Genomic DNA, 144,179 nt, shown 5'->3' with positions numbered 1-144,179 from the left:
TACATTCAGGCTCGAGAAATGCTATCAGAAAGCGGAAGCCTTTCCCCTCAACAACGTTAACGTGCAGGAATCCCCGACTATCATTTTACCCGTAAAGCCACAGAGCTTTTCTGCGCGGCGGCTCACACCGGCAAGTTCTCACAGTGAATGACACCGTTACCCACCGCCATCACAGTGTCTCACTCACACCATGTTTCACCGAGTGAAACGCTGCTTCAATCGCGCAAGGCTTTTGTGTTTCGGTGTAACATCCTGGACGAGCATTTTAACTTTATGCTGAATAAACAATTGCACTGGAATCGCTGAAAGCGACAGTCAGTGTTCGGGCAGGGGCGGGGCGGAGCGCAGCTGGAGACAGAAGGGTGCGCTGCATTTACTACACATGACCCGGCGTGCCGCACAATAACCGTTTTATTACGATTATCTTGTTTTCATGATCGAGGGAAGCCAAAATTGTAACCGAAATCGAAATTCAATTAATCGCCCAGCCCTAGTGTACATAAACACTGGAGATGTAATAGGCCTACTGCTGCGTACCACGACTGCTTGCATAACTACACACTGTCAACAACAAACAAATACTCTTCAGTTTCCAACACACCGTACAGATTCCCCGTCTGTTTTCACACAGGGGCTGTCACGGACAGACTCACAGATCTAAACGTTACCATAAAGCTAACGGTTAAGCTAGCGGACGCGGACACTAACGCTAACTACTTAACCCAGTGGCATTATCTCGTTTCAGTCAGCGTTGGTTATTATAGGAGGGATAAATCAAAGCACATTACACACATTGAACTCATAAACGGACAGATTTGTTTTTAAATAGGAATACTTACATTTCCAGAGGAGAGATGGTGTCTCTCAGTCTTCCAGGCACACAGTCTCCTCCACACTCCAGTATAACGGCAGATCACACTAGATTGCCAACCTTTGCTGGACATAGCCTAACAAAAAATTAAGTAAATCCATTCAGCCCCGGTCTGCTTCGAGGCTGGGGTGTGATGGTAGCTTGGGGCGACTGTGGCTCAGGTGGTTAAGCGGGTTGGCCAACGATCCAAGGGTTGGCGGTTCAATCCCCGCCCGGCCACCTGTGTCATGGTTGTTGTGTCCTTGGGCAAGACACTTAACCCACCTTGCCTTGTGTGAATGTGTATGATTGCTGTATGTTTGAGGTGGTGGTCGGAGGGGCCGTTGGCGCTGAATGGCAGCCACGCTTCCGTCAGTCTGCCCCAGGGCAGCTGTGGCTACTCTCGTAGTTTACCACCACCGGTATGACTGTGTGTGAACGAATTGAACCAGGAACCCTGTAAAGCGTCTTGGAGTGCCTAGGCAATAAAGCGCTATATAAAACCTATTAATTATTATTATTAATTATAATTATTATTGAGGATGAGCTAACACTGCAGCTTGCTTCTGCTCTGTTGTTGCATTAACAGGTGCAGTTCCAGGTGTGTGTGGTTACCAACGGGGCGTCTTGATTTGCCAATCAACTGCCGAGTTTCTGGCGAGCTTTCCCGTGGGAGTATTTGTGTTAATGAAAACCGACCAATTTCGTCATCAGTCTGTGTTTTTGGAACAGACCTTCAAATCCCCCCTTTTTCGAAATAAGCATCCCAGAAGAAACTGACATATTTGTCTTTTTGAAGCTTGTGTGTGCTGGTAGGGACCCCAATAACCTAAAAGTGTGCCAAAACACCAGCAATGTTTGGTTTTTCATAATATGTCCCCTTTAACATTTGGCATTTCTTCAACACATTATAGGAGGGCTTGTAGAGAAACAAAAACATGCTCTAAATCAGAAGTTTTATGACATAAAAAAAAATCAATTTGAATTTGTAATACTTACTTGTACCGGAAAACTAAAGGTTTGATATATGACCTAAAATACAGCTTTTCTGCATTTGACAGTGCTCGTATAACAAAGTTTTTCCCCGCAAAACCCATAAGTCACTTCATGTAACTTTCATCCGAACTCTTGTCATGTCAAAGGTTAGCATTTGTAAAACATTCGAGGAGGAGGAAAACTGGCCAACAGAAAAGAAAGATTTGAACATCAGAATTGGCTCGCATGGCGGACTGATCATTATGGGTCAAAGGCTTTATAGCATTCACTTATACGCCCACACTTCAGATGCACTCATGTGCACAGAGCTAGCAGTTAAAACTCTGAAGTAACTGTCAAAATACAGGAAATGTAAGGAGACGTGCAGCCATATTTTCTAGGTCTGTAGGCGCTTGAAAATGGATGAAACCAAGAAGATGCTCATTTGTAACAATTTCCATCACAGAGAGGGAAAAGAAAAATATGTATTACCGGCATTTACCTAACTGATTTTGAAATTATTCATTACAAACATAATTAGTTCTAAATTAGATGCCAGGAAACTCAAACTTCCTAGCTATACTGTATATGCGTGACAGATGGATTGCAGTGTGAAGATAAATGACATTCTCGGGTCAGTTTGTGTGAGGACATAATGGATTGTGTGTATCATACAATGTGAAAAGGCTGTAAATGTGTACCAGAGGTCGGTCACCATAAGGGCCACAGTGAGCAAATGCCCTTCAAGCGCCTGAAAATATGATTCCCGCTCTGGGGAAGATTTGTCAAGGCAGCATTAATTGGGACTGTGGTGGGAAGGGTGACATGCACAACATGCTGAAACAAGCATCTTCTCAGCCCACAGGAGCAATACCTATACATCATCTTGATCTCTTTCCGATAGATAGCCGCAACACACCTGATTTACTGCTGCTTAAAAGTCATGTAATTGTAAGACTTGATAAATAAAATCCCTCCTCTGATCATTTGGTCGGTGAGTATGTTATTGGTAAAAATCCCTCATACACAGTGTGAACATTCATTTTTCATTTCCCCTTTTCATTCTATTTGGGATGTCAAATTGATTATTGCGGATGTTATCAGCAGTCTTGGCTATGTGATTAGTTAAGAAAGACAAACCACAATGCTTTGCTGCAACACTGCATTGTTTCTGTCTACCGCCGAGATCCCATAAACAAAACAAGTCGGTGCACACAGTTGTTATAGTGATGCGGTTTAGTTTATCAAATGACACCACTGTGGTATACTATCGAAGTTATAGCCCCAGTGGATCCTAGAAATAAGCCAGTGATCCTTGCCAAATGCCGCCTCATTAACTGTTCTGTGCTTCTTGTGCAGCCAAGAGCATAGTGGGCTGAACACACACAAACAAACACACGCACGCACAGGTACAACCTGCATATGATAGGTTAGTTTATAATGACTGCCCTTGCACCATGCAAATGAGGGCTACAAATGAGGGAAAATAAAGTATTATTTAGAGTGGGAGGTATATTTGCTTAGCACAGTGAATGTCAAATGAAGATTGCGGTTTGCTTCGAACGAAGACAATATTCCTGGTGTGAAATGTATGTGAACATTATTGTTTGCAGTTAAGGCTGTTTGTGGCAGGAATGTATTTAATTTTATGTTAGCAGGGTTTGTTTGTTTTCAAAATATCTTTCACAGTTGGAGAGTTACTTCCTTAATATTGCATTGTCGCCCCCATATATTGGATATGATTTTAACTGTTAGTACACATATTCCTTATCTTAAACACAATGGTTTAATATGCCAAAGTGGGCCAATTAAAAATGAATATGTGGACAATTAAATTATATGGCACTTATTGCTTCTCTGATTAGTTCACATTTAATTTCACAAGGCAACACAGCCGTGAATACATTCTTCTTCTAAGGGTTTAATTGGCAGCATAAATTTTCCATTGGCATTGTCTCTGAGCCATAAAACCTGTATCTTCAATGTCAACTGTTTTCTTTATGTCCTCTTTGCTGTCTTTGCCGCTTTTTCCTGTCAGCCAAATATGAAGTGAATGTCCATGCTGGGTTCCACCACCAGTGCATCTTCAAATCATAATAAAATATAAAAATAAAAGCTGAGAAGGACGAACTTTAAAAAGTTTTTAATAAAATCCTAGTCAGTATATATTATACTATAAGGCACCCAGATACATTCTTAATATACTGTATGTCACACTCGTAAAATAAAATAAAATCAGTTTTTCCCTGAAAGTTAATGTTTTTAATTTCTAAAAGTGATCTTTGTAAAAGTCAAGGCAGCCCACCTCTGTTATGAAATGCTGCAGGAAATCCTGCAATCTACACTTAATGGCAATAACGTTCACATTGATGCCTCTACCCTTAACGCATTTACCTCTGAGTTATGCGCAAAGGTCAGATAGGCATCACTGACATCTGGAAGGCATCAGCGTGCATATATCTCACTCTATGAAACCTTGTTATCTAAGTCACAGATATTTAACGTTGAAGTCACAGTAAACAGCCTTTACAGCAGATGGATGAATAAATACGTTTTAAAAGTTCCTCAAACACAATCAGAACAAAATGGTTTCCAGTAACATCACTTTTGAAACAAATTGCAAACAACTTGAAATTAGAAACACTCAATCATCTGAGTGATTATAAAATGTTTGAACTAGCTCTCTTTAAAATGGTTGGGTGTATAACGTTATTATAGGGAAGGTTGCAAACCAATGAGCAGGTCTGCTTTAGGTTCATATTGGATTTTGTATGTTGTTTATTTTAGCCAAATCTTTTAACTGTGCTTTTCCTCTCTGCCTTTGTTGACAGATCAATTTCCCCACTGCATTTTCCCTTTTTCCTTCATTGGATTCATAACTCCACTAAATTTTTTTTTTTGTTTAATTGTATAATTTATCTTAATATGTTCTAATGTGATCTCTTCCAATGTCTGATCCTAATGCATGTGATGAGAGAACATATTGGATACTTGTGCATTACATTGCCTCTGTGAACCCCAGTTAACACAACCAACGTGTATCATTTCAGCACTCTGGAGAGCGACTGACACACCAACAGCACACTCGCTGCAGCTGAAGATGACAAAAAAACTCACCTGGCAGGGCAGCCTGAACTCCTCGTTATGAATCAAATGCCTCAGCCTTTGCAGAGAGGATAAGGTTAGCATTGCTTGTGCCTTGAATTCTGATGTTTACTTTACCTACATGGTCAGCATTGAAAACTACACTGAAAGTTTTTTTTTATTATTATTATCCTCCACTTCCTTTCATTAATCATTCATTTGAAGTATTTACTTCCTTTAATTGCACTCCTAAAATATAAATGAAATGGTTTGCAAGGGCGTCATGGTTCAGCAGTCCTGTGGATTGCAGCCTCGAGTCCAACAGCACATCCTGTCGGTTATCACAGCAGACATTAATCCCCCTGAATTTCTGGTTCTCAAATGTTGCCTTGGACAAATGAAAGAATAGCTGATAAGGATGTCCTGGGAGAATCCTGCTTCACTCGCTGCCATTTTAACGTCACCAAATCAAATGTCGGCCTGAATTGCCTGAGAAAAAGTGATTGTGTGCGTTTTCTTCCTTCGGGGCTACCCCTGAACCGTCCCTGTCTGTCAAGTACAGCCTTAAGATGTAGAATGGAAGGGCACCGCAGGTGAAGGAAATAGTTATGTTATGTGTATAATAAAATGTAAAACTTCTGTTAATATTGTCTAGTGCTAAAAAGCTAAGTAGACTAATATACTGTGAGGATTTGCTGCTTTTTTCAATTATTAGATCAATGTAAAGAAAATATACTTTAATTTTGGACTGTTGACATATTTTTTTTCAGGGGTCTCAAGCAACAACGATTGCTAATCACCTGACAACATTTTTAATCAATTAAATCCCCATCACTGTTTGAATGTCACAATCTTTTACCACAGCTAATAACGAGAAAAGCCACATGTGTTGTGGCGAAAAGGGTAAACCCGTGTGCCTGTTAATGACAGCGGAGTACTCCCTTAAGTGTGTTGTTCAATTCCCTGCCGATGCAGAGTACCGCTCTAAGAAATGCACTACATTTTCCTCGCAGAAAATAGGTTGGAGCTGCAAAGTCATCCAGTTCCAAACGCCAAGCTAATGTGACGGTGGGACATCAGTGAGTTGCACATAGTATAGTCATGTTTACCAGTTTGGTCTGTTTTATTAGGACAAGAAATGCAAGCAGCAGAAGAGCCTTTTCTTTCTTCTTTGGATTGAGTTTCTGCTTCACCGCTGACTCCAGTTTGTTCAAAACAACTGAAACAAGGCTACTTTTACATTGCATAAAAATACCTATAATGAAGGTAAATTCTATAATTATTTGTCTTTTTTTGTTTTTGCCTTGACTAACTAATATCTTACAAAGCCTGTGGCTCGCCGATAGCCTAGTGATCACAGTGCAGCTGGAAATCAATGCGTCTGTGCGTGAGGTTGTGACAGAGAGTAGTGGTTGTTAGTATTAATTCCAGTGTTGCAGGAAAATTTTGTGAAGAAATCATTAAAATAAATATTGTAACTTTAGGCTGGTTTTGTAGACTTGGTTGATTGCACTGTTAGTGCGATGAAAGCACAGATGTTCAGGTTAATTATAGTTGGCAAACACTTTATTAACTTCAGCACTAGAGACAGCAGTTGCTCAGTCTGTAGGGACTCGGCTTTGGAGTCAGTGGCCGGTTCAAGTCCAGCATGGACGTGGAGGTGGGTGCCATGTTAATATTACATTTCTCACAACTGCATGTCTATCTGTGCAACAAAAGTAGATATTTGCATAACAGCATTATCGTGTGCATTTAAAAGAGTCTTTTTTGGCTGTTGAAATTTCAATAATTGCACAAATATGACCGCATCTCCATATGATGACACTTCCAATTAACGGACATGAGTACACCGACTCACCGACTCGTTGTTGTTTCACTATCAAGAGAGAATGGTGAGAGACTGGCCATCTGCCAAGTGATCTTAAGCTCCACACAAAATCAATATCACAGACCTAAAATGCAATTTGACACAAGAACATAACACCATGAAATGAGCTTGGCCTGTGTGATCACGAGCACCATCATTGCAAGCAATGAAACACTGCTCGAAAAGGGAGGAGACAGGAACACAGCGCTCCCAATATGCACCGTAGAGTTTGATAATAACTTGCTGGAAACGTGTTAATGTCATTTTTTGAAAAGGAGGATTTCACAGTGGACCTTCATGTGTTCAATCTGACAGCATGTGGATTCATTTATTTTCAGATAATAGCAGTAAAGCCTTTTTCAACCCATGATGTCTCATGAGGTAAGTCTTTTAATCTCTGTGGTAGATATCACGGCCATTGAGGGAAAAGGCTTCATTATTGAGTTAGCTTATTCATCCTCACCAGTAGTGGGTTGAATGTCTGTGTGAGCAGATGTGGGAGGGAGAGTAGTGTCAACTCCCCTTTAGCCCCTGGCAAAAGCGCTCCAGGGGCCTCATTTATAAAGCTTTGCGTGGGATTCACGTGGAAGCTAGCGTACGGAAGTAATGTAGGATGTACGTGCGAACAATAATATTCTGATTTATAAAACAGTGCGCACTCACATCCTACGCCTGTTTCCCTTTATAAATCACAATCAACTCTAAATGTGGCGCAGCCTTTGCGGGCTTCACGTAACGCCCATATTTACCCATACATAGTCATTGACACGCCCGAATTAATATAATTTACTGAGTGCATGAAGGCGGTAGTAGCAATCGCCGACTGAAAGGGAAATGGAAAAATAGACTCCACACGGTGTGGATCACTGCGGTCACGCCGAAGTACCCGTTGGAGAAGTGGCGACCAGGGAAAATTTTGTTTGGTGGCACAGTGTGAGGGTAAAGGCGTCAGAGTGCAGTCTGTGGCGATCTCTGTGAACGCTGTGGTCGAAATAAAAAGAAGCGATCCGACATAAAAGTGGACGCAAAAAAGTGCATATCCTCACACAGCAGTGTTTGTGCCACGAGCGGGGGACACTGAGACCCCCCATGAGATACAGATTCGGAGAATTCATCCCGGTGCAGTGACGGGCGGCGGAGGGTTAATAATAAACTTCACAGTCCCTTTCAAAACACAGTTACGACGTGCTTAAACACAAAGAAAAACACATAGATAAAACGGACTAAAAACCGCGTAAAATTAGCACAGTAGGCTATGTGATGTACAGTAGGCTTATGATTAGTGTATAAAACTGTGCACTCCTGTCTGAGGCATCGAGAACAGCGTCAGTGTAAAAGTAATAGGTTGTATTCCACCTCAATATTATCAGAATGAATCCAATAACCTGCAGAGCTTATTCAAACGTTTTTTTTTTATTTGCACTCATATCTCCGTTTGTAGGCTATTTAAGATCCTAATTCGTTTTGTTTTTTGTTGGTATCACTCCATGGAAAAATCTGTGGAGGCATTTTTTTATTAGTTGTAAGAATGGCTTCATCCGTTTTGCAAAGGAACTCCCTATATGATAGACCTACATGGCTTATAATAGGCCTATATCTGGATTCATTTTACACAAACACATTCGTTCTCGCACTTCATACATGTGCCGACGGAGTCGCCGTTTCTCCTTTCTCCACTTTCTGTGTGTACGCATGGGTCAGAGTTTGCGTGGAGGACCGCACATCTTCCCGTCAAGTTTGCTTTTTATAAATCCCAATGTTTGCGTAGAAATTGGCGTGCGCCCTCTTCTGGGCGTACGCCACGTTTATAAATGAGGCCCCAGCACCTCTGCTCCTTACATCATCAACACAAACTCTTTTCCCTCTTAATTTTTTATTTTTATTCCCAGCTGTCAGCCACAAGAGCCATCAAGACTTTTCGCCCTACTAGAGGCAACACCCTACTGACAAGCCCCACAGGCTATCACAGTAAATCTGACCAGCATGTGCCACCAGTTTACCCCCAATAACTCAAAGCGGAGGGACCAGTGCCTCCGTAACAGCTCACTCAGGGACAACATGCAACCAGCGCACACACACAAGCTCAGCCTATATCAGAGGGATTTGACAGGGTATTTTACACACACACACACACACACACACACACACACACACACACACACACACACACACACACACACACACACACACACACACACACACACACACACACACACACACACACACACACAGACACACACACACACACACACACACAATGTATTGGCAAAAATGATAATGCTGTGTAATTGTGTGGATAAAAGACACCAGCTTAAATGTTAAATCAAGCTGAGCTAATGTTTTTTTCAGCTATTATGTTGCGCTACAATGAGCATGCCGATTTTTCTGCTGTACCACCCACCTGTTTCTAATTGAATATCACAGCTGTATTGAAAACATACAATTATACAGATTTTGGAAGAAGAGGTAACTCTAAGGCATCTGTAACAGGAATTGTGGTTAATGTTGTAACTAGAATCATGAATACATGGCTCTCTTATAATAAGTCAAATTAAGTTATCTTTCTGCTCCACAGTGAGGCCAGGCTTCAGGGTCAGAGTTTAATTGTATTCCTCAAGGAGACTTGAGCAAGGCAGATGCTCACCAACTCCATCAGGGTCTTAAACAGCCTTCTAAAATTGAAGGACAGTCTACTCACTGTATTAGCCTGCTGCCCATGAGGCACATGTGTCACACACTGGCTGTTCTGGCTATAATTACTACACACAATCACACATACTTCATTTCAATACAAGTTACCTTAATTCACAATGAGCTGTCAACGCTGATTACCATAGTGGCCTGTATCACTAAAAAGTTGGTTGCCTAGACCATGCCGTTCTCGGGCAGGGTCTACCCTTTATGGCAGGATACTGATGTCGATTTCTGAAGAAAAAAAAACTGTCAGGTTTGGAGAAGCTCCTTGACTCACAACAATCCTGATCCAGCGCCAGGGGGGAATCGAGGTAGGGATGAAGTGGGGAGAGAGGGAACAGGCTGACTGGAAGTGAGAGTGGACTTCAGTGTGAGGTCATGAAAACTGTTTAACAGTCCAGGCACTTGGTTCCCTGCAGTATGTCATAGCTCTGTACCCACCACTGCAATTGTATTTCCCAGTGGCCTTCATTTGTCAGAAGGGATTGTGTGTGTGCCAGCACTTCCCCTCATAACTAAGGACAGTGTGGCCGTGAGAGAGCGAAGCCCGAACAGCTGAGTTAAACTATTCTAATGCAAACACCCTCTACTTAAGACCTAATTATCACTGTCTAACAACTGCGCTGCCCCCTCCCTCTCCCACTCACCATGTTGCTTTGGATGGTTGGTGTGTCATGCCCAGCGTTAATAGAAAACAGCATTCTCCATCTGTTTGGTAAACAATCTGGCTTAGCAGTCAACTCAGTTCACCCATTGCGGATATTTCCCATATATGAGGAGATTCAAATGCTTTGTGATGCATACAAGACCTTATCAAATCAAGATGTTGCGCTAATTTCATCTAGAAGTAAACGCTGCGTATAGGTGTGTGTTATGATGGAACGGGGCAGAGTAAACGGCCTAGTTAAATAAATAGAATAACCCCTCTCGTTGAAATACAATGCATAACTACAGGAACACATATTTGAAAAGCTGCATAGAAAAATCAAATAAGAGTACCCCTGCAAATTGTTGCACACACGAAAAATCACAAATACCGCTGATCAAACGTTCATTAAAAAACTGATTTGGTCTAATTTATGTGGCCACATTTTCTCAGCATCATTGTACCTTTTGTTCCTTTTTTAAACAGAGGATTAGGAAATTAAAAAGTTATTTAAAGCCTGAAAAGGTTTCCAGCTGAGATGCGAGTCAGCTATGATTGGACTATTTATGCAACTTCAACAAGCAATTTGTCTCTGTGATTGTGTGAATAATTATTATTAAACATTTTTTTTAAGCCAAGAATTATAAATGTGTTTGTCATTATTGGGAGAAAAACCCATCATATTAACTCTATACATGCCACACAAGTGGTTGAATGAATCATAAACTCCTGGCCATCATCGTATTCATTTTAGACTTGATTACCTTGTTATTCTTTAGTCAGAAGCTGACAGTAAAATTTGGCAAAAACCAATGATTTGCTTAAAACAGATACTGCAGACCAAAACTGACACCTAAATTTAGACAAAAACCTCTGGTCAAAATCTGTGTTCACCAATCAATATTTACTCCAATGATCCCATGACAAGTCACTGTAATACTCATAAATAATTCTCTAAGCTGCTCACACAAACCGATGAAAAGGCTAATGGAGATAGACAGCCCATCTCTTGCAAATCAGTTTATAGCTTTATAAAAAGAAAAAAGGCACCATGAAGCCCTGATAGCTGGGTTTTTCAAAGGAGGGATAGAGATGACTGTGCTGTAGACATGACACTCTTCTCTTTACACAGCTTATTAGCCACGCAATCAAGTAACAATGTCACAGGTAATCAGTGCAGACAGGATTGTATGGTGAACCATTACAGATGTTGTTTGCTAGGATAATACCTTCATTTTAAAAACTAATCGCCATTATCGTATTGCTTCCACGTACAAATAAAACAACGCAAACGTCCAGTTTGTGTAAAGTTGGGGAAAAGTAACGTGTGTGATCAAATCTATTTCTCTTTACAGAGGCCATGTTTGAAAATCAAATGTTGCAATATGAAATGGACAATGTTGGACTGCTGTTTCAATAAAAGAACATCGTCTGATATTTTATTTGATAAAAAATGCACAAAAGACTTACTTTGAGTATAACTGGTACACAGCCTCAGTGTGTAGCCTATTTCAATCTCAAAGGACTGGGGGAAAAAAATCAATTTACTATGATAGCTTCACCGTTATCAGCCTGACAATCTCAGAAGAAATTCTCCCCAGACTTGATTCATGGTGAGATAATTTTGGAATTTTAATGGGTGGTAGAACATTGGTATCCATCTATTTTTCATTTTTCATCCAGTTATAACCAGTCGAAAGGAAAAACGCTCTCAAATGTCTCACGCTGCCTTCTATTCCTCCCAGAGTAAAAGATTTGTGGTTCCTGCAGATAAAGGTGTCACCTTCTTTAAACAACACACTCCATTTTGTTTCCATGGGGGCCCTGTATCTTCGGATTGAAACAATTTAGAGCCACTTCTGTTAGCATCACATGTATTTATCCGTTCACCTTTCTGAAGGTAAGGATGACTCTTGAGGGTATCTTTTGCTCTTCCAGCTCAAATTTTTTTTTATCCATTAACTGTTATCTGGTGGTAAATGCTTAATCGAAAATTAAACCCTTGGCCTTGTCAGTGTCAATACCAACTCCGATATCAAATTGGAAACATCTGTATTTGTATTTTTGTTTATTTTCAAGAGCAAATAGCTTTAAGGTCATTTCCCTGTAAGTGTGGAATAAGATGATAGAATAAATGAAGCAATGCGCTATGATCTCCTTGTGTTGCCCTTGAGTATCTTTTTTTTTTTGTTTTTCCGGGAACACCTGTCTCTAACACATTTAGGGAGATTAGGAGTGGGCTGGTTATCTTTCCACAGCACGTTTGTGCTTTTAACAGGACTGGAATTTAAATTCAGGACCAGACACTGTAAAACTGCTTCCACAACCAGCAGAACACAGACGTCGTTCATCTGTTGCCGAAATGTTGTTCAGCCTCATTTAGGACCAGCGCGCCGTGCACTGACAAAATCCTAGTGCTGCTGATGTGATGAGGTTAATGTGCTGAACATTTGGAAAACAACTAGTCAGAAGTCTATGTTCAACCGGAACAGGAACAAATACAAATGATTCAACCCTGATGAATATGAAAGGTATTTTTTTTAGGTAAGACACTGATTTCATTAGCATGTTGAAAATGCCCACTGCATTCTGGGAATTATTGCATGTGTGCCTCACATAATAAACCCTCAAGAACAGTTGCACTCGTTTCATCTTCAGGAGATTCCTTGAATGCTCAATATTAGAGATGTTTCCCCTGCAAAAATTGCATTGCTCCCTCACAATCATAAAGTTTGCACTGAATAAATACTTGAATCATTGTCTTATTGATGTGTAGAATCTAAACGCGTAGGGCGTAGGCAGAAAATCCCAAACCAAATTTCAGCAAGAGGGATTGTGATCTCATCACCGGGGAAAGGCGATGGCTGGAGATTGATTGCGCTGCATCCTCTACAAAAGGAAATAAATAAAAAAAAAAAAAACGTTTTTTTCTTGGCAGCCCGCAATGTGGATTTCTCATAGGAAAATCACTGTTTGCTCTGAAAATAATACATCTGTGTATATTTGCTCCAGGCTAGTATGTGTTAGCCAACCATCTTTAAAGTTTATGCTGGTGTTGTACAGAGATGTTTTGACAGTGATGGAGCCAAACTTGCTGACCTACAACACTGGCATTATCTTCCTGTGAAATATGTACACAAACACACGCAATTCCCTTGGTCACCATGAGTGTGAGCGAGTTTGAAAAGACAAAATAAAAGGACATAGTATCAGAGGGACATAAACCATCAGCTATCTAATTTCTGCAGCCTATCTGTCGCTCTTATCTGTCTCTTCCCACTACAACAACGTTAATGATATCTTGCCGGACCCTGCCAATAGTTATAGCACATCAGCCGAACTAGACCCGTGCTTTGTAGATCTCATTTGATTTTCACAGCTGATAGTGGATGCGGCAGTTTATGCCAGCGCTCATTCAAGTAGATGGAGATCAAAGAAGCTCGTCCTACCCCTCTCCTCCCTCCCCATCTCTGCTTTCATCAGATCTGCTACAGGACTTACAGAGGCTTCCCAATCAACCCACTGAAACACCAGGGTCAAAATCCATTCCTGCAGAGCAAAATGTTCACTGAAAACCTTAAGTTTAACAGCTGTGCTTGAGAAATTTGCATATATTTACATGTTTATCAAGCATGACAAAAAGAGTTCCTCTTCTTTATCCTCTCCAGAACTAGAAAAGAGAGGCTGTGCGTTCAGGTGTTGCTGACCTCTACGAGTCATTGCATCACTTTACACCTATTATTTACTATCTATGCTTTACACAGACAAACCTTAACCCACAGTTTAGGTATGGTCTGGTTCACCAGAGGGAAAATGCAAACATTTTCAAATCATACACGTTTGTCTTCCCGTTTTATTTATAAGTAACATCCATCTAGAATTAATAGTGCACAGCTTGGTTTTAAAAGTATCAACCAATTTGTTTGCATTATGCCTGACAGGCTATTTATTTTTGCCGCTTCTGTTTATAAATAAGTCTGCAATAAGAACATTAGAATATTACCACAAGCAGATTTTGCTAATTAGTTAAGAGCATGTCCAAACAATTGAAGTGAGTCATGTTTAGCAGTCTGTACAACTCTAATGTAATCTTAACAACCGTACAAACCTAATAATTACTATGGTCGTGTTGCAGAGGACGCAGTGCACTTAAATGCATGCAACTAAATAATTTAATTTCATTCATTTTCATTTTCATTTTCATTTATTTAACCTCGAAAGATCAATTGAGGGGTGACCCTCTTTTACAATGACATCGAGTTTGTACAGATACACAATATACAATGAGAATACATAACAAGTTTACACACACACACACAGACAACAACAATTTAAAACATTCAGATCAATTGAATGAAAGAGACAATAGCCTAATTAAAACAGTTACAAGTGTAGAGGGGCTGATTCAATAATAATTTTGAATTGGTTAACAGTTATGAGTGTATTTATTTTAATTGTATGTTGTAGGCTGTTCTAGGAGTCAGGGGCACTGTGGCTAAAAGCAGTTTTACCAAGCTCAGACCGGGCATAGGGGACATATAACATGAGCATGTCAGTTGAGCGGGTTTGATAAAGCCCATCTGAAATAAGCAGCATTTCTGTCAAATAGAGTGGTAGCTTTCCATAATAAAAATGTTGGTTGCATAAAAGGTAAAACTAATGTACATTTTAATATGATTATTTTATTTTATTCAGCCAAGGAACAAAACAAATTAGGGATGGGGCCGATCCGATCCAGTATCGGTACCGATATGGCCGAAATCTGCGTATCGGATATCGGACCGTCAGCTCCGATATACTATGAAAGAGCGAACGAGCCTGTGCGAGCATGCGCCGACGTTCGGTGGAGGGAGAGAGGACACCACTTTCTAGTTAGACAGTACAGTACATATCAGTTTGTTAGCCAGTGAACTAACCAAAGCTAACCCAAGTCAAGGAAGTGGAGAGGCTTCTGCACTGTGACAAATAATACTATGTAAAATACAGCCAGAGAGAGAAAGACTGTGCAGACAAACACACCACCACATATTCTAGTGGGGCAGAAGTGATCATTGAGAAGGATTGATTGATTGATTTAATTTTATTCCAGACACAGAGAGAAAACAGTCCATAATACAATACAAAAACAGTAAAAAGACAGATTATTTTTGTGTCTCTATAATTGATATTTTCATTAAAATATTGCATAGTCTGCCTTTAAGATAAACCTATATGCATTTGTGTATATATCTTGCTCTTTTAAATTAGAATTGCTTAAAGCTACCCTTACCTTTGTTGCATTTTTACACTTTTTTTGGATTAGGTTAAAATGGTATTAATAAGGTAATGACACTCTAAAATGCAAGACAGACCCACCAGGAGTAAAACAAACAATGATTTCAATCTTATAATATTTTGTGAAAACTTCAACCAATGATATTATTCGGACCGAACGATTTGATTGGCCGACAGACCTGTCTGTTTTCCGTCTGCTTCTGTATTGCACATTGTCAACTAGAGGGTTTCTTTTGATTCCACGGCAGACAGTAGCGAGTAGCGACCACTGTAGAAAAGGCCCCAACGTTCATAAGTTACAGTGTTGTTATTTCTTACAGTGTGTTAAAATGTGTTTTGTTCAGTGTGGATAGCTGTCAGTTAGGGCCGTAACGTCAGTCGGCCAGAGAGCCTGTTTAGTAAGTTTCCTTTCTCTTCTCCCTCGGTCAGATGTGTGAGCGTTGCCGCAGTAAGCGATCATTCCACATGGAAACGTGTTTATCTGAGTTTAAATGTCAATCACCCGTGTGTGAGTATGTACATGCAGTCCCGATCGCTGTTATAATATAGTTTGCATGTTATTAACGGCTGCGATTCGCGGGTCGCAACAGCCGTTCTAACGATCTCCTCACGAGCGGAGTTTAAGCCTTTGTTCTTTTCCTGCGATCTATATGCGGCTGTGCTTGTGAAAGAAGGAAAATAAAGAGCGGATAAAACCCTTCTCCTCTCCTAGTCTCATGCTTATAATCTGACGCCTTTGGCCATAAGTGGTGTTCTGGCCGACACCTCTGAAGTGAAACCAGTGATACAAGCAGATCAGCGCGGTACCGGTAAAACCACCAGTTTCCTCCGCTACAATATAACTCACGTGCGTGCGCGGAGGCAGTAGTTTGTAAGTCTGCTTGTGTAAATAAAATTTCTTCAAAAAAAAAAAAAAAAAAACGAAGATGGGAATGAGGGGGTGGGGCATTGGAGGGAGGCGGGATGGTATGATAGTGCTGTAATTCTCAATTGCAGGATCAGTAAGAGTCCCTTTAAGCCTTCCTAACCTTACACAGAACATCACCGCCAACAAAAACATTTATAATAATTAGGATATCGTATCGGACAGTATCGGTATCGGCCGATATCCAAAACCCAGATATCGGAATCGGATCGGAACTAAAAATAGTGGTTCGGTGCATCCCTAAAACAAATGGTCATCTATGGCATCATTTATATAGAGCTATCATTAAGTCCACACTCAGATTAACAAAACAAGCCAAAAGGCACAGAAAAAGAATGTTCAATATTAGCCTAACTAACTACTGAAATTAAGGTCTATGATGACTGCTGCTGTAATTTATTTAAAACTGTAAAAATATGCAGATGAATATTCATCCATGCCATTGTGATGAAACACTTATCATCTCTTAAGTCTTTAGCAGCCAAACACTTCTTTAGAGCTCAAGTAGTTTTGCCAACTACAACCCTGAGAGAGAAAAAAAAACAATTAAACCATTGGGCCAAATGTTTATCAGATATCAGCAGGAGCGATTGTAGAAAGCAGAGATTGCGCCACACATTGCGCAGCCAAAGAGTCTCATTGGACAGTGGAAAAGCTACTCGAAAACAACCGTGCACTGAGGTTATTCACAGGGCATTGATAACGACAATGATTTAGCCTCCCATTAGTACACGTTCAATGGCGAATTCCGTGACATTCCGTGTTAACGGTTGGTTACGTTGTAACCTAGGTTCTCTGAGTGGAGAGACTATCTCTCCACCCTACATATTCCATATGTACGGGGACTGACCCCCACGGGGGCAGTTGACGTGGATACTCTTTAAGACACACCACTTGTGGTGGCCACGCATGATTGGCCAGCCTGGCTATATAAGCCACGCGCATGCGTGGCCTCTTCGGTTAACCTTGATTGGAACGCGTTTCTGAGCGGCATCTTGGCTGGAGAGATAGTCTCTCCACTCAGAGAACCTAGGTTACAACGTAACCAACCGTTCTCTATCGTGTCAAGACTATCTCTCCACCCTACATATTCCATATGTACGGGGACTTCTGTAAGACACACCGCGAGGAAACCAAGCAGACGTAGCTGCTCCTGCGGGAGCCTAAATAAAAAAAGGCAGTTGAGTTCGAATGAAACGTCACCACCACCAGAGTGTTCACCCATGTGCCCAGTATAAAGGAACTATTTACAATTATACATTATGTACACACTTATCGCCAGGCGCCAGACGCTACCAAGGCTAAGCTGGCCCTGCAAGATGCCAAGGCCAGCCCTGAATGGGTAGATGGCCTAGCCCAAACGCGCACCGTCCTGCTGCATTGAGCCCAGCACTCGCTCCGAGAATGGGGTGCTGGCTGCCACATTCATGCAGTAGAACCGGATAAAAATGGACGGGATCGACCAAGAGGCCGCTGTACAAATCTCCGATAGAGGGGCACCTCGCCATAGGGCCCATGACGTAGCCATGCCCATGTGGAGTGCGCCCGCACCCCTACTAGGGTTGGCTTGCCTGCCCTCTCATATGCCTGCTGGATAGCATCCTTCCCAGTGGGAAAGCCTGGCCTTGGAGACTGGCTGTCCAAGACGGTTAGGCTTGTAACAGACAAAGAGCTGGTCCGTTGCCCTACGGCCACGTGTCCGATGCAGATACACTGTTAGGGCCCTGTCTGGGCACAGTAGTGACCGCCTACTCCACCCTGCTTCACCTCCCTGAGGAGGGTGGAAGGGGTGCAGCTCAATAGATCGACCGGTGTGGGACTCAGACCAGACTTTAGGGTGGAATGCAGGGTTCGGGCACAACACCCCCCCAGTACCACCTGGCAAGAGCGGCTGAAGCCCTCATGCGCTGAAAGAGCATGCCGCTCTCCCATTCTCAGACACAATTGCGAGCTCAAAAACGCTGTCTTGAGAGAAAACCATTGTAGCCTAGCTGTATCAAGGGGCTCGAATGGCTCATTCTGCAAGGCCAACAGCACCACCTCCAAATCCCATGGGGGGACAGCTGGCCTTCTGCGATGTGGAGTAACCCAACGAGCACCTCTAAGAAACTGAGCAATAAGGTAGCAACAGCCTTCTGCCAGCTCCCGAGGTCCAACACGGGCTGCCTTATGGCTGCCCCTATTCCCCTCAATGTCGAGGGAGATTTGCCCACCTCCAACATTTCCTGGAGGAACTGGAAAATGTTATGGGCCGTGCAGGCGAGGGGATCCACCTGTCTCGAATTGCACCATGATTGAAACACTCCCCAACGATAAGCGTATGCCGCCCTCGTTGATGGAGCCCGGGCTCCTTGTAGAGCGCTAACCACCGACTGGGGCACTCCCACGGGTGTCCCTGAAGGAGGGGTGCAATCGCTGAGAACCAGATCATCTGGGGCCAGCCTTCTTGGGGGCCACCAGGATGAGGCTCACCTCTTCCACCTGAACTCTCTGTAGAAGTGGATGAAGGAGGGTGAAGGGAGGGAAGGCATACAGGAGGCCCTGTGGCCACTGGTGTGCCATGGCATCCGTGCCTCTCTTCTTCTTTTTCCCCAATCGCTGAGAACCAGATCATCTGGGGCCAGCCTCTTTGGGGGCCACCAGGATGAGGCTCACCTCTTCCACCTGAACTCTCTGTAGAAGTGGATGAAGGAGGGTGAAGGGAGGGAAGGCATACAGGAGACCCAGTGGCCACTGGTGTGCCATGGCATCCGTGCCCAATGGAGGATCGTCCCTTTTCACTCTTGCGAGAAAAAAGAGGGGACCGTGCTCTTCCTTTACTTACCTGACCTGGCACGTACATCGCCCCGAGGGACTTGACCCGCGGATACGCCCACTCCCATATTATCTGAGCCAATCTGCAAAGGGGCGGGGAACCCAGGCCCCCCTGCCTGTTTATGTATGCTGCTGCCGCTGTACTGTCTGTCTTACCAGTACATGGCGGTTTCCCAGCTCTGGCAGGAAGTGCAAAAGAGCTAAATGGATAGCCTGCAATTCCGACTGATTGCTGTGCCGTGTCAACCAGGGTCCGTGCCATTGGCCACTGTGCCAAATAGGCTGGTTCCTCCCACCTGTGGAGAGCTATGCGCAGTATGCGTGACACCTGGCATGCAGATCTCTCTGTGGACAAAGTCCCAGGCCCAGGAGGCAACGCTGCACCGGGTGCATGTTCAGAAGGGCCAGGGGCACGATGTGCACCGTGGCTGCCATTAACCCCAAGAGTCGGAGGCAGAATCTCCAGGTCACTCTGGCCCCCAAACGAAGCTGGGACAAGCAAGCCCTGAGGGCGGCTTGTCTCGCCGACGTCAAAAAGAGTTCCTGATTTGGCATCCAAACACATGCCCAGGAATTCTGTCGATTGTGAAGGCTGCAGCCTGCTCTTCCTCTTGTTGAGGCGCAGGCCCAGGTGCTCCAGGTGCTGCAGAAGCCGGGTCACATTGGCTGGGCTGTTCCTCTGAGCGAGCACAGCCCAGCCAATCGTCCAGGTAATTCAGGATGCGAAGACCTTCCTGCCGCAAAGGACCCAAGACTGCCTCCATGCACCCTGAACGTGCGAGGGGCCAGTGATATCCCGGATGGGAGGACGCAGAACTCGAAGATTTGGCCGTTGAAGGCAAACCCGAGAAAACGTCTCCCTCTCATATCGGGATCTGGAAATAAGCATCATCCAGGTCGACTGTGGCGAACCCGTCGCCTTGGAGGATAGCCTGTCGAACCCTCGGCACAGTCCGCATCCTGCATTGTAGGGGCCTTAAACATTTGTTGAGCCCCTTAAGTCAAAAATCGGTCTGAGTCTCCCATCTCTCTTCGGGATGAGGAAGTACCGTGAGTAGAACCCAGGCTGCCGAATGTTTTGCTCCACCTCTCTGATGGCCTTCTTGGCGAGGAGAGTGCGGATCTCAGCGGCTAAAATCTCCCTGCGCTGTGGGTCTTCCACCACTGTAAATGTGGCTGACCTCATCAGCGGGGGTGGGTGCCGAAACTGCAACCGATAACCCTGAGTCATGGTGGCAGACCGGCCTGGTCCTCCCCTATTAGGCGTGACTGACTCAGCCAGAGGTGTCACCTCACCATCCCGAGAGAGGCCATAGCCCTGCCTGTTGCCACTGCTTGCTCCTTCATTAGCTTAGCTAGGAGCGAGGACACCTGCTGTATCTCAGCAGCTAGAGCGGAGCCTTCCTGCTCCAAACGTTTGGACAACTGGCGCTGACAAAAGGCTAACATAGCCCCTGTATTGACCAGCTGTCCCTGGGTTGCCATAGCTCCATGCACTCTGGTGAGTATGGCATCCTTCGTTTTAGTGTTTCTGCTTGGGCAGCCTGGCTTCCCCAGAACCGACCTGGTGGGGGACACTAAGGCCCCCAAGGTTTGATCCATGGGAGGTGGTGGTCCACAGCCTATCCTCTCCCGACCTTGCACACACGCTAGCCGTCTGCATAGACCCGACCAGCGATGGGCTTCAGCTGGTTTCCCAAATTGCTTCAGCACCAGTTCCTCTAGATCGGGAAGCAGCGGTACGAAAAAAGAGCGCGTCTGCCCCGTCTCTTCATCCTCAAAACGGGAGGCCGTCTGGCCCTGCTCCGCTGGCAATTCGACATCCAATGCCTGAGCAGCCCCGGTGATAGCTTGCTGATAGAAAGGAGTCGAGCGCTCCTGCTCCTCCTCTACCTCTTGCTGTGCCTCCACAACCATCTGGCCGAGGGGGAGGTCTTCCCCCTCCGAGTCCATCCCCAGGATGTCAATTTCCTCTTCATCCGACGCAGGGTACCCCTGCCCCAACCCCCCCCTGCTCTGCCAGTGCAGAGGTGGGGGGCTGGGTTGTGGATGGGACCATCATTGCTGCTGTAGAGGAGGGGCTTGAACCCTCCAGCAGCCACACCTGGGGTATGAATTAATGAGTGAGGCTCCTCCCCCATGTGATCATTCCAAACCACTACCCTTGGCTGCTTCGCCCACTGCGGCTGCCCATTGAGTGTGGCCGGATTTTTGAGAGAAAAATGCTAACGCCGTAGCCTCCCTCACCCTAGCTGGCAGGAAAAACAATTCATGCCGGAGGCGGGGTCTTGGCTGGCCATGCACGCATGGCCCCGCCCTAGACAATGCACTCACACATTGATCGTGACCGTCCTCCATTGGCATTTTTACCCCGCAGCCCGAGCAGGCGTGGCCTCTTGGGCTAGACATTTCCTCTGGACCCAACATTTTGAATGCTTTGTGAACTTTGGGAGATGTAGCTTATGCACGTGGCACTAATCACCCCGCTGACACCGAACCCCCGCTGTCTGCGGGGACGTGCCCTCTGAAACAATTTACTTTTTGTTTCCTGGAATTTACCCGCGGCTTAAAGTACGCCCGTTCGCTTCCTCCGACAAGGTCGGGCTTCACGAGGGACTATGTCTGTGGCGTTAAACGGCACCCGTTAATACACACAGCCACACTCTGGCCACTCTTTCCTCTCGCTGGTTCAGCGATCAGCTGTGAAGCACTCCGCCGCTTCCTCCGACTGGGTCGGATTTCACGGGAGACAATGGCTACAGATCGGCAAGCCGATCAAGCCACGCTTCCAACAGCCTGCTCTTCTTAATTTACCTGCGGCTCAAAGTACGCCCGTTCGCTTCCTCCGATAGGTCGGGTTTCACGAGGGACTACAGCTGTGGCGTTAAACGGCGTCCGTTAATACACACAGCCACACTATGGCCACTCTTTTCTCACGGTGGTTCAGCGATCAGCTGTGAAGCACTCCGCCGCTTCCTCCGACTGGGTCGGATTTCACGGTAGACAATGGCTACAGATCGGCAAGCCGATCAAGCCACGCTTTCAACAGCCTGTGCAGTAAAGACAATACAGCGATCCAGAGAGGGGCCCGTAGACCTGCTCTCCTACTCACTAGGTAAGCGGACAACGCTGATGTCACCACACTTGCTAAACCCACACAACTCAATCTTTTCCTTCTTTGCTTTGCTTTGCTTTGCTTTGCTTCTTTTCTCACACACGTCTACTGCTTGTCCGTGGAAATCAAGGAATCGAAGAGGCCACGCATGCGCGTGGCTTATATAGCCAGGCTGGCCAATGATGCGTGGCCACCACAAGTGGTGTGTCTTAAAGAGTATCCACGTCAACTGCCCCCGTGGGGGTCAGTCCCCGTACATATGGAATATGTAGGGTGGAGAGATAGTCTTGACACGATAGAGAACAGCAGATTCCGTTTTTATTCCGTGATTCCGTCCACGTTTTCGTTATCGCAGAAATCACAGGGTCCTACTAGTCTGCGCAGACGCGACTTGGCGGCAAACTAAAGCCGTGAAAAAGAGCATCAATATAGCGTGCATTGAACGAATATTTTTTTTTAGGTTAGCATTTATATATGTGGGGAGAAAAAGTGCCTTGTGTGAAGTTTGGTACAGGTCAGGATCAAACAGTTTTTATAGATTATAGATGTCACCCTTTAAACAATAGCAACACCCACAATAATATTCTATAACCTACCTCATTTTTAACATGCAGTATAATTGAGGTAATTATTCAATTAAGTGTATTACATGGATGCATCTTTTAGACTGAAATGCAAAATGAGAAGCAGAAACTTATAATGTGAGTGTACATTTATCTAAGTTGTCTTGTCAGCTGGCTTTCCACATAGGATTTACACTGTGGGGATAGTAACTGGATATTCATAATTAAATTAGCTAATGTCTACACTGCTAATAATTCAACAGCAATTAGTTATGAGTGAAATATATTCATGTGTTTGAAAAAGTGTTGCCTTGAAATCCACAGTAATGAGCTTCCTTTAATATTCATGCACAATAATGTATAATGGTTATTTTAGCACAACATTTAGATGCAAAGGTACAAAGACACTAAGTAAATGTGGTGCAGCAAATTAAACTAATAAACCTGATACTTTTAGTTAATGCAAGTGACATAGGCCATTATTTACCACGACTTAAAGCCAATTATTGTGAATACCAAGTTCAACACTGCTTTGTTGTTCTTTGGCCATGATGTTGAAACCTCATTCAATGATGTCACTTTTTTTTTAAACTTTGTTTAAAGGACAAAACACAAAACTAGTGCACCAAGTGCTACCTTTAGGTCAAACAACGTGGTAGCTCTTTACCTCCAGTTTTGAAGTGGTCCATCCAGCAAAGAAAAGGAGTGCAGCATTTTAGTTGACATGATTTGATTTTTGACATTGGCGATTTATGTCTATATGGATATTAAACATAGTTTAAAAAAAGGCTCCCACAGGTAAGCTTTACTTTAAGGTTGTTGCTCATTAAACGACCAGGTTTAACTTAGAAAGTACATTTGGTTGCTGATGATGATAGTATGTGAAAGATACAATATGTTTGGTTATTTCCTTTAACACTTTTGCATAAGAAACCTTATTACTACATATTAAAAATATCTCAATACTATTTGCTGAACTTTATGGTAGAAGAACACAAGAACAGGAATCCAAATATATACATTTAACTGCTGAGCAAAATCTTGGTACATCAAATAAAACAAGTAGATGAAGGAGATCTAGAACCCCTAAAAGCAAGCAAAGTAGAGATTATAAATATCGCATTAGAGGGTTTCAGATCATCTCAGATGTCTCTTTCTGAACAGACTGGTCCCTGGACATGCTGTGGGCATTAGCAGTAGGTTGTGATGTGAAAGTGTAGGGAAATAAATTAAGTGTATATGGACCACAGAAACCTTACTGCAATATTGTTTTACTTTTTAGCTCAACTGAAACATGTTAAATGGGTTATTCTATTATAGGATGATGGTGTGGTGTCCTCATGAAAAGCTGTGTCTCCACAGTTGGGGATTTATCTTTATCACACCAAAGGTTAACATCACCTTGTTAATTTCCTGGGGCCAGATAGTTAAATTTGCTACAACAATGACATGAGTCTTACAAAATGTATTGTGTGTAATGAAAATATTAAATGAGAGTGACATGAGATCCACGGCTGGAGGCTCTGATGCCTCTGACTCACAGTTGAAGACCTGGGGCCTCATCTATAACGGTGTGCGTAGAAACCATCCTAAAACATTGCGTATGAGTATGGTGAGTGGTAAACTACCATAGTAGCCACAGCTGCCCTGGGGCAGATTGACGGAAGCGTGGCTGCCATTCAGCGCCTACGGCCCCTCCGACCACCACCTCAAACATACAGCAGTCATACACATTCACATTGGCCAACCCGCTTAACCACCTGAGCCATGGTTGCCCCGTACTACAGTGGTCTATATTCGCAACTATAGGTAGGCTCATACATATAATTGATTAAATATATTGGGTGGCAAGCATTTCACAGTAATATGTGTGTGTTTTTCTGATGACTGAGCTTCATTTCATGGTGTTGCCATTGAGGGTCGCTGATTCCCCGAGTCAGGAAAACCTTGCGTGAGCTCTACGCATGGTCGAAAGTTGCCGTGGGAATACGCACACTTCTCCGCAAATAATTTCTTTATAAATACCAACGTTTTGCCACCGCACATTTTACCGCCATTTCGGCCCCTTGGCTCTGAATCCCCTTAAGCTGTTTTGGTTTCTCAATTTACCCTGGTTAATTCAATTATACTAAAAACTTCTGCAAACTTTTTATTTAATATATAGCCAGTAAATAAGTAATAAGTTATCATGATGTGAAACAGTCTATCCATAACCACAATGAGAACAAATTTGTTTTTGGGCAACAAGTACAATGATGTGAAGAACAAATGCACAATTTCACTACAATAATGTCATCATGTAACACCAAACAAGTATTGGTGTTACATGATGACATTATTGTTCAGGTAATATTTAAGGTCTCACACAGAATTATCTCATTGCTAACTTCCAAGTGCCTGCAAGACATTTAGTGAGGTGGAAATTATTCTCACAGTCACCAAGTGACACATTCAATAATTAAATGCAAGCCAGGACCAAAAAATTAAAAAATCCTAAATTAGCAGTCTAGTTCTGTACTGTTGTCAGGTGCTTTATTTGAGCACAGTTATGAATTAAAATACTATGAATATTCACATCTAGAGAACACAAATCGCTTCAAATACTGATTCAGAGGGATTGGCCGCAGCCATGATAAGTTATTTCCCACTGACAGCAAACTGATCAAAGTAAAAGGAACATGATTTTTCAGTTAAAAGCAACACAAAATGGTTCTGGTGGCTCTGCACTTAGATGGGGTATAGATAGATTATACGGAGGATTAATCATCGCTTATAGAAATCCTGATGGTAAGATAACAATGTTAACTATATGAGGTTCAACATACTGTGTTGGGAACTCTAATTCTGACTAGGGGTCGGCCGATACCGATACAGATTATCGGTAGTCAAGGGGGCCCATGACCGATATTTGGAGCCGATATTAATTTGCAGAAAAAGGGAAAATATTGGAGTCAATTTTGAATAATACAAACTCCAACACTTAACTTAATTTAAATGCCTTTAAGAATATGTTTAATAAACACAACAGTTTATCAGATTTGCAACATAACACAATTTAAACAAATAAATGGCTCCCTAAAATGTTCCTGAACTCGTTGTGATTTACTAACCGGTTACACGTGTACCCGTGCACACCCCTAACTGGGATATTTATTACAATTTCGGGAGAGTCTGCTGCCTTAACTTACCTCGAAACCAAACCAGACAATGAGAAACAGTTACTGTTTCTCTTCTCTGCCGTGTGTGTGTGTGTGAGCACTGTGCATGCTGATTGGCTGTTTAATCTCTGATTTTATTCTCAATTACTCTGCCAAACTCTACCTGTACAACCACCCACAGAAGTAAACCACAGTACTTTTCCCTCCCAATAAACACCCACACAAACACACACACACACACACACACACTCGCATCCACTATTTCAATATGCCATGAGCTACTACTAGTCTATTTCTGTATTTTTTTTTCCTATTTCTTTATTGTATATATATAATAATATATTTTTTTTTTTATTTTTTTTTATTACTTGTTCTTTTTGTTGTTGTTTTTGTCTTGTCTCTGACAGCTTGTCTTGTCCCAAATGTGTTCATGTAGTCTTGTCCCACACACACAATGGTGTTTTTGTCATGTCTCGCACTGTTTTTGTCATACATCACCGCATCACAAAATGTTTTTAAAAAAATGGCCGATGCCGATATGCGTCAAAATGCTGAATATCGGCGCCGATAATCGGCCCGGCCCGATAATCGGTCGATCTCTAATTCTGACAGAGGACTGAAAGAAAGGGCTTCTAGATATGTTCCTCCACGCAATGACCTCACAGAATCAATATGCTAACTGAGATAAGCATTGACCTTGCCCTGTAGGAGATGGCTGGACCAAATCCATGCCAGGAAAGAGCACAACACAGTGGAAAACCAGTTATGCCCATTTTTTCAATATTCTTCTACACTGTTGATGTCTATATGTGTGCTATAAGTTGGGGATTGGCAGCGTGTAATTTTTTGAGTTTTTTCAGGTTTTGTCTTTCGTGTGAGAGGCCCCTCAGATTGCTGTGATTTCATCTCTTCTCTGAACAAAACAGTACAATGGAAATGCTGAGACAAGGATGAATTACCTAATCTCATTTCACTTTAAAAAGGTTAGCCTCTTTTCCATCTCTTGGGCCCCTGGCCAGCGCTGGACCACCAGGTGTCCCATCTCACCTTTCAAAGACAATGTGCCCTATTTTACAACACATTTAGAAATGTCACATACATTAACAATCCAAAATCCAACCTAACCCATCTCCTACAGGAGGGAAAAGAGATTATAGCACAAATTAAATTATATTGTAGGTTTTACATACTAAACACCAACTTAATCCAGAATGGTTTAATTCATCTATAATAACCATTTTAGCCGTCTTTACACAAGATAAGCTATATTAAATCCAGCTTGGATGACTTTGTAATTGGCACAACCAAAAGATTTACTAAGTGTTTTGGCAGAAAGCCAGTTTAAACCTATTTTTTTGCTGAACAATTCAAATTGGCATTATGCCACATGTGAACACCACCCATGATTAACAGTGTCCTTCCGTTGGGCGCATGTGTGAACATAATAATTTACACCTGAAAATAACTTTCTGGTGACACCTTTCAGACCAAAAATGTGTGCCATGTCTAATTCTGCATGTTTGTAAGAAAGGAAGTATCAAATATAATTTTTTAATATGCCTTACTTAAAGCGGCTGGAATATAATGTCATGCTAAAGGATAGAGGAATAATGTATGGTGTATTTGTGTGAGGGTGTCAGATGTGTGTAAATTCCAGTCCTAGCCATGACAGGCATAGACAGAAGTGACATATCCATTGCATCTGTCTGTCTGAGGTAGAGAAGTGACCTTTGAAATTTGTTCCGTTCCTGCACACAGATTAGAACGGGCAGCACAAATTCCTCCTTTTATCAATCAAGTGTCCTCAATGTTTGTGAGAGCTCACTCACCTGAATAACTGAGGATTAATATTACAATAAAATGTTAAAAAAGGGAATGTTTAAGCAAAGACTACCCATTTTTATGAGTTTAAAATAATACATTTTGGAGAGGAATGTGTGGGAGAGATACAGACCTAATGTGCATGCCAGAAAGAGTAAAGCCAATCGAAGTGAAACAGTCAAATCACTGCATGAGACTCCAGTAAGGATATGCTAACTCAAATAAATTTAAGGGAGCATCTGCACTGCCCTAAAAAGAGTTCCTTCCTTCTATAGCTGCAACTGTCTTTTCACATTTCATTTATTATTATAATTTTTTTTACGATTCGTAGTGGGGTTGAATATAGTGCATATTGAAAGGGAATCCCAAGGCTGACATTTTGAGTGTTAACTTGGCTTAGGGTTTCACCGCCAATTAAGAAAAAATCAGCCAAAGCGGGAATTTGATGCATTTAATCAGCTGACTTGAAGGGCTAGTTGTTTTGAGTAGAAGCAGCGAGGCCAAGAGGTAATTTGACTAGACACACACAGGGCATGCTAATGACTCACTGCGCTTCATTACCCGAGTCTGTGACTACACTGTTGAAAGGAGTATTACTGAACAGATCGTTCTATCATCCTACCTTTTTATATTACTGAAGCTCCCCGCTGCATCAAGTTTGGTGCATAATATTGTATGCATAACAGAATCCAACTGAGAATGCTATCGCAATGCCGTTACCAATGCCTTCCCACTTAATTTACCAAGCCCTGACTCGACAGTGATACTCTGCAATGAGAGTCCCCGCTGCTGAAGAGATGGGATAACAGGATGATTCATGGTCTTTCAAAAAGAGGTCACGGCTTCCTGTGCTTTTTACGACAGGAATTTGGGATTCCCTTGGTGCACGCAGTGAGGGGCAGCAAACCAAGCATCCCAGTTGCATACCAAATTGGCTGGTGTTCGAATAAGGAGCAAACAACTCACAACTTACTATCCCAAACTCCAAATGCAAAGTCTTTTTGATAAACAGAAGTGGAATAAGTCTTATTTCAGAATGTGCAGCAATCTAAACCTGTAGTATTGTAGATAGAACACTATAAATAAGACAATGGCAACTACATTTGAATGTGCAAAAGGAGAACATTCTGGACCACTTCTGGGGAATCGCATAAAGCAAGACATAGGTTTTGGAGGAAGATTGCCGAAATAGAATGTGGAAATTCACTTCTAATAAAACAAGGGGGATGTGAAGGTTAAATGTGAGCTCTTGCCTCCATCCTCCCTATTTCTAATTACTGGGGAAGAAGGTGAGAGCCGCGCTCCTGATTGCAGCTGCTTGGTGACTGCAGCAAACCAAATCTTCTCTGCTGTCTATAATAATAAAAGTGACCAGACCTTCTGGCACACAGTCAGTATTTCTGTAGGGAGAATTGGGCTCGGCCAAGTTTAACCTGCCTTTCCTAATGAATTAAACACTTTCCTGATTTTTAGTTCAAAACCAAAGATAGCCATCAGGGTGTATTGTCGTGTTGACAAAGTGCGAATGTGCAGGGGTTGCACCCATGCAAATCATGACACTTGTAATAAACAGACAAGAACATTAATTAAAGCTCTGCTTTAATGAGACTGTCATTGCCTCCTGGTTAACAGCCTACGCAATGATGAACTGCCTAGTCGTTACAAACCATTATCCCATGAAACTGTTAACCGATGGTTCCTGTTTGTCACAACAGAACTAGGTGTTAGTTTGTTGTTTAATTTTGATTAATTCAAATTCACTGCAATGATTTTTATTTATTTTTATGCTTTATTAGACAGAATTGGAGAGAGAGTTCAAATGGGGCAAAGAGGGAAGGACATGCAGAGAACCGACCATGGGTCAGATTCGGACCGGGTCTGCTGCGACGACGACTGAGCCTCTAACCACTAAATTGTAAATTTCACCACACAATGCATGTGAATAGCATCACAGCAAAGTGACTCAACAGAAGCTCAATTTATTCTGCTCCTGAATGTAGTATAATTGTTATTAAAAAGGTGTGGATTTCAAAGGTAGAATTCATATCAAAAGCTTGTCGATACAGAAATGAAACAGTTGTGTTAAATTGTAATATTATCAGATACATAGAGTGATGAATTCATGTGTCACAAATTAAGCGTCTCAGTGGATGCAATCAGTTTGTGACTGATTGCATCTACTGATTGACAGTTTTGGAAGAGTATGGCCACAGGCAATACAATTTTGTGGAAAAAGACATAATACAATGCATAGAATAAACTTGACAGTCCAAGGCAGTGGTAAAGTTGGAACTTCCGGGATCAATATCTCATGAGCAAAACATTAAAGGTCACATATTATGCTAAATGCACTTTTTAAATGTGTTCCAACATATCCATGGGTCCACGGTGTGCCTAGAGACAGCCAAAATATCAAAAAAATAACAATCTCTCCTTTTCTCACTCTCCCCCGTTCTGAAACCCCCACCCCTCCCCCCTAATATACTCCAGTCAGAATTCTCGCCGACTATTACGTAATAGTCAGCAAAGCAACATCCCCATATTTTCTTTATATGTCCATGCTTCCCCCCCACATTAGCAGTAATCTATGATAACCTCACCCCCTATTTCTTATTGGTCCACGGCCCCGAGATCCCCTGGAAAATTTTCCGAGCGACAGCCATGTTGCTTTCCCCCAGGGGTTGACACTAAGGTTTCAAATGCACTTGCCCATAGGGCAAGTACAGGTAATGTTTTACTTGCCCGAATGTTGTGTTCACTTGCCCAAAAAAAAACAAAAAAACTGTCAAACAAAGATATATACAGTATAGGCTAATTAAATTATACATTTTAGCGAACCGTATCTCTTAAATGCAAACACTGCTTACTAGTCTCATCCTGACCACATAAAACGAACAACAATTCATATTCACCTTATTTTGGAACGTAACCATGGAAGACGCCATTGTTGTTGATCCTGTCATCGAACTTCCGGTTAGCTTGATCTTAGTATAGCATACCTGCGGAGCCCCGTTGTTTGTTCCGTCCACTTTATATATAAATAAACCAACTGAATAGCATCCCTACCCGGAGAAGTGACTTGGCTATGAAGCTACGTTGAAGAAACCACTCCGGGTGCTATCCAGGTATGTCAAACTATCAACAGCCTCCTCTGTTTACTGGTTTGATTAAAAAGTTTGTGAACAATTTGTAGCCTACTAACAACAAAAACTATGGCGGAACGAAAATTATGTATCATGTAACGTGTGTTACCTAATTAATTCTGCATTCAATTCTATGTAAACATACATATTTTACTTATTTAACAGTTAAACCAGATAATAATATAGGCTACCTACTAATGTAGATTGGGCCGAATAGGCCTATGATGACCACAATCAGGCTGAGTAGCCTACAGATCAGATATTTGCAATCATTGTGGATTATGGAAATAGTAAATGCACATGTTATCTAAGAGTTGTTTACAGTGGGGAAATTATTATTTTGTTTGTAGGCTGCATTAATGAAATACAATTTTCTATTTTACTAGGTGACAATGCAACACCCAGCACCGAGCTGTGGATGTGGATGTGCCAAACTCACTGAGATGCTGTGACCCAGTGGGAGGAGGACTGGACCCTTTGTGACCATAGTTACAGTTCATGTCTCCCCCAAGAAATGTACAGTTAAATGTCAATTGGTTTACTTATTACAAGACATATGCAAAATGTACAGTAACATTTTAAATTTGTACTTATTACAAAAGACATGCAAAATGTACAGTAAAGTGCCACAAAGTTTATTAAAAACACATACTTATTTCAACAGCATTCAACAAATAAATATTTTGTTTTAATTCCTCAAATGTATTACATTAATTAAGCAATTTTGGAAGCAGCTTTTGTGAAAACAAACAATTGTTAACATACTACCGGAAACTTTTTCTTCTTTGAAATACATTTTAACTACATTAACAGAATGTTTAACATTAGGGCGAGATGGGAGAAATGAACAGCTGGTTTAGATCTAGTTTTTACAAAGCTGCTTGTATTTCATATAGTGACAACCTGCCTGCCTGAATTTCATTTGCAATACGAGGCAGCATATATTTAAAATAGAAAGCCTTTAGACTTGGCACAATTTCTGTACAGAAATTTGCATCATTAGCTACACCCAGCAATATTGCTGCTGGGATGGGGTTACACCAACTGGAAATTGAAAATATGTCTTGTTGGTAAACTCTCCTCCCGTCATGTTAAGACGCCACTGCTCTGCTTCTTTCAGTTTAATTGTTTTTCTAAGTATTGATAACACTCTCCTTATACTTTGTGAAAACCAGCTGAGGCCAGACACTCTGTTCCTCACGTAAGGCAACCGATTACAGTACCCGCTGAACTGTAATTGGTGTCCTTACGTGAGGGACAGAGCGTCTGGCCAATTGCAATTTTAAAAAAAATCTAAAATCCACACAGCAACTTCTTTACACATTTTAATGTACAACATTTTGCACAATCACCTGAAAGAAGAGTGACTGTCGTAACAACAAACACGGACCAGTGGGTTTTCCCAGGAAATGTGTTCCTGCCCTTATTGGCAGTGAGTAAAGGGAGAACTGCCTCATGGGAGGATCTCGCTGTCTCTCAATCCACAGCTGAGTTCAAAGCTTTTCTTAGACTGAGAGTAAGTTTTACTTTGTTAGCCTCAGAAATGTAGTGGTCTCAAAAGTAAAATTTATATCTTAGAAAAATAGTGAAGTGAAAGTCATAAGTTTCCAAAAAAGCAGATACTCAAGTATAGTACAGACATTCAAAAAGTTGGAACTCAATAATTTAACTTATTTACTGTCCACCACATCATGTAATAGTCATGCGGCCCATGTGATTGTGATTTTAATGCCCCCCATGTTCACATCTGAGATCTTATTACTGAAGTGGTCTTCCTGAGACATCAGAGGATTTCTCCAAGGCTGGACACTTGGAACAGTACTCAGTGTTCATCACTCCATCAGGGCTTCCCGACAGCCATGGCTCCTCTGCTGACCACTGTGCAAAAAGAAGAAAGAAAAAATATATTTTTGTCAAGCAGCAATCGAGTGGTTGAATCAATATACATGTAGGCCTACAGCAGTTCTAAATATTTCTGATTAATGATGGCAGACATCTGAATATTATAATAAACAACTTACTTTGAATCAAAGTGTTATTATTAGACTTGTACTTTCTGTGACATAGAAATAGACTGAATATCACAGATTATCCTGAATAAGTCTCAGAACTGATATTAAAATGTGTTGATTATGTAAGATTTAGCCAATCTTATTTCATTCCAAATAATTTTGTGGAAAAGAGTTGCATTAAACTGTGTAAATGTAAAACACGACTCCATGCACAGAGATGGCAGTACATCTCATTTAATAGTTGCTTGCACAGTGTTCCACTTAAACGGAGCGAGCAACTACTAAACATGGTGTATTGCCAATGCCATAATGTCTTTGTGTATGGAGTCATTTCAAATGGGATATATTTTGTTTTTATGTAGAGAAGATGTACACACTTACCTCAAATCCATTTATGTACTTTCTTCCTCTGCCAGATTCTGCCGATTCTCATTCTCGTTGTGCTGTGATACACGAAAAAGCATGTTAGCAAGTTAAATTTGATTAGGTTTAAATAGAAATGGTATTGATTGTATAAGTAATCGCAAAGTTTTAGTGTTGTCAGAGGCTATTTTAACTAAAGTAGCTGCAAACATTTATTATGCTACTTCACATGAGTCGATATTTTTCATGTTATTTCTATTTTCTGGTTAGACAAAACATAGAAAACTGATCATTTGAACTTAATTTAATCACATAATTGTATATTGGGAAAGATTATCAGATGATATAATTTGAGATTACACTTTAGAATAGAGAAATATGCCCTTGTATGATTGCCAATCATTGTAGGTTTAAAACAAAAAAACATCATATTGTCTTACCTTCCTCAATTGAAGCTGCTTTACTTGGAGTAGCCTAGTACAGCCCGCTTTACCCCTCTGAAGGTACTGACTCAGTGCTCTTGACATTTTTCACCATGGCTCCATCTTCTCCAAGGGACAGCTAAATATGACCATAGTAATCTAGCCACTTTCTCATGTCATCCTCGTTGCGGGCGTCTGACTGCCGCATCGTAATAAGAGGATGCGACCACGGTGTGTGTAGATGTTAGCGATGTAAGCTAGTTTATCGAAAACAAACTACTAAATTACAAATGGCTTAGTACTTAACTTACTAAACGTACTACTTTTACGTTTAGAACCTTTCTGTAAACAAATATTTCTTCCCTACGATTCAATTGTGCTTCATTGTTTGCCGCTGTTTACATTCTTTCGCGGCTCTGCAGCGCTGAACCGGAAGTCGCATGATAAACTCGCTAGAATCGGAAGTGGAAAACGGGGCGTTCCAAAATAAGGTGAATAAGCCTATATATCATGACATCACACAACACCAAGCGCTTGGTCCTGCTGCAGCATCATGAAAGGGCCTCTTTTTGCCAGGCACCTGGCCCAGGGGCTCAGAAAACTCAGTCTAGCTCAGAGTCAAGCTGAATGTTAGCTTCCTCAGAAAAATTTTACTTATTTAAAACGGTCACATTGTGCTAAAAAGTGATCGTGTGCCATAAAATGATTAAAGTCCACCATGTTAAAGCTATTGCCCAGTTACACTGTAAGTAGGGAGGGGGATCATTCATTTCTATTCATATTGATACCATTATAAAGACTCCACAATCCAAATCTTTATCGATACTTTTCTATTATTTTGTTTAAAGAGAACTGGTATTATTGCTTTAGTTGCTTATAAGATGAGCAGAGCTCAGGATAGGACATTAAGCAGGTCATAATTCCATATTTAGGCCTACTATTTAGTTTATATTGCTGGGAAAACAGGTTTTTTACCCAAACTGTAGGCTATTATTCAAGCTTCCTGCGAAAAACTCAAATTTCTTATTTTCTTGATGTTACATTTGAACACATAATGATGTCATTTTATTGACCTTTGCCTAATAATCATTTTACTGAGCCGACCTGAACACATCACATTTGAACCATTAGCGATTTTTTTTAGCTAACTAGGTCTTATCCTGCAGATTTTAATATGGATTTAAAAACTATCCGATTTTTTAACTGCGGGACTTGCTACACAGAGTCTCTCGTTTGTTGATCACCGCTGCTTTGAATGAATGATGGGACGGTGCCGAGCCCGTCTGCAGCGGCAGCGGCTCAGCAGACAAGAGTTTTTGTTTTTTTCGGGAGACGGAGCGGGTTGAAGGAGTTTCTTCAAGACAGTCGAAGGTAGAACACTTTTACAGTCCATGATGCGGTCCAGTGATGGAATAATACGCTGAAGTAGGCCTAATTAGATGAAGATGACCCGACTCGATATTTAAAATTACATAATGTGACCTAGCCTACTGGACTCCATAGCGGTATCGATAAGCTCAAACGTTATTGATTTCTGGGTTTTGAATATAGCGGAACAAGGTCCGTAGGATAGAGCCGGCTTTCAGAACGTAGACAGCGAAACTGCGCGCACACAGGCTGTGTGTGTGTGTGTAGTGTGTGTGTGTGTGTGTGTGTGTGTGTGTGTGAGAGAGAGATAGAGAGATCGAGTGCGAAAGAGCGACCGTGATGCTGCTGGCTGCCGCGCGCAGCTGCTCAATTGCGAATATAGCCATCTATTTTGTGTGAGTTAGCGGGAAAAAAAAATGTTTTGCAGACTGTAAAACACATGAATACATAGCCTAGACTACAGACAAACCCTCTAAAATCCACTTGCCCGTTCGGGCAACCAAAAAGCAATCTCAACTTGCCCAAACATTATTTTCAGTTGTGTGAGAGAGAGAGAGATAGAGAGATCGAGTGCGAAAGAGCGACCGTGATGCTACTGGCTGCCGCGCGCAGCTGCTCAATTGCGAATATAGCCATCTATTTTGTGTGAGTTAGCGGGAAAAAAAATGTTTTGCAGACTGTAAAACACATGAATACATAGCCTAGACTACAGACAAACCCTCTAAAATCCACTTGCCCGTTCGGGCAACCAAAAAGCAATCTCAACTTGCCCAAACATTTTCAGTTGTGTGAGAGAGAGAGATAGAGAGATCGAGTGCGAAAGAGCGACCGTGATGCTGCTGGCTGCCGCGCGCAGCTGCTCAATTGCGAATATAGCCATCTATTTTGTGTGAGTTAGCGGGAAAAAAAATGTTTTGCAGACTGTAAAACACATGAATACATAGCCTAGACTACAGACAAACCCTCTAAAATCCACTTGCCCGTTCGGGCAACCAAAAAGCAATCTCAACTTGCCCAAACATTATTTTCAGTTGCCCCGGGCAAGCGGGCAACCGTTAGTGTCAACCACTGCCCCCTAAGCGACAAGCGGCTTAGCTCCGGGTAAACACTGTGTTCGCAGTCACGCAGTGTCTCTCTAGTATCGCGAGAGCACGGCAGAGACGGTGGGAGAGCCCCATGGACATATAAAGAAAGCCCGGCAGAGAGGTGGGAGGGGCCAGCCAGATCGCACAAATATAGGTCATCCTGAGACCAGAGGACAATCAGGGTATAGAGGCTTGCTACAATAAATGATCTGAACGGGTTTTTCAGCAAACATCTAAAAAAATAGGTATTAGGGACTACTTAGACCATATAAAATTGACAGCAAAGTGCATAATATGTGAGCTTTAAAACAAAACAAAAAAAATGCCATCGAGTGCTACTTTACATCACACTTATTTCTTCCAATTATTATGACCCACATTCTGTCAATCATAAAGCATTTGGGTAAGTAGTCAATTTAAAATCAGGTCCTTTCACCAGTAGTAATACACTTTAATACAGAAAAATGTGTAATACATTTTTAATAATTGAACATTGTGATAAAGTGGCAAATATTTAATCAAAAGGTTAAAGTTAAATTCTCCATGAGATGAGTACACACTTCAAATCAAGCCTGAGGTGTCATTTAACATTAATGTTCCCCTCCCACTTGATTATTTCCAAACAGAAAAAGAAAACTAGGAGGCTTAAGGCTCATTTATGCTCTACGTTATACGCATACGGATACGGACGGAGCCTTCTGTCCGTACTCTGCGTACATTACGTCCGTATTTCTGCACGTATCCTGCAAGCTTGCGGATGCGTACCAAACGGACAGAACGGAGCAGTATCACCGAAGATCACGGGGGGCGCATTGCCAACAGTTCACTTTCACTTACTGTACATTTGTTTACAAACGTAAACGAAAGACATAATACTTTAGAAAATGTCTTAACTTTTGAGGACAGGTTTTTGTGAGTTGGTACGAAATTACATACACATTTAGCTATCTATGAAGTTACATGGCCGGGGCACAGGGACATACAACAACAACAGAGCAGCATGAGCGGGGATCGCACGGGGAAGAATGTCAGCTAGACGGCAGGCTGACGGCAGCAATAGAGAAGTGCCGGAGGTCCGTGCGAGACTAGTTTGTTTGACATGTAGTAGTAGTAGTAGTAGAAAACTTTATTGTCCCCGTGGGGCAGTTGGGTTTGCGGCACAGTCGCACTTCATGACATGACATCAGACAAATGACACAAACAGATAGTCCATTCATCAGACACTGACAGACATAACATGAAGAACATACATTACACACTACAATGCACTATACAACTTTGGACACAGACCCCCGCTGTTTATAATAAAGCCTCTAGTTTAACCTCTTCCATCGCTACGGTAGTAGGCCTATATCGCTAAAGCTGTTTCTTCCATGGATCTATTATAAAATATTTATTCCAGTTAATTCACTGTTTGACTCTTCTTCTTCCTATTTGAGTAAGTTTTTACTCTGAGCGGCGCTGCTGCCCACTAATGGTTGATTTGCTTAATGTCGATTCCAACATAAAGGACGCATAGAAGTATGAGGGCAGTGACGGATATAACGTTGTAAACGAACGTCTCTATTTACGCACGGAATTGGAGCATAACTGAGCCTTATAATGTAGTTATGGGCAGAGATATGTGTCAGTAGAACTTGAATTGATCGACTTGAATATGAATTGATCAACTTGCATTTGAATTATTGATACTTGAATTCGAATGTATACACTTGAATATGAATTAATCCATTTGAATTTGAATTCGTTATACTTGAATCTGAATCAGTTAATATTCTAAATGACACATTCAAATAAAAGTTCTAAAATTCAAGTTTTCAAATTCAAGTAGAAAAATTTCAGATTCAAGTAGAGAAAATTCAGATTCAAGTAGAGATGTGCACATCCGGTTTCTTTGAGGAAGAGCAATCGAGTGCAGATCTCTGATAGTACAGCGTCCAGTGGGACAAACACAGCAGCGCTGATATAGAGCGACAACATTGCGACCTCGAGTGTGATATTGCTTTTATACAGCAGTTATACAACTTATATTCACAAGCAGAGCCGGCCCAAGCCTTCAGGGGGCCCTAAGCGAAATATGATTAGGGGGCCCCTCTCCAATGTCAGCGCTGCTGAAATTATAGATCTTTGTGAAATATTATTCACACACCCAGTGTTTTCCGCTAGTCCCTCCACTGTGCAGCTGTGCGAAAATATTAGACAGCCGAGATTCAGACCCTCCTAGGGGGGTCCGGGGGTATGCCCCCCCGGGAGATTTTTTTAACCTTTTTAAAGTGAAATGCATGAATCTGGTGCACTTTGAGAGGAAAATTAAGAGGCTAAATCTGAGAAATTTAGTGTGAACAAATAATTTGGAGACACTGGGTCAGATGAATTAGAAGCTATTGAAGAAGGACACATGGATTTTATAAAATATAAAATAAAATATTATGGAGGGTCCTCTGGGTTGGGCTTGGAGTTATTTTTCTTTTTCTCTGTAATATAGTGAATGCATTTAAATGCAGTGAGAGGAACGAAGCAGAAGAACTCTTGTCCAACTATCTTTTTTTCCACAGACGAGGCTGAAATAGGCTATAGACCATACACAGTGCATGGGAAACTGAGGGCAGCCCCATTTCCAATTGTTTTTAAATAAACTCAATACACACTGTGCATGAATGTGACCGTGACATGATCAGATAATTTCGGATTACCTCACAGATTTTTAGGCTATTAATTATCTAGACCAAAACATTTTATTCCTTTTTTTGTATGATAACTCACATTTGCATAATATGATGTTAATATCAAACACACAAACTAAAAAAAAAAAATTTTTTTTTTTTTTTTTTTTTTTTTTTGAGGGGGCCCCCCTGGCGGTCGGGGGCCCTAAGCGCCCGCTTAGTTCGCTTATGCCTCGGGCCGGCTCTGTTCACAAGTTAACTTTAAAATTAGATCTTTAATCATTTAAGATGGATGTATTTGCTTCCGCCAACACAAATAGTCCGACAACAGCAGTCGGAGCGGAGCGCGTTGCTAAGCAACGCGTCAACAACTTGACGGGAGTGAACTAGTCCTGACCTGCAGTGTTTAATTTGGTTACATTAACCACGGCGGCCCTATGTCCCGTAAAAATCACCAAAGTAAAGGAACGGCGGGTCTTAATCTAGTTGGCTATAGGGTCCGCTGCTCAATCCAACCCCCTGCGCTTCATTTTCCAGAGTTTATGAGTGTATTTCTGCCCGGGGGCAGTTACACTATTGCTGTCTTCAGTAACGTGAGTGTGTGAGTGACTACCGCACGCTGTCTATGTGTGTGTGTGTGGCTCCTCTGCCCTCTCAAAGGGGGAGACTCGCTCACAGCCAACCTGAGTCACACACGCACAGTTGAAGCGCACAAGTGAAGCTCCGGCTGGTCAGTGAGCCAGCCAGCGGAGTGATTTTGTGAGTCTGGTACAGAAATATTTTCGAGCAAGTTGCTAGGCAACGGCATTGTTTGGGGTCCGCGATCTGATAACTGTTCGTGCAGTCATTCATAAACACTACAATAAATAAGAGATGAAGATAAATACCTAACAACATTAGAGTTACTAAGTGAAATGAGTGATGCCAGTCTGATAGTGGAGATAGATCAGAACTGAGTGTGTACCACACACCAAGGCTCGTCCAGCTCAACTGATAGACAGCTGAGTGCTGTCTGATGAGCCGGACAGAGAGCGTCGGAGGAATCCTCCTCCGCCTCAAAACATTTAAACGTGTGAAAAAATTTATGAATAATCAATTAGAGCTTACCTAAAAATAAGTTTGCCATGTTACTGTTTATTGTATTTAGGATTTTAGCTCATTTGGACGTTGCTTTCATTGATATAGCCTGGCGATATTATGACTAGCCTACTTTCAGTTTCATTACTGAAACGTGATTAGTGTTCTAAAAGATACTTTGAAGAGGTCCAAACACAGATGATGATTAAACAAATAAATTTTTGACTTTATATTTCCGTAACGTTAAATAACGGTCACCCGCTGGACGCTGTACTATCAGAGATCTGCACTCGATTGCTCTTCCTCAAAGAAACCGGATGTGCACATCTCTACTTGGGTCTGAATTTTCTCTACTTGAATCTGAATTTTTTTTACTTGAATTTGAAAAATTGAATTTTAGAACTTTTATTTGAATGTGTCATTTCGAATATTAACTGTTTCAGATTCAAGTATAATGAATTCAAATTCAAATGGATTAATTCATATTCATGTGTATAAATTCGAATTCAAGTATCAATAATTCAAATGCAAGTTGAACAATTCATATTCAAGTCGATCAATTCGAATTCAAGTTCTACTGACACATATCTCTGCCCATATGTAGGCACCTTTCCAGACTTAGTAAGTCCATTGTGTAGCTGAAACACACCAGACAATCATTAAAACATTTACTTCTAATCCAATATACCAGATAACAGCGATGTAGACGTACTACAACATGCAAATTCCATACAAAAGAGGTCAGAGATAAGCAAAGAAACCTGCCCTCAGGCAGCTAAATATTGAGTCACTCTGCCACTATCCCATTAAATGTTACTCTTTATCTGAACACCCTGCCTCTAGCCTCCACCCCAGCAACAGCAGCTTAGCATCCAGTGTTGGGAAACAAAACTCACTTGGACAGACTTCATAGTCACTCAATATTTTCTATATTACCACTGAATTTAGCGACTGCAAGTGTACTTTTAAGATAACTCTAATCTTTAGTTTTTGGAATTACTTTCGTAGAGGCGTTAAACATTAGCCCCTTTTACACAGAGATTGCGGCATATTGACGGAACAACATCACTCCAATATCCCGGCTTTGCTTGCTTCTGTGTTATTTACACAGAACCAAGCAACGCCGGCCTGCTGGCGCATCAGTAGTCCCTTTTACACAGCGCTCCGGAATGAAAGAGGTGCTTGTAAACAGCGTCAGGTGTGACGTAAACATTTAGCGCCGCGCCGGTCAGCTGCTTTACAACAACAACAATGGCCGGTGAATTGAGAGCAGAAGTGCTGGAGCTTGCAGTAAGAGGGCCGTATTTTACTGTCCCCACGATGTGCCAGTTGATCTCGCTACGCGCTGAGTCCAACATCACTGGGACAGTTAACCAAACTGACTAAATCAATCCGACCGCTTCACCTCTGTGTGTGTGTGTGTGTGTGTGTGTGTGTGTGTGTGTGTGTGTGTGTGTGTGTGTGTGTGTGTGTGTGTGTGTGTGTGTGTGTGTGTGTGTGTGTGTGTGTGTGTGTGTGTGTGTGTGTGTGTGTGTGTGTGTGTGTGTGTGTGTGTGTGTGTGTGTGTGTGTGTGTGTGTGTGTGACAGGTTGGTTGTGAGCGAGTCTCTTTGTGAGGGCAGCGATCTGCCAATCAGACATACACATACACACAGTGTGTGAAGTCACGTTACTGTAGACAGAAATAAAGTGTGGATATACGCTCAGACTTAGGATAATAATAGCGGCGGCGGAATGTGTTAGCAAAACAGTAGCTCTGTGGCTAACAGCTGAGCCGGAGCCTTCAGTCAGCTGAAGCAGACAGTCTAGCGGGGCGAGCAGACTATTCCCCCGTTACTAGGTCGACCTTCAAGCTGAACAAGAGCCCTCCGCTGCGCGTCGGGCTCCTGCTTCAGCTTGTCGGTCTTTATTTCTAGCAAGTGACCCGTTCGCTATACTTTATCCCTTACTTAGCCTAGCCTAGCTTTCCATTGTACAACTTCTCCTGGGCAGAAATAGACTAATACACTCTGCAAAATGAAGCGCGGGGGTTTGGATTGAGCAACGGACCTTATGATCAGCTAGATTATACACCGTTCCTTTTATTTGGTGATTTTTACGGGACATCAGGCCGCCGTGGTTAATGTTAAACACACGTCCTTCAACTGCTAACATGGTCGCATGTTTAGAACGTAGACTATGGAACGTCAAACGCCCCCCTGTTCCGCAACAACAAGCTGGAGCATTTAAACAGAGGCGGAACTGATCGTGTCGGGAATCTTACTACCCCCCGAGGTAGTAAAATTCCCGGAACGATCACTCGCACCTTTCTTCCCTCGTTCCGCAACTGTCGCATTTACACAGCTGGGGGGAGGGCCGAAAGGCCGGCATATTCCCGGCTTTCACTGGCTGTGTAAAAGGGGCTATTGTAGTCACATGTAGTTTAGAACAAGAACCCTTTTAACTATGACCTTAATAATAAACATGTGATTTAATTAACACATTTCTGACAATGTCAACAACAACTGAACATTATGGGCTTTGTGAAGATAGAAAGAGCTGCTGGATATTGTATTGCATTAGTTAGTAGATGTATTACTCCTAATAAGGATTCAACAATGATGCTCATAAACCCTTTGCTCTCTGTCCAACTAAAGCACATCATGGAGGAAAGTATGCTACTCTTTTTGCAACTCACTCACGCTTATCTCTCAAATGAAGATCAAAGAATAAACTCAGGCTCCAGTTCCCAACCTAAATCTACATGACTTGTTAAATTCAGCCAACAACTGGCTTTAAACTTTGATATAGCAAAGTGAACAAAAACCGTTCTCTCTTAATCTCTCTCTCACACGAACAAACGCAAGCGCACACAAAAACCCAATCAAGTGAAAAACATAGGAATAATGTAGCAGCTGTTGTTTTATAATGGCGCTGTCGAACAAGTTGAGTATGACCCGGTAATGGGAGTGAAATCAATGATCATTTTAATAAGATTTTTTTTTCTGAGTATTTTGCTAAATGTATGAAATAAAATATCTTTAATCCAATGTTCGATTGATGTTCAATGCCATGAAACGTGTTCTACTCTAATGCATTAAATAGGAAAAACGCTTCATTCTCTGTTTCTTTCAGACATGTGTGTATGTCACATTGATTTAAATGTTTATATTTATTTATATCGTTTACAGTATATATTTCATAACACAGATGTTTTTTTTTGTCCTCCTTGTTGAAACAAACAACAAAAAGGTTCAGCCGCCAATTTTTGGTCAGTTTTTTTTAAACACTAGTGAGTGACACAATGTGCTGACTATTTCCTGGCTCAGGGAGCAGGATGACCGGCACAGTGTGTGATGCGCAGCGTGTGATTCAGTCTTTCAGTGTGGCGTCTCAATTTGGTGAGGCAGGACATGCTAATTCATTTCCAGTTCTCTTACAGGTTAAAAGATTTCTCAAACTGGCTTGCACTTTAAATAATCTCTCTCAATATTTGACAAGACATTTTTCTCTCAGGATGCCACAGAACAGGAAACATATTTTTCATTCTTTCCACCTGTCACCCCATTTCATTTCCATCAGAACTGTGTTTAAATTATCTCCCTTTGATTGACTCAAGTTTATAATTATTTATTATATTTTTGGACTTTGACTTCTTTGCTGTCCTACTTCTGGATGCAGCTGTGCTGCTTCTATTAGAAAAGCAATTCAACATGCAAAAAATATTGCAATCCATATGACTGCATATAACATGCTCATGACATAAACCTAGGCCTGTATTTCGCTTTTACATCTCAAAGGGACACGCTATTGATACAACGTGTGACATTGGCAGGCCAGCTGATAGTCTCACTAATGTGGAAGCCGATGCAATGAGATGATATTTTCTAGAGATGCAATAATATTGGCACGTTATCGGCCGATATTGGATCTTAAAATATGACAAACTGATGAAAATACTGCTGCTTCCTTGATTAAATCAGATTAAATGCCTAACGGCATGAGGATGACGTTTGCAGCAAGATGTGAGACGTCAAACGTCAACCTGCGGCAGTACGGAGAAGAGGCTCAAAATGTTTTTACATAATGTAGTTTAAAGTATTTTTCTTATTTTGCACAAGGAATCTATTTTACATAATTTTAAGCTTTGAAGTTTATGTCTGCATTTGCCAGTAAGCCAACACAATAAGAGTATGCATAATAATATGTTAATTGACTTAAGAGACTTGATGATCCCAGCAAATTTGAAAAAAGAGAATATATTTATAAAAACAAATTAGTTCTACAATATTGGCATCAACATAAAATCCTAAGCACATACACACACAATGTGGTGTCTCCCGGTGCTGCCAAGTGAAATTTTCTAGAGAAAACATTCACACTGGTTTTAAGCTGTTTTTATCTTAGTTCCTATTAAAAAACTCTTCAGCTGCAGGAAGTGAATATGAAAAGATGTGTTGTGATAGCGATTCTACATTGCACCTTGTAAAATGCCCAATAGCCTACATAATTGCTCAATTCTCTGCTTTGTTCACCTAATAGGTTAAGCACAATAGTACATTCTTTGTGCCAAGAACATGTGTCGCCACTGGTCCTACCTGACCACAGCAGCAACTAATTGGCAGCTGGATTGGATTCACAGTGTGCCAGAGACATGTCATCGTGCCAAGCCATGATATGATCAAATCTACTTTTCTATGCTTTGCCACACCTATTCCACAAAGCCGCTGCACAATTTATCCATCTCCAGCCCACTTGGCATTGCTTAATGTGCAGTTCCCAAAATGTGTTTATGCCAAGGGATGCTGCAATGCAGATGTGGCCCCCCACAGACAAACCATTTGCCATTTTTCAATTGCAAAGTATAGCACAATCTTATATGAAACACCAACATTTATAGTGCAATCTCCTTATTCTATTGTATGCGTTTTTCCAATGGATTTATTTTGGGAGTATTTCATTCTTGCCTGAAATTCAGCTTTGTGAACCAAAACCTACCCTTGTCCAGTTTAGCCTTGCGTTCTAATTTGCTCCGGTAACAACCCAAACATTTCAATCTTGTCCATATGCTCAGTATTCATTAAAGGTACTTTATTCACTAAAGAGTCACAATTATGATTTTACCTAATCGTCAAAAACTGATGTGCATTTCCTCCCTAAAGTTCCCTTTCATTTAACAAGACATTATGCAGCACTGGCCCAAGTCTACACTGAAACCTTTCGCTTTGAATTACAGGCCCAGGATAGCAATAAAAACAATGCACAAGAGGCGGTTAAACATCTGTAAAACATGTGCTTTATCTACAAGCAAACATACTTTAAACACCCTGCGATGAAACTTGACACTAGCTGTCAATTTTTAGGGGGGCCATACTATGAAGAAAAAGATATGAAGGAAAGAAGCCGACATTTTACGACCGTCAATGCCGTCAATTATGTGCATCAGACTTAACGATTTATTTTACCTACTTTGGTATAATGCGGGTTAGAATAAATATTTCATGGAAAACACTGAAACTAAATGCCAACATTTCTGTTCGGATGTTCGCCTGGATGCTGACCTGAGCATTCAATACATACGTGTTAAATGTTTGTTTTTGGATGTTGTTGTTTTTCTTTGGAGGGGCTTTTTACAGCTAACCTAGGAACCCTTCCAAAATTCAGCAACTCTAAGCATCTTTTTTAGTGTATTGCCATATTCACTGGTGTCAGTGAATCACCAGAAGTGTGCAATTTGGTTAAAACATGCCTGACAGACTGACTAGACACAGACAAATTGATTAAATCGACTAAATCCTGTGGACTCAACACCAGCTTCCAACTAAATGTTACACAGAATGCAAATACTCATAACAAATAAATTACAGCATGGCCCTACCTGGAAACATACACAGTAAATTTAAATTATATGCTGCACCCCTACAATCCTGGGTATACTCTAGGGTCCCATATTATTTGATCTATTTGTAATTCATAGATTAACAAGAACTGATGCTTAACCTGTCTCCCAAAGAGCTTCCTGCTGTGAAACATTCCGTCACAGTCCGCCATGTCAGTCGTTTTTTATATTTGTTTAGCAGTGGCGGGCCGTGCCTTTTACACCTAGGCCTTCAGAGCCATCATCCCGAAAATCAATCCGCTTGCTTGCTTGCTTAATTAATTAATTAATTAATTAATTAATTAATTAATAAATAAATAACTTAATGATGACGTCACGGCTATTGTCATTGGATTAACCATACGATTGCAGCAGTTACAGTAACTATTAACGAGTGTAATACAATGACATTACACTAATGACACTAAACATGTTGACTAAACCATCAAGAGCATAGGCCAACTAATATTACACACTACACAGCTTGACAAGATGCTGCATCACGAAAAGACCCCACGTAGTCTAAATCATGACATGACCAAATAATCAAGAACAAATTCAAAACAGCCACAAGTCACTAGCAACTACCGGTTAAGGCAAATGTCAAACACACACACACACAGATCCCAGCTTAATCACAGACCCTGCGCCAGGATGAAAACTACCTGTCAGATCTTCTGTCTATCAATTTAGTTACAATTTTTAGAGCGATGGACAGCGCAGCAGCTAAGAAAAACAAACATTATTTGCATGTTTTAATACGTTTTAAGCAGGAAAATTATGCTGGGAAGCAGCGCACTACTAGCGGGTCATACCATGGAGAATGAATAGCAGAACGGCACTGGCAGCGCACGTACTCGTAGCGCGTCCTTCCTAGTAGCCTAAACACCGGTTTGAAAACCCAGCATAGCACCACACACGGCAGCGATCGGTTGCAAGTAGGCTAGCAGACATATCCAGCAATACAATTAGCAATGAGCCAACTATAGGCCTACCTTTCATAAATTGCTGTCTGATTGGAAGTGTCGCACAGATCGTCTATCCAGCTGGGTCATAGCGGCTAGCTGCGGTGTTGTTTGACCCTCCTTCACAATGTCCAGCTGTTCTCAAAAGGTCCTTTTCTCAATAAAAAAACTTCCCCAGTAAATTGTCTATTAAATCCACTCCTTCTCCTCTGTAATCCACTGTGTGTTTCGACAAAGTCTCATCTAAAAGATCAAATCAAAAATAGAAGAGATCTAACATACTGCCTTCTATCCATGTAAATCACAACATCTTCCCCATTAGCGTCAACAGAGAGGGGATTCTCTCGGAATTCTGAAGGCCTCAGCCAGATATTTTTTTACCCGGAGACAGCGCAGGGAAATAATCTGATTGGATAAGAGCTCTAATATGTAGTAGCACACTGGAGGCAGCGCTGCCGAAGGAAAAACAATAAAATGTAGACTTACGTGAACAAACTCTTTAAAGTAGATACAATTAATGAAAACATTTTATATATTAAAATGTATAAATTATATATTTAATAAAAAATATGATAATATCATATTTTTAATAATTGAATAAAATAAATATGTCAAAATAAAAATAACCCGTTGTAAATGGTGTTGATAGGGCACGTCTTTTAAAGATGTTTTTTGGCATTTTTATGCTTTATTGATAGTGTAGAGACAGAGGTGAAATGGGGCAGAGAGGGGAGTGACATGCAGAGAACGACAGCGGGCTGGAATCGAAACCGGGTCCGCTGCTGGCCGAGGCCCATGGGGGGGACGCCCTAATAGGGCACGTCTTTTGATAGCATTAAACGTAAGGGCATGATTTATTTATGTCAAGGCAGTTGCATTGTAGTGTTGACAGTTGTGGTGGCAGGAGTCAAGGAGCTTTAAACTTCCTGTGTTTTGAATCCGCTTTGGCGGGCGCCAAAATTTTCTCTATGCAGGAAAAACCCTGTTAATAATATATAATTTCGTTTTTCTGAAAGTCTTTAGGCCAGCAGAGAAGGCTTTGCTGGCCCTGACGGCCCGCCACTGTTGTTTAGCTGCATTTGAACTCTGTATAATGTGTTAACATTAAAAATACCTTTTCATAATATTATGCGGCAGTGTCCTTGTGACCACAATTTTGCCACATACACTGCTATGTTATTATTTTTCTCTGGCCTATATGTTGTTTTCAATTTACTATAGTCTACCAGTTTAGCATACTAATCTAGTCTTTAGTTGATATTTGTTCAATAGCTAGTTGGTAGTTTGGTTATATAACCAGTGTACATATATGTCTTTACACATATGGAGGTCGGATGACATTTGAACATAATTTCCATGGATTCTGTCTATTGAAGTTAAATGGGTAACTATATACTACTGTATTTGTGCACATTGCAAAATCACAAAATCATTATTTTTACAGCATTTAACATCTCCTTTAAAGTAGGGATGGTACCGATCCGATCCAGTATCGGTATCGGGTCCGATATGGCCAAAATCTGCGTATCGGATATCGGACTGTCAGCTCCGATTTAAAAAAATAATAATAAAAAAAATTAATCTATGAAATAGCGAACGAGCCTGTGCGTGCATGCGCCGACGTTTGGTGGAGGGAGGGAGGACACCACTTTCTAGTTAGACATACAGTATATCAGTTTGTTAGCCAGTGAGCTAACCAAAGCTAACCCAAGTCAAGGAAGTGGAGAGGCTTCTGCACTGTGACAAATTATACTATGTAAAATACAGCCAGAGAGAGGAAGACTGTGCAGACAAACACACCACCACATATTCTAGTGGGGCAGAAGTGATCATTGAGAAGGATTATTTTTGTGTGACTCTATAATTGATATTTTCATTAAAATATTGCATAGTCTGCCTTTAAGATAAACCTATATGTATTTGTGTATATATCTTGCTCTTTTAAATTAGAATTGCTTAAGCATTCTTAACCTTACACATAACATCACCACCAACAATTTTGTTTATAATAATTAGGATATCGTATCGGACAGTATCGGCCGGTATCCAAATCAGATCGGAACTAAAAACAGTGGATCGGTGCATCCCTACTTTAAAGTGTTCCTGGAAATCTGCAGTGTGACAGCATGCAAAACAGCAGGAATCCACAACCAAACAAAGAAGCTAAATGGCATTCAGCCCTCATCAATTTAATTAGTACACCTGAGTTTTTCCTACTGTTACACGCCAACATGTCTTCAGCTAAAAAGACCCCTATCGAGTCTGGACTTAAAACACCATAATCATCTAAGCTTTTCAGGTGGATGCATTAAAGAAAACATTGCAAAAATGCAAGAATACATTGTGCAATGCTAGGTTAACAAAGTTTTCAGAAGTTTAGAAGTGGGCTTTTCTCTGTTCTTTTTTTGTAAATATAATAAAGTAACCGTGACATCTGATCTGGGTGACAATCCTGCCAGCAGAGTACCCACTGCTACAAACCGGCCATACCAGGCTCGTTAGCCGGCCTGTAAACATGAAAGGCGAAACCAAGAATCAACGTTTAAACCAAAAAGTAATTTATTAAATCAATCCCACAACTCAACTCAACTCAACCGGGAGGCTGCAAAAGAAAAAAGGTAAACGGGAGGAAGCCTGGGGCAGCCACAGTTGGACTACGTTATTGCCCAGGTCTTCCTCCAACTAAACTATACCCCGGCCCCTCTAAAACTACGATCAAAATAAAATAACACCACCTAACAGCCCCCCATTAACTAAACCATAAAACTAAAGAAACAACAGGAAACACAGCCAGCAGGTCAGCAGCCGAGCCGTCCGCCGTCAGTGAGAGACAAGCCAGCCACCCAGGCCACGCCTTTATGCGATCAGCTGCTCCCCCAATAATCAAGGCACCTGAGAGAGAGCGAGAGAGAGAACTGAGGGGGCAAGAGGAGAAAGAGCAAAAGGGTGGGAGCGCGTAACACCCACCCTTGGCTTTTAATTGATTTACTTTCTCACATTTTAATTGAGTGTCCAAATTATCTGTGTGTGGACTTCATGCACTACTACAGTTTCAGAAATTCCAACAATGTAATAATTAAACAATCAGTCAATCCATTGTGTGTAAACTGCTTTTTGATAAAACTCTTACAATGTAAGACTTCACTTTTGACATGGGAAGATCTCTCATGCAACACTGTCAGTGATGACGCAAAATTATGACGAAGTGTCCCAAATATCAAACTACTGCTAACAATAAACAGGTGAATGTGTGGTATAGGGAATAGTGAATGAAGTGATTTATGGCACAGACACAAATCAGTGATTTGAGCCAGATTCCTGCTGGTTTTCATTGTAGACATAATTAGAGACTATTACACAGCTGCTATGCTCAGTGAATGCAATTAATTAGAAATACTCTGGTGTACATATTTATGCTACCAAATGTTGAGAACAAATCTGTTTGGGGTTGCTGAAGTATTGTTGTACTTTGTAAACATAGGTGAGCCGTTTTAGTGTAGACGAAGAGGTAAGGGAGGGTAAAATGAAAATCCCATATCAGTGTTATAACCATCTGCTGTGCGTCTCCAACATTTACTGAGCCATACTGAGCCTGTGCCGCGCATCTGTCATCTATTTCACTTTTCTGAAATTGAAGTTGTAGAGTCGGCAAATTTGTCTTTTAAATTAATTTATTCAGCATGCTGGGTTGTTATGTTGTATTATTTTTCCCCAGGTGTGATTCTGTAAGTTCCAGAAATATATCAACTAACAAAGGTGTTGGAGAAAAAAAAGGGGGGGGGAGGATTGGTTGTGCCACTGAGTGATATGTGATGCACAAATGCATCAATCACTGACAGAAAAACAACTTGGCATGCTAGTCATGGCTGCTATCATGCTGCATTATGTTTAAAGGTCACATACTATGCTCATGTACAAAATTGTAATTTGGGTTTCTACTAGAAACTATTTTCAAGGTGTAGTGTCCAAAAAACCTTTTTATTTCTCAGTGACTTTTCTGAATCTCCTCTTTTCAGCCTTTGTCTGACGAATTCATAAGGGAAGAAAAATCCGACGTTTTTTTCAACACATCTTTTCATCAAGGTGTAGGTGGGGAAAGGATAGAGTGTTGTTTTTTATAATACTTTGGGAGCCTCTAGTCACACCGGGGGCATATAAATGTTGAGAAACCATGTAAAGTTCATTTTGCATAATTGGTGACCTTTAAAGCTACGTCGCAACTTTTCTTCTCTCTGAAGCAGGGAGTTGCCCATAACATGTGTCACTCATGATGACGCACATCACAGAACGGCCCCTTCTTTGAGGTAATAACCCTGCCTTAAAGAGGACCTATGATGCTTTTTGACTTTTATGACATATAAACGTTGTTATGATGATTCATAGTCATGCTTAACCATACTAAATTATCAAATAATGACTTACATGCATTTCGACGTATTCCCTGCTGACCGTCTGGGGTGTCTGTGCAGAGCACTAAACACTATTCTAGCCAGTCGAGAAGTCACGTCTTCAAAGCGGTCTACCCTTTCATAATTTGTGACGTCGCATAAAAATTTGTGACGTGACCACGCGGATGTTTCCATGTATGGTAATGCTGTCACTTCCCTGTTCGCGTCTGCCTCGCGCCCTTATAGGTCCATGCTCGCGCTTCCCGCCACTGAAAGTGTTCCGGAAGGAAGGTAACCAATCACAACGGAGTGGGGTTTGCAGGAGGGGGGGAGGGTAGCGGAGATGGCCGATGCACAGGCGGAGGGAGCGGAGATTGCCGAAGCACACACACTCAAGTGTTGACAGGACGTGCTGGATCGCCAAAATAAGAGAAAGAGCTTCCCGAAAATCTACATAGTTTTTTGTGATGTGATTCGTGTCAGGTTGCTCTATAGCAGTGTAAAACAAGAAATTAAGACCAGAAAAGTAGTATAATAGGTCCTCTTTAAGTTACCACAGGCAGTGAAGAAGCAGACAGTTAATACAGGCAAATCTACATTTGAAAGCACTGCTTTACCTGCATGTGTTTGGAGTAAGTCATGTCTTCTGCATGCATTAACAGTGGTGGGCACTAGGGATGGGCATTTTAAGAAATTTCATTGATCGATCATCGGGAAAATTAACGAGCAATTATCGAGCAATATCTTTTTTTACATATTAAAAAATGCCAACAGAACATCCAAAATACAGCGTTTTACCATAGACTGTATACAAGAGGTTTTTACTCAATTACATCTTTATTCCAAGATCTTCCAGGCAAACAACAATCTATTAAGACAAGGCAACTTTTTAAAATAAAATAATAATAAAATGCGGCGCTGGTTAAAGCCCGAGGCTATGGGCCAACAAGGAGCCAATGCTACGATACCTTTAAAGTTTGAACACATATGCGCCTCCTAAGATGCTGCCAAAGACTGCATAAGGGCACGGCACGTTTCTCTGAGTGGTAAAGGACCTAACGTTACTTCATCTAATAAACAAAATGTGCAAATTAGTTCCCTGATGAAGGCGAAGTAGGAAAGCATGGACGCTAAAGTTAGCCGCTAATACTAGCGGCGCTAACGTCACACGTTAAACAGGGTCGGATGTAGGCTTCAATGTACAAGTGGTACATAATTCGGTTTGTTTAAGTGCTGTACTTATACAAGGTTTCACAATGCTTAATGAACTTAGTTATTTTCTGTTCTAAAGCTGTCCGGTCCGATGCCAAACTTTGCCTCGACTTCTTCCTGTTTGTTTTGACATCTACGGCAGCTCGCAGGCTGCTGCCTGAGCCTGTTCTGTTGTCTCCTACTACTAGTTAAGTATGTCCCCCTGCTGGTAGGATGTTTAATTGCTGCCCATACAGTCTATGGTGCTGCCACATAGTGAAACTCATTGCTGTGCTGCCGGACTCACACTGCGCAACACAACGGCTATATGATCATAACAATTTCACGTGCTCGACAATATTCTTAACGAGCAATGATCGATTAATCGATCAATTGTGCCCATCCCTAGTGGGCACAGTGATTTTAAAAGTAAGAGATGTGTGTTTCTATACCTTAGGCAGACAGTGGGATTTTCTGGATATGTAGATAGCAGTGCAGCTAATTTTACACATCGTTTCTTCACATTTACCAGTCAAGTAAAAAAAAACACAAAAGCTGTAAGCTACTGGCAGGCCTGCAGTGCAAGACAAGTTTAAATCAGATATACAATCTCCGTGCAGATAAACTCAACACAATCCAACTCGTGACCAGTGACCACACACAACAATCAATAACCACACATATAATAATGCTTGATATCAAACCAAGCAGCTCTGCAAATGTCTCTCTCTCTCCCTCTCTCACTCTCCCTCTCCTTCTAACACACACACACACACACACACACACACACACACACACACACACACACACACATAACAAGACACACTTCCTAAACCACAAGGGAATTAAAAAGAAGCACACTTACAAGCCAATGTTCAGTGCAAGAGATACTTTTAGAAAGAATCACTTACTTTGTCCCAGATGTTGCCATAAGGGGGGTCAGGAGTGTGGGCTTCTGTTCATCACATCACACCATCTTTAGTGGCTCTGGCTCATTATAGAAATGTTCATGATGTGTGCTGTGCAGCTGTAGGCATGAGTGTAGGCTATCGTCTTCTTCAATCCTCCAAAGTGCATAGCTATTTAAAAAGAAAGGGGGGCATTCATCCAACAATGCGGTCCATTAAGCATTTATCTGACAATGCGGTCCATTATAGCCTACGTCAGGGATGAACCGACTGCGGGAACCACTGTTCCTCAAACGCCAAGGAAAGTCCAATTTTTCTTCATCCTGTCAAATCTTGCTGGTCCAAACTTCTGCGCCATCAAAGTTAGCGCTTGAACATTAACCGCCCGGGCTAAAGCTCGTTCTGCTTTTGGGTCTTTCTTTTGAACGCGTGCGTGCGTAGGCTAACGCTTTTACACATCTAGGCTAATTAGGCTATTGAAAATGAGCAGTTAGCTAGTTCAAAGACACAAAGAGCTAAGCAGCCCAATGCACAACATTCAAACCCCTGAACAGACAACACCTAGCGCTTTTACGACGTTTAAATACATCTCAAAGTGTCCCGAGCCGAGTTGGTACAAAAATATCCACTAGAATAAGCCTAATAAAAAATGAAAGAGCCTTTTAACCTGTTTGGAAAAGAAAGATGGCAGCCGGAAGTAACGTATTTTAAAGCAGGTAATTGACTGGTTATTCGGTAATTGCTTCAAATATTATTAATATAAAATAATGTCTCCATATGTAGGCCTATAGCCTACATTTGAGCAAAATGATATTTCAGTTTAAGGTGTAGGCTAGTCAGTTCTTTTTTAAGTGCTGTTAATTAGCCTTATTATTTGTAAAGTTGTCCATATGATTCAAGATTAAAGGTGCAGTGTGTAATATGAAATCATCACAACAGTTGGTCTCTATGGCTCCCGTTCAGAGAAGCAACAGAAATTATTCAAGAACATTCCAGCTGGTAGTTCTGATGGACACAGAGTGGCCAACTGTTCCATTCTGTGCTTCTGTAGAGCTGAGGACATTCCAACTATGACGCTTCGAAAATGGCGGTGACTTGACATTTTCTGCTACCCGTCAGATTTTGCTCCCTAGTGGTTCTGCGCATGCGCATTCCGAAAATAACAATCCTGCGTGAGCAGCCGTCAGATTCTGCTACCTTTTTTTGCTACCGAGTATTTTCTTCAAAACATGTTTTTAACTGCGTAATTATGCTACACATATGTTTAAATTGTGCCTTTTGACCTGTGAGCATGTAGACACTGGCTTTGCTGCTGAATATAGAAATAAAATGATAGGCTTTTCTATGTGTTAACATACCAGACTCGGAGTGGAGAAAGTTTTCGCCGGTGGTGGTGGTGGGAGGGGGGTGTACATAGGTAGTGGTGTAAAATAACGTGATTCTGTAGCGGGAGCATTATTTGATAGAGACAATTGATCTCACATTATACCCTACTAAATCTATAATAACGTTATAAAGTAGCATAAAAATATACAGCTTTCAGTGTAGGCTACATGGGGTGAGTAGTGGTGTTGTAAGTAACGTGATTCTGTAGTGGGAGCATTATTTGATAGTTAATGGGTCTACAGATCAAATACGCTACCAATTACGTGAGGTAGCATTTTCTGATAGGGTAGCATAATTTGATATAGGCTATTAAACACTAACAGCATCAAAATATGCTCCCCATATTCCTACAGTGTAGGCTACACTGTGTGTAGGCCTACATAGGGTGAGTAGTGGTGTAAAATAACGTGATTCTGTAGTGGATGCATCGTTTGATGAGGTAATTGTCTATACGCTACCATGACGTAGGGTAGCATTTTCTGATAGGTAGCAAAATCTGACGAGGGAGCAGAAAATGTCAGAACAGCGGCACCCATGCCTTGATCCATTGTATGGAGAAATACGGAGATATAAGAGACCCTTTCTAAGGGAAAAAATTGTAATTCTAAAAAAAAAATCTGCTTTTATGCACTAAATTAAACGTACTTATGGATATTATAATTATTTTCTAACAAGTCTGCTATGAAAAAAATCCCCAAAGTCTACACACTGCAGGTTTAAATATTGTTTGTCATATGCACAACAATTCAACATAAAATAAAAGAGAAGAAAAATGTGAAGGGAACCACCTGAAACCTAAATGAACAGGTGTATAGGCCTAGCCTATATAGGCTAACAGGTGGCAAAACTGTTCAAAGTGACATGATACAGTGAATATTTTTCACTATAGTGTTGTGATATGCAAACACACCCCCACTTACCCCCTATATATAGGCCTATGTATATATATATATATATATATATATATATATATATATATATATATATATATATATACACACACACACACACACACACACACACACACACACACACACACGTTATATATACGCCATTTCGATCTTATGTTATCACAACTGAATTCAAACTTTCAAACCAGCATTAGGGTATGATGGATTAATGCAGTTTTGGATTTATGGTTTCTGTTATTTGCTCCATATAATTTAAAGGTCACATATTATGCTAAATGCACTTTTTAAATGTGTTCTAACATATCCATGGGTCCACGGTGTGCCTAGAGACTGCCAAAATATTTTAAAAAATAACAATCTCTCCTTTTCTCACTCTCCCCCTTTCTGAAACCCCCCCACCCCCCTCCCCCCCAATATACTCCAGTCAGTCTCCTCATTTCTGACCTCCTCGTTTCTGACCTCAAAAACTGGAAAGCCAGAAGCTTCCACTGTGCAGCCCACACCCCTATTTCTTATTGGTCCACGGCCCTGACAGACAGAGGGCGAGGCGTATCTGGCTTCGCTTCCGGACAGGGGGCGGGGGGAGCTCAAAGATTGTATATTTACGAGGGGAGCTGCAGCTCTTTTTTAAAAAATAGGCCATTGTGAGATTAGCTGAACATCAGCATAGTACAATAAATTATCTGAAAGTTTTTTTCAGCAAACAATTAAAGAAAAACGTATTAGGGACCACTAAGACCATATGATATGGTGTATAATAGTACCGAAAAGTGCAATATGGGAGCTTTAAGTGCCTGTGCTCCACTGATGTGTTTCTCCACAAATTAAATGTGTGGAAAAGTAATGTCTGAAAATATCATTGGGTCCAAAAGATGTCCATTTGTGAGGAATGACTCCTACAATGACAAGCTGGCAATGTCTACACATTCATTTCTCATTTGTACTTTCATTGCAACTCAGTGGTCAAACGCAACTGTTGTGCAACAGCATAATTAGTCATGGAGAGCAGGAGTTATTTAATTTGATTTATCATTCATGCAATTATACATTTCCCCCTACCTTTTATCGATTATGCATGGGCCTCAAAACAAACAATGGTTATCTATAATTATATCTGTGTTATCTCTAGCTCCATTATAGTGCATTTGTACAAACACATTATGATACATATTACAACTAAATTTTGACGTCAAATTACAGGATATGTTCATTTGCCAAGCTTGACACACAAGCAAACATTGTCATCTGTCCATGGTATACCCCTGCATCATTTCCAGGCTATTGGTTAATGACTGCACAGGCTAGAGAGCATTGCATATGGGCTGTTTTGTGTCATTTACACTGCGATTCCAATCAGTCTGTGTTGTATCCATTGGCTTACTCGTAACATACCGGATACCCCCATTATTTCATCAACAACCTGTCAGAGCAGAGGAGTGTGAGAAACAGAGCTAACAAGACATTGCGCTGGAATAACACAAGCAGCTCCAAATTACAAGGCTGGTGTTTTCTGTGGCAAAGGCCTCACATGCTTTTTCTACATGCCTGAGAAAACAGGGTCGCATCTAGATTTTAAATAGTCTGAAATCAAAGGCTTGCTTCCAGGGATATAAACATCAAATGTAAGTGTGTAGCTGCTCGGGAACTTCTTACTTTGTTTTGCCATGAGGTGCTCGGTTTAAAAAGGTATGACTCAAAAAGGGCCAAATAATAATATTCATGTCCAAGGATTCTGACCAAAAATACCCCCCTCCCCTCCCCCCATCTCATTTGCAGCATTTCCTCCGTCACATAACTGTAATCCTCCTTAGAATAATCATTTCAGGTTGTATGTAGCTTAGAAGAATTTGAAATCTGTTTGATAAGCCCTCCCTTGAATTAATGGCCTAGATACATACATCTGTACAGCACCTCTTGGTAGTTGAGTCACAATCTATATGGGTCGACATTTCGCAGCGTAAAGCATACGCCTAAGAAAAGACCCATCCTTTACATTTTCACTCTCAAATAAAATAAGTTTGTGTCAAGAGGAGCCCTTTTTAGGCCATGTGTTAGATTATTACAGGCAGATTATTTGGCAAAGTATTCATCCCCAGGTGTTATAAACATTCAGGCCTTATTCTCAACCTCCATGACGGATGGCACACAATTGAGGAGATTAGACTCTGAGGAAAATCTCTTCCCTCAATGGAAGGAAGGGGTGAAAAAAGAGGTTCAAACGGGCACAAACACTCTAAGTATGTGTAGCCAATCAGCTTTCTGCTTTGCTTGAGCATTGCTGTCCCACTGGGCCTGTTGATCCAGGCAAAGAAAAGTCCTCTTCTCTCCCCCGAGGACCTAGTAATACCTGCATGATGAATGCCACAGTGCTCCCAACATCTCACCGCACCACACACAGAGAACAAACAGGCCTGAGATCAGCCGGTGCGAAACACACTGAAGCTCTTTACAGCCACCTGCTGTGCTTGATGTAATACAGCAATTCTGAACTGATGGAAGCACTGTATTACATGAAATAAATTGGTATGTGCTGCTTTGTATAATAAATAAGTAGGTAACGTGTCCTTAAATATTTAGCAATACAATCTTATATTGAAATGGGAAACTATTAAATGTAGTACAAAGTTCAGGGAAAATATAGAGACAATAATCAGGGACAGTATCGTTTGTGCTGTATTCACAAGCATTTGATAGCTGAACCCATATATGTTAGGTTTCATACTATGCTGCAATTTCACATTGTTGCATGTTCAACTGGGCTTTAACACTCCAGAGGTGACACTAGCAATTCATAATAGGGAAGTATGCCAGTTGAATCAATGATTTGCACCAAATTACAAGGTCCTTCCCAGGAACATTCCTATCAATTACAGACACATCAGCTAATTTTTAAGGAAATTATAGGTAACTAGGAACCCCAAATTAAAATGGAAAATGCAGATAAAACGTGTCCAGACAGATTAAAGCATATTATCACGGGACATAGGACTGCAGAGCATTGTATATGCAGAGAAATACAACAAAACAGCATTGAGCTGTCAAGGGGCTGAAATTGCTTGTGTGGAGGGTTCACATTGTAGCCCACACTTCTATATGCACGACAGGTCGACCGTCTTCTAACGCAGTAAATCTTAGTTTATAGTTTAGTTTTCATAGTAACTTCAATTACAGTTTTTTCCGATTGCTAAAGCACAGTGGGCACAACTAAAACCACATGTGCAAAACTCTTAACACAGTGTGCACTACAGAAGTCCATGTGTTCCAAACTGTGTTTAATTTTTCATTCATTTCACACAAAATGCATACAGTAACCACATTGACCAAAACTCAAGAGCTCTTCTACCATTCATAGACAACAACCTGCAAAACACTGTGTATTTCTGGCAAAATGTTCAATTGCTAAGACACTGTTGTCAAAACTCTTAGGAACTCATTCAAAACTAAATATTGGATTCTACATTTACCTTATTGAAGTTGTGGAAGAATATTACCAATAATATGACTACTATGTAAAATACATTTCTTATTGAATTTCAGCTAAAAGCACGAAACTTGAAAATATTAAAATATTTTTTTTACGTAATTGTTCCGCCAAGAAATTGAAGGGCAAGGAACTCTCCTGTTTTTGTAGTTGTCAGGGATAATGTGGCTTTCCACTGAATCTCAGACTGGTTTGCTGCATACCTCCATACAGAGAAAAAGAAAATACACGTACAATACGATGTTTATCACTGTAAAATTTGAGGCTCAATGCTGAAGATAGGGAGGAACCTAACAGTTCTCACCCACCCTGTATGAGAGATTATACTCTATTTCATTTTTTTTGTATGTATTACAGCCCCTGGAAAAAGGAAACTCTGGAAACCAAACCTAACAATCCTTTTTCAAAACAGTTTTTAGCATCAAGATGATACACACATGCACCATTTGAATTGCTCTTTCAAAGCAGCAACAGCACGTGGATGTGCTTTATGCAAAACACAGATGTTTTTAGAACTTTGTAAGGTTTTGGAATTTAAAAATATCAAACAGACTTTTTGAAATATTGATATACTAGCCTACTGTAAAGTTCATCTAGACACATACAAATAAAAATAGAAAAGCTTCAAAAAGCACATTGCCTTATCCACATTACATGCAATGCCATCCTCTGACTAGCAAGTGGAAAAATATTGCCTGTTGTCCAGTCCAAATGTCCTAGTTATGGAGCTACTGTGTAGCAAGTCAGGTTTGACTCACTCAGGCTATGAGATACTGAATCAAATTGCTCTGTTTTCATTTACTCTTTTTTTTACCTAAACAATATGGTATGGCCAAATAAAAATATGTTACTCTTACAGTATTTTCTAATGAAAGTGTTTTATTTTAAATCACTCAGATCATTTATACTTCAAATATTTTAAATATCATAAGTTCATCTTTTATGTTTTGCTGCTTGTTGTTAGTGTTTTGTAGGTCTGTGTGTTGTGTGTGGCAATGTGTGTTTTTCATTGTAACATGTTGCCAGTGTTGCACCAGTGAGCTTGTTTTGAGACATGTATGAAGAGTTTTGTTGCTGTGAGTGACTTTTGGAGGCAAAATGAACTGAATTGCACAGGTGCATTTTAGTGATGCACACTGTGTTAAGAGTTTTGCACATGTGGTTTCAGTTGTGCCCACTGTGCTTTAGCAATCGAAAAAAACTGTAGTACAAAGAAGTCAAAGGTCCTGACTTTGCGTTTTGGAATGCAGACTTGAAGGCTGCCTTGAAGCTGCTGTTTAAATTGTGGCAGCTTCATTAGGCCTAGTGGACGGACGCTTGTCATGGATGATTATGCATCCTGCGTATCAAATCGACCATCTCAAGGAGGAAACAGCATCAGTGGTTTAGAGGATGATCTGGGATTCATTCTTCATGCTTTCCCATTACCACTCAGCCGGTTGTCTTTTGTGATTATTACAATGTGCATACTACAATTAACTGTGGTATTTTTGTGTGCGTTTCCATTAATACAAAATGCTGTTCACACACAGCAGTAAATGACTCCACCGCAAAAGTACATTTCGCAATTAATCTTTGAATAAGTCAGAGATAATAGGGTCTGTCTGACATGACATACTTTTTATTCCTTGTGCTCTTAAGGGGGTTTTGTGCCGTATTCATTCATTTGTATTTGTACAATTACACATCCTTTTGAAGACTCGCTGTATACAATGTTGTGAAATAGAGTCATGTTATACAAGAAACATTATTATTCCAAGATTATTAAATGCAAAAATGTGACCATATATTGGTGCGACAGTTTTCACATGTATTTTTAGTGTAGCATTAACCTTGAATTATGCGATAAAGTGCACTATGCTATGAACTCCCATATAAGCTACTGAACTTTAAGCATATGTCCCTTGACATAGGTTCATAGACTGTATTGTTGCGCTTTACCTCTCCTAAATGTCTATAGGTATTTAGTTTATTTTTGTCTTTGCAGAGTTTTTCCCCTCTGTAACTGATGCCAAGTGTCAAGCACAAAACCAATTCCTTTCCCCATCAATCTTTCTGCTAATTAGGATTCATCTGTGCTAGTCCACTATTGTAAATGTGTCATTCAGCAGCTAGAATAGATGACTAGGGTGTATACACCCCCTTCTTAAAAAGGCACAGCAGGAAGTATAGCAACATGATGATTTTTTTTTAAAGAATCTGAATTGCGCCACAATTAGATGCTACAGTAAATGTAATAATTAATGACAAGGCAGACCGAACCTCTGGACTAAGGTGGACTAAATGTAAAACTGTCAGATATTAAGCAAAATAAGGTCCATAAATGTCGGGTGTCATAATTTGTATTCTGATAATACACCGGCTTCACCTGCTTCTGACAAGTTCATGAAGTTCTCCGCAGTTTGATGAAGCTAGAGAACAATTGGCATATTGAATTGAGAAAGGATTGAAATGTCCTCATCAGCCCTTTGCAACCTTGGCAAACCTGGGAGACCCTAGCAGAAGAAAAAAAATTAAAGATTCAGTGACATAAGCAAATTTATGGCAGGGACGAGGGATTTACATTGTAAATTGTTTAGTGTTTTATTTGACAATTTCTCATTTATTGTAAAGTTGGTTTTCACTTATCTTAAGATCCATAGAAAATATTAATATTGTTAATACGTCATTCTGTTCTGCATCTACACTTATTCATAGCGCGACAGATGGAGCAAACTGCTTTAAAGGGAGGGAGGTTTGTACTGTAGTCGGGTCACTTGGGGGTCAGGTGCGACTGTGTGGCAATGGCAGATGGTTTCCATGGCTCTCAGGTCAGGTGGCAACGCAAAGTTAGCAAACTCAGCCAAATGGGGTCTTGTGTCCAGCTGAAGATGTCTGAACCATCCAGACCGCCCGTCAAGCTAGCCAGTGTGGACCCAGCGCAGTTATACATACTATTTAGGCCTCAAGTAGGATCTCACATTAATATATTGTATTTATTCAAAATAGGAATTACACTGTTGTTTGTATGTTAGTAGTTATTAGTTCAGTATGTGCAGTTATAGTTTAATAAATGTTTCATTTATGAAGATCTTGGTTGTGAGGTTTGTGTGTAGTGTAGGAAGTATCACAGCCACCGTTTGAGTCCAGTATCTTAGTTGCCAACTCCAGATTTGAAAATTGAGTATTAATCGCCTATCCTTTCCCCTTTTTGAAGGGTGGTAGATTTAATGCATGTTAAATACTGATTATGTTTAATAGCCCGCAGTTGAGCAGCCCTTCATCTATTGTAGTAACTCTGTATAAAGGTATAACCGATACATCCAATTTGATCCTTTACTTCAAAGCTAATAAGGACTCTTGGCACAGTTTCTGTGTGTTCATATTATAGGAGAAACAAGGGATGGTTTAGATGATGAAAGCTAAAAAAAAAAAAGCAGTTGAAGGATGTAGTCTGAGCACGACACATCAGTAAAAACTAATGTGTGAGAAAGTAATTAGTGTGTGTGAAATATGTGTATAAAATATCTATTCCAGAGCAAACCTTCTCCTTTTTAATAATAACCATATGCACCCACCTCTCGCCCCTAATAATCAGCCCGAGGCTCAATGTGGGAAACAAGGATTGATATTGCAGACGTGCTGCACTTCCACACTTCAGTAACGAGATGGAATCCTTGTCAGTATGTGATCCCCTTTCTCAGCACGTGACTGATGAACTATTCTTATTATAATCATCTTGATTCACACTGGTTCAGATCATTAATCTGATTAAGTCACACTTGAAAACACCATTTATTTTGTGAGGTTAGTTCTCTAAACATTAAAGACCTCAATACGTTTGTTTAATTTGAGCATAAAGATGTGTACAAGATGCGTGAGATTACATGTTGTCTCATCAGTTTAGTACAATTGTTAAGACATGTACAGCAGGAATAAAATAAATAAGTACAGTGTTTTGTGGGTTAATACACAAGAATGCCAGAAAGACTCATTGTTCAGTTCTGTTTGCCTTAGAAATGTGTTTAGTTCTTTCTTTTTGTTAAGTCGTCCTTTATTCCCACCAGGTATCCATCCGTCGTACACGTACTCTCTGTTTATAGTGGTATTCTTTCAGGTGCTTTTTCAAAGCGTTTGGAATGGGAAGCATGTTAATGCCGTCGTAGGTGGTGCAGCTGCTTATGGCCGCTCGGGAGATGTGTTGCAGGGTGAACGGCTGTGTGCGGTGGATGGGGTTGGACAGCAGAGGCTCGAAGAACATGCAGGAGTTGGGGTCCTTGTAGTGCTCCAGCAACCCCGTCACCGTGGGCGCGTGGAAGACACTGGGGTCGTGCACATCGAAGCTAAAGTTGTGGTTCCACTGTTCGATGCGTGCGTGTAGCGAGCGGCCGTAGCGGCGGAAGCTCACGGAGAAGAGGTAGTCTTCCTGGGCTGAGTCACGCAGGAGAAACGTGCCTTCGGGCTTTCCCTCGAGCAGCGTCTCTGCCTCATAGCGGTCCATCACCCCCCAGTAACATGGCAGGTTGGTGATCTGGAGCAGGTCTGGAACCAGACAGTGAATGTAATCGATCTGAGTGTGAATGCGGTAGCCATCTTGGGATTTGGGAGGCTCGGTCTGAGGAAGAACGGCTTTAGTAGAGGGCACACTGGTGGTCACTGTGACCTCTGGTTCAACCACCACAGGGTCAGGAATAGTGTCGCAGGCGTGGACAGAGGCTGAGGCCGATGCTGAGGCAGACGCCGAGGCCACCACCTCGTCCAGAGTGTCCAAGCAGCTCTGTAATAGGAGCTGGTGCTGCTGCTGTCTCTGGAGAAGGAGCTGCTGTTGCTGTTGGGCAGAGGCTCTTTCAGCAGCTGCGGCTAATTCATTCATACCGTGAGCCAGCTTGGGGCCGTGCTTGTAGAGAGGGTTAATTTGGGCCGTCACCTCGAACGTGTGGATCTCTGCGTTGGGCGGCGGCTCCACACCTTGTTCGATACTGATTCGCCTGCGCTCTCGCAACCTGTCGTCCACGTCCTCCACCACAGTAGCAGCTACTACGGCTGAAGGCGGAGGGGCATTGCACACTACAGCAGATGCAGAATCAAGCATGGGAGGCTGGGTAAGAGGGGCTGTGTGTTGCTTAATGAGATACCACTTCTGAGCCAGCTCCGAGCCTACGGGGAAAGGACAGTCATCCAGCATCAACTCACTGAGATGGATCTTGCGCTTTGAGGAGGCACAGGCAGTTGACGATGATGAAAGAGCCTGTGGAGGGGGTGCTTGTGCTGCCGCCACTGCTGCCACATTTTGTGTCTTTATTGGGAAACACTGCCCCATTGCGTCTTGGATTTTTTGCCGGAGAGTGCGACTGCTGCTCGACCCCCTGCCCTCACCATCGCTGGGTGACTCTGTAGCAGAACTAAGTGTTCCCAGTCCCGGCCTGGCTGTCGCTCGTTCTTGTCCTAGTAATGAGGCAGCCACTTCCAAACCCTGCCATCTCCAGCTCTCCTTCAGCGGAGAGGCCAAAGATTGGTCCCTGGCCTCAAGGTCACTCAACAGCTCGCCGTACTCAAAGCCGTCACTGACAGGCCTCTCAGCAGCTGGCTCATGAGCGGCAAGGCCTTTTTTCTTCCCCTTTCCACCTTTTCTTCCGCCGCCCGTGTCCCGTCTCTCCTCCGACCGGCTCTGTCTAACCTTGGGACGAGCCCCCCTCTCTCGTTCTTTGCCTCTGTTTCCTGACTCCTTTGGTAATGACATGATGGATTATGTGGTGAAACCCCAACCGTTGTGCCACTTCAGGGAGTTGCCAAGATTTGACTTGTAATTGGCTTCAGCTTCCCATCCCTTCTTTGAGACATTGTTATCGTTGTGCGTGCATTGTGGCCAAGGAGAGTGAAAACCACCTGCAAAACAAAAAGGAGAGTTCCACTTAAAGTCTGCAATTTACTTTTTAAGAAAACACATGCGTTTCTAGTTTATACATCTATCTAAAACGGATGCAATCTACAGCGATGGACTTATGGAGACGTGTTGACTGTAAAGCAGCAACTGACAATTATTTACATTTTCTCAATAAGAACATTAATCTGTATAGGTCCCTGATATCCACTGACATCCAAAATCTAAAAGGGATCTAGTTTAAAAATCATAGAATAGGGAGAAGAATTCAACATAATGGTAACTTTACAGGCTGTTTGCTGAGCTAAATTGTATGGCATTAAACAAAGAGGCATTTCAATGTCAATTTTTGTTTTTTTATGAGGTGAGAGGATTTCGAACATATGAGCATACTTTGAATTCAAGGAATATACTAAATCAAGTACAGTTTATTCATGAAGGCCAATACCACAGCAAATGCGCCTCCTACATGAAGCAAAAGACAAAGCCAATGTTGTAGGCCCAAGTTCCAGTTTGATTATTCACAGTCACAAGTTACAACACTGTAAAGTTGTCCCAGACTGTAGCCTAGTGTAACATACCCTCGGGGATGTAATGGTAAAAAGACGCACGTAGTCCGGGCATTTTGGCTGAATAGCCTGGGCGCGGTTACTCCCTGTATTACGGGAGCCAGTAGGTTCATGACGCTAATAAAGGGGGAGCGTCATGTCAATATGGCAGCTTCCTGGGTTTGTAAACAGTGCCGGGACTCGGCAGCGTGCGGGGAATCCGATCCGTTGCACACAGAACTCGGGCTGGGCCGGTGCGTTCGGGCTCGGGAGGCACTTGTTGACGCCAGTTCCCTGCAAACTTACTGCAAGGAAGAGATGCTATGTCACTGTTTTCCCTGTCCATATGATACAAATTAAAGGAGTATATGATGTACACTTGACTTGCCTTTATTACTACTAGATTCTTAAAGTCCCGGGTGTTACATTATATACTCCTTGGAGGAGGAAGGAGATCCAGATGGAAGAAAAGGGGTCCTGCTCTTGCAAGCAGTTCCTGAGGAGTGGGAGGAGGAACTGTCGGAACCAGAGCTGCAGGGGCCACCAGAGTCTGAGCAGTCGGAGAGGGAGGAGCCAGTTCAGTCCCCGCTACTAGAAGAGGTTTCCATAGAGGAGGAACCAGAGCAGAGAGAGTGTAGGGAAGAGCTTTCGGAACCAGTGCTGCAGGAGTCTTCAGAGTCGGAGCAGTCTGAGGGGGAGGGGCCAGATCAGGCCCCAAAGCAGCTGCGGCGTACCACCAGGACAACGGCTGGGATCAATTCCAACCCCTTCAACTTACCAAGGTCCGCGGTGAGGAGGGGAGGGGTAGGGGGAGGGGCTGAGGCTCAGGTGGTGGCTCATACTAATCATCTTTGTCTGATAGCTCTTAGGGACATTATCTCTACCTTAGTCGGTAAGCTAGTGACCAATAGGCTGTGGATGGACCCTGTAGGTAACCCTTCAGATTTTTATTTGTGTTTGTTTTGTGTTTTTATCATCGGGACGATGATTTGTGTAAAGGGGGGTGAGTGTTTTTTTTTTTTTTTTTTTCATTTGACTTTTATTTATCCTCGAGAGACCAATTGAGGGGTGACCCTCATTTTCAATGACGTCGAGTCAAAAGTCAGTGTAACATACCCTCGGGGATGTAATGGTAAAAAGACGCACGTAGTCCGGGCATTTTGGCTGAATAGCCTGGGCGCGGTTACTCCCTGTATTACGGGAGCCAGTAGGTTCATGACGCTAATAAAGGGGGAGCGTCATGTCAATATGGCAGCTTCCTGGGTTTGTAAACAGTGCCGGGACTCGGCAGCGTGCGGGGAATCCGATCCGTTGCACACAGAACTCGGGCTGGGCCGGTGCGTTCGGGCTCGGAAGGCACTTGTTGACGCCAGTTCCCTGCAAACTTACTGCAAGGAAGAGATGCTATGTCACTGTTTTCCCTGTCCATATGATACAAATTAAAGGAGTATATGATGTACACTTGACTTGCCTTTATTACTACTAGATTCTTAAAGTCCCGGGTGTTACATTATCTTATCCTGTCATAGAATGCCATTATTATTCCTTATAACAAAGTATAGCCTGCATATTTTTAAAAGACACAAATGACAGAAACAGGTAAAAAAAAAGTCAGGCTTGACTAACTCCTGCTTTGAGAGTAATAGGCCTGAAGCAAGGTCCAGCGGCCCTCAGGATGTTTTCTGCTACCTTATTGCATTTAAATAATCATACAAGTATTATATTTGACAGGAAGTATCCTGAAACAAAAGGGGAAGTAGAAAAATAAGATAATGGGGGTTGCTGTTACTGTATTTTAAAATATATAATCACCCACAACACCCCCAAAAGACAAACAAAAATACTGTCGCCCTGAAACATTTTCATAAAACTTCATAAAAACGATATGGTGAATGTCACTACCTCACTTGTATAAATTATAATATAGATATTCAGGCCATTCAAAATACACAACTAAAAAGACAATAGTAAATTATGATTATGTGTCACTAAAATGTTGCAGTGACCTTATTGGATCATGTCAGTGATGTTAATGTGAGAGGAAAAAACTAATTATAAAATTGTAATCCCTGTTGCCTAGAATTTTTAATGACTTCTAAAGGTGTGCTGTAACATTGGGTGTGTCAGAAGTGAACGTTTTCAAGATATAATATTCTCATTACTGAATAAACAAACTTTCTTTAGAGGGAAATTGGATCCCTGGAACGCTGTTAGAAAGCTTCCTGACAAGTTACTGTTTCACTGTTGTTGTTTACAGCAACGGGTCCCACCACAGTTTAATGAACAAACATATTCTAGTCTTACGTTTGGTTCCAAGTTCCTCAAAAAATTTTTAGTTTGCATTTATGATTGAATTATTCAATACTAAGAATTACATGTTGCTTAGAGAAAATGTGTTTTGTAACTAACTGCAGGCTCTGCATATGTAAACAAATCCCCTTCGTCTGAAACTACATAGGCTAGTGCACCTTTTAATACCAATTAAAATCTTATTTTTAGTTTAAGTTAATGATGACTTTCAGACTTGTTAAGGGTCTGTAGTCCTTTTCAGATCCATGGTTTTCTAACCTAATGTTACAAACTCGTTACCAGGAAAGCAGTGAGTTGCCGGACCATCAACTAGGGAAAAGTTAAAGAGAAGTACTAGCCTAACAGGACAGCTCCGATCGGCTGAAGTTTTCTCCTGTTTAAATTGTGCATATCGGCCTCTTTCTATCTGGACCAAGATCGTGAAACTGTCAGGCACGGGGCTCTGTCCTTTCTCTAATCACGTCAACTACCATCGGGAGAAAGTAAATGGTGGATAAAAATAAATAAAATAAAATTCGTAACTTTTTTCGCCATAACAACTTAAGCTTCGTCGAGCTAGCGTTCCGACTAAATGTCAAATTATTCAATCAAATCGAAAATAAAAACATCCGTATATACACTGAAACATATAGAGCGGTTATATTGACGTTAGCTACCAAGGTAAACTGGTTAGCCAGCAGCTGTTTATGTTGTTACGCCGAGTTCTGCCTGCAGACAATTTCATGCACCTTCATAAGCACACTGTAACTTTATTGCCGGAGATATTAATCAGATGGTTTTACCAGCTAATATTTTGGGATGTTTTAGCTCCACATTGTGAATTCAAACATTTTAGTAAATACATCTGAAATCCAGAGCTTAAATCATCGAATAGACACATCATCGAATATATATTGAGATATTAATGAAACCTTGAAAAATCATTTAAAACCTATAGGCTTCGGATAATTTATTAACACTTAAGATATCATTTTTTTTTTTGCTTTATAAATGGTATCAAAGTACTACTTTCCCCTTTTAGCTGAGGTGCATGCCATTTCTCAGAGGGGAGACAGAACTCGTCGTAACACCGCTAGGCTAAGTTAGCACAGCAGCTAGCCCCCTGCTAACTTCGCTACTCTTTACTGTAACGCCAGGGGAAAGGGTATATGGCAGCTCGTATGTCGCTTTTCCAACCGTAACACATAACTTGAACATACCTAAGCAGTTGTTGACAACTTTCCCGTCGAAAAAGCTCCTGTTTCTTCTTAGATAAACTAATGACGGAAACAAAAAGACGGCTAGATCGTATTAGCTTTGACAAACGACCGGCTGAAACCTAGCAACCCGGAAGTAAAAAGTAATTGTAGTGAATTGTTTTTCTGGCATAGAGGACGTCCCGATAATGAGGGCAATACAATGAAAAACGTTGATGAAGGGCGTATCCAATGTGTAATCAAGTTAACCTGACACAAACACAAACCACAAGTGAAGTTGCAAAATAACTGAACCTCTTTATTTGGACTGTCAATGATCCGATGGATGCTGCACACTTTAGACCATTCATACATATGAGTGACAGTATAAAAGTAGAGTAGGCCTAAGCATGGGATGCAAAAAGGGTTCATAAAATATTAGAAAATTTCTGTGGGGGAAGTCATCAGAATTAAATACAAATGGTACAAGACAAATATATGCAATTTAGCCTACAGCTGGCTGCATTAATACAATGATTAAGCCTGGCAGGGACATTAACATGATCTCAGGACCACTTGGTAAAAGTCTCCATATGAAACAGGCTCTGTACCTCCTAGTGGATGCTTGGTATGTGAAAATACACCAGGTTGAACGTATGAAGCGCTTTTACCCCCCATCACTCACATCATGCATCACTGGAATGTAAACATGGAGTAAACATTTTCCTTGGCCTGTTATTAGTGTTCAGTTTACTCCTAATCACATTTTCGTGGCTCAGATAAGCATCGTCAACCCCCTGCATCTTCAAATCTGCTGCATTGTACCTGTGTCTATTCACATCAATACGTAGGCTGTCTAGAGCTACAGAGGCTATGAAAAGGCCAATCTGAGCCATTTGTAACACAAACAAATTGATATACAGTATAGTGAGTAGTTAAAAAGAAGATATCAGAGTCTTAAAGTTGTCAGCATTGTTAACTCACAGAGGTGAGTTGGCATGAGCGGGATGCCTGTAATTAAAGTCAGATCTATCCAAGAGCCTGCTCTGAAGAAATCCATGACTAGAATACTACTCAATACCGTTAAAATCAACATATTGAGGCTGATGCTGGAGCTGTGCATTTCAGGCACAACATGAACGGTTTGTCAGGACATGACAGCTAACGGTTCAATCAGGAGGCCAGCAAAGCTATTCTCTCTCTTGTCACTACACGACCAGAAAAGCAGGCGTTACATGTCTCATACAGTTATCACTTGAAAAAAAAAAATCTACTGAGACTCATAGGGAGTCCATGGATTCCTGGGGTAGAAGGCTTTTGTTTTTTTCAGGCTCTACCCAAGCCAGCTCATGTGAGAGAAGGCGTCAGTTCTTTAATGTGTTACATAGTGAGACAACGGAGTATTCATGACATCACATTACATGAATTGGGCATTATCCCAGAGAGATGTAAACAGTGACATTTAGGCGATATAAACAGACATTAGTTGTGAGATTTCTGCTCTCTAGCTGTTGGCGACTGAGGGGCACCATCAACCACCTTGTCCTCCATCTACAACAGTGCTGTATTAGTGTGGCAAAAAAACATGCGATTATAGAAAATAAGCATAAGTTATCAATATCAAGGGAGAGTAAAAAATACAATTGGAAAAGATATCTGTAAATAACCATCTTTACTAGACAGACCTACTATGGCTCTGCTAAAATAAAATGTGAATGGTTATCCCTGCCTTATGATGCAACCAAAAGTGATCCAAAAGGATTAGACATACATGCACCTCCGCCCTGCCACATTCAAAGACAGAGGCTGTATAGGACAGTTTTGATTCAACACTGATACCACATGATAATGTTAGGGGGGTGTCGGAGACTGAAACACATTGAGACACAAACAAAAGTATGGACATCATCAAAGCACCTTTGAAAAAGTTATGATTCATCAAATCGTCATGTTGGCCGTTTGAGGAAGAGGGCACTGTGAGGGCGAGGCGCTTCACTAAAGACAATTTATTACAAGATCAAGCTTCATTCCATAGCCAGTCATGACGGGGCCAGAGGGCTAAGATGGTTTTCATTTAGTTCTCACCCAGAATTGGAGTGTAAATTGAAAACACTCTACCCTCTCCACTTTTATCAATTCAATATCAAATCAGCTCCCGCACAGTACAAACCTCACCAGCCCTTGTTCACCCCTCTGGGGATTCCTCGGCACAAAATGAGATTCATCATCATTTACGTAGTAGGTCATAAAATAAGAGACAAATTGCAGCTGGCGTAAATTCTTCGAAGTGCTGTTCGACAATTCTTTTTGCATTTTTCACAACAAATATCCTTCTCAAATTAACAATAGCACAACCCTTCTCTTTGGCTTTGTAAGAGGTTCAGAGGAGGACAGTCACTTCTACCTTTATTCTGTGTTCAGGGGAAACCAACCAAGACCAAGGGTAATTCCTACAGTTGAATATCAAGCTTTTTCTTCAATCCTTTTGGTCCTCCCTTTTCTGTCTTTTGTCACAAAAATCAAGCTCCCTAGAGAGGATAAAAAGAACAGAGGAAAGCTTTCAACGTGTCAACCAACACAAGCCCTCACTAGCACTGGTTATAGAAGAATTAGGGGTTGCTAGAAAGTTTATCGGTATTCGGTATCTGTATTATTACCACTGGTTCTACAAATGAAACCTCAGTGAGTTGGGCCGAATTACAGTTCAGTGGCTGATATCAGAGATAATTGAGAAAAAGTGCCTTACTTTTGGCTGGGGAAAAAAAATCTGGATATACGCATTATGTGGTGCAGGGTCTGTGGCTGTCAGTGTGTTCTGGAAGGAAGCCTTGCTCCAAGGCAGGAGGAGAAGAAGAGTAACTCATAGGGCAGAACCCCTTTTAAGACAGCACCAATCCACCGGTTTTTCTCTCAGACCACGGAAAACCCAGAGCCACTGCACCTCATGTCACAGTCCTGCAGGTGACATGGAGCAATTTGCTTCTTTTTTCCCCCCTCTGTCCTGCAATATAATAATCATCTGTATTCCATTTTTAATAAACTTAGTCGTATATAATAAAGTACAAAAATATTAGAGAACATATACACAGTTTTTTTGTCATTTTGTAGTGACTGCTTTGCCTGTTTTTTTTAAGCATACGGTATATCTTTGTGCTGGGTGATGAGGAACTTAGCAAGCCTCAACTGAAGTGTATTTTTTCTCTTCTTTTCATATTGTTGATGTCCGGTCTGTTCCATCTGAGGAGGATAATGGCAAAGAATATGTTTTAAGACACAATCACAATCATAAAATAAAGTGCACCAGATGTAATTCTTAGAGGGGTAGTAGTACACAGATGGGGTGTTCTTCACGTTTTTCTACTATCCCAATGGCAAAGAAAAGTTATCCATGCCTTTTTATGTGTTCCTGAATTTTCACAGAAATTGCATGATTGTCATGCTTTTTTTAGCCATAAACTTAGCATATCGTATTTTGTAATATGTGTCGGAAAACAAAAGTTAACATGATGTTTGATGTAATTTAATTGTATAACAAGGAAATAGTAAATAGTTAAACTATATAAAACATTGAAACTACAGAATCTCGTTTAGTTTCAACAGCAATTTGGTGATAAATACCAGTGTGTATGTGCATGTTTAAGACAGGCAAACTAGGCTAAACCCACTGTTAAACATACTTTCAGATTAAACGCAGACACAAAAAGACTGCAATAACCGTCTGTATGGGAGAAAGGAAGGAAAACAGCTCCCTGAATTCTATCAAACCGACTAATAGATTCATGCAACGGGGATACCCTTTCTACACCAGGCACAGAATACAAAAAAATACAAAAGGTACCTGGCATTCAAATGTTATCTTTCAAATACAGCATATGATGCACAGAGTTATGTCTGTATCTTTCTCTTTTCCACTGGGAACCTGACTAATGAAAATGTGTAATTTAGATATTATTAAATATTAACTCACAAATGCAGCTAATGAAAAATGAATTATAAAAAGGAAGCAGACATTTTCATCTCTGCTTGGATAGAGGAAGTGTGTGAATATGTATTTATTTCCCTGATGGGACTCTAATCCTAAAATCCTTCTTCTCATTGCCTCGTTATAATATATAATAAGGTGTTATCGTCTCGTTGTGTGAGCTTTGCCAGTCAGTGACCTATTTAGCACGGGGGCTGCCGAGGACACTTACCCCCTAAGGCATGCTCTGTCATACTGAGGCACAGTGACTCCAGCGTGGGGTTGATCTCCAGGTCAGCACCTGGAACTTGGCATTCTGTGGGAAGGAGTAAAAACAGGGAAATAAAGGTTTATTTCACCTAGATTGCTATGATTTTTTTTTCAGAATTACAAAGGCAACTGTGCATTTACGTCTAAATAGTTTATGTGTACCCAAGAATGCGTTGAGAAGTTCTGTTATTAGACGAAGAAAACAAAACAAGTTTGATATGTTGGAAATGCAGCTAGTAAGTATCTGACTAAAGCAAACATTGCTGACACTCTGCAAACAACTACAGGCAACAGTAGTTTTACTGTTAGGTTACAGTATACTCGTATTATTTTAACAAATTAACTGGAAATGAATGTTATTATCCACATTGTATGTTGTGATGCAGCTTAAGAAATATTATAATGACCAGAATAAATCTATGAACACCAAAAAACAATATTGTATTGGACACACATGGGCAAATCTAATTCTTAAAATTTTAATAAAACATTTCTAGTTAAATGCCAAAGCCCAACCTGTCTCAAGTGGAGTCAAAGAATTATGTTTTTGTGGCAATTATTTAAGTAAAAAACAAAAGAATACGGGGCAAATGGTTTTGAACAAATGCTGCAAGGCTGTGACATCCGGCTAGGGACCTGTGTCACATGCCAAACCATCTTATCTTTCCCTTTGTGGCTTTCTGCTTCTAAACTGCCCTATCCATTCAAGTCAAAAATGCCTAAAGTAAATCCTAAAGAAAAAAACACATAGATGACACCCAGATGACAGGGTGCACATGGCACGGTGTGTGGGTGCTGGGCTTGTCAGTTCTAGTAACTGAAGCGTGGGTTTAGAGAGAAAGGCAAAATAAACGAAACATCATTCTATCAGAGGCAGTCCTCTGGTTAGAATAAAGTTTTTTCCCCAGCTGTCACTGCATTTAAAAAAAAAAGACTTTTAACAGCATAGCACTAAGTGGACAAGCTCAACAGTTCCGTAATTGGTTTTAGTTAAAAACAATAAATGTGTAACATTTATACAAATATAAAATGAAATCTGAGTCTTTAATAGACAACATCTATATGTAGAAATACTGCACTCAAGTTTTTGTTTTCTATCAAATTGAAAATGAAACAACCGTTCACAGTAAGTAGAGAAGCTTGCTGTAGACATGGCAACTGTAACATTGCTGGGCTCATATAATTGAGTTATGAACTTTTGACTTTCACACAGAACGCTCTGTTATGGAAAACATCCTCTGACGACTCTGTTGGAAAATGACAGGGCCATTACAGATGAACTTGCGATGCCCGTGTTTGGCGTATGGCTCACGAGTCGAGCCACCAAAAGGTTATGTATATTGTACGAGGTGACGGATTGTTTACTGCAACATGCCGCTAAGCTGTTTCCTTATTTTGTCCTTGGCACAGAGGGAGAGGAGCTCTGTTCTGGCATCTGACCAAATGGCCTTTTTTTTTGCAGCTTGAAAAACCCACTAACAGAGTCAGTGCTGCTCTATATTCCATTTACTATTTTAAGAAAAACAATTGTAATTTAATATTAAAGGGTGTTCTAGATTAAAAAATAAAACATTTAGGTAGCACTAGTGTGGCAAAATGTAAACAGGAGATTAAGGGAGGCAAGGTAGACAGTTGTAGTTACACTTTGGACAGTTCAACAAGGACAGGGATAGACTGTAGGTAGGTGTATACATCTTAATGAGGAATAGAGGTGGCTTGACCTCATACAATACCTTGCTGCTGGAACATGAGCATGGTTTGTGGGGAAGTGTGGACAGGGAGGGAGTGGGTCCGCTGCACAGAGCTGCGACTCTGACTTGGCATGCTGTTACTGCCCCCAGGGTTGGCAAACCACAGGTTCTATGGAGGGAAAACACAGATTCTCATCACACTTATGTCACTCATCCTGGGAGGTTTGCTTGTCTTTCAGCTAATTCATTAAACAGAAAAAAAAATCTTCCAGCTGACAATTTATCAACTCGCATCAATAGGGGATGTCTTGTCTGTGATGATTAAACTGCTATAGTGTCACTTTTTTCAGTTGTTTCTCCCTCTCAGAACAAAAGTTGACTATGGTCAAGTTTGGTGAATAAATACATGAAAGAAGAAACTCAAAAAGCTGAAAATTCCTGAGGCTAAATATATTAAGACGGGTTCGGTTATCCTAAATAACACTATAAATCAAACACCATGAATGTGATTTATTTTGTCAACAGTAAAAGGTGGATATAGCGATTCTGTACAAGGCTTGTTGTCAAAATCACCTTTTCTCAAAAATTCCTGAATTTCTTCATGAACCCTATCTGTATATACTGTGTGTGCGCGCTGAAAAGAAATCCGATGTTAATACACAGCCTAGGCTCTGTAAACTGGTATGTTAATAAAGGGTATGTAAACAAAGGGGGCCCAGGTAGCAAGAAAATAGCCTGTTTATAGAGCATAGCCTGTGTATCAACACTTGATTTTCATTCAGCGTACACACAGCGGATGATGAGGGGATAATCACTGATTTCGACCAAAAGGGATTTTAACAACACGCGTTCTCTGAAATCGCTGACTCCACCTTAAAGCAAGCAACGGGTAATACACAATGGTTTTAAAATACTCTTTGGAATGGAAGGAGTACTCACTTGTCTACCCTGGCCTGGCAGCGCAGGACTAGTGAGTGTGTGGCGTGGAGATGCCCCCCCAATCCCACCCGGACTCAGAAGACCCATGCGCCCGGCTGGGAGGGCACGAGGAGTCATCTGGAACGGCCTGGTGGCCCTTCGCCCTACACCTCCACTCACAGAGCCTGCTGTGGGGAGGGAGTTGGACCCATAGGTCCAGCTGGAGTCCACATACAAACAAAAAAAACATGCGTCAGATGGTGGACTCAATGGTAGGATCAGGAGGAGAAAATAAGAGAAAAGAGAAAAGTTAGAAACAAAGGATAAGTGCAGGAACAATTTCACATTCAGCTGGTGTGACATCTCCTCCTCTAAAGAAGAGGGAGATCAAAAGGTAAGAGGGAATGAGTCTCACCCTTTCTGTCTATACACAGGCATGTCCAGCATAGCTTTCCGAGGGAACAGGCGGAGCAGTTTGAGGACCTGCTGCTTCCAGGAGACCACTCTCTTCTTCTGAGTTTCTGTGAAAGCCTGACACAGAGAGAGACAGTAGAGTAAAACAAAGATTACATTTTTCAAAGAGCATTACAGGGTTTAAGCATATGCACTAGCAATTTGTGATTTTTGAAGGAATTTGCTAGTGTTACTCTTCATTTCTTGAGAAAACAAAATTACTGATTACAATATTCTATATTACTTACAATTAATATAAATGTGTCTATATGTCATTTTCATAATATCTACGAGGTTTCATTGTTGTGTGGTCAAATTACCATTAGGGGTGTTTACAACAATACAAAAACACATGCAAACAAATGACTTAAATAAATTCAGCATATTAAAAAATGTAATCTTCAAGTTCTCACCTCGTGTGTCAGACACTTCTCAATGAGCTGAAGATAACAGCTGATATTCTCCTCATCCGGCCTTGACACTAGCAGCTGGGTGCAAACTGAAAGAAAAAATATGTAGGGGAGAACGGGGTAATTTGTCACATGGGTTGGATGTCACATTCGTTATATCTCGCCACCAGAGCGCGCTAGCTCTGAAATGTTGATATAAAAAAGGTCCAGAATTGGGATCAGAGGTCACATACATAGACTTCCTTGGAGGAAGACAGCTGCATTTCAGATGAGAGGATGTTTTGTGTTTTTCATGTCAAATTCAAAATATTTTGCTTCTCAGTATTTTTCTTCTAGGCTTTTACACAATGGGTTTATAACAAAACACTTGTTACCCTCAGAAAGTGTGAAGGGTAAACTATAGTTTAGATTGTGGTTAGCAAGCTAATTAGTTGTCAGATGGTTGTTGGCCTTGATGCTAGCAAGAAATTCAAGTTGGGGTTGGTCGACAAATTTTTTGGGGGGTTGGTTGTCACATGTTATCTCAAGGCTGCAGCCAGAAAAGGAACCCAATAACGAAATAAATTGTCAACCTGTATCCTCACTGACACCCCAGAGAAGGAAAGAATAGAGAAGGAAAAGGCAGCTAGCAAGCAAAAGAAAAAAGGGCAACAAAATCAAAACAACCCAGTGCATCCCAAACTAGACCAGCTGCCAAGGCTACAGAACGTTATGTAGGCCTATTTGTCAACTTGACAATGCAATTAAACATTCAAATTTGGTTCTGCCTCCTTGCCTTCTTTTTAAGATTTTTCCCATTAAGATAACATTGTGACAAACAACCCCATAGTGTGTGACAACCGACCCCTTGATGGGGTTGGTTGTCACAATGTGTCAGAGTGTCTTTGATGGTAAATTACTTCTTCATTACAATAAGTTGGAAAAAAAGAGAGACACACATTTCTAGCCAACACCTTAAGCTTCAATTTAATGTAGGAATGGCTATTGACAGATGTTTTGGTGATGAGCAATTCTCACTAGAGTAAAAAGTGTGCCTACTTACCCCGTTCTCCCCTATATATGTTTAATGTAGAAAAAATATCAGTTGTGTGGACAATGTATGTGTTTTTAGTTGAATACTGACATGGATATGCCTTAAAAGTGCAGTTAGCAATTCTAGAGAGCGCTTTTTGTCAAAATAATTTTCGAGTGTTAATACACAGCCAAGGCTCTACGGACGGGTAGCGGAACATGAGGAGATATTCACAGATTTTGATCAAAATTATTTTGACAGCAAGCGTTCTCCAGAATCGCTGACTGCACCTTTAATAGCTACATTTCAGTATTTAATATGTCTCGTTCTTACCTTTACCCATGACACGGGTGAACTGTCCAGCAATGTCGCCGTCAGAGATGGGTGTGGCCGAAGAGTCTCCATCACAGGTAGGTGGGTTGTGGGACTGGAAGCCCTCTGAGGCCAGCTCTTTGTCTGCTCCCGTTTTCGTAGCTTCCGAAGGGGAGGCGGCTGTGTCGGAGGCGGATGCCATGTCCGGGGCAGTCGGTGTAGCACTGGGTAGGCTGTAGTACTTGATGGGTGTGGTGATGATCTGTTGCAGCTCTTGGAGGGCATTGCGCAGGTTTCCCCCTTCCAAAATATCCTGCCACCAGATGACAACATCAGTGTCACATGCTGCTAAACCTTCAACAATGGCCTTCGGAGGTTTTAGAACGAAGGCTTCATTTTAAATAAATTGGCATACATTTAATCTGTTTTGAAAGAATAAGCTGAACTTAATGCCAAACAGTAGTCACTCAGCATTCTGCACGTTTTTAGTCACATGTTATCACACATAAGAAGACGACTTCTCAATGATGGTGCTAGTCGCGAGGCATTCTGGTACTTGCAGTTTTTAACTATTAGTAGCTGTACACATACAACATAAAGTGCATCTCAATCAATATCAAACATTGGCTAATACACAGGAAATGTATTTCATTTGAACTTTAAATAAAACAGCTTTGGTGAATTACAACATGAATATCAATATGGTAAGTAGTACAAAGGATTCATGTCAGTTCCTGTAACAAATGAAATGACAAAAGTTAAAGCTGCTCAGGGCTAAACTCATGATTCACATGATCATCAAGGAGCACATACTCAAGTGCATTTTAAGTACGAAAAATAATGCATGAAGAAAAAAACACTGCTGCCAATAATTTTTTAGCACAACAAGAACATTACCTTTTCCAAAGACTTAAGCACACTCTGCCTCTCTCGTAGTTTCTGGATACTCAAGGCGATCTTATGCCGCGCTCCTTTAGTAACGTTCTAAAGAAGGAGAGAGAAAAGGTAACCAGATGGCGTGAAAAGCAGGCGAGTCAATTCTTGTGGGAACACTGAGCAATCCCTACAGTTACTAAATAACAAACCTAATCACCATTTGTTTCATTAAAGCCAAGGGGCAGAGGCAAAATCGCAACATTTGTACGTGTGACTGCCTCCAAAGAACTGTAGGGCGAATTGCTTAATTTCATGCCTCATTGAGAGTTGATGTATCCTCAGGTTTGAGGACAGTTATGTTCACAATTGATAAGGAGGGTGGAATAATCAAAACTCAGCCCTGGTGTGTAAAAAAGATGGGCTTAAAAACCTGCGACTCCAGGTGGTGCTCTGTGAGGATCATCATCTCATCATAGGTCATCTGGGAGAAAAGGGATGCATATTTATGTAGGCGGAGACTCTTTAACCATGCGGGAACATCTGAAACAGATACACACACGGAAATAAATATAGACTTTTGCATTTTGGCTTCCATCACCACAGCTGTTGGCTGTGCACAGCTTTTAACCAGAGCCAAATACCATTAGTGCAATTGGCTCAGTTAGGAAGTGAACTCTGACCTTTCATGCCACTGCCATCCTCCTGGAAGGTGTTGCGACTGGAGCCCTGGTCTTCTGTCTGCTCACTGCCTGAGGAGGCTACGCTGCTCTGGGGTGAAAGGGGCGCGTGGTCTGTTAAAATGAAGTTCTGCCGGCCCAATGCATCATCCTGACTAATCCACTCAGAGCCACAAGCCTGGGGACTGGAAGGAATTACGGACATGGACTTCTTCAGAGGGCTGGGCTGCATCTGCCCACCCAGACCTAGAATGGGAAACAATTAATGTATGAGAAACAATGCAAATCCGTAGACTTTCCTATTAAATAAATTAAAGGTCACATATGTTAATTTTAAGGTTCAAAATTGTAATTTTTTGGTTTCTTCTAGAACCGTTTTCACAATAAAGAGTCAAAAAAAAACATTTATATTTCTCACAGTGCCATTGATGAAACCTCTCTTTTCAGCCTCTGGCTGGAACGCTACATTACAGTCTCTTTAAGCCCCACCCTCCAAAAAGCCCAGTCTGCTCTGATTGGCCTTTAATATAACTGCCAGTAAGATTTAGGGATATATGTGGGTGGGTGTGCTTATCACAGGTGGACTGGAGGTAGAGCTAATTTAGGTTGGGCATGAAGGGGTGTGGCTTCTCCCCTTGTAACATCATAAAGGGAGAGAATGCTGACTGGGGTTTCTGGACACAGGTTTTCAGAAGGGTGGAGAAAGAGAGAAAGTTGTTTTTTTCTTATATTTTGGGAGAATCTAGTCACACTGGGGACAGTTATTAATGTTGAAAACCCATGTTAAGGTACATTTTGCATAATAGATGACCTTTAAACAAAATGTTAACACTCTAAGACCTCAAATAAAATGCATTGCAAACCATTTCCACAATATGTTTAACCTGATACGAAAACATAGAAAGAATGAAAATCATTACCTGTGTTATTGCTGTTGATGGGAGACGACATCCCTCCTGGGAAAGGCATGTGACCGTTCTGGCCTGCTGGAGATGTGCTGGACGAAGGGGAATTGTCGTGCCAAGCGAGGCCGGGGTCCAGAGCCTCCGCAGAGCTGGGCCATTCATCTGAGCCCTGGCGCGGGTGGTACGGGCTAGACGGGGCTCGTGGTGCATAGCCACTGGATAGGTGCTCCTCCAGGTGGTTCAGCCACATGGCCAGAGAGGTGCGGTCATCCAGTGTGGTAGCAGGGTGGATGAGGGCGTAGGACAGCAGCTGTCTGCTTTCCTCCACAAACAAGCTACTCTCAATAGTGTGACTCAACACCTTCTGCAGCAGCTTCATGTACTCACATTTGGCCTCACTGTTGCGTGGCTGCAGCAGAGGCAGATGGGACAGCAGCAAGGACACAACCTTCTCCTTTGGCTCCTGATGCCACTGGCTGACAATTGCTGATGACAAAGGAACAGAGAGAATTTGTCTAAAGATGAATAATTTATTACTGGTTAAATATGCGCCTTCTACAATATAAGGGAAAGACAAAACTAATAGAATTTGGTAATCTTGAAATAATGGATAATAAAACATTCAGCTACCTGCATTATTTGCCTCAGCTTCTAGGATGTGGATCTCTGTGCAGTCTGCCAGCCAGTGTTCAAGGCAGATGTGTAAGAAGCGAGCCTGGGTGCGGGACACCCTCTTCAGGAGGGACAACAGTGCCACCGTCTGTTCACACTCATTCCAGCCCTTAAACCAATCTGTGAGGATACCGACCTGGTCTCGGAACATCATGGCGTGTCTCCTTGGTAAGGAGAACGGGAATGTGTGGATGGGGAAGGGGGTACGGGAAAGACTGCTCTCTCAGACACAGGCGAGTTCAGTCGCACCCCGCACAGCGGGGTCGTATCTGCAACAGTTCTGGGATCCCCTCAGACTGGACCGAGGGGCCCTCACATGGTTCAGGTGCGCAAGGAACTGCAGACAGGGATGCAGTGTTGATTATTGGGAAGATGTCTTGGAATGAGGCTGAGTGTGTGTGTCAATTGTAGTCGGTAATGACACAGAAGGGAAAAGCTTTTTTTTCACTTGGGCATGTTCAGGATCACATCATCTGTGCCCTGTTAAATCAACAAACAGAAACATTTCAGATGACATACATTCACCATGACACCACCTGACATGACTTTTATATTTAAACGTTTAAAAGTGAACAGTCAAGAGCTTTGACAGATTAAGTCCATCCATGCCACAGCTTTGGTACTAGAATATGCGCTTCTTGTGATCGAAGACGGGCGTGTTTATATATAGGCACATACATTTATGTGCCCCAAAGCCAAAAACAAGTCACGATTTTGAGTGATGAATGATGGGCCATCAGCCGCAGTGACTGACAGGAGGTAGGTAGGATAAAAAACAAATAAATAAAAATGGAACGAACAAAGCCAAAACAGGACACACACAACTGCTTCAACCTTTTATGATATGCAAATATTGGCAGAGAAAAGGAACATGGCGTTAAAATGTCAAACATCAGTTGTAGCTGTGACTGTAGCACGGTGTAATTTGAGGTAAGATTTACTCTTAAATGTTATCGTTTTATTGGGACAATTGTTGTTCTTGCTCATGCTGCGGGGATCATAAAATGATTTAGATGCAAGCCATTCAACAAAAGGTGTGCCAAACACACTATCCAAAAGATAAGGTCAGTGACGTTTGGAGCAATGAATGCTTAACGATGTTACATGGCAATACTGCTAACTACCATCACTGCAGCTGGTACCACCTGTAACCATATGAGCTCCAGTTTTGACTGAAGAACAAACCTGAGTGTGTGGCTATAAGCAACAGGCTTGCCATTGTGATTTTTTCTGCGAGGGTACACTATTTCTAAACTGACAAGCATTAGATAACAGTTAAATGTTACTCTCGAAGCAGATTAACACCAGACACAATAGAGACCTTTCAAAGCTGAACTATCGCAGCAAGATGTTTCGATGCCACGCCAAAAATCACGTGACCACCGCAAACGAGGCCTCATCATAGAGGTGTCGCTCAATCTGTCAATCTGCATGTCTAGCCCTAGACCACTCCATTTAAAGGTGGTCGTTGCTGACCACACGGGGTTCATTGGTTATACAACACATAACAATGAAAGCAGCGAAACCACTTGTATTGCAAGTTAAATCACGATCTCAGATGTAATCCATCAAAGCAAATGCAACACCAATGGTTAGCCCAGCAGATGTCGCCATTTGTGAAATTATCAAAAGCTTCGACACAGTGACCATTTTCAACACAATTGGTTCACAGTGCTTGAAAAAAAGCTTCGGTTTGCCCCCATCGTTAGCTTGGTCGCCCTAGTTGTGGTGGGGAGATTCGTGATTTTATATTGTTTGTTTGTTGTTGTAGATGTTGTCGCTGCCCCTTCTCTGTTTTGTTGTGTTAAACATGCAAACAGGGAGGATAAAAACGCAGCCTTAATCGACAGCAGGTTGTAGCCAGTTAACTAGCCAAAGTTGTGAGTTGCGATTAAGTATAAACAGACTCAAAAGGGTTGTTGTTTACCTTTGTCAGTTGTCACTGGTTAGCGAGCTAAGCTAAAGTGCTAATAGATAGCTAGCTCAGTGCTAACGCTAGCTTCTTAGCTAGCAAGTTTTGCTAATAGATGCAATAACGTTAGCTTAGCTGAAAGAAGCGTAGATTTCGATCCAGTACGAGGTATTCCTTAAGGATATTCCGTTCCAGCGGCAAGCTCCCGTGGTTCCAAACACACCATGTTAAAGAATGTATGTACAAAATGTTTATTGCAATGCAGAAAATAAAGAGAGTACGCCTGGAGAAATCTACTTCGATTTTGAGTTGACGTAAGACGTGAGTGCAACGTCATACGTCTGGACGGCACGTAGTGTTTGGTTCCGCCCACCGTATGGTAAACAAAAAAGGCTCCGACTCTGAAAGGCGAACTCATAGCTTTTATTCTTATTTCATAGTAAAAGTTGGCACCATGGGATGCTCATGGTCAACTTGTGTTCTATCTATGGCGAGTAATTTATTGGCTTAGCCTGTTGATACCACTCATTTTAGAATAAAATAGGCTGCACCTGATCTTTTTTTTTTGTTCTGATAATAATAATCTCAAATTCATGACAGGTCAGTAAGTAGTAGGCCTAGTGAATCATCCCAACTGCATGTTCCCAATCATCTAGGGACGTCATCAAAGTGCCTTTTATTTTAACAGCCCAGAACCTACAGATATTTAATTAGCAATGATTTAAAGCAGAAAATTCACATTTATGAGACATACTCTAAAATGAGTGGCCAGGTGCACTAACAGTTGCCTGCATGCTTGATGGTTAATTAGCACTTATCTTAGTACTTTTTCTGATGATCTAGTAATCAGTTAATTGACTAGGAATTGGTAAATGAAGGAACAAGGGAGTAATGTAGCCTATCTATCTATCCATCTGGGTGGGGGGAGAGATTGCAACAAGTTTCCACCAGTAAAGGTATAAGGTCCCATTGTATGCAATGTAATGTATTCACTGGGAGAACAAACCAGTCATTCCTGTTTTTCTCTGCATGACAGTCCTGTCTTGTGTGTGTGTGATAAAGTGGAGACATTATTCAGTTTGAAGCATGCAGGAGAGTGGGCCAAAACGCAACACAGAGCAAGAGTAAGACTTATGGTTTATATCAGCCATGATCAAACATTTTAATAGTAATCTGACAAGGAAATGTAAAACTTTTCTTGTAAGTTTGGTATTATTATATTTATCCATCCCTCTTTGGTAATAGGAAGTGAAATAAACCCTAATCACACAAATGGTATTACACTAGTGAAGGTTATAGAAAAGACATTTCAGAATATACCTTCTTCAGCTTCACATAGTATGGGGATATACTGAAGGAAACCAAAACTCTTAAGAGCTACGTTGTGAAATTGTTTCCCTTAATCCAGTCCATATGCATTAAAAGACTGTTTCACACAGTACTGGGCTAAGCTCTCACACTGGAGTCATCTCTTGCTGTTGAAAACAGGAAGCAGCACTGGTGCGTGCTCTGGCAGTGCTTGCCGCCTCCCTCTGGCTTGGATCTTGACAGTATGCAAGAAGCTGTCAGTTTAACTGTATCAGCAAGGCGGTGTCACTTCGAAGACAAGAGGGCAGAAAGGATCCTTTGACAATGGTAGGAGAAACTGATGCAATTGCTTGAAAGATTTGTTGTTTTTGTTGAAATGTACAGGATGCGATTACCTGTCATCATTCACGCATATTTGTGTGCATATTGCTTTTTCTTAAACAGTACGACACAAGTCGACCATCCCCCCTACGCTCTTTCAGACAGGAAACTAGTCTTGCATGTTGCAGCAAAAACATTTCCTGCCCTCAATATGTCAGAATAGTGTCATGAATTGTTAATGCATCCACGCAAGGTGGATAGAGACCTCAACATCTGAACATATTGGGCAGATGTCTCCCATTCACTTTCTTTATTTTCTATATCTGGCCTGTAAACCAAAGTTAACTTTCTCAAAGGCACAAGAGCACCAGGAGATATTTCAACACTTCTAACGCTGACACGATTGAAGTGTATAATTTTTTTAATGTTCAATTTTGCAGTCGAGCTCTCTGGTTGTGTGTGAAGTGGATGAAAGTCTGAAAGATAAACTGACAAAGTTCAGGTTTCGGAAAGAGACCAACAATGCTGCCATACTAAGTAAGTGTCACATACTAATGATGTCTCCACTTTAAAACATTTGTAATTTGATCAACAGGAATTGCAAATTTCGTACTAATTTCAGCACATCAACAAACATAGATCAGAACCAAAAGCCTAAATAATATTTTTTTTATATATTTTTTAGTGAAAATAGACATGGAGAAACAGCTTGTTATCCTTGAGGAGGAATTTGAGGCAAGTGAAAAATTTATTTTGTCTTTTTTTTTGCTTCATTCTTTGTCAAGTCTCTTCAGCTCTACTTTGTCTTTTAGGACATTTCACTGGACGATTTGAGAGAGGAACTTCCAGAGCGCCAACCCAGATATCCTACACAAAAATGTCAAATTTACACAAAGCATATTTATCATTTATCATCTATTGCTATAGTAAAAGGCTGCATTGAGAAAATCCTTTAATATGTACAAAGCAGAAGTTGAACTTCCTTGACAGTAGTGCACATTCATTGCATACAGCTACAAATATGTCCATGATGATGGCAGGGTGTCTTATCCTCTGTGTTTCATATTCTCCAGTCCAATGGGTAAGTAGGGAGAGTGTAAACTGTTTTAAAAATGCACAGGTATCTCTTGTGTGAAATCCATTCCATATTTCTTATTTTTTATGACTGGATTGTAGCTATGAAGGTGGCGTTTTTTGATTATGCTGAGGTACATTTGACTGGTCACATTAAAGAATCCCTTGAGACAGAAATTCCATATTAATTTGAACAGGATGTAAACCAGAGCAACAGATGATGTACGCTGGCAGCAAGAATCGACTGGTACAAGCCGCCGAGCTCACAAAGGTCAGTATAGTTTATCAACTCCAGTGGTATGCCTAAAAAAACATATTTGAAACATTTAAATTTAATTTAATTGTTGTAAATGTATGGATAAGCTCTTTGCAAATCTCAGGTTTCTTAGTCTTTGAAATCTGGACTGGGTTACTTTTCAACCCCTCTTTCAAACCTGTTGCCATCAATCGCCAAATCAAAGTGGACCAGTTGTTGATGTGTTATATCTGAGCCTTTTCTGATTGGGACATTTTCTACTTTATTCTGGAGGTATTTGAAACAAGACACACCGATGACTTGACAGAAGAATGGCTGAAGAACCAGCTGGCATTTTTTCGCTGAATATGCATTTACCATACCTTCAGCACCAGAAGTATTTTTTCCTTATGTGACCTTTAATTTGTTTTAATTGTTGTGCACTTAATTGCCATTAAATGATTTACTGTTTGAAATCAAGGTTTTTATGTGTCCTATTTGTATTGATATCAATCATTCTAGACATGAACAATTCCCTTTTTCCCCCACTAATGTCATTACTTAACTTAACTAAACAAATAACTTTCTCATATTAAAAAAATGGAGCAGGGGCAGTCCTGTACTTCTTGGGCTGATGTAAAATAATCACTTCCATTTATGGAATGGAGGTTCCCCAAATCCTAAAGACTCAAAAAAACCTTTGACGACTGAATTTCTTACAAAATGTCACCTGCATTTTATTATAAGTTTGAAAGCCGTAACACAATGACATGTCAAAAAGCTTAGAGAACAAAGACAAATTTTACATGATCCTGTACTGAGTATCTGACAGAGGGTGTAAAATAGCTTCTTGTGCACAAGTTAAATCTACAAATAAAAACTGGATTGAAGGGAGATTGTCCCCAGTCCAAAACCAATGGGCATCTTCACATACAAATTTAATTTGAAACTTGCAATTGTCACGAGCCTACCGCTCTGTACCGAGCTAAAATAAGGGTCAGTGACGACATGGTAACACTGCCACATTTGGATCTGAACGTACGGAGGAGATAGGCGGCCATCGGCGGCACGCTGTCCGGAAGCATGGGTTTTATTCACTGTCGCTGGCGTCGCTGGAATCGGAAACTCTGTCACTTCCACTCCCGCTCTGAACCCTCTCCGAGTGCTCACTGCTGCGGTCGCTGCGTGCCGGAGAAGCGCTGCGACTCCTGCTTCCTCCTCTGCTTCCTGCTCTGTTTGCTCCCTGGTCGTCACTCCCGCTGGCCTCGTCGGCGCTGCTGCGGGCCGAGGTCTTGCCCTCGTTCTCCTCGTTGTCATCGTGGTCAACGCTGTCATCGTCGCTGCCGAAGATCTCCTCCTCGTCGCGCAGCTCTCTGGTCCGGTCCCCGCCGCTCTCACTGCCGCTGGCGCTCTCCTTCCTCTTCCGCTTGGCTTTGTCTTCCTCCTCTTCGTTGTCTTCTTTTGGTTCCCGTTCTTCTTCCTCTTCGGCGTCAGAATCGCTGCCAGAGTTCTCTGCGTCACTGCCGCTGCCCTTGTCTTTCTCATCACCTGGAGATTCAAAATATTGCAAGCATGACGAGAAACTGTTTTTTTTTTTAAACTGACAGACACACAATCACTGCAGTCCAGCATGTAGCCTAATAAGTACAAATTAAATAGGTGGAGTAAGTGATTCTGGAGAATGCCTGTCAAAATCAGTGAATATTTCCGTATGATCTGCTATCTGTATGTACTGCGCTGAAAAAAAATCTGGTGTGAATGCACAGCCAAGGCTCTGTAACCAGGCATGTTGCTATCTACGGTACCAATTTACAGAGCATGGGCTGAGTTTACTAACACTAGATTATTTTGCAGTACAGACAAGTAGCAACTTGTAAGGAAATATACATCGATTTTGACAAAGTGATTTTGACAACAAGCGTTCTTCAGAATCGCTGACGACATGAGAGATGCAGAAGTATAAAATAAAATAAAACTGACCAGAGTCCTGCAGGTCTTTATCCATGTCTTCCTCTTCGTCTTCGGGCTCGTGGTTCTCCAGTTGAGCTTTGCGTGCGTCCTGAGAAGCACAAGGAAAAGGGAAGCCGTTTTTAGTACACTTCTACTGTGCAGTAATCCAAGCGGATCCAGAGATAACGCTATAACAGTTACAGTCATTCGTTTAGATCAGATGAGTCATGTTATGTAGTGATGTATGGTTGAAATACCAACTGAATTAATGTATAGTAAGGTTGGTTGGCCTTCGCTTACAGAGAGGCATTAAAAGTCACTGGATTTCTTTTTAATTATAAAGCATTGATTCGTAAGCAAACTCCTTATATTTCAATGTTGCTTGATTGGAATTTGGATTCCCGTCAGACTCGCTCAAATGAGTTACTGATTGATTAAATAAATATGAGGTATTGTTATAAAACAGTAACCTCAAGTTACATTTTGAAAACATGTAGACGCTCAAGAGTTTATTAACAATACTGTTCAATAAGTTGAAAATAAAATGAAATAAACCATGTTTAGTCTAAAATCAAGAATAAGAGGAAAGCAACAAGTATCCCTCACCTGGGCTTCGAGTTCCTTCTCGTTCATATCTCTGTGCTTACAAACCAGCACGGCATTTGTGGTGGATTGGGCTCCAGCCTTGGCTCTCCTCTTGCTCAGACGCACTCTGCAAGACAGAAGAACGGCTGTCAGAAGACAAGGCCTAACAGTTCCCCAGCAGCGTACTGCCCTTTCCTCAAGTTTGAGGTGCAACCAACAAATCAAGCCTCCTCTCTGATCAATGACTTACCTAGTCTCGAGCTCATTGTAGTAAACGCCATCGTTGTCTCTGAAGATAAAGAAGTAGTTCTCCTCGTAACCCTTGCTGGCTTTGTTCTTGACGTTCCAGTTGTACTCCCTGGCTATCTTGTAATCATACCTGAAACACAGTAAACAAGACAAATAAGCATTATAACATCAGTCAAAAAAAAAAAACAATCAAAAGAAGCAAGGTGATTCTTTAACGCAGCCAAAAAAAGGACCCTGATTTTCTTTGTGTAATATTTCTACTTACAGATCCTCAGGCATGTAATCCATTCCCTCGTCAACATCCCTCTTGCGTTTGCGAAGCGTTTCTTCATGGGGCAGGAAGTAGGCCACAAACTGATTTCCTTCCTCATCCATCATACCTCTGCATTGAAAAGGCCCAAAAATAAATCAGCATTTATGCACAAAATGTTAGTTGAAACAGACACATCCACAAAAGATAGATATTTGGTGGAGACCTGATCATGGCCTGAGACATCATATCCACTCCAGCTGGTGCTGGCATGTCTTTAGGTGCAGGATCAGAGTCAAAGATGACCTGAGCACATGGGTTGATCCACATCTGAGGAAAATAGACAACAACATATTATTATCTGAATCCATTAAGTGCCATTCTTGCATTTCCATACTGGAGCAACAGCAACAACAACAACAACAACACAAATGTTTTAACTGTTACATGTATTTTGAAATCACCCAAAGAGACTGTAAAAGTCAATACACAGACACAAACAATATCTCACCTTGAAGTCAGGGAACACAGGCAACACCTCCACAGGAGTAACTCTGGGTTTACTGTAGTGCTGTGTAACCTGGAGACAAAGGACAACATGTTTACATAGATCATTTTCAATTACACAGAATCCCTGCATCCGACAGCTGATCATCACAATCACAGCAGCTCCACAACAATAGCTGAAGAGGAAGAGTTGTGTGCTTTTCTTTTAAATATTTGCTGAAAAACGTTTTCCAACTATTCTAAAAAACGGAGGAGCAAACCTGTAGCGTTTTACCTATGTTCAAACTACTGTCCATTTCGCTTTTTCAGTTCAGTGAAATGTCTAGAAGGTTAAACGAGAAGGATGAGTGCAGCTGAGTTAAAAGCCCACGTACCGATTTCTGTGCATCCTCAAATGTCTTCTCAATAGCAGAGATCTGGCTGTCTCTGTCCTTGTAGATTTCTTCTTCTGTGAACTGCTGTTTGACAGATACACCAATCCTAAACAAAAAAAATGTATAGGTTATACACACACACACACACACACACACACACACACACACACACACACACACATTTTTCAACTATTAAGTAATTTCAAAGTGAACACATTAGGGAAACTTACTTGACTTCCACTTTCTCATTGGAAACGCCGTATCTGTTAAACTCTGTAGAAATATATTCGGTCTTTCTCATCCACGGGACCACTTTGGCATGCTGCTGTGACCTAACGGGGAAGAAGAAAATGTTTCAACAACAAAATAAATAAAATCTCCACGTGGATCTGTAATAACATAAAGCCGAATATGTAGCTGCCTGTCTTACCTCTTCGAACTTGATGGTGCCGTAATGTCCTCTTCCAAAAGTTTCTCATCAGCAGGATCCAACAGAACTGACAATAACAATAATGATTAGAAGACCGGTTCAATTAGACATTACATAAAGCAGTGTATGACATGTAATTCCTCAAGCCTTACTGCTGGGGTCTATGCGATAGGTGTCTGGGTTGATGAGATCGATGGTGACCCCGAGGTCTGGTTCAGTAAGTAGCTCATGCTTGTGCTGTTTCTCAAGGGAAGTGGCTTTATACTGTACAAACCTGCAATGAGGGAAAATAAAATGTCATGCTCTTGTGCCCGCGTTCATCCGTGTGTACTCCGCATATGGAGAGGGTGGATGTCTACCTGTGCTGGTCAAACGGGTATGTGATGAATTTGGGGTCAAATGGGATGTCAGGCAGGCTGTTGCAGTACTTCACCCGACACACCACCCCTGACCTGTCATGGGCACAAAAGTGTAGGACATACATAGTCTGGGTTACCTACCTAGAATGTTTTTCATACCATATTTATACTAGCCTACCTAAGGGTTACATTAGTTCAATTTACTGTACATTATAGTAAAAACGTAATAGTACTACATGCTTACCTCTCTGGAACAGTTCTGTGTGAGGATGGCCTACTAGAAGGAACAAAAAGACTCATAAATTAACAGTGTGATCCATAAATGTTTCAGTAAAAGGTTTAATATATTAATGTTGTTTACATTTTTACAACATTTGTTTAATTAACCTCAACATTTGTTTTCAACCCACATAATACGTTTAACAAACCAATTAATGAAATTATATATTATGTGAAAACTATAAAATACAAAATAAAAAATATAAAATCCACCGTGGTTGCGGCTGATGTGCAACTACTACACCATTAAACCCCTATGCATGAACAACACAACTTTTAAATAGCTGATAACTGTACAGGGACCAAATTGACTTACCCAAATGAGTAATATAACGCTAAATAATAAACACTACACTACGGGGTCAGGTTGACTGAAGTTAACTGGACGACAAGCTTGTTTGTGTAGCTAGCAAACTAGCATTATTAGCTAACAAGTAAGCAACATGTTACTGATGTGGCTAATTTAACTATCACTTAAGAATAATAACTTTGTAATTAAAGTGTCCAATGTGGATAACCAGCTACGTTACGAAGTTTATTTTTTGTTTAACTGACCTGTGACCGTCTTCTCGTTGAGATTGTGTCTGAATCGTTGGAGCCATGTTCCAAGACAGCTCACAACTCAAAGCAAAGGTCTTTGTTTGCACGAATAAACCAACACAAATCCGCCTGATTATAAACAAAACCCTCGAGTATCCGAGTGAAACTACACACAACAACGAATTCTCACTTCGATCAGAAATTGTTCTGCATTTCTATTTTGGACTCGGCAGAACAGAACGGTGACCCGGTAAAGTATCGGAACCCAAAGGGCCGAAGAGGATCCGCTTTAATGTGAGCGACCTCTGCTGCACTGGCATGGGAATTGTTTTCTTGTATATTCAGCAACAACAAAACAATTACACTTATAAATACCTCTATTTATTTACCGTACCGATACAAGAATAACAACTACGGCAGTCCTTGTATTTAGTTTCAAAAGGATTCTAACACACTCTGTTACATTAACACTCATCCATAGGTCTAAATGTGTGTTTTATTTCACGTTTGATCTTTTTCATTCCCCAAAATTGTTAAGAGCTTTTTTTAAATAGACAATTGCAAATACTTCCCGTCGTATATTCTATTGTTAAATGCATATTCTTTGAACGCATTCTATTTGTTTCTTCTATTAGACTATGTATGTTGATTGTATGCACCATCTGAACTGACAATAGCAAAACCATAGACATATAGACTGGTATGAACATACTTGGGTCTAGAACCAATTCGGATTCTGATTTAGACCAAAACAACCTTCTGGGTTTGTTCAAAAGAATAGCCTTTAATCAACATAGACAACAACAGAATACAAAACTTTGCCTGCCAGACCAATAATCTCACAGGATTGCAATGAGTTCTGTATTTTTAAAAGAATAATATCCACTTTTATTTCATCTGCTGGACATAACATTGACACATTTGATTGGAGAGAGGATTCATACCATGGGGTAGGCCTACTCTGACCAATATTATTATTGCTCTCTTTATACGAACAAACACAAATAAATTGTTTATTGATCCTTCCCTTCCAAAAGGTATTTTAACACAAGGTCCATTTTCAGGCCTTTCAGTCCTACCTTGGGATCTTCCTTATGTTGCTACATTAGGAAATTCAGTCACATCATTTGCATATATAGCTTATATTTCTTATCGTACATTTTTATATATTTTATATTTATTTATTTCGCTTTGTGGTTCTTTGTTTTTTCCTTGTTTGTGAAATGGTGTGTGTGTATTTATATATATAAATATAATGTATAAAAGTCACAAGATTTGGATGGAAGTGGAAGTATTTCAAAGGTTAATGATGAACCTTTTAGCTAGTTGCCAGTTGTATCTACTATAACTAAGGGTTGTTATTGTAAAAAACATAAACTCCTTGTTTGAATTATGAACTCTTATTTGTCTAACCATATATTCAGACTTGTATCCAAACCCAAGTACATGTTTTCACCAGCTCCAATATAAAAGGGGCGACTTTGGCTCAGTTGGCAGAGCGGGTCGGCTGATGATCAAAGGGTTGGAGGTTCGATCCCCGCCCTGCCACCTGTGTCACGGTTGTTGTGTCCTTGGGCAAGACACTTCACCCACCTTGCCTCGTGTGAATGTCGATAGTTAGTCTGCTATCGGTGTATGAATGTGTGTGTGAATGGTAACGTGGGAATGGGAACTTTCTCCCATTCCCACGTGAAAGACTCTTTCTCCCTTGCAAAAGAGTCTTCGGTCTCAATGGGATATACCTGTATAAATAAAGGTTAAAAAAATAATAATAAATAAAATAGTAGCTCCTTATTTATAATAATAAATAATAACAACATTCATAAGCCTACTCTATAAGATTAACTGCATTCTGTTGTTTAAAAACACAAATACAGCTGCATACAGCAACAACTGTGGTTATACAGAATGGCGATATAATGAAAACACCACCTCAGTGTAGGTCTAAAAATGGAGTTTGAAGAAATAAAAGGCAGATGCGCTGAACCCATTCTTTCTGAACCAAGCAGTCTCCTACATTCATTCCGCTTCACCGAAATCTCAAAGTGAAAACACAAATGTTAGATTGGTGGGTTAGGTGTGATACACATCAAACACTTAGGATGTCCCTGTACATCTTTAGTTTCACCTCCATGCATGGTGCAACCATCCTCCAGCTTTAAAAAAAAAAAAAGTGGGCCTACATTTACCTATGTTAATGAGGACTGTGCACGCCACTGTGCTAGGCAGTCAGTGCAAAAGGAAAAACAGCTGCTGCTTTTCATCATACGTTCTTCCGTCACATAACTGCCAAAGACATCTATCGACAGTCCTTTCAAGCCAGTTCATGATCTTTTCCAGTGTCAGGTCCGCATCTCCGTCTGCAAATGGGTATCCACTCTGTGGGTGTGGAGAGAAAGAGAAAGAGAGAGACAGAGACAGAGAGAGAGATTTAACCTTACACCCAAGTACTTACATCTTCATATTTGACATAGTTATTAACTCAATTAATCAGGGTAAAAAAAAGATATTACCTGCTCAACATGTATATCATCTGTCCAGGATCATCTGCAAATACCCTGTAACATCAAAAGAATGGCTCCATTAAGAAAAGCTGACTGCTCACTAATACACAAACCAAGTAGTACGCACAACACAGATTCAATAATGGACACTGCCCATTATCTCAAGTGTTTTTCCATCCATTGGTTCAGGAAGGGCTTGAGGATTCTTGAGGTGTAAGTCTGGGTCCAATCAAACTGGAGGCACTGTGTTTCTTTTAATGTCGATGACGCATGTATTTCTACCTTCATCTCTCTCCGTCTACTTTCAAGTTACAAGAAAAATAAGTGTTGGTGGGGGAAAAAGGAAGTCAATAATCTGGGGTCTGTACCACAAAGCAAGTTCAACCCATCTCTTTGGGGTGATTAGGCTTTAACTGAGATCATTTACCAGTATCACAAAGCTGGTAATAGCAACTGACTTAGTTACCTGTGCCAATGAATGTATACAACATAATGATATAAAGTAGAATAAAATAAGAAGCTGTAAACACAACAAATAATAGTAAGGGTATAAGGAAATAAATGAGGGTGGGAATTAACAGATGTCTTCTGAGTATAGTTTTTTTTGCTGACTGTGTACAAACTATTTATAGTATAAAATGAGCAATTAAACCAAAGTTAACCACGAGTGCAAAACTCTCACCCATCTCCCCAGTGGTAAAAGGCTCTGTCCTGGTAAAACATGGACAGAAACAGCCAAACACTTATTGTCTCAACCCAGAAGATAACAAACAGGAACCATAGCGATGACAGCAGGACTTCACACAACATCCTGGGGCTCTGTGGGGAGAGGCAGAACCACAGTAGATGTATCAGTGTTGCCCTCAGGAAATATTACAGCATGCTGTTTCTATACAAAGTGCTGCTCTGACTTGTCGTGAATTATTCCTGTGTACACTGCTAGAGATTGTCATAGCATTTATGTATTATTGTCACCTTAATATCCACGGTTGTATTATTTGGGAAACGGTTGCACATTATTTAATTTCATTCATTCATTAAGTTAACTTAATACCTGGGCATGGGACCAACATTTTACTATTTTCAATCAACGTGCTGAACTCCACTTTTTTTGTATGGTTTCTCAAGCACAGGTCCGTGCACAAGACAACTTTTTATATATTTACATGTGTTTAACAAGGACATAATATAGTTTCAAGTTATGTATGCATTTTATGGAAAGATAACATACAATGTTTAGGAAGTGTGTGTATCTTTATTATTGCTTTATTTCAATCCACCCCATAGATGACTTGAATTCTAAACTTACACAAAACGAAAATTTTTCTAGATTATGGAACATTTAGCATAATAATAAGACGGAACAAACAAGCAAGCGTTTAAAGTTGGGGGAATATTGAAAACTAAATTAATGCTTTTAAGACTTTTTAATGTAGACCCCTTCAACAGATATTTGTCTGGGCTGTAAGTTAAAACCAAATGTTCGAGAAACATTATCAAGATATAAATGTCAGTAGTTAAGTGGTCATACGCACTTTATTTTATTTTGAAAAATTAGAAAGTCAATAGCCTCGTTTGAGATGTCGCCGTCTTGCTAAAACCTGCGCAATTATGACGTTCAGCTTGCTGAGCGCACAGCATTTTTGCAGCATTTTTGTTGTGCGCTCAGCAAGACGCGCGTCATAGTTGCGCAGGTCTGAGCAAGACGCCTCCAAGTCGAACGAGGCTATTGTCCACACATTTCAGCTTATGTTTACGTTAAATGTTGACGAGATAATGCATTGTAAACACATAGCCATGTCAGCTAACCTTAACGACATGAAAACGTTATGTACGTTTGTGTTTCGTTACAATGATTCACACCCATTCCATCCCATGTGAGTATCCTCGACGCAGTGGTATATTTGCGTAAGGCGCGTCACAGAAACAAATAGCTTGCTAGCTTTTGCAGCTAAAGTTCAGTTGTGGGTAGCTTTACTAGCCACATGATAGCTCCTCTTTAACAGTCGCTTGTGTGTGACGCTGATTGAGTTAATCATTGCATATTGTAAAATAGTGTTGTAAGATTTGTTTACTCACTCAATTGAAAGAGACTCGAGACAGCATTCCCTTCTCGCTCAGCTTTCACCTTTTTTGTTTACAATGCTCGTCACATGTCACGTTGCATGCACTTCCGCTTCTGGGAATGGGTTGATTGATTCCCAAGCTCTGGTCCAAGGACCTTCAGTTGTCCCTTCAAGGCTGTTTTATAGCGTTAATATCATATCATACTATTTTAATCACACAAGTCACAGTACTGTCATACCAGGCCATGCAATTGCAACTCCAAGTCAAGGTTCAAATAATAAACGAAAAAAGACAGGGCGAGATATACTAAAATTACTTTATTACAGCTGATTTCTGTTCAATATCCCTCTGCCAACACAATGGTAAATATGATACAAACAAAATAGTAAATTTGATCCTATTTTTATTCTGTTTTATGAATCTTTTTACACTTTTTTTTTTGTCATTTACCATCTCTTCTGTAGTATATTCATAATCTCTCTGACATTCAACAACAAGTTCCAACAGCTATACAGTTTAATACAGGTTATGAGTTGTAGTGGTAATGTGCCAAAGAAGAATACTGATGTCTTCCAAGAAACTGCAATCTCTCTCCATACTTTGCCTGCCACCACGTCTTCCCTACAAGCCTTTTTTTCTTTACTTTGGCCACTAGACCAGAACCAACTTGTTTTTTGTGTTTCATACATTTCATGCCATCCACCTGATAGGTTACAACAACAGAGTTGAGACAATGCAGTGGTATTTGGGCTTGGCAACTCAGGTATGGCACAGTGTTATTGACCATAGAGAGGATCGCCATTTAAAATTTGCCCATTCTCGTTCAGTATCCCGTATGCTTTCAGTCAGTAGGACAAATGTTGACATCAAAGTTAACAAAACAAAACAAAACAAATAAAAATAAAATAAAATCCAGGTTGGTGGAAAGGTTTTATGACTCACAATGATTGACAATATCCAGACTCCCTCACACACACACACACACACACACACACACACACTCGCTCACACACACACATACACACAACATAAAGGTGAACAAACATTGTGCATACAAACTCAAGGTTGGCATTTGTGTGCGGTTCGATTGGCCTAACATTCAAACTCTGGGCCTTGGCTTTTGATTAAGGTAATATTACGATCATGATAAATACATCCCCCTTCTTATTTACCAAATATCAATAAACCAGAAAAGAAATGATGAATATAACCCCAAGTGGCTGGAACTAGCCACTTGACATTAAACAATGTTTTAAAGAGTTGTGGGACCCACCCATATGGAAATTGATAGAATGCATACTTTTACTAGGTAGGATACAAACACGTGGAAAATCAAAATCCCACCTATCCAAGATAAAGAGCCCAGCATGTTTGCATCCTCCAACGTGATAGACATATATCACAGTATGATATTTCAGAAAACAAAGAGTGGAATTGGTCAAACGTGAGCAGTTGGGGAGAACAAACTGCATTGATGACGCTTGGAGATGGCTGGCTGACTATCATAAGTGGCATTTAAAAGGGAGATGACAAGCAAAATACATGTAAGTGAGGAATTCTGTGTGCACAAAAAAAACAAGAATTTCTTTAGATGAGCTATGTCCAGACAACTCAACACCAAATTAATCTTTGAGAGCGAAAGGTTTGCTCTCTCTCTCTCTCCGATAGTTAAATAAAAGTTAGTTTTAGAAATTATTTTCTTAAAATGTGAGTTTAGTCTTTAAATGTTTTCTTTAATAAAATATACACATATGAACATTTAACTCCAGCGTTGTGATACAGGGGGAGCATACATCCTTTAAATCTCTGGATTGTTATCCTCTAAGGCCTTTTCAACAAAGTGTTTATTAATTGTCTGTTTGGAAATGGAAAGTCTGACTTGAAGAGGGAGGCTGTTAGAAGAGCACCAACTTCTCCCACCATTTATCAACTAAAACTAAAGAGAAGGGAGTAAACAGAAACAGGTTTTATAAGAGGAGCTGCAAGAGCTATCAAATTAATATCTAAGTGCTTTTTCCACATATGTTGTAATTGGCCATTTTCACAGAGTGTGTGCTGACTTAATTTTACATGTATATGCTACAATGTCATCATGAAAGCATGTGCTTGATTCAATCACCCTTGTTCTTGGGTTCTGATTAAATGGTGAAACATTACAAGATGGCACCTGTTAAATGTTTGGTGTTTCTTAACTAGGCCCCAACATTTCTTAACAGTGTTATAGTTTTCTTAGTAGTGCCAAGCCTGCTGTCATGGTCATGACAATTAACTTAAGCTATCTGCCTGCACACAATGGACTCTATTTAGTAAACTCAGTTCAGTTTGTTTTATGGAAACTGTAGCCAAAACATGTCCAATTTTTTTGCTGCATCCTCACATCCTCTATTGAATCGATTTTAACATAAACACACAGTGGAGATAACGAACAGCTAAGGTTTTAAAAACAGAATACAAGCTTCAGAAAAAGGGGGAAATGCTTTCACTCACATACTTTATGTTGGTGTACAGTTGATATTGTCTGTACTTGCAAAAATTTTCACCTAAAAAAAAAGAAGAACGATCACAGCACAGGTTAGCTCGACTCCTCAACTTAACTAAAAACGTACCGACAAAACACTCCATCCACTGGGTGCTTTGCCAAAAGAAGTCGAATATCAAGTTTACACTTTTTTTGCTGTATAAAGTGCTTTGCAAAAGGCAGCAGTTTTAAAAAGGCACTAATAAAAAAAAATCAACAGATCAATACTAGGATTGTATTTGAAGGCAAATGAGTCTCCTTTATCTCACAATTCCTCTTGTGAATGTGTACATTCTTTGTAACGCATGGGGTTTCGAAGTCCACCCCGAAGAGTACCACCGCTCTAAAGACCTAAAAATAGAATCACTGATAAACACAAGTAATCTTCTATTTCTCACCATTTATAAGACTTAAACCAACTTTACTGCATACACAGTGAATATAATAATGTGAGGAAAAGTATTTGGGAACTCTGGAACTAAAACCACAGGTTGTTAAAATAGACTGAACTAAACAGACTGGCACCGGCTATAAAACAGATGATGAAATTTAAAATAAACATCCAAGACTGATTTCTATTCTATAAGGTTAAAAGGCACTGTAGTAGTGTTGTAGCATAAGCCTGAAACTGTTAAGATTTGTTTATTTGGCTTGGAATTTTGGCCAATGACTAGGGGAAAATCAGGTAAAATAAAACTTGTGGAAGGAGGCATGTACTGTATCACAATGACCATTACAGCAGGCTGGTATCACAACAGCAAAACATCTGTAGTTAGGTCTGCTGCATTCTTAACCACCGTCAGATAATCGACCAGTGTACAACTGAAGAGGGGGTGCTCAATAAAATCAGTTTACTGTGATTGTTTGATACCACATTTCTAAGGATAAAGTCAACACATGTCAAAAGGCTTTTAAACAGTGTTTCATGTGCAAAATGAGAGCAATGGCTGATATAGCACGAAACATACATTTCTTTAAATTCCTTAGGAGAGAGCTGTAAATAAAAAACAAATGGGAGTTTTATGTGTTGACACTCTGCTTATGTAACATAAATCTTTAGGATCTGTATGTGTGCCGATAAACTGCCGTGAGGACGGGCTGTCTCTCATCCAGCCCTTTTGACCTGAGCAACATTTGTTTCATCACACATCCAAGTCTGTACACGCACGGAGCGGGGGGGGCAACGAGTCGCAGAGAGAGAAAGAGACAGAGCGGCAGAGATCATCAGCCCATGCTCCAGCCTGCTGTGTTTGTTGGATTCTACATTCTCCCCGCTCAAACTCTGGCTCCAAGGCTGACATAGGGGAGGGGAGGATCTATGTGAAGGAGAGGTGGGACCCGTTAGATATTTGAGAGGTGACACTGGTACTCCTGCTCATGCCCTGGTCGCCGTGCCCTCCTGTGGGTGTCCTCCCCATTGCCTGTGGGCTGTTCTGTACACCTCCACTGTTGCGGGAGACCAGGCCTGCAGGAGAGTGGCCCCAGGGTGACGCGCCTCCCTGCCCCCAGCCCTGCTGCATAGAGGCCCCTCCCGGACTGGAGTGATAGTGGTGATGGCTGCCGTGGTGGCTTGACCCTGCGCCCGAACTGACACTGCCCCAGTGTGGCCCCGGAGAGCTCCCGGGCGGGTGCTGTTGCTGATGGTGACTCCAGTTTCCTGAAGCACCGGGGAAGCTGCTGCTGAGCCCCTCTGGGGAGATGTTTGATAGCACCATGTTGCTGAAGCCCAGGCGCATGCTCTCAGAGTCGAAGGCCTCCACTTCTCGGGCCTGACGTTCCAGCAGGCTCCTGATTCGCTCCAAGCGTTCATTCTGCAAGGACATCATCTCCTCCTCAATCTACAGAAAAATAAAATACATATTAGTAAATAACAAAGTTAATTTAAGTGCTTCACAGTAAGCAGATCTGTGTTCTACTGGAAACCAGACATTGACGGTTCATGTTTACAACGCAAAGGCACAAAAATCGATTTTTGGAATTAAAAGGCCCTTTTATTCTTTATTCTAGTGTAGACATTAGCTAATATCACACAGAAGTGCAGTTTTCAATATTGTTTCCTAAATGGACTAGAGCCTAAACTTACATCCACTATACATCTGTTAACTGAATTGCTGGGGAAAAAGTGCTTCATTCAGTTACTTTTAAATAGGCCCTGCACACCCATGTTACATATCCACAGGTGTTTTCACTTATTTTACATATTTAACTTCTCCAGGACTGAGAGAATGTGTACAGACTGTCCCTGGTTAATTTTGTTGCACTTGTTAGGACTGGGCAAATCACAACTATATATAATGTTTATATTTTCTTTTAATCTGATAACCTCACGTAAATCCCCACGCAGCTTTTCCCACCTTCGACCAAAGCAGGGCTAACAAAAGCAGAATAACTCCAGACCTGTGCCAGTGTGCAGAGCTTTTTAAAATTGAAAAGTACTTCTCTTATCTTGTCAATAATTAGGGGTTCAACCAAAGTAAACCTCCACAAGGGGATCATTTCTGTTCCAAACCTTCTGTTCCAGCAGGGCCCTTCGGATGGAAACCCTCTGCTCCAGGTCCTTCCTCTCGCGCTCGTGCTGGGCATCTGTCTGCATCTTGATCTTGCTCTGGTAAGCGTTGAGAAGCTCCAGCTCCTGCTGTAGCTGCATTCGTAGGGCTTGGCACTGAGCCTCCTGAGTCTCATCCAGTCGTAGCTAAAAACAGAGACAAGATCAGGATCTAGTGACTGAAATACCTTAATAACCACTACTGATTCAGACACATCCTCTTAAAAAGGTGGCAAAATGTCAAGTTAAAGATTCTACATGTCTGCTGTTTTTCCAGACTCACCGCCTGAGTGGAAAGCATCTCATTGATGGAGTGGTCATACTGCTCTGCCAAGATGGCAAGTTTGCGGTGCTGCTCCTGCTTGAGCCGTTTAAGGACAGCCTTGTGCTCTGACTTTGGTGTGGTCTCCAACAGATGGTTCCTCAGTGCTTTGTACTGCCTGGTCTGGATCTTACATGTGTCCTGGAACTGCTTCTTGATCTGTAGCTCTTTGGACTAGGTTTGAAGATACAATTGTTAAAAGTCGTCATTACCAATATTCTAGCAGGCATTAAACAAACGTATAACTCTGATGCAGTCGTATTGATCTTAATCCTATGGTTCCATGTTTCAATACATCTAAGCTTAAAGTGGCTACGAGGAACTTTCAGTTATTGTTGATTCTAGCTGCACCTTTGGACATAAGTGGTGGTGTTTTACAAGACACCAGCACGTTACACTGGTGTATGCATTAGTCTAGGAAGCGAGTGAAAGACAGAGAGACCGCAGGATGCATCGCCAAGAGGTATTTAAATGTGACTACGAATGATTAATAATAGTCATATAAAGGTGAGAACACACCGGGCGCGTTGGGTGTGGTGGGCGCGTTGAAAAATCCTATTTTTGCATAGGGAACCATTGGTTGGGGCGCGAGGATCCGTTGGCCGCGGCAAAGCGTTGCTTTGGGCACTTTGGGCGCGTTGCCAAAGCGTCACCGCGCCGGCAAAGCGTCAAAAAGCGTCACCGCGCCGGCAAAGCGTCAAAAAAAAGATGAAAATATTGAACTTTCAACGCTCCGGCGCGTGACGTTTAGCCGCGTTGGCCAATCAGCGGTGAGCTTGACCCTACGTCACTGGCAGAGAGCCGGAGGACAGAAAAATCTGAGACAAAATGGAGGCGCAAATAATCACCGCTGTGTGTGCGAGACCGTGACAACACAGAGGCAAACACCGAGTAGGAAATGTATTTACGGCTGGCTGCCTGGTGCTGTATGAAGCCGCTCGGGGTTACAAGACGTGGGGAAAGTGAACCAGGAGCAAATAATCACCGCTGTGTGTGCGAGACTGTATAAACACCGTGGAGGAAATGCGGCTGGCTGGTGATATGAAGCCGCTCGGGTGGGGAAAGTGAGCCAGGAGAATGGGCTTCCTGGTTAATTCAGTGAATATGTGTGGCTGTGCTTAAGCCGATAAACCAAGTTAGCACCGGTCGGATAGCGTTAGCTAACTCACCCGGCTGTGTGCGGCCACCACCTCCATATAATGAACCCAAACATAACGGCTAAATCCGGGGAACTTTCACAACGAGTACAGCGAAGCACCGGTGTTTATGCCTGCCCTATAGGCTATCTACGCCAGCCACGGTCCCGTCACAGCCAGGTAATGTAGGCTACTTGCCTTTATTTTCTACTGTCCTGTGCACAATGCTGCTGTAAATGTGTTTGGTATGGTGCTGCCTTGCTGTTTGTGTTCATTTCCGAGTGGCGTGAATCTGCAATGCTGTTTTAAGGCTATTCGTTCCGTTCACTTGCTGTTTATTTGTTTTTTGGCACAATTGTTGGCCGTGTAGAAGTTGTTTTTGTGTGGACATGAACGCTGTTGTGTCGGGTCGGATCTGATCGCAGCCATGGTTGATTAGGGGAATAAATATATCGGGGGAGACTAGCTGCGTAGCTCCGTTCCTCGGACTCCCACAAAAGATAGAGCGCAGCGATGGTGATTATCTCAGCCATGGTTGATCAGCAATAGAAAAAGCAGGGGAAAATAAGTTTCGGGCGGGCTCATCTACGTAGGCCATGACGTAGGCGCGTTGCTTTTGGGCGCGTTGGACCATTTTTTGACACAAAATGACCACGCGCCAGATCGGGCGCGTTGGTCGCTTTGGCCCAAAGCGCCAACGCGCCCGGTGTGTTCTCAGCTTAACAATGTTGAAGCAAAGTCAAGATTGATTTAGTACCATTCTGTTAAAACAGGATGTTCTGGTGGTATGCCTGCCACAAAACGTTTTGTTTGATTAGGTGGGAGATCGTACCCAAGCAAAAGCATTAATAATATATATATATAAAATAGCGTTCTTTTCACTGGTGGTCTCCTACACTTTTACAGATAATTTATGATCAGATGAAAAATGACAGTTTCACAAACGTCTAAAATTTCCTTGTAGAAAGTTTAATTAGGATTAAGAATATGTCTTCCTGATTAATAGTGATGTGCATTTTAGGCAAATCCTACCAGAAACCTGGACTGAACTACTGAACTTGCAATGTTTCTACATGAGCTGAGTTGTCACCTTTAGGCTCTTGGGTTGCTGGCGAACCTCCATAACGTGTTTGCGTCTCAGTTCCCTCTCCCTCCTCTTGTTGTACTCCTGCTGGTTGGTGAGCTCCGTCTGGTGCTGCAGCCGCGTCAGCTCGGCCCTGGTCTTTTGGATGATGTTGAGCTGGCGGAACTCCAGCTCCTGCATGGACTCGTGGTGCCGCAGAAGCATGGCGTGTTCCAAGTCCTTCTGGGTCTGACGTTTGTTTAGCTCCTGATTATGTGCACACACGGTGAGATAGACAACAGAGACAGAGAAAAGAGTTTGTCACATTCCAAAGATCAGCTCAACTCAATTTGTTTTTGTCAATTAAAAAGCGAAAGTCAGCAATTATGGAAAATGCTTGTTGTCATAATCACTTTGTCAAAATCAGTAAAAATCTCCTAATGCCACTACCTTTCCTTACTGTGTGTGCTCTGAAAGAAAACCTGGTGTTAACACACAGCCTAGGCTATGTAACTGGTAAGTAAACAAAGGGTATGTAAACACCTTAAGTAGCATTATGCCCGTTTACAGAGACTACGCTGTGTATTAACACTAGTAGCTAGCGGATCATGAGGAAATATACATTGATTTGGACAAAAAGTGATTTAGATAGCAAGCTTTCTCCAGAATCGCAGACTCCACCTATAATGGATATCTTTTTTTATCCCATTTCTGCAATACAATGTAGGAAAAAAAGAGTGCTGACCTCACGCACTAAGTCCTGTTCGATATTGTGGCGAGCGATCAGGATCCTCCGTTTGAACCTGCGGCACTCCAGCTCCAGGTACTGCCTCTGTCTGCGCTGTAAGTTGGCCTCTTCCTCTGCTTGGAAGTGTTGGAAGTTCTCCTTCTGCTTGGACAACCACTCCTGCTTTTCCTTCTTGGGTGTCGACTGGTTTTCATTCAACTCCTACAACGGAAGAAAGATTCCAGGTCATTAGCAGAACAGACTTTATAGTGCTGCAAAAGTGAGTAAACCGTAAAGCACATCTCCCTACCTCTTTGAGTTGTTCCTTGCGAAGTTTGTACTCCCGTTTCTGGGATTCTAGGAAGCTGTTGAGCTCTTTCTTCTGCTGACTCTGAATATGTTGTTGGAACTTCTTCTCATCATTGTTAAACATTTTTGCCTGATGAAGAAATACACATCATATTCAGATTTTTTTCAAGGTAAAAAAAAACCAACAGCCATTGTTTTGTGAATCTTAACAGAACACATAAATGAATGGAAAGTGTACATCTTTCTCCATGGAAGCCTGGTGCTTCTTGACCAGTTTCTCCATCTCCTGGGCGAAGCTATTCCTCTGGTTCTCCAGCTCCTTGTCCAGGCGCAGTCTGTGCTCGTCCATCTCAGCCTTCAGCTTGTTCTCCAGAGCCATCAGCTGTTTCTGGTGCTGCCGCCTCATGCGCTTGTAGCCCAGTATCTGCTCCCTCAACTCCGAATCGTGCTCGTGCTCCTTCATCTGGCGAGTGAGCTGGCAAGTACACAAAAACACAGGTTCTCGTTATATGTTGTGGGTGGAAAGAAGGTTTGGAGAGAAAGATAAACATGTGTGAAGCTACCATATGTGTCACGTGAAAGGGAGGTTTTCAAGGAAACGTGGGTAAAATGGCCAATTTCTTTGAAGGGTATATCCAAGAGCATAAATGTTCCAAGCTGGATCTCAGCTCTGCTTCTTATAAGATAAAAAGGCTACTTCCTAGGCTTGAAGCAAAAGCATCCAATGGTCACAAGCACAATGTCAAAGGAATTTTGCCTTTAAAAAAAACCCCACTGATGTAGATTATTTCCAGCAGTTACACAAGCAGCTAATTTAAGTCATTTTCTTATTGGACCCCTACAAAGGCAAATACTGTGTTATTACCACGGAGGCTGTGCGTATGGTAGCAAAGTGTTCCCGGTTCCGTTTGGGACGTGGGGCTTGTGCAGGAACAGACTGTGGCTCAGTTGGCCGGGTGTGAGGTTCTGACGCTTCATTGTACGCCTGTTCCTCCTGAAGGGTAAACAACACCACATGTTTACAGCGATACAAGATACTGGAGAGCCATCAGCAGCAATCACATTCATGTCTCATGTTGTATTCAAAATGGAACATGAACCTCTTACCGGTTTGAGGTGTATCACAGAGCTGTTGGACATGACTGTGTGGTCCCCCTCTATGTCCACCTCACTTTTGTCATCGCCCGCGTCTGTAAGACTGTTGACAGAGCTGCTCTGGGAACTGGCACTGATAGACATGCTGGGTATGGATTGGTTGCTCCCCACGCTGTTCACTGTACCCGTCCTACCCACACTGTGTTCGGGCTCCTAAAAACAACAAATGGCAAAGATTAAGTGTGTTCTCCAATTTACATAGGACGACACAATATTATAAAGTACAACCTCGCTCAAGCAGAGATGCGAGAAATGGTTTTAATAGAGTCAAGCATGCTAGCAGCAGCTAAAAACGGTCACATGACGCACCTCATCTTCGTCTTGTGCCTCCGATGTCGGGCCATTGTGGGCTTCGTGAAACAAGATCTTCTTCATTTTGCGATACTGCAGATTGTCCAGCTCCCGCACTGCATCCTTAGTCCGAATGATCAGGTCCATTACAACTGACTCTGGTCGCTCTCTTTGGACAAATGCATGCTGTAGGAAAAGACCTCTTGCATCAAAAATGGTGGCTTCTAATGCGGTTATTTGGATTAACGTTAAAAAGCATAAAATAAGTCTGACAATTTTTTATTCTTACTTTTAAGAGCTCCTCAGAGTTCGGCCTATCCTGGGGAAATTTCTGAAGACAAGAATCTACAAAGTTTCGGAAATAATCGGTCCTAAAATTGAGAGATGAAATGTGGAAAAAGGAGAGATTTAAAATTATTTTATGGACTCTGTTTTTTTAACACAGCACACCACAGCTCCTACAAATTGTATTCCCAACTCACCATTCACTAGACTGCAGCATGGGGCTCTCATTCTGTGCTATATGGTATAAGGCACTCATTGCATTCATGTTGAACAGTGGAGGCTTCCTCTCAGCTGCAAACCAAAGCAGTGGGTTACGTCAAGGAGTCAGATGTTGCAAAGAAAAAATGTAATTATGGAGAGGAAGAAAGAACAACATTATTCAGTTATTGACTAAGTGTGCTAGAATGATGCTGGCTATGAGAGGTTTTTAAAAGTGTAAAAAGAGATGGATGTGGATGCAAGCACCAGTGAACCTACCTAATTCAATGCAGGTTATTCCCAAAGACCAGATATCCACTTTTCCATCATACTGACCCTCGTCCATAGCTAAAATTACTTCTGGGGCCATCCTGAGGATACAAACACATTGAGCACAATAAAAAAGACTTTATAGTAAAACGAAGGAAACATGTGCCAACTGAGAAGATCCTTCAATATAAATGGTTGTGTTGCTTACCAATATGGAGTCCCAACAAAGGAGTTGGCAGGACAGGCAATGGAAGCAGAACCAAAATCTGCTAGTTTTACCTGCCCTGGCTCGGTCAGCAAAATGTTTCCGGCCTTGATATCTCTGTCAAACACAGGAGAGGGGATGATCACGACTCAACACAAAAGCCCAGGACGCACGAGAGCAGAAGCACTTGGTGACAGGCATTAACCCAGACACTTAAAACACTCACCTGTGAATCATCTTGTGGGAATGAAGATAGGCCAGCCCTGATAGAGCACCATGGGTAATTGCAGCTATTTCAACTTCTTGCAGAGGTTTCTTGTGAACTGGAGGGGATAAAGTCACAGAAAGCCGATTGGAAATAAAATTTAAAAAAATTTAAAAGTGACATGGATAAACTTGTAAAAGGGAGACTTTCTTCTACGGGTGCAATCATGAAACAATCAAGTTTTCTCAACTCACCTTCTAACAAATCTGAAGCAGAGCCTAGACAATACTCCATTACCAGCTGCAATGAAATCGAGTGTTTTGAGTGAGTTTTTACAACATTTTAAATGATTCAGTGTCATCATCATCGTCATCTTGTTAAGGCTTACCCACGCCGTGTGCTCGCGCAGGTAACATCCTTTGTATTCTATGCTATTTGGGTGTTGTATTCTCTGCAGGAATTTCACTTCCTTGATTATGTCTTGCCATTTCTGTGAAGATGTTAAAGAAGAAACATTTAGAAAAAATAGATACTATACCAACAAACAAAACAACAATCAGGATTAAACTTGGTAACCATAGCATACAAGTGCAGGTATTATACCTCAGTGGACTGCTTTCCACTGTAAGACATCTTCTTGATGGCCACCACCTCATTTGTCCGCACGTCCTGTGCCTGAAAGATTAAGCGCATATTAATGCAATGGCAATCTTTTTGTTTCTTTTTTTAAAGTTTTTTTTGGGGGTAAGCTAACATGTATTGATAGTGAGACAAAATGACATCATTACAATTGCTAAATTTCACAATAAGTTACATAATTCAAGTCACATAGTGCTACAGCAGAAGAGTATGCTTTAATGTGTTTACATTAGGGGTGTGAACGTTTACAAAAATGCCTAACCGTGTACACGACAAATTTTTTTTCGTGTACACGGTTAACCGTGACGTCATTGTCCTCGTGCCCCCGCCGTCTTGTAGGCGCGCGCGCACACACACACACGCGTTCGTTCGCCTGTAAACACACAATTGACATGAACTACGCTCGTTTACACACCTCTTATAATAGGTCCATGGCGCGCGCGCGCACACACACACACACACACACACACACACACACACACACACACACACACACACACACACACACACACACACACACACACACACACACACACACACACACACACACACACACACACACACACACACACACACACACACACACACACACACACACACACACACTCGCCGTCATAATCGCGCTTCATTCATTTCCTGATTATCGCTTTCTACATGTCCACGTTAAATGCATGTTGAACAGGTGTTATAAAGTTCGGGCTACTTACGAGCGTAGTTCACGTCAACCGGGTAACTTTAATCTTTAGGTTATCTTTCATCACTCTTCCGTGGCTGTGAGTCGAGCACCAGCACGGCGACTCCCCGTGTGTGTGTGTGCGCCGATACACACACTCACTCACACACACTCGCCGAGGGACAGACAGATTCTCGGCAGACTAGCTTTTATCCTCAGGGTTCAACATAACTTTTTTTTCCTACTGGCCCGCCGGGCCAGTGGATCCGAGTTTTACTGGCCCCTTGTATATTTTCACTGGCCCTGCACACACTTTTTTTTTCTTCATAATTTAGTGTCAATAATTATAATACCTGTATTAGAAAAATAAAGAAAGATAACCAGATCTAAAGGGAATATAACAGTATAGATATTCCCTTTAGATTTGGTTATTTTTCTTTTAGTTAATTATATGAAATGTTGATATTGCTCATACACATAATATAAAACCAGGCAAACATATTGAATTAGAAGCCTACAACTGAAAGTATGTTGAAAGAGTCGGCCAGTATTTTAAAGTCCAGTAGTTTGAAGGTTGTTTTTATTCTTGAATTTGGGCAGTTTAATGAATAGTTCACCTGCAGAAGTCATGTTCAAACATAAAAAATAAATAAGAGATGAAGGTCTGATCATTCTTTGTGGTGTGGTAGGCTGTTTTTATTACTTTCTCTATATGCATTAGGGATGTGAATGTGTCGACCGAATGACCGGTTTTCCACTTTCGCTCAAGTTGACTTTAAAAATAGAATAGAAATCCGAAAATCAGTGGGTTATGCCGTTTTTTTAATGGGAGATTTCACCGTGTATGTGAGTTCACGTCTGGTCGTGAGCGCGCTGCAGCAGTGTCACTTCTCCATGAAGTGTCAGCTTCACATAAGAGTCCGGTGTGGGACCATTTTTTCAAACTATTGATAAAAAACAATGCAGTGCAAAATATGCAGCATAAGTTAAACGCTCGTCTAAGACTATGACGTTAAATCACCTTAGAAACACACAATGCCTTCGTCCGATCACAGCAGCGTTTCACCGTGTGATCTCGCCAGCGAGTGAGCCGCCGCGCAGATGAACTGTGGTTTGTGGCTAAAATAATAACCGGGGATATTCTCCCCGTTAGCGATTTCAATGGGAAAGACTTCCGCGATCTGATTGAATGTCTCGAGCCTGAAAACACAGTGCCAAACTGCGCGACTATAGGAACTGTACAGTGAGCGGAGTCCCTCCGTTCGTTTCTGTCTACAACCGACACAATCACCGGAGACGCATTCACAGCGTTTAAATAACGCCTCTCATTTGTATTACCATTGGGGCTTGGATGCAAATATTGTAACATTACGGCGGCAGATAAAGGAAAAGCGCAGTTATCATTTTCTGCGCCTCAACCTCTGCTGTGGGAAGAAAGAAAGGGGGCAAAGCAAGTCGATTGATTTGTCGACTCGCAGGTGGACGGTAGGCAGCTCTGCCAACGGTGCCTGTCAAAACGCCCACGCATCGGTTGTCCACTGGCCTTTCATTAAAAAATATATTTTATATTAGGTTTATTATATTGAGTCTTAAATAAACACTGCTTTCATTACGACTCAGAACGCGCATTTCAATGAACCATGATGTAGTCTACAAAAAGATACTGAACTGTGATTGGCCAGTCACTGGCCCGGGCGGGACAGTGACTGGCCAATCAACTTGCCCTGCATATGATTTTACTGGCCCCGGGCCATCGGGCTATACGTTATGTCGAACCCTGATCCTCCCCAATTAGTTTATTAGTGATGTAAAATCAATAAACGCGTGTCTCCAGAACATATTTAAAAACTTTGAAATTTGAAAAAAAAAAAAAACGGTTTTCGTTTATTGATTTTTCCTAAACGGTTATGATTTACTAAACGGTTACACGTGTACACGTGCACACCCCTAGTTTACATTACACCGAACAAATACTCACAAAATATACAGCACCGAAACTGCCATGTCCAATCTCCCGCAGATCTGAGAAGAGTTTCTCTGGATCCTCCTTGTAGAAGAGCTCGGCCACGTCGGGGTCCTTCAGGCTCCCCGCCCGACTGCTGTTGGGCATAATGGGGAGCGGGGGGGCGATGCCGCTGCCGCCAGCAACTATCTGGGTCTGCGACAGCGACGTGAAAGCCCCCACCAATGGCTCATCTGCAGGACAGCGGTCTCATATGTGTTCACAGCTAAAAGTACAAGAAGAAAAAATAAAGAATGAGGAAAAATACAAAAGCAGCAGGACGGTGGTATATTGTAATTTATTCATGTGTCCTCCATTTAAATGGCAGGGCTTCATAATTTACACCGAATGGACAGCCGAGTAGGAGACTATGCTCCAAAAGTGGATGAAGAAGTTAAATGGGATGTTTTGGGGTTCGACATATTCTCCACCTTATTAATAGTCCCTTCCTTTACACTGGCAAAGGTACGCTGTCAGTCTAAAAAAGAAATTGCAGAATGACCCCATGTGCCATAGCAAAGCCCATCAACTTGACAGAGACAAGGTTACGCAAAACATGAACGCAACCATGATGTCAGGTGCAAATATGGCGAATGGCCGGTCGAACATTTTGAGTAAGCAAGAAGTATGACTCCTGTTTCCATAGTAACAGCAACTACAGTAAGGAAATCAGTGGGCTGTGTCCTGACAACCTCCCCTCACACCTTTAGCGACTGGTATGTAGACAGAAAGATATGAGGTGGTTATAAAGAACACCATCTCGGAGCTGACAATCTCCAGTTTGAACAAAGAAAGCAAGGTGACAACACGCCGCTTCCCTGCTAGAACGATGGCTGAACCGAAACAAAGCATTCCAGGGATAGGACTACTTGTTAAACCTGTAAGCACTCGGTAAACACACGTTGTCAAACATACCTAACATTTTCCATTAAGAGCTTAGTACAATGTATTAAAGGGTTACTTAATCACAATTAAAAAACACCTTTTCCCAATTATCTAGATTTGTTTCGAGCCATGTGGCTAGTTTTGCTTTTTGCCATAGTTTGGAGATATCCTCCACAGACTCAGCATAACAATACAATCTAGATAAATGAGTTGTTTGTTTGGCTTTCCATGTTGAAAAATGAAATTTGAAAAACTCATAAAGCAGCATGCCTTCCACAATTGATGTCCTCCTGGGTAGTCTTGGATAATCCATCAGCCCTCATTGGAAACAGTTGTGAAACATGTTCTTGTAAGTGTAGAAAAATACTGTAAACATCCACAGCAGGGCGTGTGGATAAACCTTATCTCAAAAGCTCACCGTGTAAAAACCAAAACTATCTGCATGACAACAAGGAACCACCACATGAGGACTTTTTTTTTTCTTCTTTTCTTTTGTTGTGATTATTTACTTAAGGTGATCTCAACCTTTAAAGTTAACAGAAATGGATAGAATATAACATAAGGCCTCATCAACCACTGTCAGGCTTAAACGTCTAACTATATGCTGCCTATTACATACTTTGTCATACTGCTGTAGTACACATGTAGACTGTAAAAGATCACTGAGGGAAGTTTACTGAGTCTATGCGGCTCAGATGATCAGCTGCAAACAGATGCGGAGCTGACGCTAGAGTCACAAGACTTCTTTCCCAGCCCAAGAGACACAGCCCCCGGTTCAAGCAGACATCTTTTGTCTCACAACAACACTGAACGACTCACTATTCCACACAGATGCAGCCCCGGCCCTGAAATAAAGCCTCATTACCATGTGGGAATGACTGTGCCTCTTTTATTGCCATTGTTCTTCAACTACATTGTCGCCCATGAATGAGCCTTGTTGTCATATCTCATGATGGCATTTTTCAACCGTGGACAAGTGAGCAAAAAAAAGTGAGTGATGATAACTGATACCTTCATAAAACACCCTTGCGTTGCGACTAGCAAACACAGACACACACACTCACGCATGCACAAGAATGCAGCAGGACAGGACAACAAAAGCTGGAGGGCTGGAATTCCCAATGTATGTCCTCACTGCGCTGCATTTCTCAGCATTTCCTGTTCGCACAGCTATAGGGAGGTAGGAAGGGGCCCTGGTGAGCATTTTGACGAGTGATTATCTGTCTGCCTTGACTCAACAGCAATGGCATGCTTTCAGACATGCACGACTGCGACTACAGACACTGAAAGAAACTTCCTAAAGCTGTCATATCCCGGATCATTTGTCGTTAGAAAATGAACAAACTTCCATCACCTTCAAGAGATCAGCAGCCAATTTAAACTGATCAGTGAAGACAGTCATGTCCAAAAAACATACAATAAACAAATACTATAATCTCATCTGTTAGCCAAGGTTATGTACAAGCCTACATTATATTGTACATTCCTAAGTAAGATGGCGATTGGGCCTGATCAGTTTGTCTGTGGGGATAGGAAGACAAACACTTGTATTGTAAACATTTTAGAATTCCCTTACAGTAAACAGCACTGGTATGCTTTCAGAAAAGCACTGGAATTACAAACAGAGTGAAATACACTTTAAAATGCTTTCATTTTGTTGTTACAAAATGCAGCCGCCATCACTTTTAAGAAAACAGCAGTCAATTTAAACTGATCAGTGAGGTCAGTTCAGTAATTTCCTTTTGGCACTCAAATCCATGGCAGAAAAATAACACAGTCACACACCAAAACAACAAAGACTGTAATCTGTTAACCAAAATATAATTAGCCTATGTACAAGCCTACATTACCATATGTTAAGTGAGTAATTGGGCTTGATCAGAGCGTGTCTGTGGGTATAGGTCAAGACTTGTGAGTACAGTATTGTACAATTTCAGAGTTTGGTTTGCCTCACAGAAAACTCAAAACTATGATTTCTGGATAAACTAGTAGTAGCCCAGACTTGTATCCTAAGTTACCTGCGGCTAGGAAATAATACCTCACTAGTGTTGCAACACAAGTGGAATTAGAGAGAGAGAGAGCGAGCGAGCGAGAGAGAGAGAGCGAGCGAGCGAGAGCATTTAGCTGGGATTTTCTGAAAGTTGTCACTTTCCAATACAGCTGTCACACATATAAGTCAAAGTAACACAGTCTGAAATGTAAAGACACATCACAGCACCACTCTCAACCATTGGCTGTAACGTTAGCACACCAAACTTAACGTCAGCTAAGCTAAGTTACGTGTCATATGATCAAACAGTCAGAGCTATTTCAAAGGGTGTTTACAACCTGAAACAGTCGACATAATCACGAGAAATTGTGTGAAATTAAACCAACTTCAAGACTCCACTGGCAGAAAGTGCTAAAATAAAACGTAGCGAGCTAACTAAGCTGTGTGATGATTGCTGGGTTAGCCTAGCTAGCCTGTTAGCTGAAACTCACCCTCTCCTCCTGACAGCAGGCCAACACTGTGGAGACTGTCGTGTAATTCAAAACAGTTTGGGATTATAAAAGTATCCTCCCCGTTTCATTCCCCGGTAAGGGAATTTCGTGCGCTAAATCCTCGCGGCGAATCCTTACGCTGTCAACCGGAATGTCGTGAATTATTATAAGTTTAAAAAAAAAATCCCCACCCTCGAAGTAACTGGGGTGCCACAGAGTAGACGGATCCCACTCCCAGGAGCAGGCAGGTCCAAAGATGGCTGCCGAGCGCTCCGCCGCCGCCTCCCTTCGTGGAAATAACGTGTTTGGGGGGAGAATGTGAGGGAAGTTTAAACACACCCTCCACAAAAACAACCAGGAACAAACCGCGATAGTATCCGCAAAACAAAAAAGGGGGGATTTAAGCTAACACAGTGGCATGTTAACAACTTGGCTGTTAAACTGACTGTCCGTCTTCCCTCGACTCAGTGCAAACAGCAGTTCCACCCTGCCTGCTGCTGGAGCTGCAGTAAACTCTCCCTGACCCAAAAACATTCAGAGGCGGAGACATCATTAAAAAACACTCGGCCCTATAATAATATATCAGTTCATTAAATACTCAACTATTTTCAAAAGTTTTATTCTGTTATAGTGTTATTATCAAAAGTTTTAGATTTTTTTAAACTTAATCTAGTCTTATTTTTGCTTAATTTATCAAGTGTGTAATTATTAAGGCTATCTTATGTAGCCTAATTTTGTCCCTGTTTTCATTTTCATTTTATTTCTATTTTATTGTAAAGGATTCTGTGAATTTACTTTCTAGGTTGTTAAGCACTTTAAGCTGCCTTTCTTGCATGAAAGGGGCTGCTTTACAAATACAGTTTATTATTATTATTATTATTATTATTATTATTATTATTATTATTATTATTATTATTATTATTATTATTATTATTATTATTATTATTATTATTGTTGTTGTTGTAGTTGTTGTCGTCGTCGTCGTCATCATCATTCCCTACTATACGGAATGACACATAATATATTTGCTTACAGTTGAAACTGCTTAAATCAACTTTGATTGTTAGGGAGGACTAGTTTATTACTTATTGTGAAGTAGACTTTTCATAATTAGAGACCCACTGTGAGTCTATTAAATGTGGAATAAGAGTAAAGTTCAAAATCGTTTTAGTTCTCTCTCTTTTTCTACTGCTTCTGGCCTCAGTCTGCCAATTAAATTATCTTACGCATTTGTTATTTTTTATGTTCAAATGGAAATGGTCGCTTGACTAACAGAGACAATGTCATTGAATGCATAATTAATTCCCTGGGTATCATAAATATTAGTAGCAGATTATTTTTAACTTCTAAGAAGTTTAACAAAATCTTTAAGAAATGGTATCAGGTTCATTATGTGGTAAATTTTATGTAAGAGTGCCATTATTAGTGTTGATGGATGATGAGTTTCTCTGTCTTGAACATTGCTGTTTAAAATGTCAATAGAAATTCTTTCCTGCAAAGTGGAATTGATTTTGAGCTTTGGGGAGAACTAGCTGATTACTTATTGTGATGTGTTCACAGTTAAATCCCTACCATAGTGAGTCTGTTCAATTTGGTACAAGAGTTAAGGTTGTCCAAAATCGGTTTATGCTTCCCATATATCTTCTGGCCCAGGGGTGCCCACAAGTTTTCAGCTTGTGAGCTACTTTTATAATGACCAAGTCAAGAAGATCTACCTACTATAAAAATGCAAAACATATTAGGCCCTGGGGCTGAGAGGTTTCGTAGGCCCCCTGAGAGTCCGTCTTACAACACAAAACGTGTAATATTTCTTTTGATTAATAAACAAATGATTTTAAGGTAATACTCAGGGCCTTTTAGGGGGGTCCGGGGGCATGCCCCCCCGGAAGAAAAATGTAAAACTTTTAAAGTAAATGTATCAATCTGGTGCATTTTGAGAAGAATACTAAGGCTAAATCAGATGTGTCCTATGTGAGCTATTTAGTACTATTTTCTGGAATAATTTGGGGAGACAGAATTACCAAAAAGCAGAAAGAAAACATTTACAGGTTTAAAAAATCTCTCTGTGAAGTCTTTTTATTTTTTTTAAAATACAGTATACCTCAATATAGGCCCCTGCTCTTCGTAGCCACGAACAATGTAATTTAAAAAATATAAAAAATGTATGTCAATGTCAATATAGACAATGTCATTGAATGCATAATTAATTCCCTGGGTATCATAAATATTAGTAGCAGATTATTTTTAACTTCTAAGAAGTTTAACAAAATCTTTAAGAAATGGTATCAGGTTCATTATGTGGTAAATTTTATGTAAGAGTGCCATTATTAGTGTTGATGGATGATGAGTTTCTCTGTCTTGAACATTGCTGTTTAAAATGTCAATAGAAATTCTTTCCTGCAAAGTGGAATTGATTTTGAGCTTTGGGGAGAACTAGCTGATTACTTATTGTGATGTGTTCACAGTTAAATCCCTACCATAGTGAGTCTGTTCAATTTGGTACAAGAGTTAAGGTTGTCCAAAATCGGTTTATGCTTCCCATATATCTTCTGGCCCAGGGGTGCCCACAAGTTTTCAGCTTGTGAGCTACTTTTATAATGACCAAGTCAAGAAGATCTACCTACTATAAAAATGCAAAACATATTAGGCCCTGGGGCTGAGAGGTTTCGTAGGCCCCCTGAGAGTCCGTCTTACAACACAAAACGTGTAATATTTCTTTTGATTAATAAACAAATGATTTTAAGGTAATACTCAGGGCCTTTTAGGGGGGTCCGGGGGCATGCCCCCCCGGAAGAAAAATGTAAAACTTTTAAAGTAAATGTATCAATCTGGTGCATTTTGAGAAGAATACTAAGGCTAAATCAGATGTGTCCTATGTGAGCTATTTAGTACTATTTTCTGGAATAATTTGGGGAGACAGAATTACCAAAAAGCAGAAAGAAAACATTTACAGGTTTAAAAAATCTCTCTGTGAAGTCTTTTTATTTTTTTAAAAATACAGTATACCTCAATATAGGCCCCTGCTCTTCGTAGCCACGAACAATGTAATTTAAAAAATATAAAAAATTTACTGGTGCCAGATCTCTGTATGCCCCCCCCCTACCTACTAAGGTTTGGGGCCTATAATGAGCCAGTAAATTGTTTATTTTTTAAAATAAAGTTGTTCGGGGTCTTCAAAGATAGGAGCCTATTTTCTTAATTTTTTTATTTATTTAAGAATGCCTTCGCGATCTACCCACAATGCCGATGTGTATTTGGTCTACCCATTCATTGATCTTATTATGTCAGTTTTGTTTCTCATGAACTAATAAATTGTTTAAGCAGATGACGTTTTTTATGTTGGCAAAAAAAAATTACATTAGAGGATTAATGAAATCTTAACGATTGTGGACCAGATGTATGGTGGTAAACTTCAAGTCATACTGGCCATAAGTATAGTGTTGTTGATGGATGATGAACAAACATTGCCCTCATGTACAGTGGCGGACTCAGACTGTTTGAAGGGCAGGGCCGAAAAAATAAAAAGGGCACATTCTGGACAACACGGGCCCCACCAGCGCACAAAGTGGCTTTTCTAACTCGATGGTGTTTTGTTCCCCCAACGGAGCCCTAATGGCAGCGCTGCCTGGAAGGCCCTATCCCCTAACCTTAGCAAGCGCTGCCGTGAAGACCCCGTTCGGGAACTTGTTACATCTCCATGTAGCACTTACATGTGTCACTTTGTAGTTTGGTTTATTTGAAGCTATAGTACTTACATGATTCTTGTTCTGAGTTTGTACCTGGAAGTTGCTTTGGATAAAAGCGTCAGCTAAATCAAATCGATGTAGCTGTTTGTCATAGCGACGCCACATGAAAGCAACGCCCCTTTCGCATTCCCCGTTTGTCAGCTACCAAAGAGAGGAACGTCTGCACCTCATTAGCATTTCGGTTTGCCATATTCTTGCTCCAGGGGGCACATCATCATCATTTAGGCCTATTGTATGGAGTGGCAACCTAGGGCACTCAATCACTTTTGTTCACGTGTAAAGGGCAGCCAATAAGGCACTTTCTCTAATTTTTCCACCACCATAGAGGGTACTTTAACAACACTTTTTCAACCATGGGGGCACCAGACATTTAAATATTGAATTGTTCTTAATTTCTTAAATGTGTATAATAAATAGCAGCATAAGTGTTGGCTTCATCAAAGACTGGATTTTCCAGGGTGCCTTGGTTCATAGATGGTATTTGCGTCATACGTAAAGAATCCTTCATCAGCAGACCAAGGTTGCGTTCCGAATCGCATACTCTTTCTTTTTTCTATTCTACATACTACATCCGACGATAAAAAGAATCTAGTTAGGATGCAGTAGACATACTATTGGGACATACTTTTCTCTCTTATTTCATCATAACATTGCGCCTTGATCTTGCCTCTTGCTTTTATATCCGTCGCATCCCCGTTTGTTTTCATAACATGGACCTATAGGCTTCGTCGATGTTACGTCACTTCACGTGCGCACTGGATTGTGGGTCAGAATCGCCCAAATAGGATGCACTTTTCAACACTAACAATCTTGGCCGCATGAAGTAGACCATCCGGGTATTCTAACCATCCTAAATCTGGCCACAAGAATCGGGACATCCTAAATCTTTTTTCTACATACTATATAGTAGAAAGTATGCGATTCGGAACGCAACCTTGCAATTTCTCCCTTCAGGCAAGTGCATGATATAGTCAGCTATTGTATACTTATGTATTCTCTGCATTTGTGGGTTATTGCATAGTGCACAGATGAATGCCCTGTAGCCTCTCCTTCAAGCTCAAACTCGCTCTCTTACCAATACTATCTGCATGGCATTTCAGTGTGTACAATAATTTGTTGCAATGTTGCAAAGAAAACAAATGGCAAAGTTATACATCACCCTCATGGGTTCGTCTTATGTTAACTACTTTTGTGTTCCTTATAAAAAATGACCGCCGCATAGCTTATTATAATTACATAATAAAAATAATATATTATCACCGAATGTTGTAATTTAGCTGAAAAAACTAAACAAGGGGAATCAAATTATTCAAATAACCAATTATTTTATTTTGAAGTCTCAAGACGCGCCTCTGGAATGACGCAATGCGCTAGTGCGGAAGTAAATTGTCTGACTTTCCCACGTGGTGAAAATGGCTGCGAATGAGGAAAAACAACAGGGCCACAGAGCCGGCGTATTAAAACAGAAAAATAAAGGCCACAAACATGGGAAGCACCGGACGAAAGGTGAAGTTGAGAGAGAAAATAAAGGTAAGAAGTGTTCATTTATAATGTGTTATTGCTGGTGTTAAGTTATGTTTTGAACTTGTGATTGCTCGTGGCTGCAAACACGCGTGTTGGGTTTTCTAAATGTGGCACAGATATGCCCAGTCTCTATCATATAAACACGTCAATATATATATAGACAAGTCTTGCTATGTGTTGGTAACTAAACTGATGATGAACATAGATCATCATTTAAAGCAAGAGGCAACCAATCAGATCTCACAGGGGGGAACAAACTGTTGACATCGTCTACTAAGTTTACCTTGACGAGTTTGTGGTTACATTTTTGTATCCAGAATCTTTTTCATAACTTATAACTTAAAATTACTGTATTTTTTAATGATCATACTATACTATTAAGATGACATGAGGTTTTTAATTCAGTTACTGTCGATTGTAATATCATCATTAATCAACATACATGCCCCCTCCCCCTTTGTTTATTGATTCTTCAGTCTCTAATATCTTCTGATCTAATTGATATCTTCAATATATCTAGCTGCTGATTTTGTTTTGCTCGTGTTTTTTGTTGTTTCTTGTCCTTTGGTCTTGTGCCATCTCTTATGTTACTGTCTTTGAGGACTCCCTCATTGCAGATCTCAATGGTGTATGGCTAATTAAAAATGTCAAGACATATTCCAATGAGAAGTTGTAGCTCGCATGACTATTTAATTTTTTTAAAATGTTTTACATGGAGTGGTTGTATTGCATGCTAGAAATCGAAGCGTGGGCATCTTATCTACTTAAGAGCAGTAAATGAGGCAAACTTCCAATATGGACCTCAATTATTATTTGTCCAATCAATGCATCTTATGAAGCAACAAAAATATTTGATACATTTTTAATAACTTACTGTTCACATATTATATACACCAGAGTTATTGACAGCTTCAATTTATTTCAATTTAAGGACGCATTCAAACCCAGAATAGGCTCAACTATTGAATTATATAAACGGCGTATTATTCGATATAATGAGATTTGCAGTGATTGATGCAAGCAGACTGTATGTATATCAACACCTGTGTTTACTTTCCATGAACGCTGATGACAGAAATTTTACCAGAAGGTTTTATTGAAGCAGCAAGGTTGTAGTTTGCAAGGCTGTCGTACAACACAATTGTAAAGCTAATGTGGGCATGCAAATGGTACTACATTGAATGTCTCAAACCTAATCAATGTGCCGGGAAGCATAGCATAAAAGCAAAATTAAGGAGTTATGAGTTGCAAATCTTGCACAATTAAAACAAACGTGCAAAATACTTAAAGGTCCAAATCAGCCTTTGGAAGTGTGCGCAGCATATACTTAAAGGCCTACTTCACCAGTGGGAATATGAAGGTGTATTGACCTCTGAGATCCTATGTAGTATAAATGTGCACTATTTTTAGAAATTGGTTAATCCGAGCCTGAGAAAAGGCAGAAAGAGTGTTTTATGGTCTCACTGTCTAACCCTACAGTTTGCACAGTTGTGATGAGTTCAATACACCCTCATATTCCCACTGGTGAAGTAGCCCTTTAATAATAATAAACACTTGTTTTGAACTTTCCGTCAGGGAGAGTTTCAGTGACGGCGCTCACCAAAAAACAGAGGAAGGAGCATAAGAAGATGGACAGGCGGCACAAAGCCAACCAGCTGCGCAGGAACAAGAAGGACATGGTAATATATTTGTTTATTTTCCACATGAAGCACAGTCATCTTTTGAATTCCTGATTGGTGCTGCAGAGTTTCCACATCTCTCCTCTCTTTAGGTCCTGACAGAAAAGCGGCGTCTAGGCAGCAGGGACGGCCCCCCTCATTTGGTCGCCGTGGTTTCCCTCCACGCTGGAGTGGATGCCGGTGCCGTCACCAAACTGCTTCGCGGGGAGGGTGCGGGCGGTGCCGTGCAGCAGGAGCGCTGCATCAGTGGTGTCGCTGATAGTTTTGGGCTGATTCTGCCTCGTTTCAAACAAAGGTTCACCTTTCTGAGCCAAAGCACAGGTAATTATGGAGTAATAATATGGGAAAAACACCAAAGTTAGGAGAAAAAAACTAACTCAGTGAAATCAATCGAGTTGATTATTGCATGAATTGTGTTGCGTACCTCAGTGATGTGACATAAACCATTTTTTTTAAATGGATTTTTTCATTAGCTGTTTGCATTTACACTCAATAAAAAAATGTATTCGGTTAAATTGAGTGATGTGAAATAATGTTATAGAGCAATTTAAAAAAAAATTTGTTCATTGCATCGTTTATATACCCTTGTACTATTTTGTTATGAGCATTATGTCGGCCAATACTAAAGCTTCTCTCATGAATTATTTTGACAGCTGACATGCACTCCCTGCTGGATGTGGCGAAGATTGCAGACAGCCTAGTATTTGTCCTGGACTCTACTGAAGGTTGGGACAGCTACGGAGACTACTGTCTGTCCTGCCTCTTCGCCCAGGGCCTCCCCAGCCATGGTGGGTATAAATCTGAACCCTGACACTGGGATATCCTCTTTGTGCACTAGATTTTATACATAAATTCCGATTTAAAAAAAAAATATATATATATATATATATTTTCTAATTCCTTGCCTCTTGTGTCCCGAAATCCCCCCCTCCCCCTTTGCAGCACTGGTGTGTCAGGGTGTGTCTGACATTGTCGTGAAGAAGAGGGTTGAGTGCAGGAGAGCTCTGGCAAAGATCACAGAGATCCGCTTCCCCGACGCCCGTCTCTTCCCCCTGGACTCGGAGCAGGACGGCACTCTGCTCCTCAGACACCTGGGCAGTCAGAGACAGAGGAAGCTGGGGTTCCGCTCCAGACGGCCCCATCTCCTCGCTCAGCACGTCACCTTCACGCCCAACAGTCCTGCTGAGGGGCCGGTCACTGCACCCACTGGCCTGGGGACCCTCTGTGTGTCCGGGTACGTCCGCGGCCGGCCTCTACGTGTGGACAGGCTGGTGCACATCAGCGGACATGGAGACTTTCAGCTCAGTCAGATCGATGCTCCGTCAGACCCTCTGCCACTCATCCTAACAGCAGCCAGACCAGCAAAGACCGGCAAGGCGGGGGACGTTGACATGATGGTAGGTGCTTTTGGACTCAGAAGAGTTACCCTGCGTTCCGAATCACATACTCTTTCATTTTTCTATTCTACATACTACATCCAACGATAAAAATAATCTAGTTAGGATGCAGTAGGCATACTATTGGGACATACTTTTACTCTTTTATTTCATCATAACATTGCGCCTTGATCTTGCCTCTTGCTTTTATATCCGTCGCATCCCCGCTTGTTTTCATATGGAGGCTTTGTCGATGTGACGTCACTTCACGTGCGCACCGGATTGTGGGTCAGAATCGCCCAAATAAGAAGGATGCAGTTTTCAACACTAACAATCTTGGCCGGATGAAGTAGGACATCCGGGTACTTCTAACCATCCTAAATCTGGCCACAAGAATTGGGACATACTAAATCTTTTTTCTACATACTATATAGTAGAAAGTGTGCGATTCGGAACGCAGGGTTATTTTCTAGGAATTATAAATACAAAAAACTAATGTTCCCTAGAAATAAAAGGTTTCTTCACATGGATTAATTTTTATTAATATGATGTGGTGGAGTCAGCAATCCTGTCCAAATCAGTGAATATCTCCTCAAGATCCAATAACATGGGGAGAACGGGGTAATTTGTCACACGGGTTGGTTGTCACAATCGTTATATCTCGGAACCAGAAGGCGCTGTCTGTGAAATTTTGGTATGTAAATATCCAGAATTGGGATCAGAGGTCACCTACATAGTCTTCCTTGGAGTTAGACTGCTGAATTTGAGGCGAAACGACTGTTTGTGTTTTTCATGTCAAATTGAAAATATTTAGCTCCTCCAGTATTTTTTTTCTAGGCTTTTACACAATTGGTTTATAACAAAACACTTGTTACCCACACAAAGTGTGAAGGGTAAACTATAGTTTAGATTGTGGTTAGCAAGCTAATTAGTTGTCAGATGGTTGTTGGCCTTGATGCTAGCAAGAAATTTAAGTTGGGGTTGGTCGTCAAATTTTTTGGGGGGTTGGTTGTCACATGTTATCTCAAGGCTGCAGCCAGAAAAGGAACCCAATAACGAAATACATTGTCAAGCTGTCACTGACACCCCAGAGAAGGAAAGAATAGAGCAGGAAAAGGCAGCTAGCATGCAAAAGAAAAAAGGGCCTTGATGGGGTTGGTTGTCACAATGTGTAAGGGTGTCTTTGATGATTAATTTCTTCTTTATTACAATAAGATAGAAAAAGTGAGGGGTACACATTTCAAGCCAACACCTTAAGCTTCAATTTAATGTAGGAATGACTATTGAAAGATGTTTAGGTGATAAGCAATTCTCACTAGAGCAAAAAGTGTGCCTACTTACCCCGTTCTCCCCTACTGTGTGCGCGCTGATTTTTTTTCTTGGTGTTACTACACGGTCAGAGCACGTTTGTTGTTTACATACCTCTTTACAGAGCCTAGGCAGTTTGTCAACACCAAATTTGAGATTTAAGACAGAAAGGTATTTCAATCAGTTAAATGGATGAATGAAAAGGGTGGCTGAATCAAGATTGGTAAAAAAAAGTAAAAAAAATTAAAACTTTCCAGTGATCTTAAAAACGCTAGGTTCAAACACACTGCATGGGTTAAGTGGGCTAGATTATCCAAAGACACCTGTATGGTCATTTTCAACGGATGAGTTGACCACTTGGCAGTTTAGTTAATTCTGAGCTTTTCCACTTTTCCCCACAGGATGGAGGTGATGATGCTGCTCCAGTGCGCGTGCTGATGAAAGCTGACCTGTCCACCAGGGAGAATCTGCAGACTGAGGCCGAGGTGGATCCCATGGAGGGGGAGCAGACCTGGCCAACAGACACAGAGCTGCTGGAAGCCGAAGGTGCAGAAACCAAATATACACATGATATTTTTTAAGATAATTTTTTGGCATTTTCAATCTTTATTGGATAGTAGTGGAGTTGAAATGGGGAGACAGAGAGAGAGGGGTGATGACATGCAGTAAAGGTCCACGGGTCGGATTTGAACCCACGACCACTGCAACGAAGGCGGGAGCCAATATGGTGCGCGCTCTATCCACTAGATTCAAGATTCAAAGTGTTTATTGTCATATGCACAATAAGAAACATGTTCTCAGTCATACAATGAAATTATTCCTTTCTTTTCAACAGACTGAATGCCAAGAAAGAAACTATGCAATATACAAGTAAAATAGAAAAACAGCAGCAACAATACAGAATATACAATTTACAAGGTAAAAAGAAGAGCAGCAACTAGATAAAACAACACATTTAAGTTAAAATAAACGGAATGGTGCAAATCCAAGAAAGTCTGCCGTTGTGCATAACCAGAATGTAAAAATGTAAACAGTGGTGGCAGTCCTGTGGGGTGTACAACAAAGCGTTATTAACGGCTGAGCGAGGTTTGTTGAGTCTTAAAGCCAGAGTTGTCAGTATCACAAAAGGTGGCTCTCTTTTTACCTGGCTAGATCACCGTGGTAACAGAGGCTGCATGGCTAACCAGTTTTTGTTCCAGAGTTTGAGCTTAAATTCGGCTCTTAGAGCGCTGCCCTTTTAACCCATTGATGACGACTGCTGCGCGATGCCACATTGTATCTCCTGCCTGATGCTGCGTCGTGCTAGCCTAGCATTCCCAGACCTGCCACTAGGCGCTGGCAAATTAAATTTGTGGCACGTGTTGGTCTGGACATGCTCCGTTGAAGCTTTATCAAGAAAACCAGAAATCTGGCTATGGTTTTAATTGGTTCTATCTAATATGGGCGCGCCAGAGCCCCTTATATGGTACTCTGGGGAGGACGTAACCGGATGACGACAGTGACGTGCATGCGACGTCGAAGCCGTGATAGTAAACATCAAAGATGGCTGCGGATATGTTGTGTGAGTTTGAGACTGCTTTGGCCTCGACCCTTAACGATTTGGAAGACGGCACTCAAATCTTTCATTAGCAAGTAAGTGGAATGTTCTGTTTTGCCACGATATATACACATGAGGTGGGTTTTGTTGATTTAAGACCACGTGACCACCCAAAAAATGTGTGGTTTGCCGAAAATCACGCCAATCAAAAAATTTATAAATAAATAATAATAAATAAAATACGCCAGCTGTGTTGGCGATAGTGTATTACAGAACAGTTAGTGGCGTTCGGAGCGCAGAATCAAGGTCTACTATAGGCTACTGACAAAAATCACACAACACATTGCATCTATTTATTAACAATATTTATGAATTTAGGCTATATTTTGCTGCTCCAACTCAAATTCAGCCCAGCCAGGTGATAGTTAAGTTTCAGTTTTGTTTTCATCTCCGTGGTATACAGCTGTTTGGACCAGCTGATCGGCTCCGGACAGCAGGAGTCAGTCTGCGTTCCAGTTGTACTGGGAAGTCGGATTTATGGTGCCAGTGATAACTGAACTAAATAATAAAATAAAGCTATCTTCTCCTTCCTATATCTGTCTATCTTTATCCCTCCACTGCACACTCAGTCACTACTATCCATGCTAAAAGGAAGCAGGATTATAACCTCGTTTAGCACATTATTTTTAAATATTTTATATTATTTATTTTTATTTTTTCTCCCCCATCTAATTTTGACGATTTCTAGAAAAATGTGTTGGTTTGTAAGCGCTAAGGGAGCATGTTTAAATAAAACCTGTGAACCTTAACTTTTAAAGGCTTAGATATTAAGGTTTTGGTAGACTTTACAATTCATACTATTTTTTTCAGAAAACCCTCAGGTATTAAGAACATGCATCCTAGATTGCCATAGTCATCAATGGGTTAATACAATGTGTTTAAAAAAAAATTATCAGTAGCGTCAGGTTTGGACTTGACAGATAATGAATGGATTGGATTTATATAGCGCTTTTCAAGGCACTCAAAGCACTTTTACAGGGTTCCAGGTTCCATTCATTCACACACAGTCATACTGGTGGTGGTAAACTACGATAGTAGCCACAGCTGCCCTGGGCAGACTGACGGAAGCGTGGCTGCCATTCAGCGCTTACGGCCCCTCCGACCACCACCTCAAACATACAGCAGTCATACACATTCACACCACGGCTGTCGCATAAGACATCGCTGCAGACTCACAGGTTCACTGAAGCTGCTGGACAGTAGAGTCATATTTGTCTGAAATATTTACAGACAGCACATGCTTTATATTTAGGTTAATCAGTTTATTGTGTATTTATCAGAAATAATTATAAATTATTTTAATGTTGATGTGTCCCAAAAGTAGAGTGATTCCCACATACTCCGTTCATTATGGGACAATGTCAGACATAGGCTACAGTAGCCTAAATTACATGATTGAGTGGGAATAGCTTAGTGTAAAAATATAGCAAGGTCAGCCTTTATAGTGTAAATTAAATGGTGTTGTCTTTAGATATTCTGACTCAAGTTTGACGTTTAATTCCTTTCAATGTCACGTTACGCACAGAGTGAATGATCGGTGAAATAAATTAATAGCCTATTTTCTGACAGCATTCCACTCTCTCCTTACTTGCAGTAACAGTTTTGCTTTAAGTTCTCTGTCTGCTGTTCTGTGATTATTCAGACTGACAAACTCTTCCTCTTGAATGAGTGAAGTAAGCGGCACACTTCTTTCTTTTATGTCAGCTGCTCGCAATCAGTCTGTTTGTGTAAAGTTAGCTGCACAAAATCAGTCAATTTCGTGCGGAAGCGGAGTCAAATGACGCACCCAACGCCCCCTTTCATGGGGACGCGCATAGAGACTGAAGCTGAAACCTTCGTTCAACATAAGAGGTTGATAACCGCCTTTGTGGTACCGGTCAACTCTGAGCGAGGGTTTGTGTTATTTTGAACCAGATCAAGAAAAGAGAGCCAGGCTCTCTTGAGTTTGCTTCGTAGTATACCCCTCTGAGGTAGAATAATAACAATAACAACAGACAGTCTGAGGGCAGTGGGGAAGAAAGAGTTCTTTAGCCTGGTTGTTTTGGACTTCACACTTCTGTACCTCCGTCCTGAGGGTAGAAGTAAACAGTCCATGCTGGAGCTGGGTGGGGTCCTCTAGTATGGAGGCAGCTCTCCTGTGGACTCTGCGGTGGTAGATGCTCTGCAGAGCGCCGGAGCACCCAACATGATAGCATTTTGAGCTCATACAGTTGGTTATGTTAGATGAGGATGAGTGTTCAGTGTTGCAGCCTCCACTTTGTGAAAGCAGTCACACTTTTACTACAGAATAAATAACAATATATTGTTTGCTTACAAGTATCTGACAGGAAAAAGTATGCCTGGAACCTCAGAAATGACTGGAAAAATTATTGACTTTTAAGAAAATGTATTTGGTATTCATTTACAATTAAACCTGCCACTAAAAGACTTCATGCTAAATGTTTCTTTGATATTGCCCTCTGCTATTCAGAGGCCAGGAAGAAGAAACGCGTGATGAAGGTCCCTAAGGGAACGTCAGACTACCAGGCGGCGTGGATCGTTGACGGAAACGAAGATGACGAGGAGAATGGAGAGACGGACGAAGAAAGCAGTGATGATGACGAGGATGACATGTTGGATGAAGCCATGGATGGAGATGATGATGATGAAATGAACTCTCAGGTAAACATCCACCATCCACCCTATTGTATGCTTTTATTACCGGAGAGATGCAGTAAGAGTAAAACCATTTAAAGAATGAGGCAATAATCCTTTTCTTGGGCATACTGTACAGCTGCAGAGTTTTGTTAGAGAAACAGATATGAAGCGATGTGTGAGGCTCATTGATGAGGCAGCGTGATTACATCATAGACGGTGGCAAGGGGAAAAAAACGAGACACAAATGCAAACACTAGGTGGCACACAATCGGGTAAAGATGTTTTAAGCCAACATTTGCGCTGAATGTACAGAGATGACTTCAAATAAAACAAAATAAATATGTCTTACTCACTTTGAATGGATCAGTTTTAGTATATAAGGCCTAAACAGGGTTTTTCCTGGCTCAGAATGGGCCTTTGGGGGGTCAGTACGCGACCGACTTTTTTTGGGGTCGCGACAGTAAAGGCAAACGGTTTATGTATTTTAAGAGGGTGTGGGGTTAAGGAGAGGGCAGTTTCTGTCCAGCTCAAGAGCATTTCAGTCAGCCTGCCAATCACTACGTAACCATGGAGCTCACTGACGCTTATGAAATCACAATAAACAACCTGTAGATATGAAGTCAAAATACTAATAATGACTAGGCCTACCTATGGGCCGGTTTCACAGACATGGATTAAGCGTAGTTCTGGACTAAATTGTACCTTCAATAGACAATCTCCATTCAAAATTCCATTTAGTCCAGGACTAAACTTAATCCATGTCTGTGAAACTGGCCCTAATTGTTTCTAATTGATCTAAACCATGGCAATTGCAAGAAGAAAGAAACAATCATAATCATGATTATTTTGAGTAATCACATTGTGTTATCACGATTATTAAAGACAGTTAATCATTATGCATTTATTTTACTTTTAACAAGGTTTTTTTCTAATAACACCATGACTTTGGTCTTTAAACAAAGGCCAAATTGAACTGAAAACAGGGAGAATAGAAATAGGCTAAATAAGTGAAACATATTTTTAATAATTGAATAAAAAAAATATGTCAAAATAAAAATAACCCGTTGTAAATGGTGTTGATAGGGCACGTCTTTTTAAATGTAAGGGCATGATTTATTTATGTCAAGGAGCAGGGTGGATACTATAGGCAGTTGCATTGTAGTGTTGACAGTTGTGGTGGCAGGAGTCAAGGAGCTTTAAACTTCCTGTGTTTTTTATTCAGTGATTGCTTGGTTATAGACCACTATGATTCGACTTAAAGTGAATAAACAAATTGGTCGGGATGTTTAGAGGTGCAGATCAGGTCGTATATATCTTTTTTCTCTCTCTCTGTCTCGCGGTCGCGTATGTCATGTTACTCGCGTGTCTGCGCGTGACAAATCTTGCACATTATTTTAGTTTGTTGTGAGTCTGAAGTGTTTTCAGACTACACAATTAGTTTTACCTTTATTCTCATCATCTAGAAGTTTTTCAAAACACCCGGCAATGCTCAACATTTCCCTCCTACACTCTGGACCAGCCGATAGCAAAATTATCAGGTGAGGGAGGGGCCGAGCGAGCGCACCGCTCGGCTGAAAGGGTTCGCTGTATTTAACAGCCTGCATGCCCCGGCGTGCGGAACAATGATAGTTTAATAACGATTATTTTGTTTTCATGATTGAGGGAAGCCGTAATAGTAATCGAAAATGAAATTCAAGTTATTGTCCAACCCCTCAAGAAGGATGACTTAAATTGGGCTTAATTTGGAGAGGTTTTAAATAGCTATATTTATTCTCAATCTTTATCATTTTGGCGCTCCTGATTTTCCTTTGGCGCTGGATAAATCCGCTTTGGCGGGCGCCAACATTTTCTCTATGCAGGAAAAACCCTGCTAAAGGGTATGAGTTAAACCCTCACATTGTAGAAGTTGGAGTCTAGATAGGTTGGCATTATGATTTAATACTAGAGGTGGGCATAGATTAATTTTTTAAATCTAGATTAATCTAGATTAATTTTGGAATTAATCTAGATTAATCTAGATTAAAATGGCTCATTTGAATTCAATCATAATATGTGTGTGCTCCCTAAATAATGACTCAAAGTAAGTCTTTGAGAACGTGTTTCTCAAGCCAGGTGGCGCATCAGCCCAGGGGCTCATCTCCTGTGCAGGTGCACACCTAATGCATCAAGTTAACTTGCGTGCAGAAAGAGGAGGTCACGGAACTCATGTCCGTTAGCTTTTCAATATAAGACTGTCAAAATAAAAGTCCCGCAAAACAATCGTTATTTTGGGGATTAACTTCTCCGCGTGAGAAATTTGAGTTGTAGGCTAGCGTGTGAGAGTGTGAGCTGGTTGATATGAGTGTGTCTCACGGCCAAAAGGGTGAGACTTGGCAGCTCTGTCAGTTGTCAAACAAAGCGGACGGACGTGGTCTCTATAGCAACGAGATCAGCTGAGCTATCACTGATAAAAAAAAATATTGTTTCCATAATGATTTCCATAGCCTTAAGCCATAGGCTAGCCTACATGTTGTGTAATTCAGTGATTTTCAACCTTTAATGAGTCGAGGCTATGCATTGGCTTTGGCGATTTCCCTTGCCTCTTTTTTTTCTCTCCGCACAAAGCTCTCCCATTGCACACACGCATGCCCCGGCCGCTTCCGAGAGCACAGACTGTTAGAACTCCTACAGTAAACCAATTCCGCATTGCACAAGGTGCAAACAACCTTGGTCTTGTCGAGGTTTCCATTGGGAAGCTTCTTAAAAATACATTTTCCCTGAAGCAAACCCGGCGGCTTCCTAGCTGCATCCATGTCAGCACGTTACGTTTGATGTGGTAGGCTACACAGGTGCGAAGTCGGACTCGTTCTGACTCGTGCACTACAGTGCAATTCGGCCAGGTATATATCCGCGCTAAAATAAGAGGAACAAGAGATTAACGGCGATATTTTTTTTATCGCCGATAAGAGTCTAGCGTTAACGCAGCACGTTAACGCCGTTATCGGCCCACCACTATTTAATACATACAAATATCACAACATTTTCAATCAATAGTCTCAGCACAAAGTTAAGACCTGAACATACCCTTTTAAGGTTTAGTTTGTTCAGCTGTTTCTCTTTGGCGGGGCTGTTGTCAGACAGTGGGATCTTATGGAGTGACAGTGATCTGTAGGGAAGTGTTAGCTGTCCCTAGAGGGCCGTGGCGGTGCATACGTGACCCACGGGCAGTGCACCTCCTGAGTGAGAGGCACTGTTTGTTTTCTCTGTGTCTGTCTCTGACCCGTAGTGCCAGGCTGCGCAACAATAGTGTTTGGAGCAGGAGTCCCGAGAGAAGCCTCCTGTCTTCCTGTCCTGTGAACAGAACTTCCTGTCTGGACGAAAGGGAGGGGTTCCACAAATTTATTTATGCTTGAAAAGAAAAACGCTCCTCTATGCAACTGGTTTATTATAAACTGTTATTAGCATTTGTTTGATGTCGGGGTTAGTGCACCGGAATACGTATTTAGAAGAGGGTAACAATGGGGAAAAGAGTTCTTCAAATGATTATTATTATTTTTGCAGCGAGGATGTTAAAAGGGTTGTGAATCAACCTCATGCTGAGTGCTTTCCCCTTCATGTGTCTGGCCCTGCCTGTAATTTGCCAGCTGAGGGATCACTGCAAAAGCATGTCGACTTTGATGATTCATTTCCTCGTACAAATGCATTTCCCACGGAAGTTGAATTTTGAGAAATTGCAATGGTGAATTTCTGAAGCTCAGAAAACATGGTTTGTAGATACACTGGGAACATTTTAAATATATGCAAAACCTCTCGTAGTTTTGAATTCTTCTTGTCACATTCACACACACACACACACACACACACACACACACACACACACACACACAGATGCAAATACTGATATGCACAGTACGAGTCCTCTCAAAGCACTGTTGTTATTGTGGCTGGGTTGGTCTTGTTTATGTCTGGCTATTATACAACTACCACGTCTATACTTGGAATCGTTTCAGCCGTGCTTGTATTCCCAGCATGTGCGTCTGATCATTGTTTGTAAAATAATGCAGCTTTGAGAAAAGTTGGAGGCAAAGAGCTGCCGTGGTGAATAAGAAATAAAGTTGTGTTTGTATAAAATGACTTTGTAATCAGGGAGGCCAACAACAGTTAAACTTACAGTGGCAAAGACTAGTTTGACCAGGGAAAGCCACAAGCAGTGCTTGCAAAGTGCCAGTTGAATTTACCATGTCCAAAAATATCTCTACATATCACATATGAATTTTGTGTCCAGTATTTAATTAAATGTTCTCTGTTTAGGCCTCTAGTTTCAGCAGGGCCTGTTGCTGCTATAGTTTTTTTTTTTTTTTTTTTTTTAAGATTTTTTTTTGGCATTTTTATGCTTTATTTATAGTGTAGAGACAGAGTTGAAATGGGGCAGAAAGAGGAGTGAAATGCAGAGAATGACCGCGGGCTGGAATCGAACCCGGGTCCGCTGCTGGCCGAGGCCCATGGGGGGGACGCCCTACCAACTGAGCTAAGGGCGCCCCCATTGCTGCTATAGTTTGGACCAATTTGTATTTTGTTCTTTTGAACCCAGGAGCCAGGTTCAGGCTGTGAAGAAGAAGAAGAAGAAGAAGAAGAGGAGGAGGATGATGAAGAGGAGGAAGAGGTGTGTTCCACAGAGCGTACAGGAGCAGTCCAGCGCTACGATGAGTACATGGACGAGGCTGCAGAGGTAGAAGGCCTGAAGCGCTACCGTGAGGCTCGAGCCAATGAGATGTTTCCTGACGAGGTGGACACACCCCTGGACGTGTCGGCTAGAATCAGGTCAGATCTTCTTCTTTATTAATGTAGGACGAGGAATAAAATGTGCAATTGTTATGAATTTTAGGTTGGATAATTTTCTCAACAATACACATTTGATCAATTTGTCCTGGTCTGGGTCTAGGTTCCAGCGCTTTAGAGGCCTGAAGAGTTTCCGTGCCTCGCCCTGGGATGCCATGGAGAACCTGCCTATCGACTACTCGCGCATCTTCCAGTTCCAGAGCTTTGATCGCACTCGCCACCGCATACTGGCCGAGGCCGCAGCCGAGGAGGAGGGAGCCATGGTATAAAAAAAAATTATCAGTTTTTATTTAATTTTTTTGTTCCATCTTAGACTTTTGTGGCTTCACTGACTCTGCTACCTCTGTCTGTTTTCAGGTGGGCTGGTATGTCACGCTGCACATCATTGATGTGCCGCTCTCTGTGATGGAGAGTGTCCAGTCAGGCAAACCTCTGATGCTGGTGTCTCTCTTGCCCCATGAACAGAAGGTATAATCCACGCTCCTAACGTCCAAAAGTCTTTAATAAATGTCCCATTTGAAACAGGGTCACATCGACGGGTACAGTTTTATTGTGGTTGACTTTTCTAACCTCGTCATTGTTTCCTCGGTGCACAGATGTCAGTGATGCACCTGTTAGTGAGGAGACACCCCAGCAATACAGAGCCCATCAAATCCAAAGAGGAGCTGGTGTTCCACTGCGGCTTTCGCAGGTTCCGTGCCTCTCCCATCTTCTCTCAGCACACCTCAGGTGGGATCTTTTCTCAATGAAACAACAGTCTGAATTGGACATTTGTAGAAACAAATGGCTTAAAACCGATTTCGCAGCAGGATGTACTGTAGTAGTAGCCTGGAAATCCAGACCTTGATATCTTGAACGATAGAGGGTCTGGCGACGATCAATAGTAATTTCCAACTCAAGGGGCGGCTCCTACTCGTGCATTTCAAATGCCACTGCACGCAGTTGGATAGCACTACAACCAATCAGAGCGATGCACAAGGCGACGTAAGCCCCTTTCGTTTAGCGAACAGCTGTTAAACTGTTAAATAAAACGTTTGCCGTTGTCGGTCGGCAAAATAGAACATTCCACTTACTTGCTAATGAAAGATTTGAGTGCCGTCTTCCAAATCGTTGAGGGTCGAGGCCAAAGCAGTCTCAAACTCACACAACATATCCGCAGCCATCTCTGATGTTTACTATCACGGCTTCGACGTCGCATGCACGTCACTGTCGTCATCCGGATACGTCCTCCCCAGAGTACCATATAAGGGGCTCTGGCGCGCCCATATTAGATAAAACCAATTGAAACGTGAGACCCAGATTTCTGGTCTTCTTGATAAGCTTCAACGGAGCGTGTCCAGACCAACACGCGCAGCAAATTTAATTTGCCAGCGCCTAGTGGCAGGTCTGGGAATGCCAGGCTACTGTAGTAGATGAATTGAGTGTTGAACTGGGCACTTCTCTTCCCCAGCTGACAAGCATAAGATGGAGCGCTTCATGAGGCCAGATGCCCCCACCGTGGTGTCTGTGTACGCCCCCATCACCTTCTCTCCTGCGGGTGTCCTGCTCTTCAAACAAAGGAATGATGGTGAGATGAAAAGCATTTAAAACTTTTAAAATAATTACAATTCATTATTGATCAGTCACGGACATGTCTGTATAATTGTTTGATTGAATACATACTCTTGTTTTCTACTAGTATTTGAGCCTGTGTTGTTGATGTTACTGTGTCTTTCTAGGCATCCAGGACCTGGTGGCTACTGGCAGTCTGCTCAGCTGTGACCCTCAACGGGTTATGCTGAAGAGGATAGTGCTGAGCGGACACCCGTTCAAAATCAACAAGCGCTCTGCAGTCTGCCGATTCATGTTCTTTAACAGGGGTGAGTTGATTTTCTTATGTTCTTTTTTTTTTTATTATTTTTTTTTATTACAATAGCCACAGAATACAAAATGTTTTTCTTCTCAGTCACATTTTAGCTTCACGGTTTTTCCATTTTAATTCCCTTTTTGACAGATGATATCCTGTGGTTCAAGCCAGTGGAGCTGCGAACAAAGTGGGGTCGGAGAGGCCACATCAAGGAGGCTTTAGGTGAGAAACTTTGGGGAAACAAAACTCAGCGTTTAGCCGTGTCCGTAATGTCCTGTGAATTCTGACTGCTATTTTTCAAATCTTTTTCAGGAACACACGGTCACATGAAGTGTGTGTTTGACAATCAGCTGCGCTCTCAAGACACGGTCATGATGAATCTGTACAAGCGAGTGTATCCTCGCTGGACGTATGACCCCTATGTGCCTTCATCTTTACCCTGGATCAAGAGAGAGGTCACCGTGGATATGGACGACTTGGACATGGAGTAGTGGAGGGACAACATGACAATGCAAGAAAGACAAAGGACATGTATTAACAGACTCAGAATCAGTCTGATCATGTGACATTCTCAGAAAGTATGTCTATTAAAAACAATTTGATTCAAAGTTTATCCTGGTTAGTTGTTCATTTGTTCCATTTTTGCTGTTAAGCCTCCAACTTGCTGCTGAGCCTGTTTTGGCCACTAGATGGCAGTGATGAATAAGTTTTCATAAAGCTTCCATAAAAGCTTCCCCACTACTTTGTTGAGAAACTCAACTTTGTTTTGCATGGGTCAAATCTATTTGAGAGACTACAATTGAACAAACAACTGTGTACGTGTTGAGGACTGTAACCATGGCAACAGGCAGGTCATTATTAGTTTTTATGTTTCAGGTCTATTACACTGGAAAGTCTTTGAAGTTATGCAGATGTTCCTTAAAGCTCGCAGCCACATTAAAAAAAGTACCAGCTTCGGCAAAACCATTCATGTTTGATATTTGAGGAACTCTAATCGTGGAAAAATAACTCCCAAGTTGCACCTTTAAATAAAAATCCTTGTCCATAATATCTCAATGAATGGACTTGTGGCCTTTAAGACGTTGACAAATAGCAGCTGTCAGATTCACTTATTTATATAATCTTTTATCACAAACATGCCTCAGTGGTCCGTACAAAAAAGGAGGCAACTAAGGCCTTATTAATCAGCAGTCTTGGAATGAAATGAATATGGCTTTAAAAAACAAAGTGCAAAGGAGAAGACTTCTTAACCTGTTAAGACTATTTTGAGCTACATGGTGGCATCAACATTATTATCAGTGTGAGGGCAAGAGAGCACATAACAGCGTAAAAAAAACAATATTTTCCGAACACTCTTGAGACACAAGGCTGGTATCCATTGATTTAACTTACAAGTGGTGTGCCTAAAAATTATATGCACATTGAAAGTGGAAGTATTTAAAGTATTTTGCATGCTACCAGCAGTATACACCCCTCCACACACACAAACGGCTCTCTCTCCATGGTGGTCTTGACATGACCTGAAGCCTCCTTTTGAGCTCTAGTCAACACACACACACACACACTCCCAGATCATAACCTCTCCGTTTTCAGGCCGAAGCTGAAGTGCTTTACGCTTTTGTACCCTTCCCTGTCCCATTCTTTCCCTCTGAGGAAAACACTGATTTATGAATTGCAATATTTATCATAAAACTGAGCGCTTGCATGCTTGCAGCAACATGATTCATCCTTGGGCTGTGTTCAAGACTGCACCACAGAGGCATGCCAATATGTCTCGGAAACCATAAGGTGAAGACTTTGAGACGGAGAGGAGAACATGATCCAAGAAAGTAAAAGGGGAGCAAAAGTTCACTCTGTGCATTTTCAATTTGATTGCAGTGGAAAAAGTGGAGAAAAAAAAGATAATACCATCGAGAAGACTAATGTCTCTATTGCCCATGGGGGGCAAGCTGGGAGCTCTGGACAGTTGTGTGGTAACACTCAATTTATTTCCTACTTTACTCTTTTTTTCTTTCAAAGATGTTTTAAGGCAAGGGTATAGTGATGTGTTGAACACATCTTGTTAAGGCTGAGGGGAGGGGAGGGGGTGTTGTGTGTTCTGCTGGCCAGAAGTTCATGGTGAGGGGAGGAGGGAATTCAATACCCCCTTGATGGAGAATGCTCCTAAAGTAACACATGTACAAAAATGGTGCTGAGTTCAGATGCGTACGCTGCATTTTTCCATGACACTATCAATTTGAAACAGATAAACATTTAGCTGTTTGGGGACCGTTCTGCGACGTGGTGAGGCTGAATCCAGCCCATAAGTGAAGTGTGTGTTTGGCGCAGGCCGCCGTCACAAGACGTGAACGCATGATGACTTAGTGCTGTTTGGATCAGGAATGTCTTGTGGTTCCCGGTTCACTGCCACCACACTCTGTTGGCACCCACTGAAGATATAATGGGTGAGAGAGTTTTCCGTTGGATGTGGATGAAGAAGCGGAAGGAGAGAAAAGGGGGCAGCGAGTGAGTGAGTGAGTGAGTGATAAGGGAAGAGCCAGTTGATGTTCAGCATATGAACAAAAAGCAGAAGTGCTGGGAAGAAGCAGTCGAAGGAATGTGGAAAAGGGGGATGAATAGAATTTGGAAATTAAAGTAAAAAGTTAGTGGGTGAGAGAGAGAGAAAGAGAGAGAGAGTGAAATGGAGGAGTGTGAGAGTCTGAGGCGTTGTGGGCGAGGGAGTAGGAGAGCGAGAGTGGCTGGCGTTTATGGATTGCAGATGTGGCGCTATGGGGTTTTGGCAGGGACCATGCGCGCCTGAATCCTGCACCGGCTGGGTGGCACCGGGGTGAGAGGGAGGTCATTGCACCGCAGCACACAGCCCATAAAACACTGAGAGGAGTGGGGGAGAGGAGAGAGAGAGAATAGGCCTCAAATACACACTTACCCACGACTGCAGGACAGTGGGGGTGAGCAGATCACACTTTGGGCTCAAGCATGCACAGACATACCCAAACATGTTGCATAATGTTGAGTCAGGCTACCAATAAAGCCGTAGGTTAATGCATCACAGCATGAAGGGGAGTGCTGATAAGCTTATATAAAATGTAAGAAGGATGAGCACTTCGTATAGACAATTCCCCCAGCAATGAAAAATCACTCCACCTAAACTGTTGAAAGGACATTTCCAGCTCCGTGAGTATTCATGCAGAATTTATTTCAAGTGATTTTGACAGGATTGCAAAGGAGAAGTGAGCCAGCTACCTGTAGAGCAACATGGCTCATCTGGTGTGTTTTTTTTCTTTTCTTAGTTTCATCCACCCACTTGCCTATAAATTTCAACTTTTCTCTTTCCATGCTCATCATCATCACTCCTCAGGAAGTAACAGTGGATTGTGGAATAAAGTTACCAGAGATGGTCTTGGCAAAGTTGAAGATTCAAAGTATGGGAAACACAAACAGCTTTTATTGTTCTACAGAGGAAATCACTCTTTCTAATTTGATATCCAATACGACTGCAGTGTTCTGCTGTTGGAGGATGAACAATTCACTTCAGCAGTTTGCAATCAACTCCTCAGAGGACTGGGAGTGTTGCGGGCACAGAGGGATATGAGTAGCCAACCTTCTGCCTATAATCACATTTCCTTAATTTAAAAGGTACCATTGATGCTAGACAGGATGTTTAGAAGCCTTACTGTACATTAAAATCCATAATTTTGCAGCTTTATTTTTGATACTTAAGTTCATTTTAACTGTAAATTAGTCTTAAGGGTAACATTCTTAATGCAGGACACTCAGCAATGTGAAAAAAATCCTGCTAAAATATTTTTAAAATGGTTGTGCAGGTTACTACATATTGACAAAAACTAGTTTTTCCATAGACTGCTGAAAGCTAAAGAGAAAAGAAGCAACACGAAGCCACTCTGTCTGAGTTCGAAGGAGCTGTGTAACATCAAATGAGAAACCGCTTGGCTTTCTAACAGAAATATGTCACATAGTCAAAATATTTTTACAAATCTGTCAACAGACAATCACAATAGCATTTCGACATCACCATGATTTTTATCCGTATTTATGTAGCTGTAACTATGTATATAGGCTACACTTATTAAAATATTAAATATCCACTTTAGTTTAGTTTGAAAAGCATCAAATACACATCACCAAAAGAAAAAGGCAGGTGTTAAATAACCTTGCAGGAGCATAACGTCGTTAATGTTGTAGCACTTTCTACTTTCCTTGCCTATATGAGGCAACATTGACAAGTCTACATTTGCAGATCGAAAATGATCCTGTTTGGACTTTCCATTCCTATAGATGGCACATATCGGCATGTACTCATAAAGGTAGTAATACTGTGACGATGGCCAAACAGCTTCCCCTGTGTCCAGTTGGTTCCATGTGTTTCTTTGCATATGAATACATTAAAAAATACATTAAATAAGGAAGTTGATTAAATGTTCTTTTCAACTCTGAGAAGATTGAGTTCTGATTTTGTAGTAGTATCACATGGTATTTTAGGAAATACAGTATGGCGCAAACAAAAAACCTTTGAGGAAAATCTCATGCACTATCCTTGTTAACGTAGGTGCTGCCTGACAATACTTTCTTATTAGGTCAGCTCTGTTTTTCCTCTTTCCTTTGTGATATCCTTTCCTCTCTGTCTCTCTCTCTCTCTCTCTCTCTTGTTTCCCCCCTTTTCTCCCTCTTAGCCTGGTCCTGACTCCCTGGTTCCTGGGGCCTGGCCAAGGCGTGTGTCCCTGGAGGAGCCAGAGAGGAGATGGAGAGAGAGAGAGAGAGAGGGGGGGGGGCAGCTAGGGGGTGCAGAGAACCACTCCAAAACCACAGCTGCGGCAGCCTCTCCTTCACCTCCATCTCCTCTCCTCATCTCCTCTCTTCTCCACTCATGCCTTCCCTCCTTGCCTGGCACCCTTCCCCAGCTCTGCCATTAATCAAGGGGTATTTAAGTGCATGTGTGTTTGTGTGCGAGAAATGATGCTGACTGTGTGAGTGGGCTCGCCGAGTGTTTACGCGTATCTCATGTGTGTGCTGATAGAGAGCTGGATGGGGCTGGTAGCGATGGTATGGAGACCAGGATCTCACAACAAAAGCAGGAGAGTTCACCCAGAGAACAAAAGGAGGAGGGAGGGAGAAGGGAGGTTGACAGACATAAAGCCTGGTGAGCAGATTGCGACTGCCAGCAACGAAAAGGGGAAAAGGTGGTTCATGGAGGATCTGCAGAAAGTTTTTAGCATCACATCATGCAGGAACAATCCGAAAATCTCTTTTTGATTGAGATCTTCCTGACATTTTAGGGCGAAAGGTGTCACGCAGCACCTGCGCACGGACGTAAACTGTAGGCCCACTTGGCAAACGTGTTAACAAATGACATCAAGGTTCCATTCAAGGTAGATACTGGCCCTCCTTCAGCCCCTGATTATCCAGGTGGGAGTGAAATCTGAAAAAAAAGATAACATTTCCAACCTGCTCTGCTCTCACCCCCCCCAACAGGCCTCCCTGAGTGCTTTTCTGCTGACATCACCGCGTGCACAGACCTGGCAAGCCAATCTCTCTCCCCATGCACTCTCTACCATTCCCCTCTCTCTGCTTCCTGCCCTGATGATGTCACACACCATATGGTTTTCAGCAGTATCAAGCCCGGAAAAGACATTTAGTCCGTGGAGAGGAGAAGGAGAGAAAAGGAGGAGGGCTGGGACAGGGGCAACAGGTCGGACACAGAAAACAAAAGGCTTTCGCTAGCTCTTCCCCCTCATGTGTACTGCTGCAGTGAGTGGAAGGTAGAGAGAGGGAGGAAGGTGAGGGGGCGGCCAGGGGAATGGACTGCACTGTGTGAGGCTAATGAGGAGAGACCAGGAGAGCAGAGACCATGCATCGGACACCCATGTGCTGCACAGACACACAGCTCATTGGACGGGCCCGCTTTATACGCACAGACACACATGCAGATGCAGGGATACACAGTGTTGCAGGACTGAGCTAACACAACCGTGCTGGTAAATTTAGGTTGACATGTGTGCATTGCTTGACGCTCCCTGATTAAATATCAATAGACTGTTATAACATTTAAATACTTATTTTACAGTCCCATTTCCTGTTATTGCCAGTGTTTGATCAGGGATTAGTTGCCCAAAATGTACAAAAGGCGATACACCCACAGAGCATTATGACCTTACTCTGCACTTCCTTAGCTATGCTAAGCATTTTAGCATCTTTCAGCTTGTCGTTTTGGAATTCGTACCAGCGACTTAGTTTTTGATTGAGTCCTAGCTCTCACCTGTATTGTTTCTAGACATAGCAAAAAGCGCTACAAACTAACTGTACACTACCTGCTCAGCAACAGTATAGTAAAAGTTGTTGACCAGCTTGTGAACATAGTCAGTGGAGCATTTAGCTGCCAGATCTTTCCCTCGGGAAATGATAGAGACCAAACCACGGCGTAAAGGAAAGTTATAAACGGACTTACATTCATCAGGTGGCCACAAACATGGCCCTTACCTCATACTTCTCCTTATTTTCCTTACAATGTTAAGACAAATGGAAACTTGATCTAGCAATTCTATGACAACTGGAAACTGGAATCAGCTCAGGAAGATCCTGCGATACGATCAGAACAACCACTAATTGAACCTTGTTAGATTGTTCTGCCAGCTTTTGATACATACAGTAGCGCAAGAACAAGTCCTTATCCCGGCTATAAGGCTTTTTATTTCACGGCTATTCCCTTTTTTTTCTCCAACTAAAGCTGCATTCATCAGTTTGGTATGCAAGCAGATGTTGTGATTGTTGGTTGAAAGGAATACTTCAACCATTTTGAAAATGCACTTTTAAATTTCTTTTTCGCTGAGTGTCAGATAAGAAGATATGCACCACTCTCATTTCTGTAAGATGAATATGAAGCTGGAGCAGATACACAGGGCAATAGCTTGCCTGGTTCTGCCAGAAACCCCTCTTAAATGTACTTAGTAGTTAGTTTAAGAGGTTTTGTAGGCAGATATTTTAAACTTTGGGCAGTCACAGGCTAGCTGTATGCTTGTTTCCTGTGTTTATGCTAATCTCTAAGCTAATTGCTCATACCAACTGCAGACATGAGAAAGGTGTTGAACTTCTCATCACGCTTGGCAAGAAAGTAAATAATTTATACGTTTTCCATTTACTGTAAATCATATTTGTCTTTCTAGTTCATTGACTGTATACACTGAAAGCACAAACAACCTCATATAGCCTACCACTCTGACGAAGGCCAGACAGCCAGAAATATGGGGGAAAAACATGGTATGGTATGGGCGTTCTGAAAACCAGAAACTATTATGCATTAATACATTTTTCTCTGAGAAAAAGAAGAAATCTTATCTGGCTCTAATCATGGCACGATAATTGTCCACCGCCAGCAGATGGGCAAGCAACTAGAATAGCGACGCAAGCGTTTACAACAGCTCTGCTCCTTCAAATGACATGCCTTGCACGCCAGTGCTCTAAAGCTGTCGCAAAACTGCTCATTAGAATGAATTAAGAGAGGTCTGTGTGTAAATGTTGAGCCTACTATTCCATTTTTTGGTGGTGAAGGGAATCCGAAGCTGAGGGGGAGGTGTGTCCGGTATGGCAGGGCGGTCACAGCAAGCATCTGGAGATATGTGTGGCCATGAGAGAGGGATGATTGATTAGAATGAAAGAAGTAAAAGACAGAAAGCGGCCTTGTGTGTGCTTAACTGATAAAAGAGTGGGACATTTTAATCAAACTTTTTTGTTTTAAGGTGTTAAGATTTATTTTAGACTGTCCGATCTATTTTAGTCTATCCTTGTGCTGGTGGACAGAAATGCAGCAACAATATATTGTAATGTAATATTCCTCCGTCACAACCTAAATGGCGAGATAGTTGGGCCTTTGTGACACAGTGACTATGCAACATCTGTGCACAGATGTCTGAAAAAGTTGGCTTAAGTCATTCAGAATTTCCATCTTTTCATTGTGTTTTTCCATATCCGTCCCATAAAAAAACTTGTGTAAGATATACAGTATGTTACATGTAAAAAGATGCAATACCCACACCTGGAGACATGATGGCACAGGTGTATGATTTAGAATTGTGACAGCGGACTGTTTTGCCTGTCCTACCCGCCCATATCTCTGGCTCTGGTTCCTCACTGTCTTTTGGTCTTTTGGAGGAAGAAGTACAGACATGGACAGTCTCTGTGGCTGTGTGTTGGGGACGGGGCTGTGTGTTGGGGCTCAGCTCACAATGCTTTAATTGAATCATTGCTTACAAACCATGCAATTTGGAGGCCTTTCCTTTCTCTCAGTTCATTAAAAGTTCAGCGTTTCAGGTTTGCTGCGCTCCAGATTACGGTATGCTAAATTGTGTTTTGACAGGCTGAAGTGTAATGTCCAACGCAGGTCTCTGGGGGCTGATTGATTGAGCAGATAAAAAGTCTGTCTGTACCCGGAGACGCACAAAGAAACCCAAATCAAACACAGTATCATACTTTTATTTCTTTTAATCTATTTTCTTCTCTCAAATATCGGCTTCATGCCACATGTATCAAACGAAGCATTTTTTTTCGTCCTGTCCTTGCTTAGCAAAGGGGTTTTGTAATCAGAGAACATATCAATATGTCTGGTCCGTATACCAGCAAAATGAGCCATCACCCTTGGCTGCAACCCCCTACTTTCCTGTTGTTATGGAGGCAAGTTAGTTAGTTACCGGTTATAACTACTCACAATCTAGGCTTTGACCTTTGACCCCTGTGGCATTAGAAAGGAGTAAAAGTGAATTTGATTATTATGAAGCTATCGTGCTTTGTCTGACAGTTACACCAATTTCGCTAATTATTTGGATTATTTTTCTAATAGGTTATAACCTCCAGAATCCTGATAAAATTCCTAAAAACTATGTCTAGGCTAAATAAAGATAGATAAATAGATAGTAATTAGATAAATACAAAGAGTACGAGAAAGCAGTTTATTTGCTGGGACTGTAGTTAGAGCTGTATTCATGTGATCGGATCACAAAAACCACATGTTAATGCCAGGTGGAAACGGGTTCTAAGTGTTAAGTTATACCAGCAGCTCTAACTATGCTGTTTTTAAAGGTGTGTAAATAAAAACAGAAAGAAGTCAAGCTATGTTACATGACATCATTATGTGTTACCCGAGGTGGAAAAAAGCTATTTTGGAGCATGAATCGAAACACGCTGTCACATCCTTGATGCGACACATCCATTCTCCTGCACAGGTCTGCCTACCTCTGTCTGTGGGGTTATCAGCAGTTCATCAAGTCAACATGGAAGTGGGAGACAATACCTTCCTCCACTCCAGAGGTCTCTACTTCAGTGCAACAGCAGTAACTGAAACCCGGCACGCTTTATGAGATTATCAGCTGCTGTTGTGATCAAAACAAACGTATGAATAGGCCTTGGCCTGGTGAGTGATTCACTGGATCACATCGGCTGTCTATTAACGCCCTCTGTGATGGCAAAATAATGACCTCCATCAATTTCAATCCGCAGGCTTTCAAACACCTCAGGCTTGTAGGAATGATAACAGACAGGCCTGTCTGACATTACCCATCCAAATACAGTAGATTAAATATGCATTAGTATTAATGTTTAGAGAAAGCTAATGACCCCTGCTAACTGCAGTGTACAGAAAGAATCAAAACGTGCTTTTTTCAGAAACACTGAAGCCAATTAGCAGAAATGTACAGACTCAGTATTTGTCTGGAGATGTTTTCTCAAATGTTTTT

At 41.4% G+C, this 144,179-nt stretch overlaps 6 protein-coding genes and 2 long non-coding RNA genes across 9 annotated transcripts; 2 read left to right on the top strand and 6 right to left on the bottom strand.

The window, feature by feature from the left end:
• Nucleotides 1–32,250: 32,250 nt before the first annotated feature.
• Nucleotides 32,251–34,154, bottom strand: LOC307248315. Its single transcript, XR_013844789.1, has 3 exons — nt 33,745–34,154; nt 33,323–33,384; nt 32,251–32,807 (listed from the first exon to the last, which is right to left on the bottom strand). It is a non-coding gene; the product is annotated as an uncharacterized lncRNA (long non-coding RNA).
• A 28,524-nt stretch (nt 34,155–62,678) lies between these two features.
• socs9 (suppressor of cytokine signaling 9) lies at nt 62,679–69,041 on the bottom strand. The gene is made up of 2 exons (XM_080053941.1): nt 68,923–69,041; nt 62,679–64,870 (listed from the first exon to the last, which is right to left on the bottom strand). Exon 2 carries the CDS (start codon nt 64,722–64,724, stop codon nt 63,039–63,041), a length of 1,686 nt encoding a protein of 561 aa, XP_079910067.1. The 5' UTR covers nt 64,725–64,870; nt 68,923–69,041; the 3' UTR covers nt 62,679–63,038.
• A 155-nt stretch (nt 69,042–69,196) lies between these two features.
• samd4b (sterile alpha motif domain containing 4B) lies at nt 69,197–83,258 on the bottom strand. Its single transcript, XM_080053858.1, has 13 exons — nt 82,983–83,258; nt 81,014–81,535; nt 80,399–80,869; nt 79,482–79,724; nt 79,232–79,341; nt 78,823–78,909; nt 77,947–78,238; nt 76,605–76,690; nt 76,154–76,269; nt 75,760–75,958; nt 74,863–74,989; nt 73,092–73,175; nt 69,197–72,135 (listed from the first exon to the last, which is right to left on the bottom strand). The coding sequence occupies exons 2-13, from the start codon at nt 81,207–81,209 to the stop codon at nt 72,107–72,109; spliced, it is 2,040 nt and encodes a 679-aa protein (XP_079909984.1). The 5' UTR covers nt 81,210–81,535; nt 82,983–83,258; the 3' UTR covers nt 69,197–72,106.
• A 1,240-nt stretch (nt 83,259–84,498) lies between these two features.
• On the top strand, nt 84,499–86,379 carry gmfg (glia maturation factor, gamma). Its single transcript, XM_080025114.1, has 7 exons — nt 84,499–84,602; nt 85,037–85,133; nt 85,282–85,331; nt 85,409–85,460; nt 85,597–85,677; nt 85,868–85,941; nt 86,200–86,379. The coding sequence occupies exons 1-7, from the start codon at nt 84,600–84,602 to the stop codon at nt 86,269–86,271; spliced, it is 429 nt and encodes a 142-aa protein (XP_079881240.1). The 5' UTR covers nt 84,499–84,599; the 3' UTR covers nt 86,272–86,379.
• A 248-nt stretch (nt 86,380–86,627) lies between these two features.
• paf1 (PAF1 homolog, Paf1/RNA polymerase II complex component) lies at nt 86,628–91,678 on the bottom strand. Its single transcript, XM_080053934.1, has 14 exons — nt 91,444–91,678; nt 90,854–90,886; nt 90,610–90,702; nt 90,403–90,524; nt 90,251–90,317; nt 90,051–90,152; nt 89,821–89,926; nt 89,451–89,519; nt 89,166–89,269; nt 88,955–89,071; nt 88,691–88,819; nt 88,462–88,567; nt 87,886–87,964; nt 86,628–87,453 (listed from the first exon to the last, which is right to left on the bottom strand). Exons 1-14 carry the CDS (start codon nt 91,488–91,490, stop codon nt 86,996–86,998), a joined length of 1,632 nt encoding a protein of 543 aa, XP_079910060.1. The 5' UTR covers nt 91,491–91,678; the 3' UTR covers nt 86,628–86,995.
• A 655-nt stretch (nt 91,679–92,333) lies between these two features.
• On the bottom strand, nt 92,334–96,081 carry LOC307248730. The gene is made up of 4 exons (XR_013844805.1): nt 96,012–96,081; nt 94,615–94,751; nt 93,942–93,986; nt 92,334–93,807 (listed from the first exon to the last, which is right to left on the bottom strand). It is a non-coding gene; the product is annotated as an uncharacterized lncRNA (long non-coding RNA).
• A 220-nt stretch (nt 96,082–96,301) lies between these two features.
• taok1a (TAO kinase 1a) lies at nt 96,302–114,382 on the bottom strand. 2 transcript variants are annotated; one of them, XM_080053888.1, is made up of 20 exons: nt 113,909–114,382; nt 110,519–110,768; nt 107,832–107,903; nt 107,617–107,718; nt 107,483–107,528; nt 107,250–107,346; nt 107,027–107,140; nt 106,828–106,919; nt 106,548–106,641; nt 106,355–106,436; nt 106,084–106,251; nt 105,727–105,927; nt 105,485–105,613; nt 104,858–105,094; nt 104,621–104,749; nt 104,329–104,532; nt 103,611–103,850; nt 101,346–101,558; nt 101,027–101,209; nt 96,302–100,355 (listed from the first exon to the last, which is right to left on the bottom strand). In XM_080053888.1, the coding sequence occupies exons 2-20, from the start codon at nt 110,648–110,650 to the stop codon at nt 99,834–99,836; spliced, it is 3,057 nt and encodes a 1,018-aa protein (XP_079910014.1). In that variant the 5' UTR covers nt 110,651–110,768; nt 113,909–114,382; the 3' UTR covers nt 96,302–99,833. The 2 variants fall into 2 exon arrangements, with proteins under 2 accessions (XP_079910014.1, XP_079910015.1); XM_080053889.1 differs by having other exon boundaries at nt 114,100–114,382.
• A 4,678-nt stretch (nt 114,383–119,060) lies between these two features.
• tsr1 (TSR1 ribosome maturation factor) lies at nt 119,061–135,040 on the top strand. The gene is made up of 15 exons (XM_080053538.1): nt 119,061–119,184; nt 120,754–120,857; nt 120,950–121,178; nt 121,511–121,645; nt 121,800–122,254; nt 123,943–124,087; nt 127,609–127,799; nt 132,346–132,575; nt 132,697–132,856; nt 132,951–133,061; nt 133,190–133,322; nt 134,044–134,160; nt 134,312–134,452; nt 134,587–134,661; nt 134,752–135,040. The coding sequence occupies exons 1-15, from the start codon at nt 119,067–119,069 to the stop codon at nt 134,928–134,930; spliced, it is 2,523 nt and encodes an 840-aa protein (XP_079909664.1). The 5' UTR covers nt 119,061–119,066; the 3' UTR covers nt 134,931–135,040.
• The last annotated feature ends 9,139 nt before the right edge of the window (nt 135,041–144,179 follow it).

This window comes from Ammodytes marinus, assembly GCF_949987685.1.
Source record: "Ammodytes marinus genome assembly, chromosome: 3".
In the NCBI taxonomy this organism is placed as follows: Eukaryota; Metazoa; Chordata; class Actinopteri; order Uranoscopiformes; family Ammodytidae; genus Ammodytes; species Ammodytes marinus.
Note: the sequence above shows the minus strand (reverse complement) of the source record. Positions and strands in the feature narration are given on the sequence as shown.

What these genes read in the sequence shown, in the direction of transcription:
- paf1 (XM_080053934.1), bottom strand. Translation starts at nt 91,490, where the DNA reads ATGGCTCCAACGATTCAGACACAATCTCAACGAGAAGACGGTCACAG. An exon ending in CTATCGCATAGACCCCAGCA is followed by an intron (nt 90,318 to 90,402) that starts GTAAGGCTTGAG and finishes TGTTATTGTCAG; the next exon opens with TTCTGTTGGATCCTGCTGAT. An exon ending in AGAAGGAACTCGAAGCCCAG is followed by an intron (nt 87,965 to 88,461) that starts GTGAGGGATACT and finishes TGTGCTTCTCAG; the next exon opens with GACGCACGCAAAGCTCAACT.
- taok1a (XM_080053888.1), bottom strand. Translation starts at nt 110,650, where the DNA reads ATGCCCAACAGCAGTCGGGCGGGGAGCCTGAAGGACCCCGACGTGGCC. An exon ending in GTTTCGGTGCTGTATATTTT is followed by an intron (nt 107,904 to 110,518) that starts GTGAGTATTTGT and finishes TTAATCTTTCAG; the next exon opens with GCACAGGACGTGCGGACAAA. An exon ending in TGCTTCAGATTTGTTAGAAG is followed by an intron (nt 107,347 to 107,482) that starts GTGAGTTGAGAA and finishes TATCCCCTCCAG; the next exon opens with TTCACAAGAAACCTCTGCAA.
- tsr1 (XM_080053538.1), top strand. Translation starts at nt 119,067, where the DNA reads ATGGCTGCGAATGAGGAAAAACAACAGGGCCACAGAGCCGGCGTATTA. An exon ending in CCGAGGAGGAGGGAGCCATG is followed by an intron (nt 132,857 to 132,950) that starts GTATAAAAAAAA and finishes GTCTGTTTTCAG; the next exon opens with GTGGGCTGGTATGTCACGCT. An exon ending in CCACATCAAGGAGGCTTTAG is followed by an intron (nt 134,662 to 134,751) that starts GTGAGAAACTTT and finishes AATCTTTTTCAG; the next exon opens with GAACACACGGTCACATGAAG.
- samd4b (XM_080053858.1), bottom strand. Translation starts at nt 81,209, where the DNA reads ATGATGTTCCGAGACCAGGTCGGTATCCTCACAGATTGGTTTAAGGGC. An exon ending in AGCACCACCTGGAGTCGCAG is followed by an intron (nt 78,910 to 79,231) that starts GTTTTTAAGCCC and finishes CTCCTTCTTTAG; the next exon opens with AACGTTACTAAAGGAGCGCG. An exon ending in GACAGAGCATGCCTTAGGGG is followed by an intron (nt 72,136 to 73,091) that starts GTAAGTGTCCTC and finishes TATCCTCCTCAG; the next exon opens with ATGGAACAGACCGGACATCA.
- socs9 (XM_080053941.1), bottom strand. Translation starts at nt 64,724, where the DNA reads ATGTCATTACCAAAGGAGTCAGGAAACAGAGGCAAAGAACGAGAGAGG.
- gmfg (XM_080025114.1), top strand. An exon ending in CAACAATGCTGCCATACTAA is followed by an intron (nt 85,134 to 85,281) that starts GTAAGTGTCACA and finishes TATATTTTTTAG; the next exon opens with TGAAAATAGACATGGAGAAA. An exon ending in TCCTTGAGGAGGAATTTGAG is followed by an intron (nt 85,332 to 85,408) that starts GCAAGTGAAAAA and finishes TTTGTCTTTTAG; the next exon opens with GACATTTCACTGGACGATTT.